At 33.9% G+C, this 144,179-nt stretch overlaps 3 protein-coding genes, 1 long non-coding RNA gene and 2 pseudogenes across 6 annotated transcripts; 5 read left to right on the forward strand and 1 right to left on the reverse strand.

The window, feature by feature from the left end:
* Positions 1-14,061: 14,061 nt before the first annotated feature.
* On the forward strand, positions 14,062-120,518 carry LOC144837954 (uncharacterized). Its single transcript, XR_013611586.1, has 2 exons — positions 14,062-14,519; positions 120,090-120,518. It is a non-coding gene; the product is annotated as an uncharacterized LOC144837954 (long non-coding RNA).
* LOC144837195 (lymphocyte-specific helicase-like) lies at positions 20,319-22,767 on the forward strand (annotated as a pseudogene). The gene is made up of 5 exons (XR_013611446.1): positions 20,319-20,332; positions 20,537-20,591; positions 20,788-20,904; positions 21,183-21,342; positions 21,511-22,767. The product of XR_013611446.1 is annotated as a lymphocyte-specific helicase-like (transcript).
* LOC144837196 (uncharacterized) lies at positions 23,368-29,694 on the reverse strand. The gene is made up of 6 exons (XM_078692212.1): positions 29,639-29,694; positions 28,929-29,429; positions 28,604-28,666; positions 28,443-28,499; positions 26,861-26,992; positions 23,368-25,367 (listed from the first exon to the last, which is right to left on the reverse strand). Exons 1-6 carry the CDS (start codon positions 29,646-29,648, stop codon positions 23,368-23,370), a joined length of 2,763 nt encoding a protein of 920 aa, XP_078548338.1. The 5' UTR covers positions 29,649-29,694.
* Positions 65,400-68,509, forward strand: LOC144837197 (uncharacterized). The gene is made up of 5 exons (XM_078692213.1): positions 65,400-65,651; positions 66,321-66,458; positions 67,301-67,501; positions 67,893-67,951; positions 68,365-68,509. Exons 1-5 carry the CDS (start codon positions 65,400-65,402, stop codon positions 68,507-68,509), a joined length of 795 nt encoding a protein of 264 aa, XP_078548339.1.
* LOC144837924 (ATP-dependent DNA helicase PIF1-like) lies at positions 93,490-95,401 on the forward strand. The gene is made up of 2 exons (XM_078693254.1): positions 93,490-94,130; positions 95,368-95,401. Exons 1-2 carry the CDS (start codon positions 93,505-93,507, stop codon positions 95,375-95,377), a joined length of 636 nt encoding a protein of 211 aa, XP_078549380.1. The 5' UTR covers positions 93,490-93,504; the 3' UTR covers positions 95,378-95,401.
* LOC144837199 (lymphocyte-specific helicase-like) lies at positions 107,857-115,275 on the forward strand (annotated as a pseudogene). Its single transcript, XR_013611447.1, has 5 exons — positions 107,857-107,877; positions 113,335-113,370; positions 113,580-113,694; positions 113,979-114,138; positions 114,297-115,275. The product of XR_013611447.1 is annotated as a lymphocyte-specific helicase-like (transcript).
* Positions 120,519-144,179: the final 23,661 nt, after the last annotated feature.

Here is a 144,179-nt window from a genome sequence, read left to right on the forward strand (position 1 = left end):
TAGCACTCCTAGGCTACCAACGCATTTCGTCGCTGCTTCACATTTACTTAGGAAAATCGAGTAGTCGTCTAAAGCTTTTGGATCATCGGCTCGGATGGATGGCCAAGAAAGAACCTTCCTAATATAGGTGTTAGCAATGACCTCAGGGTCACCATATCTTTCAGTCAATTCCTTCATGGCAGCTGGATATCCAATATTAGCATCTAAGTATGAGTATCCAACTACTACACTATTCGCCTCACCACCAGTAAATTGTTCTAAGTAAGATAACCTTTCATCATTGTCGCATACCTTCTCAATTCGTGCTTTGAATTGGCGTGTAAACCTTCTAAATTCTAGAACTTCGCCAGAAAATTTCTTTAATTCCAACCTTGGCTTCTGCGTGGTCATCAACATATGCGGATCCGGTTTCCTTACCTTGATTTCCATTATTTTCATGTTCTCGGTTCACGTCACATATCCTCTTTCCTTCTTCTTGATCCCTTTTTGTTGGGTTATTAATGTCAAGAGCCTCAAAAGCTTCATCCAGAAATTTCTCCACAACAGACCTCCTGCTCAAGGGTGGTACTCCAAAGTTGGTTCCGCCTTCACATAACATATGCTGGCTATCATCATCCTTAGAATAAACACTTTTATTACTTTTTCTTTCAAACTCAAACTCTTCTAAAACCTTTGATCTGGCTTCTGAAATTAAAATCTCTTCTTTAAGATTACCTTTTAGTGTAGGCTGGTATGTCGTTTATATGAATGTCGTGTATTTTTTTTGTTAAAAGCAAACTTTGACTTTATTTCATATCTTGATAATATAAGGAATGAAAAAAAATATGTTGCCATTTTTTCAAAAGACATTTAAAGGACCAAATTCAAGATGGCCGCCAACATTCAAATAACCCTATTAAAAATCAGAATATCACCAATAATACAAATTATGAATGTCGAACAAGTCCGTTTTGATTGTATTACTGTACCCATTATACAATCTTAACTATGTAAAGCGATAATCTGTCGGCCATCTTGGATTTCAAAATGGCCGCCACTAAAAATTAAATTCTTTAAATAATTTTTTTAAAATATGTGTGCATAAATTGTTGTTTGTACACAATGTTCTAAAATTGTCACTTCTCACAGGATTGTCTAAATATAAGGCTGTCCAAAGTTGTTAATGTTCTCTATATAACAGATATATAATACACCACTATGACTCTTAAATTAACTAATCGTTCAAAGTTGGAGTTGCAAAAGTATGGAACAACTTACCAATTTATATCAAATATTCAACAACAATTACGTCTAACTAGAGGGTGAGCTCGCTTCGCTCGCTCCTCTCTAAGAATTGTAAACGATGGTTCTCGGAATGATAATGACTCGGGTAAAAAGGTTTTAGAAGGACGTTCTCCTTGTACATTTTCTGTCGGTTACCATTATTGAAAATGCTTGACATTCAAAAAACTAAACCTACTCTGTTTCACAGTGTCTTAGATGATTAATAACATTTTAAAGTATAGTGTTTATTGTTTGGTAGGGCCCTTATAGGGCGGAGGTGGAGAGGCAGAGTTCATTTGAGGGAGATGCTTATTCGAGGGATTGTTTAGTTTTAATAATATCGTAACATTTATAATCAAATAAAATCCTCTAGTAGATATGAAAAGTGGTAAAAAATAATAAATGATTGGTAAATTGTAGTTAACAGTGTGATGAATTCTATTACAAATAGTATAATTGTGTTATTATAAATATAATACAATATTGTGTGTATAAATGTGGATGGGCGTTTATTAGATAGTTGGGTAGGTGGGTGTAGGCGATTATTATTTAAAGTGATGTTTTATTGGGGAGGCGTTTATTCAAATAAATACCATAATTAATAAATTATTTAATTTAAACATCTTTTGAAACTAACTTCCGCGACAGTGTAGGCCGTTTCGGCCCAAGAAGGAAGATGTTTTAGATGGCTTACAATATGGGCCCTAATGGGACACAGATAGCCTACAGTTATTCCTGCCAGCTTACTCAATAAAACTCGGCTATCGGCATTTTATTTTTTAACTACTGTACCTTACGAATACGAATAGAACTTTATTGCAATCAAACGAAAGATTGAAGTTTAACAAAAGCGTTTCACTCAGAACAATAAAATGCAATATAAAAATATAAAAGACATTTAGAAAGGTAGAACATACAATCAAAATATTAAAACAAAATTACAATAAAATATCACTTAATATAAAAACAATAAATATATATTCAAAATGTTAAAAACAATTTTAACTGAAAACATCAGAATATTGATATAGGCCTGCATTATAAAATTATACCTTCACATGCGTGGTCCGATCCGAAAATAAACAAAAAACTAAAATAGCTATAGCCACTAACGACCAACTTAACTGAAACCAGGTAGTTGCAAGGTGAACCTGTGAACTCATCGTGAACCCGGAAATTACTTTGACCGCGTACAATTGAAATTGAGTTGAAAATCTACCGATGAAATCAGAAATTTTGTTTTAAAACTCTTTGTAATATATTCCTAAGATAGAAATATGGAACAATATCGTAATAGTGAAAACTGTTATCAAATTTACATTTCGCGGTACATCTGAGATAGTTCAGGTAGGTATCCAAGGCAGAATTAACCATAATTTATATATAGATTCTAAATTACAGATCTCATTTCTTTTCATGAAACTGAAACTTGACAGGAGACAGGACCACAATATAAAACAAGTGCATTTATACCTTATTGTGAAATCCTGTATAAATATGATGTTAAATAATAAATGCGTTATTGCTATGTAAATTCAATGTCTGAACCTTCAGGGCCATAGTCACCAGTATGGTTGGTAAGTTTTCAACCTGTCAACTTTGGCAGAAGTTTGAAGGAAATAAAGATACAGCTCATTCACAAGATTATTCATAGACAGCATTAACTCCTACTTATCATCTTCTACAATCTCTACCGATTTCATTAGATATGTACCCCCTACAGATAGACCACCATTATACACTGGTTTGATGAGTGCACATGGTTGTGGTATAAAAACTCATGTACTAGGGAAAGACAAGAATGCCTGGTGATGACTCTTGCCCGAGATGAGTGGAGGTGGACAGAGATGACATCAAGAAGCAATTATTATGTCGACCTGGTGAACTATATGGCTTTTGGACATGTAGCATTGTGAAAATAGTGTTGAGGCCAGTGCTTTTTTTGAAACTGAACTTGTATTACCTATCCAACAAGTGACACAAATATCTTAAATGGAAAACATCTCTAAAGGACAGAAGCACACTAATTCTGCTTTATCTCTACAACTTGCTTCTACAAATGCAGGCAGAGAAAGAGATTCTAAGTGAAGTATCATTTTGTTTGAAAGGGGCTGATCATAAAGATATTAACTTGAATACAGAGAGTCGACAAAATCTAAATGATGTTAAAATGTGGTTAAACTATATCCCTATATATCGAGACACAAGAAAACGATATCTGCACACATGGAAAGTACACATGCTTTTATCAAATATGTCTTCGCTCATGACCACCTGAACTACGACCGGTTACTTCCGCTGTATCAATTTCAACAGATTACTGAAACAAATTACAGATATTGGAGTTTATGAGAGGACATGTATGTGTGGGACTTGCTGGATTTACATCAATTGATCAGGGTCATTGAGCGTGGTATCATTGGAATAACACAAATTAATGATTTCATCAGAGCTGGCAATTCTAGTTGATGAGTTTGAAAGCCAACATTTAAAGAGAGATGATATCCCGATTAATGAAGAATGCTGCAATTCGCACAAAGGTGTTTGTTGGCCATGGCATGATGAAATTGGACAGAAAATGTTTGAGGCATTGGTAAAAGTCTTGTAGAAGGCAAACTGTCTATATGGGATCCTAAGAAAAAGATGAATATTGGCAAAAAATATATATGACGGTGAATACAGGTGACAAACTTATCAAAGTAAAAGAGGACTCCTATAGAGATTATTTGGCGGTGAAATGAGGTATTGCAGTACTTTTGCCAATTTGTTTCTGAACAAGCTTGTTGGGATCGCAGATCAGTCTGTGGAAGTTTGATGGATACAGTAGTAGAAAACGAAGGAAGGTCAACTTACTGTATCGCATTCAAGATTAGAAATATTTCATTGAAGGACAGAGTTAGTTTGTCATTTAACTGAAGAAGTTTATGAGATGTTTTAATATGAAGAAGTGTACTGTCAGTACTATAGACCTCCTGATGGTCAACATTTTGTGTTAATCACCATGTTGTTGTCATAAGCATATCATTTTGTGTATTTCAATCTAATTTTATTTAACTTACACACGTTTTAATAAGAAATTTAAACCATTTTTAAAAAATGGCTGTCATTTTGTGTTAATCACCAATGTTGTTGTCATAGGCCTATCATTTTATGTGATTTCCATCAACGTCATAACTTGCACATGTTTTAATAAGAAATTTAATCAATTTTTAAAAAATGGCGGCCATTTTGAAATTCAAAATGTCAGAATACTAATGAATATAGGTTTATAATAATTCTTATATAGCAGAGAACCCATATGAACTTAAAATATTATTCATAATGGGTGTTACTTTGTCCAATATGGTACATTTATTGGATATTTTACGTATTGGCGGCCATGTTGGATTTGACACCCTTAAGCTTTTTTAAAAAAATGGCAACATATTTTTTTCATTACTTTACATCCTAAAGACACTAAATCAGCTGGAATTTTGCTTTTAACAAAAAAATGACACGAAATTACATAGTGGCCTACATTATTTTTCCTTTTCTTGTTTCAACTTCATTTCTTCTAATTCTATTTTTTGTCTGTCTTCAAGTATTTTTTGTTTAACTATAAGCTCCGCCTTTCTTTGCTTCTCTCTCATTTCCAACATGGAGGATGATTTAGATTTAACTGATGACTTGGCTTTAGAAGATGTGTGGGATTTATGAGATGAATTTGGTTTAGATAACTTGGATTTAGATGACTTCGATTTCGACGATGCCTTGGACAATCTGGAATCCAAAGCTGCCACTGCCGCTGACTTTGTGCTGAACCAATTCTCAACCTTTGCTTTAACATTGGTAACCCACACATCCTTTTCCTCGTACCATTCTTCTAAGTAAGCATTCATCTCATCTTTAGTTAAAATTGCGCAATATTGATCATGGACATTTAAAAATATTAATCAGCTAACAAATTTGATCCAGCAACACAGTAAACTTAGTAAAGTTATACAAACTAAATAATGATAATGCCTCATAATTCAGGCTAGATAATAACTAAATACACTTTAAACATAAACAGGTGAGTATGCATATAGCCAATAGCAAATTAAGGTGTGGCTCAACCACCATAACAAACATAAATACAGTATAAATCCATCAATAAAGGTAATAAACTTAAAACTCACCAAAGATTGTGCCAACTACTTTGTACCAGAACATATAGGCCTATATTGCCATCTACTATAGTTGAACATAGCTATACTAATACTACTAGTACTATTCTTGTTGTGAGGACACATCCACCTAGCTTTCCACTGGCTTTCCAACTACAACTGACCTCAAGGCCAAGGTCAAGCTCCAAAGTGAGCCACCTGGAATATTTATACCTTATAACCTAAAGGAGTAGCCAAATTGGTCCCTAGACTTAATAGGGACATATGAAGCTACCAAATTGGACCTTACAATCGGCACTACTGCTATGATGAATACTACTAGCACTTCTATTTGCACTATGTTTCCTGTATTTAGACTTATTTTTATAATTGACAATGTCCACTGGTTTCTCAGAACCAATTTCTTTCATGTGAACTTTAGCGGCTTCAGCGCTCCGCCCCATTGAGATCGCTTTCGTCAATGTCAGATCTTTTTCATGTAACAGCCTTGCTTTCAGACTATTATCTATCGTTCCGATTACAATTCTGTCACAAGTTAGTGCGTCCTTTATTTCTCCAAAATCGCATGAATCAGACAATCTTTTTAATTCAGTCATGAATCAATCAAATGTTTCTCCCTCCTTTTGTACTTTGGAATTAAAAACATATCTCTTATAAATAACATTTGTTTTGGGTACAAAATATTCCTCCTCCTCTTCTCTAACACAGTATCTGTTGTTAATGTGGTCTCGTCTAATTTGAACGTCATGTAGATCTCTGCCCATGATGCTCAGTAATGATGCAATGCGGATTTTTGTATCTTTGGCCCTCAGACCTGTAGCTATTTCGTAGTTGAGCCACTGGCTTTTGAAAAATTTCCAGTTTTCCTGTACGTCTTTAATTACAGTACCAACGTCCAACGGTATCGGAAAGTTGGATTCCATGGGTGTTAATGATTCCGGTTCTTTAGGAACAACTAAAGAAAGCCTAACAACCGCCCAGCCTTTACAATAGGTGGCGCTAGACATGTTTCTAGATATTAAGTTCTGAATCCCAACAGCGGGGAGGTTGTCAAAGAAAGCATGATTACTTGGCACTGCCAATTGTTGCGGAACTTAATGACCTGTGGATTGGTGCTTTCAAATTTAAGCTCCCTTATTGGCCTTGTTGGGACAGGGCATGCTCCCCTTAAAGTTTCCTCGCGGAAAGAAACTCATCTCTCCATTCCTGTGGTAGTTCCACATCAGCCTTAGAGTTAGCGTTTCCCATATCCCTATCGCATTCCATGTATGAATGTCCGTTTCAAATCATGTACAAGATAATTAAAAAACCTAAACACGGTGAAATTCTTGTTTTGGCCTCGACAACTATCGCAGAAAAAAGAAATTCCAGTCACATTGTCTGGAAGATAATTTTGTACAAGTTGTTCAGCATCGAAAAAAAATCTTCAAGCACTCCACACTAGAAGATGGCACTCTTGCAAGGTTTTTGCCTCTAAAGCACACGCCTCTGGTCAATTCTCCACCTGGTTCCCTGCCCCTCAGTATAGATCCTGCATGACCCTTAGACATAATCGTAAAGTGGAAAACTATAGTTACAAAACAAAACGTTTCCAAACTAGTCCTGTCCCTTTTATGGTTCAACTTTTGAACAAACTGTAACTTTTTTATTTTTTTTGCCTTAGCCCTCGTTTTTGCATCTGCTTTGCGACTATAAAACGTATTGGCCTTCCTCACATGGATTTCTTTTTGTGTCATCAGCTCTTCCCTCTGCTGTGTTAGGTGAAGCAAATTGTCACCATGGGCGTGGAGTATTTGTTATTATGTTCAATGTTTACTCTGAATTCATCACATGTTGGACATGTATCCTTCCTCGGATAGCCAAAACCAATATTGAAATCAGAGTTGAATATTTTCCGATAGGTTTCATACTTCACAGTGGCATCAGGGTGCAGTTCATTGAACATATCACACATCTTTGAGATCCTCGGGCAAATATAGCCTCCTTGTCTGCACCATAGCGTAATGGAAAGATCTTCCCCTGAATGAAGAGATGTGGTCTTGTATGGCCTATTTTTGTGCTGACCTCTGCCATCTTTTGGTGGCTATAGAGGGTAGGCCATCTAGGGTCTACCATGCATACGCTCGAATAACAGCCCTCTGCGAGCCATAAACCTGATTTGCTGCACTATTACAACACTGTTGTTTGTTTGTTTTTGTCTTCGTGCATTAAAAAATAAAGCTGATGTACTTGAATTTGAGAAGATATCGTTGTTGGTCAATGTAGTACCAACACTCTCAAAACTTTCATCCGATAATGACGACGAACTGTCCAAATCGACTGATATATCAGAAGTTCATGGAGCAAACATTTTGGGCATATCCAGTGTTCAAAATTCCAACATGGCTACGATACTGGTAAGGTGTTATTCGGCCACAGTTATGCTCGTGAACATTCATTGCATTTCACTAATCTATGTGTATGTGTTAGTAGATAGTAGATTTATATTAAAAGTAGCTACATGATTCTGATAATACTTGCAAATGCCTCCGAGTTTTCTTTTCCGTGTTGTGTTCCTAGGCAGACTATATCGTACATTCATTGTTCCGCTTATCTACACGAATCAGCACAAGCTCACTCGGGCTAGAGTAACTGGCGTTTACATTCTCATATGGGTCATTTTTGCATGTTAGTGCAAAACGTCAAGGAGATGCAGGGAAATTACGCGTGTAACATGAACACCAATATTTCAACTATTACCCCCAGTTTCCACTAGTTTTATTTGAAGAATATCACAAAATGTTTTTTTGGGGAAAATTGCAAATTCGCAATTTTTTTGTAACAAATGGGCACAAAACATTTCCAAGTGTCAGGAAGACATCCTTGTTTAGTTAAATTGGTTTTTAAACAATCAATCATTCTTAAAATATAATAAAGGCCATTTTTTTTCTGAATTGGTGTTTACAATACAAATAATGCAGCAGCACACACACATGACAAAGAACAAATTATCACAACAGCAAGTGTGTAACTAATGACTGACCATAGGTACAGTATCTTTAATAAACATTAGCTTAATATGCTCACTTAATTTCAGTCATCTGAACATCAATCTACTCAATTATTATAAAATACAGTATAATACAACTTAAATTAAATATGGAAAAATAACAATCTTTATTATGTGTAACGGTAATGTGTACTTATTTTCATCTATTTTTGAATGTCTTTAAAGCAGCTGATATTTCCTCTGGATGAGACTGGTTCTGGTTCTGTCAATTGTTGAATTACATTTTCTATGTGGTACCATGCAACATCTGGCTGAGCTGGCCATTTCCAATACGAACCACTTGCAGTCATGCATTCGACCTCTGTCTCTGAATTTATTATCGAAAGAACGCGACCAGGGTAGTGACTTCCATCATACTCGACTAAGACCCAACTTCCAATACTCCAAGGAACTATTATGTACATAGTATCTTATATGATTTATCTTATATGATTTATATTTAAATATCTTACTGGAACTTTTTATTTACTGTACATAAGTTACAGTAATTGATTTATCTTAATTCTTCATTGTATTACTATTAATTACCTGCATCAACGTCTACATGATCTGTGACAGCATCAGTGTCTACAGCTGCGGCAACTGCATCCACAGCGTCTACACGAACTACATCAGCGTCAACATCTACAGCAACTGCATCAACAGCTACGGCGACTGCATCAGATATTGGATATTTAAAATAAAGCAAATAATTAAAATACTAACCTGTCTTACAGTTTCTTGTGAAAAAACGAACAATTTTTCATCCTTGGATGTACATCGAATTAGAACAAGTCCCAAAAACAGCTTAAGTTCCGTATAGCCACAACTCCATCTTTCACCATCACGCAATGTATTTTCATTGTACCGGGAACAGTCCTGATGTGTCGATTGGCCCTATCAAGGTCAATGTCTTCAGACGGAATGTAAAAACTTGTCTGCCGAAAAGGAATTCTAACTGGAGTTAGATCGTCAATAACAGAAATCGTACGAGGATGTGAAGTGGCCTACCGCCTTTCCTCCCATCTCTGTGAACACGTTCGATTACCGGCTTGGATGAAAGTTTAAGGTTATAAGAAAGAATGGTCTCTACAATTAACTTACAGTTTTCCGTTGGGCTCTCGGATGTTGTTTGGCGCAAAAAACGTTCCGAATTGTTAAGCTTGGCCTGTAGATCAGTGGTGGCTTCACAAAGCAATAGCTTCACAAAGTCAAAGTCCTTATTTGTCTCCTGTCCCTTTAATATTGATTCCAGTTTATCCTTTACAAAGTGTTCGAATGACTGTATACCCTTTTCATTAGGCCTAGCATCGTCGTTAGGATTGGTTGCTGTCGGATTACTGCGTGTAGTTCGCCCGGTTGTCGACAAGCTGTATAGTTCTACGCTATGTGTTTGTGGAGCTCGCTTCTGATATGACTTACTCCAACCGACTCTCTACCTCTTGCGTCCCCTGACGATTCATTGATCGTCAAGGAACTAAACCGCGTTCCTCCAGCTCGTTCATTGAAACGCATATCATTATCACTTGGATACTGAGAGTCACGGGTTCGGCTATCCCTATTAAGAATCCCGTAATTCGAATGGGAATTAAACCGCCTATCCGTGGTAACATTTGACACAGAGTTAACGTTAGGAGTAACTGCTCCTCCTCCCCGTTAAAACTAATCGACGCATTCTATGAAGTCACCCGATTATTAGGATTACCCTTCAAAGAACTCGTCATTACTATAATTGATTTTCGCCAATGTCGGCGCATTATCCTTTTTAACTGCGGTGCTTTCTTCATTTTATGAGTGAACAGCGTGCGTATAACTAACTCACATCCACATCCTAAAAATAGTATTCTAAAAATAGGATGTTTCCGTAAAGTAAGTAGCCAATCAAAAAACATTCTTACATTGAATTCTTTCATTGCTCAACCAATCAGAGTACGCACGTAACCGTGTCAATCATCGCTTGCATTTTCATTCCCTGGTTAATGTACAGCTCGCGCTGCACGACCCTCTCAGGTAGCGAGTATGCAAATGCAATAATCTGATTATTTGGTGAAATTTCTTTCAAAAAATATTAAAACCCTGGATATGCCCCTGGATTTACTGAAGCGCAAAATACAAAAAAAACATTTCGCCACGATAGGCCTAGGATACCTCTTTTTTTTTATGTTACACCGTGAGGTAATTGAAATGCCGTACATTAGTAGCCCTTGTTGAAAAATACGAGGGTACATTAGAAAGCAAAGAAAACAATTTCCGAATGATAGAAAAAAAAGAACGAAGGATGGAGAGCTGTTGAACAAGAATTCAACGACACAGTTGCAGGATTATCGGAGCATCGGTTGGCAACCCAGCTGTGAAAATGATGGGCTAATATAAAGGCGAAAGCTAAAAAAGAGGTTGCAGTGCCTTCGGAGGAGGCTGTCAAAATTGCTGAGATTATTCCTCAGCAATTTCATTCATTGAGGAACATTTTTGACAGCGATGGTCTAGCTTTATTATTCATCGTCACCAACTATTGTTTAAATAATGTAACTAAAACAAAGAAAAAAGCAATCTCACAAACATTGTTAATAGATTATTAACATTACTTTTCTTTGTTTATATAGGTACAACAGTGATAATTCCAGTTGATCTAGGTCCACAGAAAATTGTAATAGAAGATGGGTCTATTGATGAAGATATTACTAGCCTAGCCAGTTGCAGTATTATACCACAAACCTCATTGAATAAGTTGACGGAACGTGCAAAAAGAAATTTTTTTTAAACGATGAAATAATGAGAGATGAGCGTATATTCAATATGCATTTAGTCGAACAACAGTTGCAGAATGCCAATAATGAGCATGAAAAAAAAAATGGCTAGGTTCGCATACATTTACTAGGCCTACAGTTAGGTACTAGCTAGCCTGGCCTCTAATAATATATGGGCGGCCATTGGGGCCATAATAGTAAAAAATTAAAACAAAGAACTATGTCAAAAAACAACGGACAATTTGGGACGGTACAGCTTATAAGCAAACATTTCAGCCTGGTAAAGAGGAAGAGAACCGTAAAAATTATTTGTACATCTGCAATACGGATGGTGTAGCCACATACAAGTCATCTCCATTTTCACTCTGGTTTGGTTTGTGACATCTGAACCAAAGATGTCACTGTTCCTGAAACCGTTTGTAGATGAAGCAAAGAAATTGGCGGTTGAATGTGTTTCTTGGAAAAGGGGTTATGATAACATCAACAGCAAACACAGTATAATTCAATGGCTATTATGGTTGCGAGTTCTGTTACCATCTAAGAGAGTCAAATATCCAGTTGATGTTTGCGATTACACTGACCGGCATTTGGAGAGAACGGAAATATTCATGGTGTAAAGGGACCTAATCAACTTGCCGAAGTTTGAAATTGTTACATGCATGGAGTAGCATTGGGGGTAAGCAAACTACTAGTGGAAAATTGGCTGGAGAATGTAGGTGAGGACTATTACATTGGCACACCAAATGATACGAATCATCGATAAAAGGATGCTGAGCATTAAACCTCCGAGCGTATACTAGAGTTTCTTGTGCAATTTCTGCAAGGAAAAGCTGGAAAGCATCAGAATGGCATAATTGGTTGCTGTTTTTTTCTCTGCCTTGCCTCCGTTACCTGCTACCAGATGCTTACCTGTTGCATCTTAGTGCCCTGGTAGAAGGTATGTTTATTTTATTGCAGAAATCGGCTTACAGAGATGTCTATAATCCTTGTTAATCTCCGGTTTTAGGACTTCTTTTCGTAGTCCCAATAACTCGTAGTTTGCATTCGCCAATAAGGCAAGTGCATCTTGAGATCGTTCATTATCGTGCAGCAAAACCTGGAGGTGGGGCCATAGGCTTAGCCAAGGCCGAACCATCGTCGAGAACAGCTATCATTATCGGCGTAAAAACTTTCCTGGCTATTCAGGTTCTAAACAAGCTGCTGTAGCAAGTTGTTTGTTTGCTCAGCGCGTTCCTTGAGCACGCACAGTCTCCCCTCGGTTTCGTATGCTTCTTCCCCTCAAATATTATCTCCTCCCGATCCTTCAGGTATGATTTTGATGTTGCGTCTTCCAATTCTGCCATGACTGGGTACTATGACCTAGATGATCTATTATGTATCTAGGCATATATTGACTGCAAACTTTGTGAAAACGTTGGTTTTACACACATAAATTAGCAACGCTATGACTGGTTACTGCGCATGCAGGATCTCAGTTTGCACCGAACGTAATATGAAATAAAATAATATAGAGACTGGGCCAGGTTTGTTTTCAAATATATTCACGCTTGCGACTTAGGCCTACTTTTTGACACGAAAGATTTGAGGCAAAGATGCGATGGCTCATCCGCAAGAGAACCACGGACAAAGCCTATTAATTACTATATTCTTATGCGTGCATAGCACATCATGCCCACACTACAAAAACAAATCAACGATCCCTTCCCACGTGTGCTCCAAACATGTGTGTTTGGCCTTTCACGCATCAGTGCACCTCATTAGCATACATCACGATGTTAAATTCTATGTGAACGCTCTTCCAGTTAACGTGATTACCAAAAGATTTCCATTTCCAGATTGCCCTATGGGGAGTAAACGTGGTGTCTATTCACATTTTAAGTGAAAAACAAATCAACAACAACAAATCAATAATAATAATAATAATAGTGTATCGTACTAAATTCCCCTATCTTTGATATCTTTCATTATAGTCTCGTATGCCCCTTGGGAGTAAGGAGAGACGATGGCGTTCAGTAGATCCCCATGGCGGCCTCAGTCTACCACTACGTTCCATAAGGCAGTCGGCAATGTCCGAGTTAAGAGGATGACTAACATCATTCCATATCACTCTAAACATATTGCGCAACCGTTCATGATAGACCGAGTCCACCACAGGTAATTCACATCCAACCATCCTCCCTGCCCTCCTCACCAGCCTGTCTATTCTATCCCTATCTCCCCTACCAACATTCCCACCCCAACCCAACAGACAATATCCCCCAAACAGAACTAATCACTGACAAATAAAACATACGAAGGATGTGGCTATCGACATTAAATGAGCGTAGTTTACGTAGGCAGTACATGGACAGATATTCATCAAAAACCACCACCAGATACCTAAAACTAGATACCCTCTCTACTTTAGCGTTCTTTTTAGTCCGGAAATTTATCACCATCTCTTTGGTTTTTAAGACGGTCAATTAATTTAAATCACAATATTCTTGACATCGTTTAATTTCTGCAATATACTGAGAATCATCATCTCCCCTGATTAACACAAACTAAAAATAAATTTGTGGTCAAATTTCAACGATTAACCCATAATGAAATTAAGCAATTACTATCTGAGCTCAACATTATAACTCGCTTAGCTTCATCAAGCCTGTTATGTTTTCCACTAGGTGAATTTATTCGCGCGAATTGAACATTTTCTCGTATACGCGCGCATGCGCAGTATAAATTTATCAACAAAGTTTTCCATTGGCCGTGCGTATACATGAAAATCTTTGATTCGCGCGAATAAATTCGCCTAGTGGAAAACAGGCTTTACCACATAATGTTCATGTCTTTTCATAATAGGGAGTTTTAAAGCCCCCTTCCCTACGTTTTTTAGATCTAATTTAAGATCACAAACTATATTTAATGTAAAAATAATACTATATGGTCCTATTGCGATAACTTTTTTCGTCTTTAAACGGTTAAAAATGTGAAAAATAAGTCGATTCTAATAATTATAGCGGCCCGCTATAAATCCCAAAATGCATTGCGCGCGGATTGATATTTTTGTTTTTCACCTGTAATTCGCCCACTTTTCGATCGATCGTGAGGCCAAAACAAATGGAAGACTCCTAACTTTTCAGCGAAAATACCGGGTTTTCCCCAATTTGTATCAACGGAGTCTGGCAGAAATAGAAAGACAATTCATGCAGCAACTATACAACGTCAGGCTAGGTATATAGCTAGCGTACGATGTTCGTATGTTACCGATGTTTACCAGCTAGGCCTACAAAACTAAGCCTAGCTAGGCTAGGCCTAAGACCGTCCACGAGAGGTCGATCGCCGCGAGCTACTTAGGTAGTGCATTGTTTCTCACTTTTTATCATAATTTACCATAAAACGTACATTTAAGACAAGGAATGACATGGCTTAATGTTTTTAAAGTGATATATATGTATTATTTTCCAAAAAACGTCCAAAATTGCAGGGAAGGGGTCTTTAACCATAACTCTATTTCCCATTAACCGAAACATGATTAAAGTGGAGCTCCACCCAGAAAATTGCTATTTTTCATACATTTCAACTATTCTTTAAAAATATAATCCCTCATACTTCATATTTTTTTGAAAATGTTTTCAATGAGTATGATTTTCTTGAAAATTTTTCGAACCCATGACTACAGTCCTACCTAGACATAAATTCAAGCCTAGCTAGCTAGGCTGAGCAGACGATTTTACTAGGCCTAGCTTAAAATTAATAAGCAATTTGATTAAGATTATTATGCTGTTGTTGTACAGTGCAAATCATGATGTTACATGTAAATTATGCTGACATTTTTATCGGAAATATTACTTGGGCCTAAACAAATCGTATTAATTGTGTGTATAAACAGGGAGTTGTAAAATAATTTTTATCAGTCGGAGAGCCGCGTTCAACTTTTCGACCGTTATTGGCAAATTATCGCACACGCTCTGACGTCATGAATTTTACAGGCCCTCTATCGGTAGAAGTCTGTAAAAGTTTCGCGCGGATTCTAAATCATTTTGTAAGTGTCACTTTAGGTCTGTTTAATATACAAAATAGAGGCGGAGCTGTAACCAAATATGGTAAAAATAGTTCCTTATAAGTTGAATGTTAGTTACGTCACAAAATTCTACGAACAAGATCAGACGATAACAGTTACGAAGTTTTGAAGTCACAACATCCTTAGTGCTATTGGGGTAAGTAAGTTTTCGCATGATAATTAGTTATGCTTTTTTTGATTAGTGGGAATCACTTGCAGGCCTAAGGATTAGGTCGGAATTACAATAAAACGATATTGTTTAGACTAGTGTTTAATTTTATCCCAAAAAATTAAATGTACCCTGTTTTCTAATTGTCATAAACACGATTCAAAATTAGGCCTCTCCATGGCCTAGGCCTAGCTAGCGGCCCTGGCTAGGCTAGCCCTATGCTAGCTTCTGCCTCCCACCAGGCCTAGAGGCCTCGTGTAGGAGGATGACTCGTCACTACACACAGAAGTGGCGTAATCCAGCCGGCGTAGGCCTACCTTTTTTAGTAGCTAATTAATAATATTAGGCCTAGCCTAGGCTAGGCTATAAATTAATAGATTATAGATAGGCCTACCTACTACTAGGCCTAGCCTATCTATAGTAGGCCTACTGCTCTAGGCCCAGACTAGTAGCCCTACTATTAGGTAGGTAGGCCTACTAGGTAGTAGGCCTACTCTAGTACTAGTTAGAGGCCTAGACTAGTCCTAGATTGAGGCTAGGCCTCTAGATAATAGGCCTAGCCTAGTATATAAGTTTTCATAAATAGTATTATAGCCTAGTAAGTAGGCATAGGCTAGTAGGCCTAGGCCTAGGCTCATTCATTTTTGCAGGAAATTAGCCTAATGTTTTTTTTGTTTGTTTTTTTAATAAACTTATGCATATAGGATGGTTCATAGTAATGATAGTGATGAGAAGATTTGTGTCTAATAATAGAATCAGTGTTACGGTAAGCCTGGTAAGTATTTTTTTATGTTATTTTTGTTATATTATGGCTCCACCCAAACAATGCAAAGTGGTTCACCCTAATAAAGGAAGTGGACCATGTAGAATTTGTGGTGGAAATGATATTAAAGGGAAATACTGGCACCTGAAAAGTAAAGCAAGACCAACACCATCTTGCAGTCACAAATATTGAGACTTTCTACACAAATATTAGTTTATGTGACTGTATTTGTTGGAATTGTCTCAGAAAATGGAATGTAGATCAGCCGCCTCCACTTAAGAAACCAAAAGTGATAAAACAAGAGTGTATTATACCAGGTTGTGCAAATTCCAGTGAAATTCATAGTACCAAAAAGGGAGATGAATCAAGCATTGGGATTTGTTTTGGGATTGATTTTCCTTCAGGAGCCCAGTTTAATGGGAATTTTGATTTTTGTGTCATTCATTACAGACAGTATTTATCTTTTTTAAATCCGCCTGTCAAATGCAATGTTTGTCACAAAGTTTGTGATAACAATCGGCACTATGTTTCTAATGAATCTGCATACAAGGATTTCCTGCAGTTTAAATCGATAAGTGATAGTGATTGTAACCTTAAGGATATAAGTTTGTGTGGCAAATGTAATATTTGTTTTCATAAATTTTCCCTAACACAGGAAATGAAGCTGTGCGGATGTAAAGTTTACCTTAGAAAGTTACTTGATGAGGTGATTGATGATGATGACAATGGTCAATGCACTAATCATTGTCTACAAAGAGCTGTTTTGTTTTTAGGTGAACAGCTTATAGCAGATAAATCAGTTCTTTTTGATAGTGTTTATTATTATTACTTAGAAATACACAGTGCTTGCATTAATCATCATTTAATTTCAGACAGAAACATCCGATCACTTATCAAAAGACAGATACATGCATGTATAGGTCAGTGTATAATTTCTTTTACAGGCAGTGATGCAGGCATGGAGCGTTATGGAACCGTCTTTAGAAGAAAGAATTCTAATATTGAATTTTGTCTTTTAAAATCTCTATTTGAAAGTAGGAAAGAAAAAAAAGCTTTGTTAGAAGAACTAAACAAGAAGAAAAAGAGATGTGAAGAATTGGAAGAAGAACGTAGAAACACAACATGCAATGCTATCACTAATTTAAATGATACTGTAGTAGACCATGTCTGTGAGAAGCTGAAAAAAACCGCCAACATGATTTCAAGTTGTTCTTTAAAGATAGACGAGTTTAAACCTTTAGCCTTAGTTGAGTTATTTGATCCCTTTTTATGGAACTTCATAACCAAGATGACATTAACTGATGTGGAAAAGGCAGTTCTCAAAAAGTCTAAATTCAATTGGACAGAATACTGTCTAACCACTCATGACAATGAACAAATAAACAGTAACAGAATTTTGAAACGAATTAATGTAATGTGTTGCATGTTATTCATTGTCAATAATGAGGCTTACAGACCATATCACCTTTTGATTTCAGACATTATAGACAGATTTTCCCATTCGTCCACAGAATGTTTGACTGAATTATCAAAGTTTGGTATCTGTACATCAAAATCGTCAACATTACGGTACCAAGTTAGCATTGCTGAGGAGGAAATTGGATCTAAACAGAAAATCTTACCTAAATCTTTTCCTATAGTTTCTATAGATAATGTCAATAAACAATCAAAGTATGCAGCAGTTAGGGCAGGTCAAACATCAAGAGGTTTCAATGGCACATCTGTGCAGGCTGTCGAACCCCTTCCCGTAACATGCATAATACATAACAGTTTGATTGCAGATGATGAAGAACATGTATGTGCAAAGCCATACAGCCGAAGACGAACAATTGACCATTCATTAATTGCAAACTATCACCAGCCAGTATATAAGCCTGATCATTATATTCATCCTCAACCAACCACTGCTAGTGCTACATTAGATGATTTCAGACCATCCTGTCATGAATTGAATGCTCTTGATAATACTGACAATTTTTTGTTCCAGTATGTATTATCAAAAGTAATTGCCAAGAAGAGTCATCCTGAAGTTTCTTTTCCAGGTTTGAAAGCCACATTACATTCCTCACAGACACAAATTACAGAAATGTCAAAATTTCATTTTGTTTCAGTTACCGACTTACCAGCTGATAACAAAGACACAATATTTCAAATTTTGTGGCAGTTGCATAATAGGTTTGATGTTGGTCAGTCATGTAATTACTTGGTTGTGGCAGGTGACTTTAAAACTTGGGAGGTTGTATGGAATTTGAAGCACAGAATCCTCGATTTAAATGTAAAAGATCAATCCATGTAATAGAATTTTTAAATAAAACGTATTTGGTTATAGTGTTTTTTATGCTAAAACTGTCATCTTTGTACTGTACCGTCATCATGATAATGACTCAGCTAGCATTATCGCATCGTCACTGCGCCAACAATATTACAAAACAATTGTTGTTGTATTGTATTTAAATCCTGGGTAGGAAAAAATAAACGAATTGGGTTATATTTTGACATCGACATAGTGATGAAAAATTAAATTGATAAAATAAATTATTTTTCAAAAACTGGTACGGTGTCATGTTGTCCGTTGAACGCGCTCTTTGGTTTCTATTTAAAGCGATAGAGCAGGTGGTTAATGGTTTGGTATCAATTCACACAGCGCGGCCTTTATGAATAATATAAAAGGTGTAGGCCTAGCCTGTTCTTCTAAGAGCCACAAAACTTAGGTAAGCTGGGTGTTTATAGTTTGTTTCTGTTTTGGTATTACGCTAGACTCTACATGGCACCTACTAACGTGACAATTATGAACACATCAATTGTTATCTTTCCACCACACAGCCAGCCAAGGCCTACTATACTTTTCTCCTTTTTATAGCCCTCAAACACTGGAGGAGAGTCGGAGGAGGGAAGTGTGAATTCTAACTAGTTTAGTCTATACTTATTCACTCAAAATGACACAGAAAATATTTTAGAAAAACACACAGAATCCTCGATTAAATGTAAAAGATCAATACATGTAATAGAATTTTTAAATAAAACGTATTTGGTTCTGAAAATAACTGACGTTAGAGTTCAACGTTTCGATCAATATTATGCTTTGATCGTCCCATCCATAGATATTATGATCGTCCTTAGGAGTGAGGAGTTTATTTATGATTCTCCTGAGGACGATCAAAGTAAATTATTGATTGAAACGTCGAGAAACTCAACAATTAATTCATTTCAAGAACTGTATATACGCGTGGTGTACTGCAAACTTTATATAAACATTTAATTTGTTCATGCAAATCTTCATACAATTCTCATATTCTTTCATTGTCTTTCTTTGTCCAGTCGGCATTCATCATTTTATACATTTTACATAATTATTTGCTATAGTGTTTTTTATGCTAAAACTGGCACCTTATACCGTCCTCATGATGACTCAGTATTATCGCATCGTCACTGAGCCGACAATATTACAAAACAATTGTTGTTGTATTCTATTTAATACTGGTAGAAAAAATAACGAATTTCGTTATATTTTGACATCGACATAGTGATAAAAAATTAAATTGATAAAATAAATTAAACTAAAAATTCTAATTCGATTAAAACTAGTAGGCCCTACGGTCTCATGTTGTTCGTTGAAGGCGCTCTTTGGTTTCTATTTAAAAAACGAGTAGAGGAGGAGAGCAGGTGGTTAATACTTTAGTTTGGTATCAATTCACACAGCGCGGCTTTATGAATAATATAACAGGTGTAGGCCTAGCCTGTTCTTCTAAGAGCCACAACACTTAGGTAAGCTGGGTGTTTATAGTTTGGTTCTGTTTTGGTATTACGCTAGATTCTACTGGTGCCTGCATGGCACCAAACTAACGGGCGTGACAAATAATTATGAACACATCAATTGTTATCCCTCCACCACACAGACAGCCAGCCAAGGCCTACCACTTTTTTCTCCCTTTTCTAGCCCACACAAACTGGAGAGTCACAGACAGGAGGGAAGTGTGACTTCTAACTAGCCTAGTTTAGTAGCCTACTACTATCTAGGTCGGAGCCTAGATGACCTCAATGTCTGATCCTAATTGTCCTCATCTTCTCACAGCAGGATGAAAGTGTGTGACATACGTGAAGATTACAGAGACCTACATATCACAGAGACATATGTACAGAGACAGAACTACTGTCGCCTAGATGGCTGTTGACAGGTAAGCACTCATGGATACAGAGTAAAGAAACAACTATGTTTTTGCCAATTTGTAAATGTAAATTATAGTGAATGCACAATTAATGGCCAGTTGATATAGACATTTCACATTCTGATTTTTGCAGCAACTAGGCCTACTGCATGCTGTATTACTACGTTTCTGTGTTTTTTTTAAGAATGAGTGCAAGAATGTTTTTACTGATAGACAACATGTAATAAGCATTCAAGAATACGTCAGAGTAAAGAGAAAACTTAAACCAGTTGGCAATTAAATGTGTTTGTCTTCATTTTTCAAGTAATGATAATTATCTTTAATACAATAATATCAGTTGGACTTGTAGCAGGCCACATACAATGTTTTGTATTGTTTGTTTTTTTTTCATAATAATAGCATCCATGAATCATGTTAATTTGTTTTTTAAAAAATAGTGGAAGATTGTTTTCTTATCTTCTCAGATTAGTAATTTCAGCAATGATCCTGATTATTTCATCTTTCTGCTTTCAACAAGAGCTGGTGGGTTAGGCATCAACTTGACAACAGCTGACACAGTCACTATATATGACAGTGATTGGGTAAGTTAAATAAATAATTACTACATTTTATTACAGCGTGATCAATAATCTGCCATACCATTTACACACAGAGTGCAATATGCTTTTTTGCTGTGCACTTTTTTTGTGCATGATAGTGAAAAAATAAAGAGCGCACAAGTGACTCATTTCAGCGCGTCTGATTGGCTACATCCTTGAACCAATGTTATAATAATTAGTCACAAGCTAGTGGTGTAATGTTTGTTTTAGTGTAGTGACTTTCAATACATTGTAAAGTAGCATATATAGTTGTATTATAGAATCCACAGTCAGATCTATAAGCCCAAGATAGATGCCACAGAATTGGTCAAGAAAAGCCAGTGATTGTCTACAGGTTAGTAACCATTAACACCATTGACCAGAAGATAGTGGAGAGAGCAGCTGCAAAGAGGAAGCTGGAGAAGATGGTCATTCATCAAGGTCAGTTTTATCTTTCACATCTCCCTAAAAACACTCCTGGGATGTTTATTCATATAAATACGTTAAATTAATCATATTGTTTTATAGACTTCTACAGTAGTATGCAAACTTCTAGGCATTGATTGTTCTCATTCATTTCAAAAATTCATTATCTTATTTTGTTTTTAGGTAAATTCAAAAGCAGTAAAACTATGGTGAGAGACTCAAAAGCTGTGATGGATCCCATGGAACTACTAAAAGTGTTACGCTCCACTGATCACTCTGGCATTATCAAAAACTGTGAAGAACAAGTCATCAGCGACGCCGATCTTGAGCTCTGACATTTATTTCTATGCAAGTAGTTACTGTTGTTTTCTGCACAGCACAGTGTTCAGGTTTAAACTATTGTTAACACCAAGTGTTATTACAAGTCAGCACAGTGTTCAGGTTTAAACTATTGTTAACACCAAGTGTTATTACAAGTCAGCACAGTGTTCAGGTTTAAACTATTGTTAACACCAAGTGTTATTACAAGTCAGCACAGTGTTCAGGTTTAAACTATTTTTAACACCAAGTGTTATTACAAGTCAGCACAGTGTTCAGGTTTAAACTATTGTTAACACCAAGTGTTATTACAAGTCAGCACAGTGTTCAGGTTTAAACTATTGTTAACACCAAGTGTTATTACAAGTCAGCACAGTGTTCAGGTTTAAACTATTGTTAACACCAAGTGTTATTACAAGTCAGCACAGTGTTCAGGTTTAAACTATTGTTAACACCAAGTGTTATTACAAGTCAGCACAGTGTTCAGGTTTAAACTATTGTTAACACCAAGTGTTATTACAAGTCAGCACAGTGTTCAGGTTTAAACTATTTTTAACACCAAGTGTTATTACAAGTCAGCACAGTGTTCAGGTTTAAACTATTGTTAACACCAAGTGTTATTACAAGTCAGCACAGTGTTCAGGTTTAAACTATTGTTAACACCAAGTGTTATTACAAGTCAGCACAGTGTTCAGGTTTAAACTATTGTTAACACCAAGTGTTATTACTCTTACAACATAAAGAAAATCAAAGACTGTACACAAATATATCGTATGTAGAACTTTTAATATAATACAAATAGTGATAACAAAAATGGTAATCCATAACTTATCAACTTTAAATTTATTTTATACAGAATTATATTTCACTATTTCTACATCATATAGAAAAAATATTTCTACATCAAAAAATATATTTAAAAACACAGCAATGAAACTAAATGCAAAATTCATTGATATCAACTACAGTATATTATGTCTTCATTCTTTGATTTTTGTCATTTTTAGTTTTACAAATTCTACTACAACTTTGTTCTGCTGTTGTTACTGTGCTAAAGACATCTTATAATGTGTTTATTTGTTAATATAATTTATAATTACGTTTTCATTTAATAAACTGCTTTTGATAACAAATTACGTTTCATCATTAATATGTTAATGTTATGTTTTATAGTTTCAAGTTGTACCACTTTACTTTTAGTATTTAACCAGCCAACCTAATTATAAAGAGTTGTATTAATTACATTGAATATAATATTATCACATGATTACTTTAAAACACGCACACGCACTTCTATACAATATATCAAGTAAAAAACATTGCATTATTATAAAAGAATCATTTTCATTAAATATGTCAGCACAGCTTATAAATATTATAATGAATAAGAAACAAACATTCTTGTTTATCTGCATGCTACAGCTGTTAATAATTATTACTTCCGTTGCTAGTGTGCCGCGTGCGGAAGTACGCGCGCGCGTTCCGTTGATGAAGGTAAGTATGTCAAAATAAAATGTTTAAAAACATTTTATGTTTTAGATTATCATATTGCTTTAATCTACTATACGATTTATATATAAAAGGTCGTTTTTATATTGTATACAAATTTAATGTTAGAAATGCAATTATTTGCGATATCAAAAATTGACACCTGCTTGCTGCGAGATTTTAAAATGTGTCTGTTATATAGTAGAAGTAACATACGTTATCAGTGAAAACTAACTAATGATGAAATTTAATATTTCTTATTGAACACTTTTCAGACACGTGACGAATGTCGTCAGCTGATAGATTGCAATCCTTCATGTAAAGGTGCGTCAGCTCAGGACACATAATGAGAAATGAAGACAATGTATTAACATCAATGTTGTGAAGTTTACTACGATAGATACAGAGATCACGTAATGCTAATTGAACTTGTTTGAGAGAACATTCTGATACAAAGTCATTAAATACATCACGTGATAGATTCTCAATCCAAACAAAGTCACATTTATCGTCAATGCCTAAAATGTGTGCAATAACTCTTCCCTTTCGCTCCAATGCCATCTTACTACAAAAGTCACTGACACTAACACGATCATATCGCATACAATACAATTGCATAATTAGACGTATGAAATGCCCATCACATTGTACACCTGGACTAATGTAATCAATAAACATTCTTATGGAGGTAGATATATCAACCAAATGATTATTTATTTCTAAATCTTTGCTTGTCATGTAATTAATTAATTCATTAACCACAGAATCTTTATGTTCTTTTTTAACAAAGTTTAAATTTCTCAACAGATTGCGATATGTTGACAAACTATTTGTAACCCAGTGCTTGAGGAAACCGCCAGCTTTATCACCAAGGAAACCAGTTGCAAACTCTGTCGCTCTGTATAAATGCTCACTCTCTCGTATCACCTCCCACTCATCATCATCCAATGGTGTAAGTAATGTTCGTACATCTGAGCACTCATTCTCCATACCTTCACTTTCACATAATTTGCACAAGTAAAATCCCACCAATGACTCTACTATCAATTTGTGAGGAGGCATATAAATGTTATCAAATTTAGATTTTGAAATTGGTGCTTCTTCATAAACGAACCCGAGTTTTAAGGCCATATCGGCCATATCTCTGTTCGAATGTTCAGTCAAATACGTTTTGTTTATTGAAAGTTGATTTACTTTTAAGCTTTTATACATACATTTTCCTAATAAAACCATAGCATTTACGTACTTCACTGGTGTTTTTTCAAAATCAGAAATCTTTTGTTCATTATCGTGTTTGATAAACTGATTTAAAATACTACGAAATAGTTCTTTAAAGAGGTCAGTTTTATTTTCGGGGAGACTTTGATTATCTTCCCACAATATACAGAGTGAAAGAAGTAGCATCGGGTTTTTGCACATTGCATACGCTTCAGGATGTTTTTGATCCTCTGACGAGAACGATAACGACGACACCGAATGTGACGACGACGACTCATATATGTCTAACTCTTGTCTAAGGTATTTTCCCAATTCTGGTTTTTCTAAATACTCAAAATGTTTGTCAATGTACTCTCCTATGCTCTCGTCATTAAATCCCTTAACTCTTACATGTACGTTACTCTCTTTTACAAATTCATGAATGTTTTCTGATCGTGAAGTAAGCATCACAGTACTTTTCTCTAAATATTTATTTCTGAAAAGACTAATTACGCTTGGATTATTAAATCTTAATTCATCTAACCCATCTAGTAGCAGTACAACTTTATCGTCATGTTTCATTATGAATTTCTTAATTAACCGTGGATCATTTGGGAGATCGGTATCTAAATTAAAATTTGTCATATTAATTTGCTTTACAATTAAATCAGAGATGTCGTCATCATTTTCTAAATCTCTTAAACTTAAAAAAAATACAATTTTACCTTGAAATACTTTAATTGATTGACCAGTAGCCCAATTGTACGATAAATGTCTTAATATGGTAGTTTTACCTATCCCACCCTCGCCATCTATAAGAGCTCTACATCCAGGTGTGGAGCTGATAACATCTACCACTTCTGTTAATGTTGTTGGTTTGCTTCCTTTATTGTTTTCAGTTTCCTTCAGTAGTTCCATATCGGTAAACATCTGTGAAATGTCAACTGTGTATCTAGCATGCATTGTTGCTGGTGTAAATATACTGGCCTGGCTACACAATTTCTTTTGTCTTTGAAGCAGATATTCTTTAATCTTTTCTAATGAGAAGAAAAATGTCAAGAAAGATATTTAGTTTAAATTAATTTTCATATTATGATAAAGCTTTTAAAACTGAAAATCATAAATAATACTAAACCATAAAATACAATTAGCTGGAGAATTTAGAGAACCGTTGCGTTAAGAACGCCGACAAATATCGTGCATAGCCGTAATACTGTGATTTTGGCCCTGTATCGGCAGAACCTCTCGTAAGCGGTCACTTTTCCCGGTCCCGAGGGTGGCCGCTTACGGGAGCTTTAACTGTAAAACAATTGTGTAGTGGTTAATAGGGAGCTGACGTACACCAGAGTAAATTATATAGAGGGCGACAAACACAATATATTATCAATCAGAAAGAAAACTTGTTTGGAACGACTGGGTCGCCAGAGCTGCTAATGTAACCGTAATATGTAGCAAATGCCGCTTATGTAGTAAACCGCAAGCTATAATGTGGTCGCTTACAAGATGTCCGCTTTTAGAAAGGCGCTCAAGAGGTGGATAGACGGACAAGTGTAGCACACATTTTATAGACAAAAGTTTTGTAAAATAAAGTAAACGTATATCTGTTTCTCGTTACTACATTCTTTACTCCATGCACGTTACCTGTCGGGCGCGTGCTACATTAGCTGGTGTTGAATTGTAGTATAACAAATTTTAATATTTTTCAGGTGTATCAGCATTCAGTACATACAGTATACGACAGCAATAACAATATTTAAGTTATTATAGGTTAAAAGGCGATTTGTTGTGTTGAACATTTATGATTTATTACTGAAACTAAACTCACAATCTACGTAATAACCACATTCATTTATGATCATCCACAATTTTATGCCGAATGACATACGCTTGTGCATTATAGGTCCTAATTAATACAACAGTGCCTATAACGTGTATACATGAAAATAAAATGGATTATAGAGGGCGGCAAACAAAATATATTATTAATCAGAACGAAACTGTGTTTGAGTTAATGTCAATTGAAATTTTGAATTTGATTACAAAATATCATTCATTCATTCATTTATTCGGTCATAATCAACATACAATACATGATTACATAACAAAGTTACAATACAGAAAGTTAAAACTTGAGATTCACAATTAAAAAGAAGGGAAAAATGTTATAAACAATCTAAAACAAGCAAATGTCTAAAATGAAAAATCAAAAATTAAAAATGGTTTAAAAAAGGTTTAAAATAGCATAAAAACAGCCCTCTGTTGAGCATATTTCGACACCTCCTGATAGATTAAAAATTATGTTTGTCGCCCTCATGAATTGTTTTTGACATTCTATTTTCAAATTAATTATGATTAAATCAACCAAAACGATTTGATTTTATTTGATAAACATTTTTTCAAACATTCTATCTAACCAATCAAAGTTTTACTTAATATACTTTCTAAATAGGAAATCTTTTTTTTTTGTGCAATTATTAATTTTAAATACCATATTATTATGTAATGCGTACATATAACTGAAGTAACTCACTTGAATCTGATTTTTTCAAACCCAATCTTTCGAGAGTGATAACAAACCAAGATTTTCTGTTTCCTCGTGAGGCAGAGTCATTATATTCTCTTCGCTTTCCTTGTTCTTCTTGAGTCGTCGGCACTTCCTCATCTGTTTAAGGAAAAATAAATAATTCTATCATTTCTGAATTTATTTTATTTTGGAAAATATATATTACATTGCTGATTAACAATTTATCTTTTGATCCATTAGGCAGTATTTTTACCAAATTAATATGAATGTAATCATGTTAACTATTTATTTGAAGTTTTTGCAGGGCTAGATAATATCATCCGTGAATAAGTGCATTTTGTAGGATTGGATTTCCAGTAAGTAGCAGTAGACCGGATCAAGCCATCAGCCAAGATGGCGAAAGCTAAAGAATGTGATTAATTTCATTACTGGATTTGTCAAACAAAATGATTTATTTAGATAATATCATGTTTTTAATGCATTAAGAATCTTTGATTGTTTTCACTTTCAAATTTTCCCATTTATATATAATTGTTGTTAATTTTTTTCGCCAGTATCAGAAACTATAATCACATACTTATTAATGAAGTTAGTGCAATTGCAACTTTCGTTGGTTTTTTCATTAAATTGTTGTATAGGCGGAATTATAGAGGGCAACAAACATAATTTTTAATCCATCAGGAGGTGTCGAAATATGCTCAACAGAGGGCAGCAAACAGAAAAATAAAGTTTTCATTCACCAAAATGATTCTGGATGTCAAACAATAATGTTATCGCAGTTCAACAAGTGATTCTCCATGGAGAAGGAACCAACAAGATGGCGGCTGCAATCGACCAATCAGATATGCCCTACGCAGTACGCACTACTACGCCTGTGTTGAGCCTATAATCTGCGTGAGAACGATACGCAACGCAGTGTGTTAAGCGTATAAACGCGAACGCATTCTATATGATCCTCGTATTAAAATAGATTACCAAGAAATTATTCATCCTAGTGTGATTAACAATTATTATATTTAATTGTATAAAAACTTCACTGTGCTTTGACAAGAATATGTGTTGTAATTAATGTATTATATTAGATTATTATTTTTTATATTAAATAATGTTTTTGAACACATTTATGGCCGATATCTTGTTGGTTCCCCCTCCTGTTTTTGGAATCACTTTTCAGTCTAAAGTACACCCTCTAGCCTTCGGCTTACATCTCACTGGGCCGAACACAATGCGGAGTTTTAGTGAAACGTAATAAAAAAAATTTTAAAAGTAATAAAATCTTCCTAAAACCGTATAAAGTATAAAAATGTCATTATTATTCCTTGCCATTAATTTTGTAAAATTCTTAATTCCGTTCCAATAACAGACAATTCATGTCCCGCCGACTGCATTGAGAGTGTGCAATAATATGGAATCGAATCTGGGCAGATTTCTGTTCCGATTATCTTGTAACTGTAACGCCATAATTTGTAACTTGTTGTGAAGGTCACATTGAATAAGTTAGTTTCGTATTTTTAGTGTGGGAATGTATTCTTTTGATGTTTTGTGTTTATTCTTTGTTTTAAATATTATTATTTTGAAAGCAACTAACCTGTTTCTGATTTACCCTCTTTTCTCATTGCTTGTTTTTCATTGCTACTGGTTGCCACTGTTTTAATAATAGAATAATAATAACAAAATGAAATACTTATTCTACCTAAAAAAACACCGATTGAGAGCACAATTATACTGTATACATTATTAGTAACTAACCTGTTTCTGATTTAACTTCTTTTCGCATTCCTTGTTCTTCATTACTACTGGTTGCCACTTGACCTGGTTTAATAAATGACAGGAAAGAACCTAAATTTAGGCTACAATGATATTCTTTACCGGTTGCCTACTTCTTTAAAAATATCAGTTACTGCATTAATATTTGTCATTGTATATACAAAATAATAATTAACATAACAAAACAACAGCAATGTATTAACATGTACCTTCAGTCGGCGGACATGGATTTATTGTAGTCAGACTGTTTTTTTTTTTATTTATTTTTACCAAATTAATGTTTTTTACGCTTTTCGCACTAACATACCTTCAGTCAGAGATGTTACTCTTGCTTCCAGTCCAACTTGTCTTAAATTGTTAATAAATTTTTCAATTTTTTCTTCACAGATTATTTTTCTCTGTTCCAAATCCAGAATCATACTCCAGGCATCTTTATAATTCTTTAACGCACTACCATTGTACAGTGCATCAATTTTTCCCACATCAGCCTGTCTAAGTCCATTTCCGAAAGCTACAATTTGTAGTCGATATCGAGTGAACTTATTAATTTCTTGAACTTCGAGAAAAGATTGTTTGAGACGATCGATGACACCAAACTGTTCAGTTACTTTTATTGTCTCGTATAGCAATATACGATTGTCTGAACTTAAACGTCCATTTGCCCTTAATTCCTGTAGTAAGTGTATTGTGTTGGAGGCGCTGTCTATGTTCGTTAATGCAATCAAATCTTGGTACAAAACTTTCAGCTTTGTGACGAGATTACGTTCATCATACCAAGTTGAAACATTTACTAAATCAAGATCAAAATCTATAAAATGGTGAAAACAGAACAATTTTAAAAAGTGTATTATTATTTAATGCAACACTAGGATTACTGTATATACAGCATTGTCATTTTTTCAGTAATTTTGCCTATATAATCCGGACCCATCTTTTTTTTATATGTCGGTACTTATTATACTAATATGTTTATAATATTGTATTAAGTCTTTATGAGTGAATACATTATCAGTGTACCTGTTGCCATTTTTTCAAATTTCTCTCTTCAATTCTGGAAAATAAGTGTTAAATCGGATTATAATTCACAAATATATCTACTTCCGATAGGCTAATGTGTATATACTTAGTAAATGATGATCGTTTCATACTAAGTTCAATGTAACGATAAGATAAACGATTGAACTGTCTGCAGTTTGTTTATATTCGATAGTGAGGAGCAACCGGGCAATTTATATAATGTTCTTTGTGTCTTGCTACCCGTCGGGCGTACTTTAGGAATTATGTTGGACAGGTTGGCAAACTAAACGTCATGATTAACACGCGTACTATAGGATTATGTTGGACAGGTTGGCAAACTAAACATGTCATGATTAACACGCGTACTATAGGATTATGTTGGACAGGTTGGCAAACTAAACATGTCATGATTAACCTCACACATTAATTGAATATTAGTCAAAACTAAACGAATTTACTGTATTACACTAGCATGTTAAAATATAAAAACAGAAAGATAGGCCTAAGTATGTATCTGTTTTGTGTATTTTGATGGTCACATTCTGAAATGAGAGACGACAAAATGTGTGCTTGTTCTTGAGGTGTACAGATACGTTCAATTAACAGGAAACCATTTTCGATCCACAACCACATACTCGCTCCCTCCCAATAAACGTAAAAATAACTATAGTAAGTCTATAAATGGGGTCCGAGTAAATTTAATATTATTGTAGTTGGCGGTGCTAGTATTGCTCAGAACGCAAGAGGAGTGAACACCCGCTATATTTAGGATTATGATCAGGTTCGGCAACAATCACCCGAGGATTAAGATCAGGTTCGGCAATCACCCGAGGATTATGATCAGGTTCGGCAATCACCCGAGGATTATGATCAGGTTCGGCAATCACCCGAGGATTAAGATCAGGTTCGGTAATCACTGGCAAAATGAGATTGAATGTTAGCCTTGTATAGAACCGTACTTAAATATAAAAAACATACATAAGTATTACAATTATCTTATAATAGGATATATTGTTTATGGTGATGGAATTCTTTAGAGAACTCGATGTTTGTTGACGATTATGTGTGGTACACAGAATAGTACGTTCAGTGATATTAACAAGACATACCACAATCCACACTCTACTCCAAATAACAATGGAAGCACATTATCAGAATTATGCCTATATTCTCATATTATTGTTTTGCAAATAAATTAGACTATATTAATGAAATATTGTAAACTTACAATTGGCTTAAGACTGGGCTGTAACTGAATCTTTATATGGACTATCAATATACCGATACAGTAAATGTGACGATTTGTAGCAGCAACTGCACCACTCCCTTTGACGTCAACTACTGTGTAATTATGATTCATAATCCACGTATGTATGCTATATTGACTTTGGTCGTGACGTCAAAAAAGCTATTCCACGGTCCAACGGTCTTTCTGTTGAAACACAATGTACACGATTATATCTTCGTCGTACGACGTCTATAAATATTCCATTCAAAAATCCCTAAAAACTATTTTTAGAAAATTACCTAGACTCTTTGTGAATAATTTTTAAAAACTGCAGATTATTTTAGTATGTATTATATTCATGGTATCTTTTATTTGCAAAAACATTAGTTTCAGTCCTTCTGAAATAATATGATTTTATCGAATATCGATTTAAATATATAATTAATATCAATACCTATAATAATAGACTTTTTGACAAAAAGTTGGTGCCTATCGTTGAATTTATTAAAACAGTACACACACTTAAAATTATTGTTATATTCTCTTTTTGTTATCACATACTAAAACTGAGTTGGTTTCTGATTTTGGGGTTGGTTCTTCCATGTTCGGCTTTCTGTTTTCGCCGCCCGAGTCAAATATGCTTATAAGGATTTTGTGTGAGTTCAATATGAGCGACATTAAATGAACAAACAACAAAGTTTTCAAGTCCTATTTCATGAGTAGGCCGTAGAAGCTGATACCACAATAATAATATAAGAATTCTAGGTTCTTGATTTTAATATTTCATCAAAAAGGAAGTACCGGCTTCCTTTGTGCATTCATGCATGGCGTGATGTTTAAATAATCACTAAAAAACACATGACTTCGTGTTATTATAACAGTTTACCATGAGCTAAATTTAATCATTTATGTTAACTTTTGTTTGTCTTTTTTTTTTGTACACATGTGCGGAACAAATTGTATTTATTTCGCCTATTATAAAGTGCTATAACTTAAACCATGGATTAAATGCTTAAACAGACACATTGTGTAGGCGCGGATGCTGAAACCTCTGAACATTTCGTCATGTCAAAGGTCAAATGAACACCAATAATGTACGGTTTTGATTAAAGCATACAACAACTTATTGTACACTATCAACATAAATATGTATATCTTTAGAATGAGTGACTAACAGACAGACTACTGTAGGTAGTCGTCGAGTGTAGCTTGTTGAAGTACGTCAATATCCTTGCATTTCGACTGTTACAACATTCTACGCAGATTTTAAAGCAGAAAGCATTGATCAAAGATGTACTAATTCTTGCTGAAAACATCTATATTTTAGGTAACAAGGCCAACAGCCATTAAGTCGCGTGCTACAATGCATAGTGATACCGGACCGACAGACAGACAGACCGACAGACAGACCGACAGACAGACCGACCGACCAACCGACAGACAGAGTGAACTAAGTCCACGCGACTAAAAATGATGACTTTAGATTCTCTAACATTTCGATTTAAAAACTACATCGTAAAATGATGATGATGATGATACACATGGATATCAACAATGCATAAGTTGTGTTTCCACGAAAGAGTGACGAGATTGCGAAGTAAAGAGTGGACACTGACGTCACATTATGTTTTTTAGAAACTTCAGTAAATGAAGGACCTTTAAACACATGATTTGTGGCAGTTGTACAGTGTATTATTTTGATATTAACGTTTTTATTAAATGATCTATGATTGCAATCTGTATCATAGTCTACATTGTATTCGTTGTGCAATCATAATTGAGTTGTTTTTCTTCTCGTTATACGTCACAATGGGTTCTTGTTACTAGCACGCTATAAGGAAGTTATCAAAACGATCTCTTTTCCGATCTCTTTCCTTATAAATCCAAACTGGCAGAATGTTGTCTTTGTGGTGAAGGAAATAAAACTAATATTTAAAAGAAAAATGAAACAAATTCCAAGATCAGATCTTCACATTATTATTACATCACGCATAGAGGCCTATCATAACATAATGAATTTAAGCACAGTATTATCTTATAGCCATCTTGTTTATAATATATACGGTAACATTTCTCAACTTACTCAACTTAATTGTTTTCCCGATGTATTTGTTTACAACAGTATGTTTATCTATAAGAATCAATGTGCAATAATCATAACGGTATTCTCTATTTAACAGTGTTTTCTAAGAAGCAAAACATTAGGTCTGTAACTATGTTGAGGATCATGCGATGGTCATTGCATTTTGGTTGTATTTGCGCACAGTGATAATAAACGATAATAAACGATAATAATAACTAGACATGAAACTCGTCACTTTGACGAGTTAGTTATCCGCACAACGACAAACGCCACGTGCACGTCATACGTTGGAATATTGCACACAGATAAAGATTATGGCATTATGACAAGAACTGAAGAATATGATATGCTGTTAGTGCTGAATTCTGTCAATTTGTGTCATATAGTATATACATGCAAAGAGTATAATCTGTATACATATTACATACAGTGTAGAATAGGTGAAATTACGGGACCCGCCATTTATTCCAATTTTTAACATGGCGACGGTATCAAAATGAAACACTTAAATAGCAATTTCTGGAGGAAATTATCTCAGGAACAACATATTAACGTGTAGAAGAAATTTGAATACGTAAAATATAGATGCGCACCCTTTTAAATGTGATGAACTATTACGCAAAATATGAAAATACGACTTTTTTTATTCAACTGGCCATATGATGACGTCACAACATCCGATTGGCAAAATGTTTACATGAATTCGTATCTATAATCCAATAGCTTCCAGAAAACGTTTTAATCGTGATTATCACATTTTATTCTTACGAGCTATTACAGATTAAAATTTACTGTAAAGATGAAATTAATGACCCACGTAATTAAAATTTTTAGGCATGATGACGTCATAAAAATTAAAATATTTTTATCTCATGCTAAAGAAAGTTGATTGACCTACACAATATATAAATTTAGGAGAAAAAGGAATACAGATAAGCGTGATGCGCTCCATTGAATGTGATGAGCAATAACGAAAGAGACAAAAATCCTAATTTTTACATTCGTGTGGCCATACGATGACGTCACAATGTTTTTTTAGCCTTATCGATGCATGATCCGATATCTACAACTCATCAACTTCTAGATTTTGTAATAAAAATAAACGGTTCACGGTTTACTTTAGAAACTATGACTGTTTAAAAAAAGACATAATTTTGACGATTTTTTAAGCTTTTTCATAAAAAACGCGCACGAATTGTCTAATTCAACGTGTTCGTATGGCGTTATTTAAACTGGAAAAGGTCTAAATTGTTTTCAAAATTACTAGGAAAGACTTGAAAAATATAATTCAAGAGAAAAAAATATGTTTTTAACGCTACGTGCGCACCGCGTGCGTAAAAAATTGCGCGCCCGTGGGAATTTTTGACATGCTCAAAATGACAAGAAACGCATAAAAAGTTGATTAGAAATTAATTTTGCGCATTTTGAAATTTTAAATGCGCGTGCGCGCGTAACTTCTTGTGAAACATGCCATTTTTAATCCGTAGAAAGTTTGCCCCTGATATGACTTAAATTTTGTCAAAGTGTCAATACTAAATGACTTTTGGTTTTTAATCTATAATCAATCATTGAAATTCATAAAATTGCGCGTAAGTCACGTTGCGCAACTATGACGTCATTCAAAAATAGGAGGTGCACAACTTCACGTAAATGCCCATATGTTGTCAAAGTTATGAAATGTTATGTTTACACATTTTAGAGAAACGCGACTCACAAAAAGGAAGGAAGGATCCAAGAATAATACAGAAACTAGATTTGAACTCGTCACTACGGACGAGTTAGGTTATCCGCACCGCAAACGCCACGTGCACATCATACGTTAGAATATTGCGAAGAGAAAACGCTTAAGCCATTGAAAAAATGTTAGTGTGCTCTCTATTTTGTGTCACGTCTAAGTATAAACAGTTTACACTATATATTGTATACGTACTACATACAGTGAAGAATAGGTGAAAATAAGTGACCAAAGTTATTGACGCCTTTGGACAGGATGACGTCACAACAAATTTAAAAATGGTAAATCATGCGAAAGGTAATTGATTGACCTAGACAATATAAAAAAATGGAGGGAAATGGAATACGGATAAGTGGAGATGCGCTCTATTAAATGTGATGAGCTATGAAGAAAGAGACAAAAATCCAATATTTTATATTCGAGTGGCCCTACGATGACGTCACAATGTCCGGTTAGCCATATTAATTCATGATCCGATATCTACAACTCATCAACTTCCAGAATAAGTAAAAAAAAGAAAAGTTTATCATGTAGTTTAGAATCTATGACTGTTTAAAAAAAGGCATAATTTTTACGACTTTTTGAACTTTTTCATCAAAAACGCGCGCAAATTATCCAATTCGACGTGCTCGTATGACGTGATTGTAAGTTGAAATTGTTTAAAAAGTTGGTAAAATTACTGGAAAAGGCTGGAAAAACATAAATCATGCATAAAAATATAATTTTAGTGCTCCGTGCGCACCGCGCGCGCAAAAATGCGCGCGAGCGTGGGAATTTTTGAAATGCTCAAAATGACATGAAACGTGTAGAAAATTGATTAGAAATTGATTTTACGCATTTTGAAATTTTAAACGCGCGTGCGCACGTTACTTTATGTGAAACATGCCATTTTGAATCCATAGAAAGTTTGCGCTTGATATAACTTAAATTTTCACCAAGTTTCAATAAAAAATGATATTTGGTTTTTTATCTATGATCAATCATTGAAATTCATAAAATCGCGCGTAAGTCACGTTGCGCAACTCTAAAATCATAAAACGAAGTTTCTTGCACATCTACAGTTAGAGGTCAATCTTCTGACAAAGTTATATAATCTTATGTTGACAAGTATTAGAGATACGCTGCGAACAAAATTCCGGGAAAGAAAGAAGAATAAAGAAAAAAAAAAAAAAAAAAAAAAAAAGATCCTGACAATAACAAGGGGTTATCCGCCAAGTGCGGATAACCAACTAGACATGAAACTCGTCACTTTGACGAGTTAGTTATCCGCACCACGACAAACGCCACGTGCACGTCATACGTTGGAATATTGCACACAGATAAAGTTTATGGCATTATGACAAGAACTGAAGAATATGATATGCTGTTAGTGCTGAATTCTGTCAATTTTGTGTCATATAGTATATACATGCAAACAGTATAAGCTGTATACATATTACATACAGTGTAGAATAGGTGAAATTACGGGACCCGCCATTTATTCCAATTTTTAACATGGCGACGGTATCAAAATGAAACACTTAGATAGCAATTTCAGAAGGAAATTATCTCAGGAACAACATATTAACGTGTAGAAGAAATTTGAATACGTAAAATATAGATGCGCACCCTTTTAAATGTGATGAACTATTACGCAAAATATGAAAATACAACTTTTTTTATTCAACTGGCCATATGATGACGTCACAACATCCGATTGGCAAAATGTTTACATGAATTCGTATCTACAATCCAATAGCTTCCAGAAAACGTTTTAATCGTGATTATCACATTTTATTCTTACGAGCTATTACAGATTAAAATTTACTGTAAAGATGAAATTAATGACCCACGTAATTAAAATTTTTAGGCATGATGACGTCATAAAAATTAAAATATTTTTATCTCATGCTAAAGAAAGTTGATTGACCTACACAATATATAAATGTAGGAGAAAAAGGAATACAGATAAGCGTGATGCGCTCCATTGAATGTGATGAGCAATAACGAAAGAGACAAAAATCCTATATTTTACATTCGTGTGGCCATACGATGACGTCACAATGTTTTTTTAGCCTTATTGATGCATGATCCGATATCTACAATTCATCAACTTCTAGATTTTGTAATAAAAATAAACGGTTAACGGTTTACTTTAGAAACTATGACTGTTTAAAAAAAGACATAATTTTGACGATTTTTTAAGCTTTTTCATAAAAAACGCGCACAAATTGTCTAATTCAACGTGTTCGTATGGCGTTATTTAAACTGAAAAAGGTCTAAATTGTTTTCAAAATTACTAGGAAAGGCTTGAAAAATATAATTCAAGAGAAAAAAATATGTTTTTAACGCTACGTGCGCACCGCGAGCGTAAAAAATTGCGCGCCCGTCCGTGGGAATTTTTGACATGCTCAAAATGACAAGAAACGCGTAAAAAGTTGATTAGAAATTAATTTTGCGCATTTTGAAATTTTAAATGCGCGTGCACGCGTAACTTCTTGTGAAACATGCCATTTTAAATCCGTAGAAAGTTTGCCCCTGATATGACTTAAATTTTGTCAAAGTGTCAATACTAAATGACTTTTGGTTTTTAATCTATGATCAATCATTGAAATTCATAAAATTGCGCGTAAGTCACGTTGCGCAACTATGACGACATTCAAAAATAGGAGGTGCACAACTTCACATAAATGCCCATATGTTGTCAAAGTTATGAAATGTTATCTTTACACATTTTAGAGAAACACGACTCACAAAAAGGAAGGAAGGAAAGAAGAATAATACAGAACTAGATTTGAACTCGTCACTACGGACGAGTTAGGTTATCCGCAGAGCAAACGCCACGCGCACGTCATACGTTAAAATATTGAGCAGAGAAAAACGATTATGCCATTGAAAAAATGTTAGTGCGCTCTCTATTTTGTGTCACGTCTAAGTATAAACAGTTTACACTATATATTGTATACGTACTACATACAGTGAAGAATAGGTGAAAATAAGTGGCCCAAGTTATTGACGCTTTTGGACATGATGACGTCATCACAATTTTAAAAACGGTATATCATGCGAAAGGTAATTGATCGGCCTATACAATATAAAAAAATGGGGGGAAATGGAATACGGATAAGTGGAGATGCGCTCTATTAAATGTGATGAGCTATGACGAAAGAGACAAAAATCCTCTATTTTATATTCGAGTGGCCATACGATGATGTCACAATATTAGGTTAGCCATATCAATGCATGATTCAATATCTACAACTCATTTACTTTCAGAATATGTAATAAAAAATAAAATTCACCTTGTAGTTTAGAATCTATAACTGTTTAAAAAAAGGCACAATTTTGACGAATTTTTGAACTTTTTCATCAAAAACGCACGCAAATTATCCAATTCCACGTGCTCGTATGACGTAATTTTAAGTAGAAATTGTTTAAAAGTTGGTAAAATTACTAGAAAAGGCTGAAAAAACATAAATCATGCGAAAAAATTATATTTTTGCGCTACATGCGCACGCGCGCGTAAAATTATTGCGCGTGGGTGGGAATTTTTGAAATGCTCAAAATGACATGAAACGCGTAGAAAGTTGATTAGAAATTGATTTTACGCATTTTAAAATTTTAAACGCGCGTGCACGCGTAACTTTCTGTGAAACATGCCATTTTTAATCCATAGAAAGTTTGCGCTTGATATAACTTAAATTTTCACAAAGTTTCAATAAAAAATGATATTTGGTTTTTAATCTATGATCAATCATTGAAATTCATAAAATCGCGCGTAAGTCACGTTGCGCAACTCTAAAATCATAAAACGAAGTTTCTTGCACATCTACAGTTAGAGGTCAATCTTCTGACAAAGTTACACAATATTATGTTGACCAGAATTAGAGATACGCTGCGAACAAAATTCCGGGAAAGAAAGAAGAATAAGATAGAACTAGATTTGAACTCGTCACTACGGACGAGTTAGGTTATCCGCAGCGCAAAAGCCACGCGCACGACATAAGTTAGAATATTGCGCGCAGAAAAACGATTATGCTATTGAAAAAAATGTTAGTGCGCCCTCTATTTTGCTTCACGTCAAAGTATAATTATACGGTATACACTATTATACTGTATACGTACTACATACAGTTCAGAATAGGTGAAAATAAGTGACCAAAGTTATTGACGCTTTTGAACATGATGACGTCATCACAATTTTAAAAATGGTTAATCATGCAAAAGATAATTGATTGACCTAGACAGTATTACAAAATTGAGGAAAATGGAATATGGATAAGTAGAGATGCGCTCTATTAAATGTGATGAGCTATGACGAAAGAGACAAAAATCCTATATTTGATATTGGAGTGGCCATACGATGACGTCACAATGTCCGGTTAGCCAAATGGATGCATGATTCTATATCTACAACTCATCTACTTTCAGAATATGTAAAAAAAAATAAAATTGACCATGTAGTTTAGAATCTATGACTGTTTAAAAAAAGGTATAATTTTGACAAATTTTTGAAATTGTTTATCAAAAACGCGCGCAAATTGTTCAATTCTACGTGCTCGTATGACGTGATTTTAAGTCGAAATTGTTTGAAAGTTGGTAAAATTACTAGAAAAGGCTGAAAAAACAAAAATCAAGCAAAAAAAACATGTTTTTGCCCTATGTGCGCACGCGCGCGTAAACATATTGCGCACGCGTGGGAATTTTTGAAATGCTCAAAATGACATGAAACGCGTAGAAAGTTGATTAGAAATGGATTTTTCGCAATTTGAAATTTTAAACGCGCGTGCGCGCGTAACTTTCTGCGCAACCTGCCATTTTTAATCCATAGAAAGTTTGCGCTTGATATGACTTAAATTTTCACCAAGTTTCAATACAAAATGACTTTTGGTTTTTAATCTATGATCAATCATTGAAATTCATAAAATTGCGCGTAACTTACGCTGCGCAATTCAAAAATCAAAAAACAAAGTTTCTTGCACATCTACAGATATAGGTCAATCTTATGACAAAGTTATACAATCTTATGTTGACCAGAATTAGAGATACGCTGCGAACAAAATTCGTGGAAAGAAAGAAGAACATAGAAAAAAAAAAAAAAAAAAAAGAAAAAAAAAAAGATCCTGACAATAACAAGGGGTTATCCGCCAAGTGCGGATAACCAACTAGATTTGAACTCGTCACTACGGACGAGTTAGGTTATCCGCAGAGCAAACGCCACGCGCACGTCATACGTTAGAAAAATGCGCCGAGAAAAACGCTTATGCCATTGAAAAAATGTTAGTGCGCTCTCTATTTTGTGTCACGTCAAAGTATATACAGTATACACTATATACTGTATACGTACTACATACAGTTCAGAATAGGTGAAAATTTAGTGACCAAAGGTAATGACGCTTTTGACCATGATGACGTCATCACAATTTTAAAAATGGTAAATCATGTGAAAGATAATTGATTGACCTAGACAATATAAAAAAATGGAGGGCAATAGAATACGGATAAGTGGAGATGCGCTCTATTAAATGTGATGAGCTATGACGAAAGAGACAAAAATCCGCTATTTTATATTCGAGTGGCCATACGATGACGTCACTATGTCCAGTTAGCCATATCGATGCATGATTCTATATCTACAACTCATCAACTTCCATAATATGTAATACAAAATAAACTTCATCATGTAGTTTAGAATCTATGACTGTTTAAAAAAAGGCATAATTTTGACGAATTTTTGAACTTTTTCATCAAAAACGCACGCAAATTATCCAATTCCACGTGCTCGTATGACGTAATTCTAAGTCGAAATTGTTTAAAAGTTGGTAAAATTACTAGAAAAGGCTGAAAAAACATAAATCACGCGAAAAAATTATATTTTTGCGCTACATGCGCACGCGCGCGTGAAATTATTGCGCGTTCGTGGGAATTTTTGAAATGCTCAAAATGACATGAAACGCGTAGAAAGTTGATTAGAAGTTGATTTTTCGCATTTTGAAATTTTAAACGCGCGTGCGCGCGTAACTTTCTGTGAAACATGCCATTTTTAATCCATAGAAAGTTTGCCCTTGATATGACTTAAATGTTCACCAAATTTCATTACAAAATGACTTTTGGTTTTTAATCTATGATCAATCATTGAAATTCATAAAATCGCGCGTACCTTACGCTGCGCGACTCGAAAATCATAAAACAAAGTTTCTTGCACATCTACTGCTACAGGTCAATCTTATGACAAAGTTATAAAATCTTATGTTGGCCATAATTAGAGATACGCTGCGAACAAAATTCCGGGAAAGAAAGAAGAATAAGATAGAAAAAAAAAAAAAAGAAAAAAAAAAAAGATCCTGACAATAACAAGGGGTTATCCGCCAAGTGCGGATAACCAACTAGATTTGAACTCGTCACTACGGACGAGTTAGGTTATCCGCAGCCAAAAAGCCAAGATTATTATGACTACTATACTATACTATAGGTCCCTGGATAAATTGTTTATCACAAATAGCCAATCAGTACTTAGTCTTATTTGGCCTGCTACATTATAGCAGTAGGTAGGAAATAAAGGATTTGGGCTATACCAAATGCCGTTACTGTATATACAGTATAATCTTTATACGTACTATATACAGTTCAGAATAGGTGAAAATAAGTGACCAAAGTTATTGACGCTTTTGAACATGATGACGTCATCACAAATTTAAAAATGATAAACCATGCGAAAGATAATTGATTGACCTAGACATTATATAAAAATAAGAGGAAATAGAATACGGATAAGTAGAGATGAGCTCTACTAAATGTGATGCGCTATGACAAAAGAGACAAAAATCCTATATTTTATATTCGAGTGGCCATACGATGACGTCACAATGTCCGGTTAGCCATATTGATGCATGATTCAATATCTACAACTCATCTACTACAAGAATATGTAATTATAAAAAAGTTCACCACGTAGTTTAAATTCTAAGACTGTTTAAAAAAAGGCATATTTTGGACAAATTTTTGAACTTTTTCATCAAAAACGCGCGCAAATTGTTCAATTCTACGTGCTCGTATGACGTGATATTAAGTTGAAATTGATAGAAAATTGGTAAATTTACTAGAAAAGGCTGAAAAAACAAAAATCAAGCAAAAAAATGATGTTTTTGAGCTACGTGCGCACGCGCGCGTAAAAAAATTGCGGAAGCGTGGGAATTTTTGAAATGCTTAAAATGACCTGAAACGCGTAGAAAGTTGATTAGAAATTGAATTTTCGCATTTTGAAATTTTAAACGCGCGTGCGCGCGTAACTTTCTGTGAAACATGCCATTTTTAATTTATAGAAAGTTTACCCTTAGTATAACTTAAATTTTCACGAAGTTTAAATAAAAAATAACTTTTGGTTTTCAATATATGATCAATCATTGAAATTCATAAAATCGAGCGTAGCTTACGCTGCGCAACTCCAAAATCGTCCAAAAGCTTGGCTGCACATCTACAGCTATAGATCAATCTTATGACAAAGTTATACAATCTTATATTGGCCAGAATTAGAGATACGCTGCGTACAAAAAAATGGGGGAGAAGGGTGGAAAGAAAGAAATAAATACTAGATTTGAACTCGTCACTACGGACGAGTTAGGTTATCCGCAGCGCAAAAGCCACGTGCACGTCATACGTTAGAATATTGCGCGCAGAAAAACGATTATGCCATTGTAAAAATGTTAGTGCGCTCTCTATTTTGCGTCACGTCAAAGTATATACGGTATACACTATATTCTGTATACGTACTACATACAGTGCAGAATAGGTGAAAATAAGGGACCCAAGTTATTGACGCTTTTGGACATGATGACGTCATCACAATTTAAAAAATGGTAGATTATGCGAAAGATAATTGATTGGCCTAGACAATATAACAAAATGGGGGGAAATGGAATACGGATAAGTGGAGATGCGCTCTATTAAATGTGATGAGCTATGCGAAAGAGACAAAAATCCTATATTTTATATTCGAGTGGCCATACGATGACGTCACAATGTCTGGTTAGCCATATCGATGCATGATTCGATATCTACAACTCATCAACTTCCAGAATATGCAATTTTAAAAAAGTTCACCACGTAGTTTACAATCTATGACTGTTTTAAAAAAGGCAAAATTTTGACAAATTTTTTAACTTTTTCATTAAAAACGCGCGCAAATTGTTTAATTCTACGTGCTCGTATGACGTGATTTTAAGTCGAAATTGATTGAAAATTGGTAAATTTACTAGAAAAGGCTGAAAAAACAAAAATCAAGCAAAAAAAAGATGTTTTTGCGCTACGTGCGCACGTGCGCGTAAAAATATTGCGCACGCGTGGGAATTTTTGAAATGCTCAAAATGACCTGAAACGCGTAGAAAGTTGATTAGAAATTGATTTTACGCATTCTGAAATTTTAAACGCGCGTGCGCGCGTAACTTTCTGTGAAACATGCCATTTTTAATCCATAGAAAGTTTGCACTTGATATGACTTAAATGTTCACCAAGTGTCATTACAAAATGACTTTTGGTTTTTAGTCTATGTTAAATACGCAAAATTCATAAAATCGCGCGTAGCTTACGCTGCGCGACTCTAAAGTAAAAAAACGAACTGTCCTGCACTTCTACAGATAGAGGTAAATCTTCTGACAAAGTTATACGATGTAATGTTGATCAGAATTTGAGATACACGTGACACAAAATTCTGGGAAAGAAAGAAGAATAACATAGAAAAACTAGATTTGAACTCGTCACTTTGACGAGTTCGGGTTATCCGCGCAAACGCAACATGCACATACTTAACCATATGAACCTCGACAATTATTATGCCATCCTATGACATGAAATAAATATGTTTACAGTGCTAAATTGTACCTATTATGTAGCATACATCATATTACAGTATTTTACAGAATAAACTGTATATGTTATATACAGTGTAGCATAGACAAAATTATGAGACCCATCTTTTAAATCCAATTATTAACACGATGACGTCATCAAATTGACATATAAAGATAACAATTTTAGAAGATAATTATCTAAATAATTACATTAAATCAAATTTGAAGAATTTTGGGCACGTAAAAGTGAGATGCGCTCTATTTAATGTGATGAGCAATAACGAAAAAGTAAAAAATCCTATATTTTACATTCGTGTGGCCATACGATGACGTCATAACATCCGAGGGGTAAAGATTCTGCATGAATTCATATCTACAACATATCTGCTTACATATTAAATTAAAAAAATTGGGGGTCGTGGATGATCCTGAGGAGCTATAATAGATTAAAAATAGGCATAATTTTGACAATATTTTGTCATTTTTGCAACTAAAACGCGCGTAAATGGTCTAAATCAACGTGTTCGTATGACGTCATTTTAATTTGAAATGATGTCAATCTTTTTAAAAATGACTAAGAAAGGCTGTAAAATCATAATTCAAGAGAAAAACACATGATTTTTATGCTCCGTGCGCACCTTACGCATAATTTTTTTCGCGCGCGTGGGAATTTTTGACATGCTCAAAATGTCATGATCAGCGTAGAAAGTTGATTAGAAATTAATTTTGCGCATTTTGAAATTTTAAATGCGCGTGCGCGCGTAACTTCTTGTGAAACATGCCATTTTTAATCCATAGAAAGTTTGCCCTTAATGTGACTTAAATTTTCACCAAGTGTCAATACAAAATGACTTTTGGTTTATAATCTATGATCAATAATTAAAATTCATAAAATCGCACGTAACTTACGCTGCGCGACTCTAACGTCATATAACGAAATTTCTTGCACATCTACAGCTACAGGTCAATCTTATGACAAAGTTATGCAATCTTATGTTGACCATAATTAGAGATACGCTGCGAACAAAATTCCGGGAAAGAAAGAAGAATAACAAAGAAGATGATGATGAAGATGAAAAAAAAGATATTTACAATCACAAGGGTTATCCGCAACTAAGTTGCGGATAACCAAAAAAAAAAAAAAAAAAAAGATCCTGACAATAACAAGGGGTTATCCGCCAAGTGCGGATAACCAACTAGATTTGAACTCGTCACTACGGACGAGTTAGGTTATCCGCAGCCCAAAAGCCACGTGCACGTCATACGTTAGAATATTGCACACAGAAAAAGATTATTATGACTATTATACTATACTATAGGTCCCTGGACCTATTTGTCTATCACAAATAGCCAATCAGTACTTAGTCTTATTTGGCCTGCTACATTATAGCAGTAGGTAGGAAATAAATGATTTGGGCTATACCAAATGCCGTTACAGTATATACAGTATAATCTTTATACGTACTATAGTACAGAATAGGTGAAAATAAGTGACCAAAGTTATTGACGCCTTTGAACATGATGACGTCATCACAAATTTAAAAATGGTAAATCATGCAAAAGATAATTGATTGACCTAGACATTATATAAAAATAGGAGGAAATAGAATACGGATAAGTAGAGATGAGCTCTACTAAATGTGATGCGCTATGACAAAAGAGACAAAAATCCTATATTTTATATTCGAGTGGCCATACGATGACGTCACAATGTCCGGTTAGCCATATTGATGCATGATTCAATATCTACAACTCATCTACTACAAGAATATGTAATTATAGAAAAGTTCACCACGTAGTTTAGAATCTATGACTGTTTAAAAAAAGGCATAATTTTGACAATTTTTTGAATTTTTTCATCAAAATTGCGCGCAAATTGTTTAATTCTACGTGCTCGTATGACGTGATTTTAAGGCAAAATTGATTGAAAATTGGTAAATTTACTATAAAAGACAGAAAAAACAAAAATCCAGCAAAAAAAACATGTTTTTGCGCTACGTGCGCACGCGCGCGTAAAAACAATGCGCACGCCTGGGAATTTTTTAAACGCTCAAAATGACATGAAACGCGTAAAAAATTGATTAGAAGTTGATTTTTCGCATTTTGAAATTTTAAACGCGCGTGCGCGCGTCACTTTTTGTGCAACCTGCCATTTTAAATCCATAGAAAGTTTGCGCTTGATATGACTTAAAATTTCACCAAGTTTCAATACAGAATGACTTTTGGTTTTCAATCTATGATCAATCATTGAAATTCATAAAATCTCGCGTAACTTACGCTGCGCAACTCCGAAATCGTCAAAAAGCTTGGCTGCACATCTATAGCTATAGGTCAATCTTTTGACAAAGTTATACAATCTTATATTGGCCAGAATTAGAGATACGCTGCGAACAAAAAATGGGGGAGAAGGGTGGAAGGAAAGAAATAAATACTAGATTTGAACTCGTCACTACGGACGAGTTAGGTTATCCGCAGCGCAAACGCCACGTGCACGTCATACGTTAGAATATTACGCGCAGAAAAACGATCATGCCATTGGAAAAATGTTAGTGCGCTCTCTATTTTGTGTCACGTCTAAGTATATACAGTACACTATATACTGTATACGTACTACATACAGTGCAGTATAGGTGAAAATAAGTGACCAAAGTTTTTGACGCTTTTGCACATGATGACGTCATAACAATTTTAAAAATTGTAAATCATGCGAAAAATAATTGATTGACCTAGACAATATAAAAAAATGGAGGGAAATGGAATATGGATAAGTGGAGATGCGCTCTATTTAATGTGATGAGCTATGACGAAAGATACAAAAATCCTATATTTTATATTCGAGTGGCCATACGATGACGTCATAATGTCCGTTTAGCCATATTGATTCATGATTCGATATTTACAACTCATCTACTTCCAGAATATGTAATTTTAAAAAAAGTTCACCAAGTAGTTTAAAATCTATGACTGTTTAAAAAAAGGCATAATTTTGACGAATTTTTGAATATTTTCATCAAAAACGCGCGCAAATTGTCCAATTCGACGTGCTCGTATGACGTTAAATTATGTCGGAATTGTTTAAAAGTTGGTAAAATTACTAGAAAAGGCTGAAAAAACTAAAATCACGCAAAAAAATCTGTTTTTAGCGCTACGTGCGCACCGCGCGCGTAATTTTTTGCGCGCACGTGGGAATTTTTGACATGCTTAAAATGACATGAAACGCGTAGAAAGTTGATTAGAAATTGATTTTTCGCATTTTGAAATTTTAAACGCGCGTGCGCACGTAACTTTCTATAAAACATGCCATTTTTAATCCATAGAAAGTTTGCCCTTGACATGACTTAAATTTTCACCTAGTGTCAATACAAAATGACTTTTGGTTTTTAATCTATGATCAATCATTGAAATTCATAAAATCGCGCGTAAGTCACGTTGCGCAACTCTAAAATCATAAAACAAAGTGTCTTGCACATCTACAGTTAGAGGTCAATCTTCTGACAAAGTTATATAATCTTATGTTAGCAAGAATTAGAGATATGCTGCCAACAAAATTCTGGGAAAGAAAGAAGAATATAGAAAAAAAAAAAAAAAAAGAAACTAGATTTGAACTCGTCACTACGGACGAGTTAGGTTATCCGCAGCGCAAAAGCCACGCGCACGACATAAGTTAGAATATTGCGCACAGAAAAACGATTATGCCATTGAAAAAGTGTTAGTGTGCCCTCTATTTTGCTTCACGTCTAAGTATATACGGTATACACTATATACTGTATACGTACTACATACAGTGCAGAATAGGTGAAAATAAGTGACCAAAGTTATTGACGCTTTTGAACATGATGACGTCATCACAATTTTAAAAATGGTAAATCATGTAAAAGATAATTGATTGACCTAGACAATATTACAAAATTGAGGAAAATGGAATATGGATAAGTAGAGATGCGCTCTATTAAATGTGATGAGCTATGACGAAAGAGACAAAAATCCTATATTTGATATTGGAGTGGCCATACGATGACGTCACAATGTCCGGTTAGCCAAATGGATGCATGATTCTATATCTACAACTCATCTACTTTCAGAATATGTAAAAAAAAAATAAAATTGACCATGTAGTTTAGACTCTATGACTGTTTAAAAAAAGGTATAATTTTGACAAATTTTTGAAATTGTTTATCAAAAACGCGCGCAAATTGTTCAATTATACGTGCTCGTATGACGTGATTTTAAGTCGAAATTGTTTGAAAGTTGGTAAAATTACTAGAAAAGGCTGAAAAAACAAAAATAAAGCAAAAAAAACATGTTTTTGCCCTACATGCGCACGCGCGCGTAAAAATATTGCGCACGCGTGGGAATTTTTGAAATGCTCAAAATGACATGAAACGCGTAGAAAGTTGATTAGAAATGAATTTTTCGCAATTTGAAATTTTAAACGCGCGTGCGCACGTAACTTTCTGCGCAACCTGCCATTTTTAATCCATAGAAAGTTTGCGCTTGATATGACTTAAATTTTCACCAAGTTTCAATACAAAATGACTTTTGGTTATTATTCTATAATCAATAATTGAAATTCATAAAATCGCGCGTAACTTACGCTGCGCGACTCGAAATTTGAAAAAAAAAGTTTCTTGCACATCTACAGCTACAGGGCAATCTTTTGACAAAGTTATACAATCTTATGTTAGCTAGAATTAGAGATACGCTGCCAACAAAATTCGTGGAAAGAAAGAAGAATATAGAAAAAAAAAAAAAAGAAAAAAAAAAAAAAAGATCCTGACAATAACAAGGGGTTATCCGCCAAGTGCGGATAACCAACTAGATTTGAACTCGTCACTACGGACGAGTTAGGTTATCCGCAGCGCAAAAGCCACGCGCACGACATAAGTTAGAATATTGCGCGCAGAAAAACGATTATGCTATTGAAAAAAATGTTAGTGCGCCCTCTATTTTGCTTCACGTCAAAGTATAATTATACGGTATACACTATTATACTGTATACGTACTACATACAGTTCAGAATAGGTGAAAATAAGTGACCAAAGTTATTGACGCTTTTGAACATGATGACGTCATCACAATTTTAAAAATGGTTAATCATGCAAAAGATAATTGATTGACCTAGACAGTATTACAAAATTGAGGAAAATGGAATATGGATAAGTAGAGATGCGCTCTATTAAATGTGATGAGCTATGACGAAAGAGACAAAAATCCTATATTTGATATTGGAGTGGCCATACGATGACGTCACAATGTCCGGTTAGCCAAATGGATGCATGATTCTATATCTACAACTCATCTACTTTCAGAATATGTAAAAAAAAATAAAATTGACCATGTAGTTTAGAATCTATGACTGTTTAAAAAAAGGTATAATTTTGACAAATTTTTGAAATTGTTTATCAAAAACGCGCGCAAATTGTTCAATTCTACGTGCTCGTATGACGTGATTTTAAGTCGAAATTGTTTGAAAGTTGGTAAAATTACTAGAAAAGGCTGAAAAAACAAAAATCAAGCAAAAAAAACATGTTTTTGCCCTATGTGCGCACGCGCGCGTAAACATATTGCGCACGCGTGGGAATTTTTGAAATGCTCAAAATGACATGAAACGCGTAGAAAGTTGATTAGAAATGGATTTTTCGCAATTTGAAATTTTAAACGCGCGTGCGCGCGTAACTTTCTGCGCAACCTGCCATTTTTAATCCATAGAAAGTTTGCGCTTGATATGACTTAAATTTTCACCAAGTTTCAATACAAAATGACTTTTGGTTTTTAATCTATGATCAATCATTGAAATTCATAAAATTGCGCGTAACTTACGCTGCGCAATTCAAAAATCAAAAAACAAAGTTTCTTGCACATCTACAGATATAGGTCAATCTTATGACAAAGTTATACAATCTTATGTTGACCAGAATTAGAGATACGCTGCGAACAAAATTCGTGGAAAGAAAGAAGAACATAGAAAAAAAAAAAAAAAAAAAAGAAAAAAAAAAAGATCCTGACAATAACAAGGGGTTATCCGCCAAGTGCGGATAACCAACTAGATTTGAACTCGTCACTACGGACGAGTTAGGTTATCCGCAGCGCAAAAGCCACGTGCACGTCATACGTTAGAATATTGCGCGCAGAAAAACGATTATGCCATTGAAAAAGTGTTAGTGCGCCCTCTATTTTGCTTCACGTCTGAGTATATACGGTATACACTATATACTGTATACGTACTACATACAGTGCAGAATAGGTGAAAAGAAGTGACCAAAGTTATTGAGGCTTTTGAACATGATGACGTCATAACAATTTTAAAAATTGTAAATCATGCGAAAGATAATTGATTGACCTAGACAAAATAAAAAAATTGAGGGAAATGGAATATGGATAAGTAGAGATGCGCTCTATTAAATTTGAAGAGCTCTGACGAAAGAGAAAAAAATCCTATATTTTATATTCGGGTGGCCATACGATGACGTCACAATGTCCGGTTAGCCATATCAATGCATGATTCGAGAAATACAACTCATCTACTTCCAGAATATGTAATTTAAAAAAAGTTCACCACGTAGTTTAGAATTTATGACAGTTTAAAAAAAGGTCTAATTTTGACGAATTTTTGAAGTTTTTCATCAAAAACGCGCGCAAATTGTTCAGTTCTACGTGCTCGTATGACGTGATTTTAAGTCGAAATTGATTGAAAATTGGTAAATTTACTAGAAAAGGCTGAAAAAACAAAAATCAAGTCAAAAAAACATGTTTTTGCGCTACGTGCGCACGCGCGCGTAAAAAATATTGCGCACGCGTGGGAATTTTTGAAATGCTCAAAATGACATGAAACGCGTAGAAAGTTGATTAGAAATAAATTTTGCGCATTTTGAAATTTTGAACGCGCGTGCGCGCGTAACTTTATGTAAAACATGCCATTTTTAATCCATAGAAAGTTTGCGCATGATATAACTTAAATTTTCACCAAGTTTCAATAGAAAATGACTTTTGGTTTTCAATCTATGATCAATCATTGAAATTCATGAAATCGCGCGTAACTTACGCTGCGCGACTCGAAATTCATTAAAAAAAGTTTCTTGCACATCTACAGCTACAGGGCAATCTTATGACAAAGTTATAGAATCTTATGTTGGCTAGAATTAGAGATACGCTGCGAACAAAAATCGTGGAAAGAAAGAAGAAAATAGAAAAAAAAAGAGAAAAATAAAAAAAATAAAAAAGATCCTGACAATAACAAGGGGTTATCCGCCAAGTGCGGATAACCAACTAGATTTGAACTCGTCACTTTGACGAGTTCGGGTTATCTGCGCAAATGCAACATGCACATACTTTAAACTATGAACCTCGACAATTACTATGCCATCCTATGACATGAAATAAATATGTTTACAGTGCTGAATTGTACCTATTTTGTAGCATACAGCATATTACAGTATTTACAGAATACACTGTATATGTTATATACAGTGTAGCATAGACGAAATTACGAGACCCATCTTTTAAATCCAATTATTAACACGATGATGTCATCAAATTGACATATAAACATAACTATTTTAGAAGCTGATTATCTAAATAATTACATTAATACAAATTTGAAGAATTTTGGGCACGTAAAAGTGAGATGCGCTCTCGTTTAAATGCAATGAACTTTTACGCAAGAGATGAAAATATGACTTTTTGAATTAAACTGGCCATATGATGACGTCACAACATCTAATTGGCAAAATATTCACATGAATTCGTAACTACAATCCAATAGCTTCCAGAAAACGTTTTAATCATGATTATCACTTTTTATTCTGACGAGCTATAACAGATTAAAATTTACTGTAATGATAAAAATAAGTGCCCTACGTTATTTACATTTTTAGAAATGATGACGTCATAAAAATTAAAATATTTTTAACTCATGCGAAAGATAGTTGATTGACGTAGACAATAATAAAATCTCGGGGGAAATGGAATACGTATAATCGAGATGCGCTCTGTTGAATGTGATGAGCAATAACGAAAGAGACAAAAATCCTATATTTTACATGCGTGTGGCCATACGATGACGTCATAACATCCGAGAGGTAAAAATTCTGCATGAAATCATTTCTACAATTTATCTTCTTGCATAATAAGTTAAAAAAATTGGGGGTCACCTTCGATCCTGAAGAGCTATAATAGATTCAAAATAGGCATTATTTTGACAATATTTTGTAACTTTTTAAACAAAAACGCGCGCAAATGGTCTAAATCAACATGTTCGTATGACGTCATTTTAATTTGAAATTCTGTCAATCTTTTTGAAAACGACTAGGAAAGGCTGGAAATCACAATTCAAGAGAAAAAAACATGATTTTCGTACTCCGTGCGCACCTTACGCGTAATTTTTTTCGCGCGCGCGGGAATTTTTGACATGCTCAAAATGTTATGATCAGCATAGAAAGTTGATTAGAAATTAATTTTGCGCATTTTGAAACTTTAAATGCGCGTGCGCGCGTAACTTCTTGTAAAACATGCCATTTTTAATCCATAGAAAGTTGACCTATGATATGAATTATAATTTTAATAAGTTTCATGAAACAATATTTGTTGGTTCTAAAGTTATGATCAGTTATAGAATTTCATAAAATCGCGCGCAACTTACGCAACGCGGATCTGACATCGTCCAAAAGCTTAGCTGCACATCTACACTTCAATGTCAATCTTTTTACCAAGTTATACAAAGTTATGTTCACAAGCAATAGAGATATGCTGGTCACAAAAATCCGGGAAAGAAAGAAGAATAACAAAGAAGATGAAAAAAAAAGATATTTACAATCACATGGGTTATCCTGCAACTAAGTTGCGGATAACCAACTAGACGAGTTTGGTTTTCCGCCGCGCAAGTGGTGCAACATTAACATTAAGGGGATAGGTTGAGGACAAAAGGAAGTGTTCACGTTGGCATTATGACCTGAACTGAAGAATATGATGTGTTGTTATTGCTGAATTTTATTATTTAAATTCATATATAGTATACACAGTATAATCTGTATCCATATCACATACAGTGTAGAATAGGTGAAATTACGGGACCCGATATTTATTGCAATTTTTAACATGTTGACGGTTTTAAAATGAAACGCGAAGGTAGCATTTCCGAAAGGAAATTATCTCAGCAACAACGTATTAGCGTGTAGAAGAAATTTGAATACGTGAAATATTGATGCGCGCTCTTTTAAATGTAATGAAATATGACGCAAAAGATGAAAATACGACCTTTTTTATTTAACTGGCCATATGATGACGTCACAACATCCGATTGGCAACATTTTTACATAGTTTCGTATCTACAATCCAATAGCTTCCAGAAAAAGTTTTAATCGTGATTATCACATTTTATTCTTACAAGCTATAACAGATTAAAATTTACTGTAAAGATGAAATTAATGCCACACGTGATTTAAATTTTTAGGCATGATGACGTCAAAAAAATTAAAATATTTTTAACTCCTGCGAAAGATAGTTGATTGACCTAGACAATATCAAAATCGGGGTGAAAATGGAAAACGGATAAGTGGAGATGCGCTCTATTCAATGTGGTAAGCTATGACGAAAGATACAAAAATCCTAAATTTTATATTCGCGTGGCCATACGATGACGTCACAATGTCCGGTTAGCCATATTAATACCTGATACGATATCTACAACTCATCTACTTCCAGAATATGCCATCCACAAAAAGTTGACCGTCTAGTTTAGAAATTACGACTGTTTAAAAAAAGGCATATTTTAAACAAATTTTTTAACCTTTTCATAAAAAACGCGCGCAAATTGTCCAATTCGACATGCTCGTATGACGTATCTTTAAGTCGAAATTGTTTAAAATTTGGTAAAATTACTAGAAAAGGCTGGAAAAACATAAATTACGCGAAAAAAATACGTTTTCAATGCTACGTGCGCACTGCACACGTAAAAATGTGCGCACGCGTGGGAATTTTTGACATGCTTAAAACGACATGAAACGCGTAGAAAATTGATTATAAATTAATTTTGCGCATTTTGAAATTTTAAATGCGCGTGCGCGCGTAACTTTGTGTAAAACACGCAATTTTTTTTCCACAGAAAGTTAGCGCATAATATAAATTAAACTTTTGCAAAGTTTCAAGTTGAAATGTTATTTGGTTGTCGAGCTATGTTAAATACGAGAAGATCGTTAAATCGCGCGTACGTCACGTTGCGCAATTGTAAGCATCATGAAAAGCTTCGCTTGACGACGTTACATAAATGTCAAAATGTCAACATAGTTAAAAAAATGTTATGTTTGCAAGTTTTAGAGAAAAGCGTTACACAAAAATCATACAGAAAGAAAGAAGATGAAAAAAAAGATGATGATGATGATGATTTCGTACAATCACAAGAGGTTTTCCTGCAACTTCGTTGCGGAAAACCAACTAGATTTGAACTCGTCACTACGGACGAGTTAGGTTATCCGCAGCGCAAAAGCCACGCGCACGACATAAGTTAGAATATTGCGCACAGAAAAACGATTATGCCATTGAAAAAGTGTTAGTGTGCCCTCTATTTTGCTTCACGTCTAAGTATATACGGTATACACTATATACTGTATACGTACTACATACAGTGCAGAATAGGTGAAAATAAATGACCAAAGTTATTGACGCTTTTGAACATGATGACGTCATCACAATTTTAAAAATGGTAAATCATGTAAAAGATAATTGATTTACCTAGACAATATTACAAAATTGAGGAAAATGGAATATGGATAAGTAGAGATGCGCTCTATTAAATGTGATGAGCTATGACGAAAGAGACAAAAATCCTATATTTGATATTGGAGTGGCCATACGATGACGTCACAATGTCCGGTTAGCCAAATGGATGCATGATTCTATATCTACAACTCATCTACTTTCAGAATATGTAAAAAAAAATAAAATTGACCATGTAGTTTAAAATCTATGACTGTTTAAAAAAAGGTATAATTTTGACAAATTTTTGAAATAGTTAGTCAAAAACGCGCGCAAATTGTTCAATTCTACGAGTTCGTATGACGTGATTTTAAGTCGAAATTATTTGAAAGTTGGTAAAATTACTAGAAAAGGCTGAAAAAACAAAAATCAAGCAAAAAAAACATGTTTTTGCCCTACGTGCGCACGCGCGCGTAAAAATATTGCGCACGCGTGGGAATTTTTGAAATGCTCAAAATGACATGAAACGCGTAGAAAGTTGATTAGAAATAGATTTTTCACAATTTGAAATTTTAAACGCGCGTGCGCGCGTAACTTTCTTCGCAACCTGCCATTTTTAATCCATAGAAAGTTTGCGCTTGATATGACTTAAATTTTCACCAAGTTTCAATACAAAATGACTTTTAGTTTTTAAAATATGATCAATCATTGAAATTCATAAAATCACGCGTAACTTACGCTGCGCAACTCCGAAATCGTCGAAAAGCTTGGCTGCACATCTACAGCTATAGGTCAATCTTATGACAAAGTTATACAATCTTTTGTTGGCCAGAATTAGAGATATGCGACCAACAAAATTCGTGGAAAGAAAGAAGAACATAGAAAAAAAAAAAAAAAAAAAAAAAAAAAAAGATCCTGACAATAACAAGGGGTTATCCGCCAAGTGCGGATAACCAACTAGATTTGAACTCGTCACTACGGACGAGTTAGGTTATCCGCAGCGCAAAAGCCACGCGCACGACATAAGTTAGAATATTGCGCGCTGAAAAACGATTATGCCATTGAAAAAGTGTTAGTGCGCCCTCTATTTTGCTTCACGTCTAAGTATATACGGTATACACTATATACTGTATACGTACTACATACAGTGCAGAATAGGTGAAAATAAGTGACCAAAGTTATTGACGCTTTTGAACATGATGACGTCATCACAATTTTAAAAATGGTAAATCATGTAAAAGATAATTGATTGACCTAGACAATATTACAAAATTGAGGAAAATGGAATATGGATAAGTAGAGATGCGCTCTATTAAATGTGATGAGCTATGACGAAAGAGACAAAAATCCTATATTTGATATTGGAGTGGCCATACGATGACGTCAGAATGACCGGTTAGCCAAATGGATGCATGATTCTATATCTACAACTCATTTACATTCAGAATATGTAAAAAAAAATAAAATTGACCATGTAGTTTAGAATCTATGACTGTTTAAAAAAAGGTATAATTTTGACACATTTTTGAAATTGTTTATCAAAAACGCGCGCAAATTGTTCAATTCTACGTGCTCGTATGACGTGATTTTAAGTCGAAATTGTTTGAAAGTTGGTAAAATTACTAGAAAAGGCTGATAAAACAAAAATCAAGCAAAAAAAACATGTTTTTGCCCTACGTGCGCACGCGCGCGTAAAAATATTGCGCACGCGTGGGAATTTTTGAAATGCTCAAAATGACCTGAAACGCGTAGAAAGTTGATTAGAAATTGATTTTACGCATTTTAAAATTTTAAACGCGCGTGCGCGCGTAACTTTCTGTAAAAAGTGCCATTTTTAATCCATAGAAAGTTAGCGCATGATATAAATTACACTTTTGCCAAGTTTCAATTTAATTTGTTTTTTGGTTTTTAATCTATGGTAAATACGCGAAATTCACAAAATCACGCGTAACTTACGCGGCGCAACTCTATAGTCAAAAAACGAAACGTCCTGCACATCTACAGCTACAGGTCAATCTTATGACAAAGTTACACAATCTTATGTTGGCCAGAATTAGAGATACGCTGCCAACAAAATTCAGGGAAAGAAAGAAGAATAACATAGAAAAACTAGATTTGAACTCGTCACTACGGACGAGTTAGGTTATCCGCAGCGCAAAAGCCACGCGCACGTCATACGTTAGAATATTGCGCGCAGAAAAACGATTATGCTATTGAAAAAAATGTTAGTGTGCCCTCTATTTTGCTTCACGTCAAAGTATATACGGTATACACTATATACTGTATACGTACTACATACAGTTCAGAATAGGTGAAAATAAGTGACCAAAGTTATTGACGCTTTTGAACATGATGACGTCATCACAATTTTAAAAATGGTAAATCATGTAAAAGATAATTGATTGACCTAGACAATATTACAAAATTGAGGAAAATGAAATATGGATAAGTGGAGATGCGCTCAATTAAATGTGATGAGCTATGACGAAAGAGACAAAAATCCTATATTTGATATTGGAGTGGCCATACGATGACGTCACAATGTCCGGTTAGCCAAATGGATGCATGATTCCATATCTACAACTCATCTACTTTCAGAATATGTAAAAAAAAATAAAATTGACCATGTAGTTTAGAATCTATGACTGTTTAAAAAAAGGTATAATTTTGACAAATTTTTGAAATTGTTTATCAAAAACGCGCGCAAATTGTTCAATTCTACGTGCTCGTATGACGTGATTTTAAGTCGAAATTGTTTGAAAGTTGGTAAAATTACTAGAAAAGGCTGAAAAAACAAAAATCAAGCAAAAAATATATGTTTTTGCCCTACGTGCGCACGCGCGCGTAAAAATATTGCGCACGCGTGGGAATTTTTGAAATGCTCAAAATGACATGAAACGCGTAGAATGTTGATTAGAAATGGATTTTTCGCAATTTGAAATTTTAAACGCGCGTGCGCGCGTAACTTTCTGTGATACATGCCATTTTTAATCCATAGAAAGTTTGCCCTTAATATGACTTAAATGTTCACCAAGTGTCATTACAAAATGACTTTTGGTTTTTAGTCTATGTTAAATACGCGAAATTCATAAAATCGCGCGTAGCTTACGCTGCGCGACTCAAAATTCATAAAAAAAAGTTTCTTGCACATCTACAGCTGCAGGTCAATCTTATGACAAAGTTATACAATCTTATGTTAGCCAGAATTTGAGATACGCTGCGAACAAAATTCGTGGAAAGAAAGAAGAACATAGAAAAACTAGATTTGAACTCGTCACTTTGACGAGTTCGGGTTATCCGCGCAAACGCAACATGCACATACTTAACTATATGAACCTCGACAATTATTATGCCATCCTATGACATGAAATAAATATGTTTACAGTGCTGAATTGTACCTATTATGTAGCATACACCATATTACAGTATTTTACAGAATAAACTGTATATGTTATATACAGTGTAGCATAGACAAAATTACGAGACCCATCTTTTAAATCCAATTTTTAACACGATGACGTCATCAAATTGACATATAAAGATAACAATTTTAGAAGATAATTATCTAAAAATTTACATTAAAACAAATTTGAAGAATTTTGGGCACGTAAAAGTGAGATGCGCTCTCGTTTAAACGCAATGAACTTTTACGCAAGAGATGAAAATATGACTTTTTTTATTCAACTGGCCATATGATGACGTCACAACATCTGATTGGCAAAATATTCACATCAATTTGTATCTACAATCCAATAGCTTCCAGAAAACGTTTTAATCATGATTATCACTTTTTATTCTGACGAGCTATAACAGATTGAAATTTACTGTAAAGATGAAAATAAGTGACCCACGTTATTTACGTTTTTAGACATGATGACGTCATAAAAATTAAAATATTTTTAATTCATGCGAAAGATAGTTGATTAACGTAGACAATATTACAATTTCGGGGGAAATGGAATACCTATAACCGAGAAGCGCTTTGTTGAATTTGATGAGCAATAACGAAAGAGTAAAAAATCCTATATTTTACATTCGTGTGGCCATACGATGACGTCATAACATCCGAGTGGTAAAGGTTCTGCATGAATTCATATCTACAACATATCTGCTTTCATATTAAATTAAAAAAATTGGGGGTCGTGGATGATCCTGAGGAGCTATAATAGATTAAAAATAGGCTTAATTTTGACAATATGTTGTCACTTTTGCAACTAAAACGCGCGCAAATGGTCTAAATCAACGTGTTCGTATGACATCATTTTAATTTGAAATGATGTAAATCTTTTTTAAAATGACTAAGAAAGGCTGTAAAATCATAATTCAAGAAAAAAACACATGATTTTCATGCTCCGTGCGCACCTTACGCGTAATTTTTTTCGCGCGCGTGGGAATTTTTGACATGTTCAAAATGTCATGATCAGCGTAGAAAGTTGATTAGAAATTAATTTTGCGCATTTTGAAATTTTAAATGCGCGTGCGCGCGTAACTTCTTGTGAAACATGCCATTTTTAATCCATAGAAAGTTTGCCCTTAATGTGACTTAAATTTTCACCAAGTGTCAATACAAAATGACTTTTGGTTTATAATCTATGATCAATAATTAAAATTCATAAAATCGCACGTAACTTACGCTGCGCGACTCTAACGTCATATAACGAAATTTCTTGCACATCTACAGCTACAGGTCAATCTTATGACAAAGTTATGCAATCTTATGTTGACCATAATTAGAGATACGCTGCGAACAAAATTCCGGGAAAGAAAGAAGAATAACAAAGAAGATGATGATGAAGATGAAAAAAAAGATATTTACAATCACAAGGGTTATCCGCAACTAAGTTGCGGATAACCAAAAAACTAGACATGAAACTCGTCACTTTGACGAGTTAGTTATCCGCACGACAAACGCCACGTGCACGTCATACGTTAGAATTTTGCACACAGAAAAAAATTATGGCATATGACCTGATCTGAAGAATATGATATGTTGTTAGTGCTGAATTCTGTCAATTTTGTGTCATAGTACAGTACAGTATAAACAGTATAATCTGTATACATATTACATACAGTGTGGAATAGGTGAAATTACGGGACCCGCCATTTATTCCATTTTTTAACATGGCGACGGTATCAAAATGAAACACTAAAATAATAATTTCGGAAGGATATTATCTCAGCAACAACATATTAGCGTGTAGAAGAAATTTGGATACATAAAATATAGATGCGCGCTCTTTTAAATGTGATGAACTATGACGTAAAATAAGAAAATACGACTTTTTTTATTTAACTGGCCATATGATGACGTCACCACATCCGATTGGCAAAATTTTCACATGATTTTGTATCTACAATCCAATAGCTTCAAGAAAACGTTTTAATCATGATTATCACATTTTATTCTTACGAGCTATAACAGATTGAAATTTACTGTAAAGATGAAATTAATGCCACACGTAACTTAAATTTTTAGGCATGATGACGTCATAAAAATTAAAATATTTTTAACTCATGCTAAAGATAGTTCATTGACCTAGACAATATCAAAATCGGGGTGAAAATGGAAAACGGATAAGTGGAGATGCGCTCTATTAAATGTGAGGAGTTATGACGAAAGATACAAAAATCCTAAATTTCATATTCGCGTGGCCATACGATGACGTCACAATGTCCAGTTAGCCAAATTAATGCATGATTCCATATCTACAACACATCAACTTCCAGAATATATAATTTAAAAAAAAGTTCACCTCGTAGTTTAGAATCTATGAATGTTTAAACAAAGGCATAATTTTGACGAATTTTGACAAATTTTTGAACTTTTTCATCAAAAACGCACGTAAATTATCCAATTGGATGTGCCTGTATGACGTAATTTTAGGTCAAAATTGTTCAAAAGTTGGTAAAATTACTAGAAAAGGCTGGAAAACATGAATCACGCGAAAAAAAATTATTTTCAATGCTACGTGCGCACCGTGCGAGTAAAAATATGCGCGCGCGTGGGAATTTTTGACATGCTCAAAATGACATGAAACGCGTAGAAAGTTGATTAGAATTTGATTTTTCGCATTCTGAAATTTTAAACGCCCGTGCGCGCGTAACTTCGTGTGAAACATGCCATTTTTTTTCCACAGTCAGTTAGCGCAAGATATAAATTAAACTTTTGTTAAGTTTCAATTTAAATTGCTATATTGTTTTCGATCTATGTTAAATACGCGAAATTCGTTAAAACGCGCGTAAATCACGTTGCGCAATTCTGACGTCATTCACAATAGGAGGTGCACAATTTCACGTGAATGCCCACATGTTGACAAAGTTATAAAATGTTTTGTTTACAAGTTTTTGAGATACGCGAGACACAAAATTGACAGAAAGAAAGAATAATACAGAAAAAAAAGATGATTTCATACAGTTACAAGGAGTTATCCGCTACTAAGCGGATAACTAAAAAAAAAAAAAGAAAAAAAAAAAGATCCTGACAATAACAAGGGGTTATCCGCCAAGTGCGGATAACCAACTAGATTTGAACTCGTCACTTTGACGAGTTCGGGTTATCCGCGCAAACGCAACATGCACATTCTTAACCATATGAACCTCGACAATTATTATGCCATCCTATGACATGAAATAAATATGTTTACAGTGCTGAATTGTACCTATTATGTAGCATACATCATATTACAGTATTTTACAGAATAAACTGTATATGTTATATACAGTGTAGCATAGACAAAATTACGAGACCCATCTTTTAAATCTAATTAATAACACGATGACGTCATCAAATTGACATATAAAGATAACAATTTTAGAAGATAATTATCTAAATAATTACATTAAAACAAATTTGAAGAATTTTGGGCACGTAAAAGTGAGATGCGTTCTCGTTTAAACGCAATGAACTTTTACGCAAGAGATGAAAATATGACTTTTTGAATTCAACTGGCCATATGATGACGTCACAACATCTGATTGGCAAAATATTCACATGAATTTGTATCTACAATCCAATAGCTTCCAGAAAACGTTTTAATCATGATTATCACTTTTTATTCTGACGAGCTATAACAGATTGAAATTTACTGTAAAGATGAAAATAGGTGACCCACGTTATTTACATTTTTAGACATGATAATGTCATAAAAAATAAAATATTTTTAAGTCATGCGAAAGATAGTTGATTGACCTAGACAGTATTAAAATATCTGAGGAAATGGAATACGTATAAGCCAGATGCGCTCTATTTAATGAGATGAGCAATAACGAAAAAGTAAAAAATCCTATATTTTACATTCGTGTGGCCATACGATGACGTCATAACATCCGAGGGGTAAAGATTCTGCATGAATTCATATCTACAACATATCTGCTTACATATTAAATTAAAAAAATTGGGGGTCGTGGATGATCCTGAGGAGCTATAATAGATTAAAAATAGGCATAATTTTGACAATATTTTGTCACTTTTGCAACTAAAACGCGCGCAAATGGTCTAAATCAACGTGTTCGTATGACGTCATTTTAATTTGAAATGATGTCAATCTTTTTAAAAATGACTAAGAAAGGCTGTAAAATCATAATTCAAGAGAAAAACACATGATTTTTATGCTCCGTGCGCACCTTACGCATAATTTTTTTCGCGCGCGTGGGAATTTTTGACATGCTCAAAATGTCATGATCAGCGTAGAAAGTTGATTAGAAATTAATTTTGTGCATTTTGAAATTTTAAATGCGCGTGCGCGCGTAACTTCTTGTGAAACATGCCATTTTTAATCCATAGAAAGTTTGCCCTTAATGTGACTTAAATTTTCACTAAGTGTCAATACAAAATGACTTTTGGTTTATAATCTATGACCAATCATTAAAATTCATAAAATCGCACGTAACTTACGCTGCGCGACTCTAACGTCATATAACGAAATTTCTTGCACATCTACAGCTACAGGTCAATCTTATGACAAAGTTATGCAATCTTATGTTGACCATAATTAGAGATACACTGCGAACAAAATTCCGGGAAAGAAAGAAGAATAACAAAGAAGATGAAAAAAAAGATATTTACAATCACATGGGTTATCCTGCAACTAAGTTGCGGATAACCAAAAAAAAAAAAAAGATCCTGACAATAACAAGGGGTTATCCGCCAAGTGCGGATAACCAACTAGATTTGAACTCGTCACTACGGACGAGTTAGGTTATCCGCAGCGCAAAAGCCACGCGCACGACATAAGTTAGAATATTGCGCGCAGAAAAACGATTATGCTATTGAAAAAAATGTTAGTGCGCCCTCTATTTTGCTTCACGTCAAAGTATAATTATACGGTATACACTATTATACTGTATACGTACTACATACAGTTCAGAATAGGTGAAAATAAGTGACCAAAGTTATTGACGCTTTTGAACATGATGACGTCATCACAATTTTAAAAATGGTTAATCATGCAAAAGATAATTGATTGACCTAGACAGTATTACAAAATTGAGGAAAATGGAATATGGATAAGTAGAGATGCGCTCTATTAAATGTGATGAGCTATGACGAAAGAGACAAAAATCCTATATTTGATATTGGAGTGGCCATACGATGACGTCACAATGTCCGGTTAGCCAAACGGATGCATGATTCTATATCTACAACTCATCTACTTTCAGAATATGTAAAAAAAAATAAAATTGACCATGTAGTTTAGAATCTATGACTGTTTAAAAAAAGGTATAATTTTGACAAATTTTTGAAATTGTTTATCAAAAACGCGCGCAAATTGTTCAATTCTACGTGCTCGTATGACGTGATTTTAAGTCGAAATTGTTTGAAAGTTGGTAAAATTACTAGAAAAGGCTGAAAAAACAAAAATCAAGCAAAAAAAACATGTTTTTGCCCTATGTGCGCACGCGCGCGTAAACATATTGCGCACGCGTGGGAATTTTTGAAATGCTCAAAATGACATGAAACGCGTAGAAAGTTGATTAGAAATGGATTTTTCGCAATTTGAAATTTTAAACGCGCGTGCGCGCGTAACTTTCTGCGCAACCTGCCATTTTTAATCCATAGAAAGTTTGCGCTTGATATGACTTAAATTTTCACCAAGTTTCAATACAAAATGACTTTTGGTTTTTAATCTATGATCAATCATTGAAATTCATAAAATTGCGCGTAACTTACGCTGCGCAATTCAAAAATCAAAAAACAAAGTTTCTTGCACATCTACAGATATAGGTCAATCTTATGACAAAGTTATACAATCTTATGTTGACCAGAATTAGAGATACGCTGCGAACAAAATTCGTGGAAAGAAAGAAGAACATAGAAAAAAAAAAAGATCCTGACAATAACAAGGGGTTATCCGCCAAGTGCGGATAACCAACTAGATTTGAACTCGTCACTACGGACGAGTTAGGTTATCCGCAGCGCAAAAGCCACGCGCACGTCATACGTTAGAATATTGCGCGCAGAAAAACGATTATGCCATTGAAAAAATGTTAGTGCGCCCTCTATTTTGCGTCACGTCTGAGTATATACGGTATACACTATATACTGTATACGTACTACATACAGTGCAGAAAAGGTGAAAAGAAGTGACCAAAGTTATTGACGCTTTTGAACATGATGACGTCATCACAATTTTAAAAACGGTAAATCGTGCGAAAGATAATTGATTGGCCTAGACAAAATAAAAAAATTGGGGGAAATGGAATACGGATAAGTGGAGATGCGCTCTATTAAACTTGAAGAGCTCTGACGAAAGAGAAAAAAAAACCTATATTTTATATTCGGGTGGCCATACGATGACGTCACAATGTCCGGTTAGCCATATTAATGCATGATTCGATAAATACAACTCATCTACTTCCAGAATATGTAATTTAAAAAAAGTTCACCACGTAGTTTAGAATTTATGACAGTTTAAAATAAGGTCTAATTTTGACGAATTTTTGAAGTTTTTCATCAAAAACGCGCGCAAATTATCCAATTCTACGTGCTCGTGTGACGTGATTTTAAGTCGAAATTGTTTGAGAAGTTGATAAATTTACTAAAAAAGACTGGAAAAACAAAAATCAAGCAAAAAAAAGATGTTTTTGCGCTACGTGCGCACGCGCGCGTAAAAAATTGCGCCCGCGTGGGAATTTTTGAAATGCTCAAAATGATATGAAACGCGTAGAAAGTTGATTAGAAGTTGATTTTTTGCATTTTGAAATTTTAAACGCGCGTGCGCGCGTAACTTTTTGCGCAACCTGCCATTTTTAATCCATAGAAAGTTTTCGCATGGTATGACTTAAATTTTCACCAAGTTTCAATACAAAATGACTTTTGGTTTATAATCTATGATCAATCATTCAAATTCATAAAATCGCGCGTAACTTACGCTGCGCGACTCAAAATTCATAAAAAAAAGTTTCTTGCACATCTACAGCTACAGGTCAATCTTTCGACAAAGTTATACAATCTTATGTTGGCCAGAATTTGAGATACGCTGCGAACAAAATTCGTGGAAAGAAAGAAGAATATAGAAAAAAAAAAAAAAAAAAAAGAAAAAAAAGATCCTGACAATAACAAGGGGTTATCCGCCAAGTGCGGATAACCAACTAGATTTGAACCCGTCACTTTGACGAGTTCGGGTTATCCGCGCAAACGCAACATGCACCACATACATTATAATATGAACGCCGACAATTATTATGCCATCCTATGACATGAATTAAATATGTTTGCAGTGTTGAATTGTACCTATTTTCTGTCATAAAGCACATAATAACAGTATTTACGGAATAATCTGTATATGTTATAACAGTGTAGCAAAGATGAAATTACGAGACCCATTTTTTAATCCAATTTTTAACTTGAAGGCATCATCAAAATGTAATATAAAGATAGCAATTTAAATCTAGTATTATGTGCTGCCACCTAGCATAGTTTTTATAGCTTTTTTTTCACTGCTGGTCACCACCACGTATCGGGTAAAAATGTGATATACGTTACGTTGTGATTGGGCATTTGGTTAATTGGTAATGACTGATCATGCGCAGTTTATTTTTATATTGGTGATATTTGATTGGTTAAAAAATTTCCATCAATGACGCTCTTGTGCAAAAGTTAAGTTAAGGGTACAGAGTTAGTTAGTTCATGGAGAAAGTAATTTATTTTTCTATGGTAGTGTTGAAAGTCAATGTAAAGTCAAGGAGGTATAGCGAGAGTGATGTCGAAAGTACGTAAATTGTACGTAGTCGAAAAATTTGAACGGAGGGAAATTTCTAAGGGGCGGAGATCTTTCGGTGTTGGTTCAGTGTTCGAATGTGGTGATACCGAAGTAAGGAGTTGCTATATAAATGATACCGAAGATGTAGTAGCAGAACGATTATTTATGTTAGAAGTGGGGAGAAAAATTATGGTAACAGAAGTTAAACCAAGCCTTGATAATAATTCATTGAGGTTGACAGACAAATCTAAGGTATGCAATAAAATGTATATTTTTTGTTATTATAATTGTTTATTTAATTTACAAAAATGCCTTTTATTTGTTATTAGGCCCTATGTCTATGTTGATATAAAATAGAAACCTTGCTTCACTATTGTTAAAAAGCTAAGACGGTACCTAAATATACTTATCAATATTATCCATGATAACAATTATACTACAATGTCATTTAATTAGATTTAGAAATTGATAATAATTGAATAATACATAAATAAACGGACGTTATTAATGGAACAGGGAGGAGTAATTGGGTTTTTTTAAAATTAATTTACTTAGTGAGGAGAAAGACATTTCAGACTTGAAATGTTTAAAATCCGGTGTTTATTTAAACTTTGCATCATGAAATTCGGAATTTGTAGGCTAGTTGTATGGTTTATAACATTAAGAAGTATAATTCTTCTGATTGTTATTCTGAATTATGTTATCCTGCCTAAATATGTTTTAATAAATAAATAAATTGTTATGCCATATTACCAGTATAATTGTAAATTCTGAGTTGTAGGCCTATGATTTTTTTTTCATAAATAAAATTTTCTGATGTTTGTTCAAGTACGAATTGAAGTGAAAAAAGAAATGACTAAACTGTGGTAGGTGTATGTACATATTTTGTTTTAATGATTATTTTTCTTTTGTGATTTTAAGGTTTTAACAAATATTGCTGATTTTGATGTGAATATGGAAGTTATTCGTAATTTTATCAGACCACCGACGGTGTCCATGTCAACAGCTAGGGGAAGCCCAAAGAAAACAAGGCTATCGTTGAACGGGACATTAATGAAGGTAACATTTTCCCTTAAATTAATCTTTTATTTCGACTCCAAATTTGTTAAGGAACTTAATCCTGAATACCACACCTTAGAATTAGACGTCATAATTACTTTTACGATGGAGAATTACAGAGTAAGTAACAAATAGGCTAAATCCTTTAAATTGATGAATTTACAGACGTGTTTTTCGCACAGGGTTTGTGAATTTCACATATTGACGTTTTTTTATATAAACGAAAATATTGAACTTCGTGTATGCGAACTTTGTGCGAGAAACACGTCTGTAAAATCATAAATTTAAAGAATTTATTTGTTACTTTTTATGTGATTCTTCTCCATACAAGTGCTTATGAGGCCTAATTCTAAGGTGTGGTATTCACAATAAGTTACTTAACAAGTGTTTAAGTCGAAATAAAAACGGTCGAAATGGGACTAGCGCCGTTATGAACAGTGTTATACATTTGGTATTTTGTTTAGACTTAAGGATGAATGAAGTTATATTACTATCATAATTAGGTTGCTTTTTTTAGATACTCATTAATCAGTTTTACTATGCAATATGATAGATTATGACAAATAAATATTAAATTAACAATTGTCAAATCATAATACATTAATAGTCTAATATATTTAATAGAATATTTAAATACTGTATTCACCAGATGTATATATTCAACTATAAACTATTAGAAAATTAGTGTAGGCCTATTATGATTTGACAATTGTTAATTTAGTAATATAATTTTAATAATCGCTTACTAGATTAAGGGAAATCCAATAATATATAATATAGCACCATCACATGTTATGAAAGAAAATAAAAGTGTATTTATTGATGTTTTCTTTTTGCTTTAGGTTGGTGAACTTTATGAAACACCAAAATACAAGAGAAGAGTGTTGACATTAGGGAGCAGCCTAGATAATTCTATCGATGTAGTTATGTGGGGGGAGGCCGCCTCGAATGTTTCCAGTGATATGAGAAATCAAGAACTAACCATATCAGCCTTGGTAATGGAAGACAAGGAGTTGAGAAGTACTCCATCAACAGTGTTGGAGGTATGTATTTTTTTATTACTTTTTGGTAATTGAATATGTAATAGTGGTTTTGTTTTTAGAATGAAAACAACATTGATATATTGAATAATTGTATAGAAAGTATTATAGTGCCAATATCTATCAATAGCTTGGGAAGTCATATTGAAATATGAGAATATTTTATTCAAAATTATTTATAGCTTGTTTGAATGTAATGTGTCATAGTGTTGTCCCAACTAAAAAAAGTAATCAAAAAAACATAATATTTTGTATATTGCTTTATATTTAGGTTATTTTGGTGAGAGATAAATATCAGTTAGCTGTGTATGTTGTAGATAAGGTTATTATATATGTCTATTAAATCATAATCAATATATATATATATATATTATTTGATTTTTTTGTGTTGTAGGCTGGTGGAGTTAATTCAGTTAATGGTGTAATTGTGGCTGTAGGGGAAGAAAGTGATGGGTATGTACTTTATTGTAATTTTTAATTTTGTTTATATTATATTTGGTGATTGTGATATAATTCACTTAAGAAAATAAATTGTTCTAAAAAAAATGTTTTGAATATGCCATTTAAAAATGAAATAGTAGTTTAATAAAATTGGAGAAAACAAGTTATTTACCTAAAAATAACCTGTAATTTAAGGCAAAAATAGTCCAAATGGTTGTTTTTTTGTTAAATTGTGAAGATCTTGTTTCTTTTCTTTTTATGGAAGTGATTATCTCATTAAAACTACAAAATGGGCTATTTAAAGTCTGATGTTAATAATCTTTTTATTTTTTCTAATAATTTGTTATGTTTTTGGTGGACAATGTGTCTTTAAAATATTATATTTTATATCTGTTTTTATTATTATATGGATTGTTTGATTGCAGGTATCCTGTAGACATGTATATGGAAAATGATGTTGTATTGCACATTCCAGAAGATCTAGACTTCGATTTAAATGTAAATTTACCATGCCGTGCGATTTATTCTGCCAATAGTTTTGGTTGTATTACCGATATTCGATTGTTGTAAGTTAACAGTTCTTTTTAAGTTTATTTTAATGTGTTTTTATCTTTTCATATATTTATTTGTTGCAAATGAACATAAATAATTAAAGTAAATTTAATGATTTTGTAATTAAAATCATTAAATTTACTATAATTATTTATTATTATATTTATTCAATATGATATCAATGTTGTTTTTGTTCTAAAAACAAAACCACTGTTACATATTTGATTACCAAAAAGTAATAAAAATTTGTCATAGCATCTGACAGACTAGAAGCTTCACCCCCCCCCCCCCCCCCTACATAACTACGTTAATACAATTATTTGGGTTACTGCCTAATGTCAATACTTTTCTTTTATATTTTGGTGTTTCATAAAGTGGTGCTATATCATACTGATATGGATTTTTGATTTGTCATATGACTTGACACATTTGAGGTGACCTCCCCTCACATAACTACATCGATCAAATTATCTATATTATATATTTTTGGATTTCCCTTAATTTAGTAAGCGATTATTAAAATTATATTACTAAATTAACAATTTTCAAATCATAATAGGCCTACATTAATTTTCTAATAGTTTATAGTTGAATATATACATCTGGTGAACATCTATACAGTATTTAAATATTGTATTAAATATATTAGACTATTAGTGTATTATGATTTGAAAATTTTTAATTTAATATTTATTTGTCATAATCCATCATCAAACTGATTAATGAGTTACTAAAAAAAGCAACCTAATATGATAGTAATATAACTTCATTCATCCTCAAGTCTAAACAAAGTACCAAATGTTTAACTGTGCTATAGATTAATTTAAGGGAAAATGTTACCTCCATTAATGTCCTGTTCAACGATAACCTTGTTTTCTTTGGACTTTTCCCTAGCTGTTGACATTGATAACAAATAAATGGTACTTTTGTAAATTAAATAAATAATTATAGTAACAAAGAATATACATTAATTGCATATCTTAGATTTGTCTGTCAACCTCAACGAGTTATTATCAAGGCTTGGTTTAACTTCTGTTATAGCTTTTCTTCCCACTTCTAACATGAATAATCGTTTTGGTACTACATCTTTGGTGTTATTTATATAGCAATATTTTACTTCGGTACCACATTCGAATACTGAACCAACACCGCCCCTTAAAAGATTCCCTCCGTTTAAATTTTTCGATTATAATTTTATCAATTTAAATATTGAAAAAAAAAACCAATTTGTTATAAACCATACAACTAGCCTACAAATTGCCATTTATATGATGACAAAGTTTAAATTTTGTTTTAAAGTTGTTTTTATTTTTTCATATATTTATTTGTTGCAACTGAACATAAATAATTAAAGTAAATTTAATGATTTTGTAATTAAAATCATTAAATTTACTATAATTATTTATTAATATATTTATTCAATATGATATCAATGTTGTTTTTGTTCTAAAAACAAAACTACTGTTACATATTTGATTACCAAAAAGTAATAAAAATTTGTCATAGCATCGGACAGACTAGAAGCTTCACCATCCCCCCCCCCCCCTTCTACATAACTACGTTAATACAATTATTTGGGTTACTGCCTAATGTCAATACTCTTCTCTTATATATTGAAAAAAAAAAAACAATTTGTTATAAACCATACAACTAGCCTACAAATTGCCATTTGTATGATGACAAAGTTTGAATTTTGTTTTAAAGTTGTTTTTTTTACTGAATTTGATAAAAACTTCTCAAATTCTGAATTTTTTTTTTGTATTATTGGGGACAAAAAATACATCTTACAACTACAAGCATAATTGTTGTAATTTGTTGGTAAATAAGATCAATAATTAATGTAAATTTAATAATGTTCTATTTATAATTGGTATAATGTGCTGCTAATTAAGAATAGATCAATATTTAATGTAGAAGAGTTATACTTTAACAATAAAACAATATGTTTTAAATCATACAACTAGCCTACAAATTGCAAATTTCATGATGACAAAGTTTAAATAAACACCGGATTTTAAAAATGTCTGAAATGTCTTTTCCCTCAAATGTTTAATATTAACAATCACTGAGAGTAAATTGATCCCCCAAAAAATTGGTGAAATTTGTTGTTAAATGATTAATGTAAATTTAACATTTTTATAATTATAGTAATGAAGAATATACATTAATTGCATATCTTAGATTTGTTTGTCAACCTCAATGAGTTATTATCAAGACTTGGTTAACTTCTGTTATCTAACATGAATAATCGTTTTGGTACTACATCTTTGGTGTCATTTATATAGCAATATTTTACTTCGGTGCCACATTCGAATACTGAATCAACACCGCCCCTTAAAAGATTTCCTCCGTTTAAATTTTTCGATTATAATTTTATCAATTTAAATATTGAAAAAAACAATTTGTTATAAACCATACAACTAGCCTACAAATTGCCATTTATATGATGACAAAGTTTAAATTTTGTTTTAAAGTTTGTTTTTTACTGAATTTGATAAAAACTTCTCAAATTCTGAATTTTGAAATTTTTTTTTATATTATTGTTGGGGACAAAAAAATATATCTTACAACTACAAGCATAATTGTTGTAATTTGTTGGTAAATAAGATCAATAATTAATGTAAATTTAATAATGTTCTATTTATAATTGGTATAATGTGCTGCTAATTAAGAATAGATCAATATTTAATGTAGAAGAGTTATACTTTAACAATAAAACAATATGTTTTAAATCATACAACTAGCCTACAAATGACAAAGTTTAAATAAACACCGGATTTTAAAAATGTCTGAAATGTCTTTTCCCTCAAATGTTTAATATTAAAAATCACTGAGAGTAAATTGATCCCTCAAAAAATTGGTGAAATTTGTTGTTAAATGATTAAAGTAAATTTAACATTTTTATAATTATAATCAGTGTAATTTGTTAATATTTATTGTAAATTTTGTATTTATAATTAGTGTAATTAATTGCCAGTGAATATAAATAATTAATGTAAATTTCAATAATTTTTTTTATTTATAATCAGTGTAATTTGCTACAAATTAAGATAATAAATAATGTAAATTTTGTATTATAATCAGTGTAATTTGCTGCTAATTAAGATAATAAATAATGTAAATTTTGTATTATAATCAGTGTAATTTGCTGCTAATTAAGATAATAAATAATGTAAATGTTGTATTATAATCAGTGTAATTTGCTGCTAATTGAGATAAATAAATAATGTAAATTTTGTATTATAATCAGTGTAATTTGCTACTAATTAAGATAATAAATAATGTAAATTTTGTATTATAATCAGTGTAATTTGCTGCTAATTGAGATAAATAAATAATGTAAAATTTTGTATTATAATCAGTGTAATTTGTTGCTAATTAAGATAAATAAATAATGTAAATTTTGTATTATAATCAGTGTAATTTGCTGCTAATTAAGATAATAAATAATGTAAATTTTGTATTATAATCAGTATAATGTGCTGCTAATTGAGATCAATATTTAATGTAATGTTTGTTGCAAGATAAATATTAAATGTCATTATCATATGATTTATTTGTTTTAGCCATTTTTTTTTTGGTTTTATTCCATTTATTTAAGATGCCGTTAGTTCTAACAGTTATGGGGAAAATGCCAAATAAGCATTGTGGTCATATGACGTTACAAGAGTTTTGCGAAATCAGAACATCGAGGGGCGCGCGTCAAACTGTTTGTTAATAGGCTTGTGCAACTTTAGTTGTAGTTTTATCGTAAAACCTTTTAACGGCGGTACCCTTTTAACGACCGGATAAGTTAATTGCAAGTTTTGCTTGGATTGTGTAAAACCGGGCGGTTATAATAAACAAGGAGCTAAAGGTTCAATATCGAGTTTAAATAGCGTTTGATAAAAGGGGTAGATGTTTTGTTTTTTGTTCGGTTAGAAAGCCCATATTCGTGTTTTAATTCATTAGGCTATATATACAAAAATAAGATGGATGAACTTTCCTTCAAAACGTTATCGATAAAAAATAATGTCCGAAGTGTCGTGGAGAGGCTACTGATTTTAATATGACTGAGTTAAGAAGGTCATAATATAAAAATGCTTGTTTGTAGTTGTAAGATGTATTTATTGTCCCTAAATAATATAAGAAAAAAGATTTTAAAATTCATAATTTGCGTGGCGTTTTTATTGAATTCAGTAAAAAAACAAACGAAGAAAATTAATTATTTCAGCTTACAGTTATATTATGGAGTAATGGATATACAACGATTTGTTTATATACCCAAAAATCCGGTTGATTTCGGCGGAACGGTGGCGCGATGTCAAACAAAAACAGCTGATTTCAGGGTTTTTTTAATGCATAATTTCTGTTTTTGACCAAATTGTGTGGTTGTTTTGGTATTGTTTAAAAATAAAGTTAAATAAAATGTAAACTAAATTAAACAGATAACAGATAAGACCAAGTACCCTTCAACAAATTGATATTATTGTGTATTTATAATCAGTGTAATTTGCTGCTAATTAAGATAAATAAATAATGTAAATGTTGTATTATACTCAGTGTAATTTGCTGCTAATTAAGATAAATAAATAATGTAAATGTTGTATTATACTCAGTGTAATTTGCTACTAATTAAGATAATAAATAATGTATATTTTGTATTATAATCAGTGTAATTTGATGCTAATTAAGATAAATAAATAATGTATATTTTGTATTATAATCAGTGTAATTTGCTACTAATTAAGATAAATAAATAATGTAAATTTTGTATTATAATCAGTGTAATTTGCTGCTAATTAAGATAAATAAATAATGTAAATGTTGTATTATACTCAGTGTAATTTGCTGCTAATTAAGATAAATAAATAATGTAAATGTTGTATTATACTCAGTGTAATTTGCTACTAATTAAGATAATAAATAATGTATATTTTGTATTATAATCAGTGTAATTTGCTGCTAATTAAGATAAATAAATAATGTATATTTTGTATTATAATCAGTGTAATTTGCTACTAATTAAGATAAATAAATAATGTAAATTTTGTATTATAATCAGTGTAATTTGCTGCTAATTAAGATAAATAAATAATGTAAATGTTGTATTATACTCAGTGTAATTTGCTACCGTTAAGATAATAAATAATGTAAATTTTGTATTATAATCGGTTTAATTTGCTGCTAATTAAGATAATAAATAATGTAAATGTTGTATTATACTCAGTGTAATTTGCTACTAATTAAGATAATAAATAATGTATATTTTGTATTATAATCAGTGTAATTTGCTGCTAATTAAGATAAATAAATAATGTATATTTTGTATTATAATCAGTGTAATTTACTGCTAATTAAGATAAATAAATAATGTAAATGTTGTATTATACTCAGTGTAATTTGCTACTAATTAAGATAATAAATAATGTAAATTTTGTATTATAATCAGTGTAATTTGCTGTTAATTAAGATAAATAAACAATGTATTAATTTTGTATTATAATCAGTGTAAATTGCTGTTAATTAAGATAATAAATAATGTAAATTTTGTATTATAATCAGTGTAATTTGCTGTTAATTAAGATAAATAAATAATGTAAATGTTGTATTATACTCAGTGTAATTTGCTACTAATTAAGATAATAAATAATGTAAATTTTGTATTATAATCAGTGTAATTTGTTGCTAATTAAGATAAATAAATAATGTCAATTTTGTATTATAATCAGTGTAATTTGCTGTTAATTAAGATAAATAAACAATGTATTAATTTTGTATTATAATCAGTGTAAATTGCTGTTAATTAAGATAATAAATAATGTAAATTTTGTATTATAATCAGTGTAATTTGCTGTTAATTAAGATAAATAAATAATGTAAATTTTGTATTATAATCAGTGTAATTTGCTACTAATTAAGATATAATAATAAATAATATAAATTTTGTATTATAATCAGTGTAATTTGGTGTTAATTAAGATAAATAAACAATGTATTAATTTTGTATTATAATCAGTGTAAATTGCTGCTAATTAAGATAATAAATAATGTAAATTTTTTATTATAATCAGTGTAATTTGCTGTTAATTAAGATAAATAAATAATGTATATTTTGTATTATAATCGGTGTAATTTGCTACTAATTAAGATAATAAATAATGTAAATTTTGTATTATAATCAGTGTAATTTGCTACTAATTAAGATAAATAAATAATGTAAATTTTGTATTATAATCAGTGTAAATTGCTGCTAATTAAGATAATAAATAATGTAAATTTTGTATAATCAATGTAATTTGCTACTAATTAAGATAAATAATGTAAATTTTGTATAATCAGTGTACTTTGTTGATAAATAAATGATATAAATATAGGCCTAATAATGTTGTATTTATAATTGTTGTAATTTGCTGCTAATAACTGATAAAGATCAATATTTAATGTAATGTTTGTTGCAAGATAAATATTAAATGTCATTATCATATGATTTATTTGTTTTAGCCATTTTTTTTTGGTTTTATTCCATTTATTTAAGATGCCGTTAGTCCTAACAGTTATGGGGAAAATGCCAAATAAGCATTGTGGTCAAATGATGTTACAAGAGTTTTGCGAAATCAGCACATCGAGGGGCGCGCGTCAAACTGTTTGTTAATAGGCTTGTGCAACTTTAGTTGCAGTTTTATCGTAAAACCTTTTAACGGCGGTACCCTTTTAGACTAGGCTATGAATGAGGTAGGTGCCACCCGGAGAGGTAGAAATTCTCATATGACTTTTCTAGACCAGTTTTTTCTGGGGAATCCAAATATATTGGGTAAACGGGCTGTAACCTGAGAACTTTCGCGTGAGGGCGCTTTTTTCAAAATGGCTGCCAGTTACAGTAGACTATAATATCTTGGCAACCACTGGTCATAGAGAGTTGATTTTGGTGTCAAATTGTTCGGAATGTACATGTTCCTATTTGATGTAATAGAACATTTTGTCCGAAAATGGCCGGAAATACCTATATTGACCTTTGACCCAATATCTAACAGATATCATATCTCCGTAACTACTCGACACAGAAAGTTGTAATTGGTGTCAAACTCTCCAGAATTTAGATGTTTATATTCAAACTAATAGAACATTATCTGTAAAAATGACCGGAAATAACGTTACTGACCTTTGACCCAAAATGCAAGACATTTCTCCTATCTGATCACGTTAATCTTGTCAATTAATTCATTTTGTGCCAATTGGAGGTTGACATTCTCATATTATTTTCTGGACCAATTTTTCATGTGCAATCCGAATATATGAGATAAATAAGCCATAACAAGGCCAAGAATTTAATTATTTTACTACATACATACTTCCCTTTAGTGTTTCAGTCTGTATGTCGTGTATTAATCTTCAAGATTGCTCACATTACTGCAATCTGAAAAGTCTTCATATTCATTATGTGTAAACAGTTCCTGGACATCCATGGGCATCACTGTCTCAATCCATTTAGGCTCCATTTGTTCGTTCCATCCATTGTGTGTACTGTTGTTGACAAAATCATTGACGTCTGCTGATTGCCATTCTTTAGTAATGAAGTTTGCTCTAAGTATATGAAACTCAAGGGTCTGCTGACATGGTGGCATGCGCAGTAATGATATATCTGTAATCTTGTTGTGTCTGGAAAACTTTCTGTTGAAGATATCATATCTTGCTTGATTTACACTTTTCCCCTTCACTCCATACAATAGTGAAACATACTCTTCAAGTTCCTCATACAACTCTTTTGATGGAACATCTGACACTCCAAGGTTGCAGAATGTGTCAACAAATTTTGATTCCAGAAGCTTCCAGCAGTTACGTTTTCCTTTCCGAAAGAAAGCGGAGTTATAATCGTTACCTGTGAAAGCATGGAATCCAATAAGGGATGATTTCTGCGCTTTTGTTAAATCAATGTCACTCAATTTCAGTACCTTTCGGTATTTCCCAGTGTTTGTATCAATAATTACCCTCTGCCCATCATCTATGAAATGAGATAGTGCAATGACTGGAATATCAATGTCTCCAGAATGGGAACGAATTATTGCTACGCCTTGATTGTTATTTGTTAAAGCATGTAAAGGGATGCTGTTGAAAACCTTTGCTACAAGTCAACATAGGCAATGACAGTAGCCTTTGCTGGCATTGCTCGACCAGGATCCATAACATCTGTTGAACTTTCGATGAGAATTTCCATTAGGACACTTTTCTGAGTTGTTCGTCTTGTCCCATCTGCATTAGCCAGGCTTAGCGGGACAGGGGTAAGTGGATACTCAAAGGCTTTCTTAAAGTCAATTATTCTACCATGCTTTGTTGAGGTGGCAAGAAGCTTTCCTAAAACATCCCGATTAGCTTATATTACTTTTACTTTCCCATTTGCCTTGATTTCGAGTTTCTTCCCACTATTCGAAAATAAAGTGAGATGATGTTATGGATCCTGGTCGAGCACTGCCAGCAAAGGCTACTGTCATTGCCTATGTTGTTGACTTGATGGCATTAATCAGAACATTTACATCTTACCCTGATACGTACGAGGATCTTGCAGCAAAAGTTTTCAACAGCATCCCTAAAGGATACAAGCGTGTTGATATTGTTACCGATGCATACTTGCCAAAAAGCATTAAGTATATTGAGAGAAACAGACACGGTATTGCACCAAAAGTAATTGTAAGCTCAACAATATCAAAGTTGCCCATTGATTTCAACAATTTCCTTGCCAACGGCGAGAACAAGACCAGATTGATTGAGCTTATTCGCTGTGTACTAGTGTCAAAGAAAGAAAGCATTCTAACAGATATGAGGAGTGATGTTATCTACTTTTCATCGTACAAAGAATGCATCTACGTTACTAACTGAGATGTTGTATTGGTTCCGGAGCTTAATAGTAGCCAGGAAGAAGCCGACACGAAAGTCATCCTGCATGCAAAGCATGCTTTAACAAATAATATTCAAGGCGTAGCAATAATTCGTTCCCATTCTGGAGACATTGATATTCAAGTCATTGAACTATCTCATTTCATAGATGATGGGCAGAGGGTAATTATTGATACAAACACTGGGAAATACCGAAAGGTACTGAAATTGAGTGACATTGATTTAACAAAAGCGCAGAAATCATCCCTTATTGGATTCCATGCTTTCACAGGTAACGATTATAACTCCGCTTTCTTTCGGAAAGGAAAACGTACCTGCTGGAAGCTTCTGGAATCAAAAGAAAAATTTGTTGACACATTCTGCAACCTTGGAGTGTCAGATGTTCCATCAAAAGAGTAAGTAAGTAATATTTATTGCTTTCCAAATACAGTACAAATTTATAAAACAGTATAATGTAAATGAAATAAAAAGAGAAACATTAAATATAAAAATACAAGACTATAAAACAAGAAAAAAGCATGGAAAGCAGGGGATGGCCCTTTAAGCCCAGAGGCTTGTTTCCAAAGGGGTCCCCAGAGTTGTATGAGGAACTTGAAGAGTATGTTTCACTATTGTATGGAGTGAAGGGGAAAAGTGTAAATCAAGCAAGATATGCTATCTTCAACAGAAAGTTTTCCAGACACAACAAGATTACAGATATATCATTACTGCCACCATGTCAGCAGACCCTTGAGTTTCATATACTTAGAGCAAACTTCATTACTAAAGAATGGCAATCAGCAGACGTCAATGATTTTGTCAACAACAGTACACACAATGGATGGAACAAACAAATGGAGCCTAAATGGATTGAGACAGTGATGCCCACGGATGTCCAGGAAAACTTTTCAGAGTGCAGTGATGTGAGCGATCTTGAAGATTAATACACGACATACAGACTGAAACACTAAAGGGAAGCATGTATGTAGTAAAAGAATTAAATTCTTGGCCTTGTTATGGCTTATTTATCTCATATATTCAGATTGCACATGAAAAACTGGTCCAGAAAATAATATGAGAATGTCAACCTCCAATTGGCACAAAATGAATTAATTGACAGGATTAACGTGATCAGATAGGAGAAATGTCTTTTCATTTTGGGTCAAAGGTCAGTAACGTTATTTCCGGTTATTTTTACAGATAATGTTCTATTAGTTTGAATATAAACATCTATATTCTGGAGAGTTTGACACCAATTACAACTTTCTGTGTCGAGTAGTTACGGAGATATGATATCTGTTAGATATTGGGTCAAAGGTCAATATAGGTATTTCCGGCCATTTTCGGACAAAATGTTCTATTAAATCAAATAGGAACATGTACATTCCGAACAATTTGACACAAAAATCAACTCTCTATGACCAGTGGTTGCCAAGATATCATAGCCTACTGTAACTGGCAGCCATTTTGAAAAAAGCGCCCTCACGCGAAAGTTCTCAGGTTACAGCCCGTTTACCCAATATATTTGGATTCCCCAGAAAAAACTGGTCTAGAAAAGTCATATGAGAATTTCTACCTCTCCGGGTGGCACCTACCTCATTCATAGCCTAGTCTATTTTAACGACCGGATAAGTTAATTGCTTGGATTGTGTAAAACCGGGTGGGTATAATAAACAGGTTTTTGTTAACCCTTTCACTGCTAAGCATTATTCCCACCTCTGTGCGTAATATATTTAAGAAAAACATGAGATTTTAATAAATTGCAAAAAAATACTAATTGAGATAATTGTGTGAGATAATTGTGTAATTATTTTTGTGGTGTGTGACAGTTAGGTAAAAAAAAAATGATGACGTCAATGTGACGTCATTACAGGTATTTTGGATTTCGTGTCTTTTATCGATTGAATGATAAAAACTATATTTTCTATAAAAATTTCTTATGGAATACGTTTTTCCAACTGGATATCGATGAAGATATGTGTAACAAATAAAAATATATAAAAATTTGAATAATATTTTTATTGTTTTATAATAATTATGCACAAATCAAAGTTTTGGGGCAAAATCGTGGAAATAATGACATTTTCCTAAAATTCACTAAAGTACAAAAACTAAACTATTGTTTCGAAAAATAATTTTTGCGTGTTGTGATAAACGCGATGTTGCCCTATTATATCTGATTCAAAACTTCACTCTAACATCGTATAGCCTTTGTGTTGCGCCGTTTCGCTACTCAAAACAACTTTTCAAGATAAAGATAGTGACGATACTATCTTTGATAGAAATAACTAGTCGAGCGATAGAAAACTGTATAGAGGGCGCATGATTTTCAAGACAACTATAGAGGGTCGTTTTTTTTGCTGGTGGAAAAATTGACTTGCAAAAATATTCAAGCTCATCGAAAAAATATAGAGGGTGCTATAATATAGGCAAATACAGAGCCATATATATATATATATGACTCTGGGCAAATACGATTAAATCATTGTTTTGCCCATATCTGGTAATACCGTATACGTATTTCCAACGACATTTGTTTATTAGTACCGGGTATACGCAGTGAAAGGGTTGCATAATTTCTGTTTTTGACCAAATTGTGTGGTTGTTTTGATATTTTGGAAGCTAAATAAAATGTAAACTAAACAGATAAGACCACCCCTTAACATATTGATATTATTTTCTATTTATAATCAGTTTAGTTTGGTGCTAGTTAAAATATATAATTAATGTAAAAGTTTAATAATTTTGTGTTTGTAATCAGTGTAATTTTGGTGTGCAGATATATGATTTAATAGATTTAGTGATTTTATTTTTTTTTTCAATTTTGTGGAAGATGTAGTTTAGTCCTTATACAGTTGTGGAATGGCAAAGTCAGCATTTTGGTTGTCAAGAGTTGTCAGAACAATAATGATATATATATTTTTATTAAATAATTTGCATGCATTATATATTTTGGTACGTACCACCTCCATATATCGCTTGTTTAAACGCGATGAATATTTACGAAAGAGATGAATATCCAACTTTTTAAATTCAACACATGATGACGTCATGACACCAGATAGTCAACATTTGTATATGAATTCATATCTACAATTCAACAACTTCCATAATATGTTTTAATCATGTGGGTCACTTTTCATTCCGATGAGATCTAACAGATTAAAATATACTCTATAGATAAAATTAAGTAACTCACGTTATTCTAATTTTTTTATGATGACGTAATAAAAATTAAAACATATTTAACTCATGTGAAGGAAAATTGATTTAGCAAAAACATATTAAAATCTAGGAGAACATGGGGAACGCATTAGCGTGATGCGCTCTATTAAATGGGATTAATTAGTACAAACGAGAAAAAAAATCATTTTTTTTAAATATAAACGAAGCTCACGTTACGTGCAGTACTAAAACGGGCGTAAGAATATACCATGACCTGAATGAAATGAAATGTTGTTAAAAATAAAGGAATTAATGTACCATTTTTCTGACGAGGCAAATTTTATGTTGAGAATGTGGTGAATTGTGTCTAGGCCTACATCGTTTATGGTACTTTTGGCGACAATTGCATGCCATATTAATTAGCGAAGAATACAACGTGGTTACATATCTCCATGTTGGTTTTATATAGTATTGCTTGGCAATCTTATATTGATTATTAAACGAACATTTTTAATATATTTCAAAAAGTTTAAACACAATTTTGTTAAAGATAATAGTAAGAAATAGGTAAGATATTTTTTGTTTAATTTGGATTGTTGATTTGTAATATTGAATTGTTTTTGTGTTTGTCATCAAAATAAAATGGCCTAGCCGTCGTCCCGAATTCCTTCTAGGCTAGGCCTAGGTTTACAGTACTGTAGGAGTACTAGTAGGCATAGGCCCTAGCTTGGCACCTGGCTTATATATTAACTCCAACATTGTTAACCAACTTTATCCTGAATACCATGCCTTAGAATTAATACTTTTATGATGAAGAATCACATAAAAAGTAACAAATAGGCCCTAAAGGTTAAATTCTTTAAAATAAATTGATGATTTTACAGACGTTTTTCTTGCGCAATATTTTCGTTTCTATGGAACGCCAAACGAGCAACATTGATAGAGGGCTAAAAACTTGGTGGAATCCATGTAGGACTATATGTAACACATTTTTTGGTGAAAATCACGTTTAATTTCAATATATTTTGTCACTATTAATACAAATAAAATATTACTGTTAATACTTTACACAATTTGTTTAACTTTAATTAAGAATAAAATCGACAAATTCATCATATCCCCAGCAGGATGCCCTTTTAGGACTAGGATCAATTAATATTCTTTGGAAATAGAACAGTATCAATACTAACATATTTACAGCCTTTGACAAAATATAAACGTGTATACTATTTCACCATTAAAAGTTTTTAGCCCTCTATTAATGTTATTGTTGGTCTTTTGGCGCTTCATATAAACAGAAATATTGAACATGGAGCATGAAAATTTTGCGAACAGTGTGCGAGAAACACGTTTGTAAAATCACCAATTAAAAGGATGTATTTGTTACTTTTTATGTGATTCTCATTCATAAAAGAACTTATGAGGCCTAACTCTAAGGTGTGGTATTCAGGATAAAGTTAGTTAACAAATTTGGAGTCAAAAGTGCAAGTCGGGAATTATCGCCGGCATATTATACTTATAGCCTACTACTAGAGGTCCTAACTAGCTGAGCCTAATTTGCAAGGTTCTCTTCTATGCCTACTACCCTTGCCTAAGCCTCCTAGGTAAGGCTAGGACTACTTTTTAGTTGTATAAGTTCTTAAAGAGAAGAAACAACGACTAGTTAAACGAGCTTACAATAGCATGTAGCTTAGGTTTAGGCTAGCCTAGTAGTAGTGTAGGTCAACGCAGTTCCCTTTTGCACCTGTCTTATGTCATTGTTACTAATATTCTGGCTGTTTTGATCACAATTTGTATTGATTTTTATAATAATATTATTTTGTCTTGTAGCTGTTGGAAGATATACACAGTAGTACAGTAATAACATTATTGTTTCTACTGTAATTCATAATTTCTAGAATATCGTAAGTAGTGTACATACAATAATTAATTTGTAGAGATGATTAATGGTCTCATGATTGGGAGTGAACTGTTGCATGTTATTTTGTAGGCATTTTCTATTATGAAACATTTACATAATTTAGATTTTATGGTTTGTGAATAAAATAATAAATGAAATTATCATTGAGACAACATGTACAGTAGTGTAGGCCCTAAGCAGCTGTCTCATACCCAAAGTCATTTTGAGGAAATTTCTTAATTTTTCAGAAATTGATTAAGAAGCAATGTTGATTTGGAAAAATTGTTAATGTTGTTTATTGCCATTATTAATGTTTTTCCTTGTATTTTTTTAGATTGTAGTAGAAAATATACATTGTTGGCTACAGCTGTGAGTATTAGTAGATTATCTGTTAAACGGAGAAAACATATTTTCCTTACTTTGTGAACTGTTGCCTGTTATTTTGTAGGCATTTTCCATTATGAAACATTTAAACATCATTCAGATTTTATTGTTTGTGATTAAAATATTAAATGAAATTAGCATTAAGACAACATGTAGGCCCCAATCAGCTGGCCCATACCCAAAGTCATTTTGAGGAAATTTCATAATTTTTCAGACATTAATTAAGAAGCATGTTGATTTGGAAAAAGTGTTAATGTTGTTTATTGCCATTATCAATGTTTTTCCTTATAATTTTTAGATTGTAGTAGAAAATACAAAGTGTCAGCTACAGCTGTGAGTATTAGTAGATTATTTGTTAAACAGAGAAAACATATTTTCCTTACTTTGTGAACTGTTGTCTGTTATTTTGTAGGCATTTTCTATTATGAAACATTTACATAATTTAGATTGTATTGTTTGTGATTAAAATATTAAATGAAATTAGCATTGAGACCACATGTAGGCCCCAATCAGCTGGCTCATACCCAAAGTCATTTTGAGGAAATTTCTTAATTGTTCAGACATTGATTAAGAAGCATGTTGATTTGGAAAAAGTGTTAATGTTTATTGCCATTATTAATGTTTTTCCTTGTATTTTTTATATTTTAGTTGTACAGAAAATATACAGTGTCAGTTACAGCTGTGAGTATTAGTAGATTATCTGTTAAACAGAGAAAACATATTTTCCTTACTTTATGCCCTCCCTTAATTGATAAACATGTGTTGTCTGTAAATTTACAATACTGAGTGACCAAATATTTTTGTGTATAAAATATATAACATTCTATTACATTGAATAATTAAACCTATTTTCAGATTATATGTTTATACTAGGACTTTAAATATTACAATATAACAATTTATGTGAATTATCATTTTATACAAGTTTTGATTAAAAGCAACAAAAATACAAGTTGATTTCGCAGAAGTTGAAAAATTGTGAAGGTGAAAGTGTTATAAAAGAATTTGTTTCCGACACATTCCATGTAATGAATTTTTGACATATTTTTAGGTCAAAATATTTTCTATAGTGATTTATTTATATTGTATAAACCAAAGTCACAAATATATTATCACAATTTACTTAAAAATTTGGGACAATCATCCTTTTTAACATAAATGTGGCGGTCAGTTTCTGCAGGCATCTACTTGCAATTTACAAAATGGGTTTATCCTGAATTTAGTAGTGAGTTGGTCCTAATTTGTTTTGCTAGGCCCAATAGATCATGTTACATTCCACAAGGGGGATGTGTTTATTATTTAGCTATTTGTAAATACACTGATTTATCTACTGATTCAATTTATAATTGTTTGACTGGAATTCTTAGTACTGTACAGTGTATCTTAAAATTAATAACTAACTCTTTTTTTTTTCTTTTATTGTAGGTGACTGTCTTATATAAACCCACTGGATCTCAGAAGAGATCCGGATCTTTAGAAAAAGATCCTTCTCTCCGAAGAGAGTATCTACGAGGGGTTACCGAACAAAGAATATTTCTGTACAATTTATCTGTAAACAATCTTTAAAACATTCAGTGAAACCTTAATAAACAAAAGTTTATTAAAAAACCATTTTTGCAATAAACAAAAGTTTATTACAAAACCATTTTTGCAATAAACAAAAGTTTATTACAAAACCATTTTTGCAAAAGCAAAAGTGTAAAACATTCAGTAAAACCTTGAAGATAACATAAGTTTATCACAAGGAAACAACTAGTAAACAGAAGTTTATTAGAAAACCATTTTTGCAAAATCAAATTTTGATTATACAAACAAAAGTTTGAAGAATAAAACAGAAACTTATTATAAAGAAATAAATATTAAACAGAGTTTATTACAAAAGAATAAATTAAAGAAGATTTAAAGATCACTTTTATTTGAATCTGTTATTAAGTAGAATTGTAAAAAGAATAAAAATTACAATCTGAAACTATTTAGCATAACCAAGTATTACAGAGAAGTTTAAATTAATATAAAGTATTTCATCAAGCCAATATTAAGCAGAAGCTAATTGTTGTATTCAGTGAAATTGTATAATCGAATTATTGAAAAAAAGCAGACAACAAAAAATATTGACAAAGAGAAAAGAAATTAGGACAAAAGTTAAAAATCATAGAAACAAAAGACAATATAAAGTTGAATTGTTTTTGGAATTTTTAATAATTTATTTTGTTGTAGCAAGGATTTCTTTTTTGAAGTTTGAATTGATAAAAAGAACCTAATTGTAATATTCATTGGAATTGCAGAATACATTTTAATTTAATTTGTAAACAAAGTTTATTAATTTGAAGAAATTTGTTTCTTATACAAATTTTGAATAATGGATATGGAATTCATAACAGTAGTTAGTATCTTTTTGTTGATTATCTTTACAATGATAATTTATTTGTGTAAGAATGTGAATAAAGAAGTTACAAGTAAAAAGCAGATTTTTGTCAATACAACTGGTAATGTTAATAATGGAGTTATGGATAAGACAGCAGAATTTAAAATAGTTGTTAATGACATCTTGGACCTACTTGATGAATGCTGTTCAACTGAGAATGTCAAAGACGAGAGAAATGATGATACAGGTAATGTCAATTGTGAATTTATGAAAGATACAACTGAATTTAAAGGAATAATTGATGATATCATAAACATATTATCTTATGGTACAGAGGTCACTTCAGAGTTTGATGATACATGCGATTTCTGTAATATTGAAGTGAAAGCAGACGACAATTGCATAACATGTGACTGTTGTAGTCAATATTTTCATGTGAAATGTGTAAGAGATGTTTTTGAAGACAAACTATGTAATTCCAGGGTAATTTGGATTTGTTCAATGTGTGGGAATAGTAATTTTGTTGATAACATGTTGGGTGAAATAGGTATTCCCTGTCATTTCAATAGATATACGATTCTAGAACCTGATGAATCTGTCACTGCAGACTTTCCAGAATTAACGAAAAATAAAGAAAAACGTAATAATGCCAAATTAAAATGTCAACAAACAGGAAGTGAAGATTTACTTGGTAGTGATTGGATGAGGGTAAGATCAAAGAAAAGAACCGACAACAGAAAAAAAAGATGTAAAAACAGAGGAAATAAGAAAAGGAGAAAGCGGGTTATAAATGGTATAAGTATAGAACCAGGTGTAAAATATATTGGCAAAGGTGTAAAAGAGTTCTATGACAGACGAAATAATAACAAAATGGAATGGAATATGAATACAAATACTTACAGAGAATACAACAAAGAAAATGCTAAAACGAATGTATTGGGAAATTCACAAACAATAACTGACGACAGTGGTAGGCCTACGTGTGATGTTTTGAAAAATACAAAAGTAACAAACGGAATACAACAACAATCAGGTGGTGGTTCGAAACGTTTACGAAATAACAAGGGTCGTTTTGTCAAAACTAAGAAGATTGATAACAAAAAATCACAAGGTAATGTGGACCTGAATTTAAAGAATGATTGCGATACTATGGAACGGATTGGCGAAGATATTATTTTAAAGAACATGGGTAATAATGACAATTCAGAAATGAAAACTGACGAGGATTTTAAAATGAAATGTACTGTAGAAAACGACAACACAGTGACTGACGATGTGAAAGCACAAAATAATAGCAAAATGAATGAAAGAATTAGAATATTTGATAGTAATGGTACAGATCATAAAAATCAAACATGTGCAAGTTGTGAATTTGAGGAAAGTGATGTATTGATAATTGATGACGGATGCAAAAAAGCAGTGACTGAAAAAATTAGGTCCCATACTAAACCTAAATGTGACCAACATACTATCGATGTGGATATTGAAGTTTTAACAAAAAATAATTTTTCGGAAGAATTGATAATCGATGAGGTACCAAAACAAAAAAATACGCGAAAAAGGCAGAAAACACAATCAATAAAACAATTACAACTATATAATAGTAATGAAAATATAACTGTAGCACAGGGTAGTTTTAATCAAGGGAATTATAGATTTGGCTTTGCACGTGGTAAACAGTGTGTTGCAAATAGTCTTGTAGCTATTCTTTATTCTACAAAGAGGAATGGAAATGAATTTTACACCAAAGACCTTGATACAATATTGACTCTTGGAAACGAGTTGTACTGTTACATTCAGAAAGATTCCACTATGCACGAGGACCTTTTGATGATTTCAGAACTGCCGAAAGAATTGGATATTTTGGATAACACATTCGTAATATCTCCCAAAGAATCAGTGTTTGGCATAATAGATGGGAATCTCGAATTTATGGCTGAATATGGAGCCTTATCATTAAAGCAAGCTGTTGAACAAGAATTACACCAACATGATGCATTTTTTATGAATTTCAACAGAAGCACATTTTCTATTATCAAACGTGTAAATGGATTTCTTATATTTGATCCACATGCAAGAGATCGATTTGGTTGTGTTAGTGAACATGGAAAGAGTATTTTACTTTACAGTGCATCTTGGCAAGGTGTGTACGAATATTGTATAAGATTAGCAAGGTCAATGAACTGTAATTTACATGACACCGAGTTTGAACTGACTGGTGTAAATATTGAAAATAAGTCTATGATTTTATGTTCCGCTTCTGTGCTCGATAATAATTGTGAACAAAGCAACTTGGGAAATGTCGATGTTGATGAACCTAGTACGTCTTATCAGCATAAATGTAGTACAAGATTACCAGACAAGAATATTGATTCTAAAGTTAAAGGCCAAAAACATAAAAAAGAAGATCATGTCTCATCAAGTAATGGATGGCAAAGTGATAGTGATATTGAAATTGTTAATGTTCAATATGGAAAAAGACCTGACGAGAATTTTAAATTTGTCCCGATCTTAGAAGAAGAAAAGAAAAACATTTGTAATAAAGTAGGCATTCTTTGTGAACATACCGATAGGAATTGTGGTATTAACAGAGCTAGTCAGATTGGACATCCTCTTAAAATTACAAATATTACAGGTGATGGTAATTGTTTTTATCGTGCAATTTCATACATTATTTCTGGGACTGAAGATAATCATTTACTTTTAAGAAGAGCAATTACTAATCATTTATTGGAAACTGATGACTTATTTATTAATACATTTAGTCACGAATATAGATCAGTTAATGAATATGTGTTTAAAAAAAAAATAATGGATAATGGAACGTGGGCATCCAATACTGAAATAAGTGCAATGGCAAACTTGCTTAATACAGATATTTATTCATTTAATGATCAACTTTTGACGTGGCAATTGTTTTCTGCTAAAAAGCCGGGAAGAATAGATGATGTTACAACTAATAATGGTATATATATTTTGTACACCATGAATGTGCATTTTGATGTAGTGGAATCTGTCAATGTCAGTCAAACTAATCTTGAGGAAACAAAAGGACAAGTTGATATGGATGTGAAATCGCACAATAAACTGTCAAATACAGAGGCGATTTTTCTGGTAAAGAATTCTACAACAAAGAAAAGAAAGCAAATAGGAAAAGAAACTTGTGACACATTTGAAGACATAGAACCAAAACACAAAAAGAGTAAAACTGTTGAAAAACCTTGTTCAGAAAGCAGAGTAAAAATATTGAGAGGAAAACGAAAACAATCTTATAGAATTAGAAAAGAAAATGCAAAAAATCGACAGAGAATAAAACGGGAAAGTGAAGAAAAACATAATTCAGAAAAAACAAATGAAATCGGAAACAAATATCAAAGTGATTCTGTATACAGAGAGGAAAAGAAACGTAAAGTAAAAGAGGCACAACAAATGAGATATTGTGATGATGATGATTATAAATACCAAAAAAGGAAGGAAAACAGAGAAAGACAACACAAAATGTATAGATGTGAACCTGAATATAATGTTAAGGTACGAAATAAAGCTAGACATAACTACTGCATTAATTTGGATTACCGAACAACCAAAAAAGAAACAAAGAAGAATAGATACAACAATGACACAATGTTTAGACATAAAACTAGACAAAACAATAAACAAAGAAATAAGGAAAAGTATCGCAATGATCCAACATTTCAACAAAACTTGAAGCAAAAATTAGCAGAGAAGTATTGTAATAATTCCAAATTCAGAGAAAATGTTACCCAAAGATTGGCAGAGAAGTATCGGAGTAATTTGAAATTTCGACAAAACTGTAAGCAGAAATTGGCAGAAAAGTATCGGAGTAATTTGAAATTTAGACAAAACTGTAAGCAGAAATTGGCAGAGAAGTATAGAAGTAATTTGATATTTCGACAAAACTGTAAGCAGAAATTGGCAGAAAAGTATCGGAGTAATTTGAAATTTAGACAAAACTGTAAGCAGAAATTGGCAGAGAAGTATAGAAGTAATTTGATATTTAGACAAACCTGTAAAGAAAAATTTACTGAAAAGTATCGGAGTAATTTAAAATTTAGACAAAACTGGAAAGAAAAATTGGCTGAAAAGTATCGGAGTAACTTGAAATTTAAACAAAAATGCAAAGACAATTTGGCAGAAAGGTATCGGAGTAATTTGAAATTTAGACACGACTGTAAACTAAAATTGGCAGAAAAATATCGAAATAATTTAAAATTCCGTCAAAGGTGTAAGCAAAAATTTACAGAAAAGTATCATGGTGATGAAGGGTTCCGAAAAAAAATCATGAAGAAAAACATGAAGAATCGGGAAAAAATTAAAACAGAAAACACTAGTTTTGAGTTTGTTTTAAACAATTTTAGGGAAACAGTTTCTCGTGGTCCTGAATATGTTTGTTGTGTTTGCTTTAAAATGTTATTCAAAGATCAAGTTATGAAGTGCATCAAAGCTAAATACAAAAATAAGGTTTGTATAAATGAAAAGTATTTGCATATTTGCGATAATGAATGTAATAAACCTTGTCAATTTGTTGAATCACCAAGATGTCGTTTATGGATTTGTTTCACATGCCACAGAAAAATGTTAAACGGGAAAGTTCCTGCAGAAGCCAATTCAAACAATTTACAACTACACGATATTCCTCCTGAGCTCAGGTGTTTAAATAATTTAGAGCAGCATTTGATTGGATTAAACATTCCTTTTATGAAATTAATGAATTTACCTAAAGGTGGACAGCATGGAATACATGGACCTGTTGTATGTGTACCTTCAAATACTATTGAAACTGTAAAAATGCTGCCTAGACCACAGGTTGATGATCAATTAATATCTGTAAAGTTGAAGCGAAAGTTGTCTTACAAAGGTTATTACAAATATAAATTTGTTAATACTGCCAATGTTATTCAAGCTCTTAGATTTCTACAAGATCATAACAAGTGCTATTTTGATATAGCTATTAATGAAGAATGGCACAATTATTTATCTGAAAAAAACATCGAAAATACAAATACTAATGTAGATGAAAATCAAACATGTATAGAAAATAATGAAGAAGAAGAAGAAGAAGAAATAGAAGACCGATTATGTGGTGCTACCTTTGATACAAGTCTTCAACCTGTTGACAGGCGACAAAATTTGGTTGATGAATATTTTAATGACATAATTTGTTGTGCACCATGTGAAAATAATAGTCCTATTGCATTGTTAAGTAATAAAAGCAATGAAGCAAAATCATTTCCAGTGTTATTTCCAACAGGCCAACCAACATTCCATGATACGAGAGATATTAAAATAACACTTGGACGTTATTTTCACAATAGATTAATGCATATAGATAACAGGTTTGCACAAAATACAGAATTCATATTTTATGCTCAATCTTTATATGAACTTCAACAAATTTTATCAAGTATTTCTATTGCATTGCGAAAAGGGTCAAGTAAAAAGGATGATTTTAGCAAAGTTACTGTATCCGATTTAAAAAATGTTACCAAAATTCAGGAGATTTTAAAATCTGATAAGGGTTATAAATTTTTAAAACAAATTCGTGGAACTCCACCGTACTGGCAAGCTACACAAAAAGATATAATAGCAATGGTTAGACAGATTGGAAAGCCAACATTCTTTCTTTCATTCTCAAGTGCTGACTTCCGTTGGAAAGAAATAATGACGACATTGTTAAATCAGTCAGGAGACCAAAGAAACATTGAAGAATTGGAATGGGCAGATAAATGTAATTTGTTGAAATCAAATCCAGTGACTGTTGCCAGAATGTTTGACAAACGCTTTCATACTTTTTTGAAAAATGTAATTTTGTCTGAAGCACAGCCTATTGGTAAAGTCAAAGATTATTTTTACCGAATTGAATTTCAAATGAGAGGAAGTCCACATGTTCATATGTTAGTATGGGTTGAAAATGCTCCTATTTTTGGTACAGATAAAGATAACGAAGTTATTAATTTTGTTGATAAATATATTTCTTGTGCTGTGCCATGTGAAACTGTAGATCCTGAGCTGAATGAAATTGTTAAAAGTGTGCAAATTCACAGTAAAAGACATTCTAAATCATGTAAAAAAAAGGGAACAAACTGCAGATTTAACTTCCCCAGACAACCTTCTGGAAATACATTTGTTATGAGACCTACAATTGTGGATAAAGACAGTGATGATAATGATGACAATAAACAAGCAATGGAGCTATTAACCTCAGTAAAAGATGCTGTGACTAATGAAGAAACATATAAAAATGCAATAGAACTTTTCCAAAGTTTAGGTATTACACAGAGTGAATTTGAGAAAGCAAATAATTGTGTAGCTACTGAAGAAAAGATTGTTATAAAGAGAAACCCTCAAGATGTGTGGGTAAATCAATATAATCCTTCCTTATTGAGAGCATGGAATGCTAATATGGATATTCAGTATATTACAAATGTATATGCATGTATTATTTACGTTATAGGATATATGTCTAAATCTGAACGGGAAATGGGCTTACTGTTATCTCATGCAGCATCAGAAGTGAAAGAAGGCAATGAAGATGCTAGGCAAAGTTTGCGAAAACTTGGTAATGTTTATATGAATAATCGAGAAGTGTCTGCACAAGAAAGTATTTATCGTGTTTGTAGTTTAAGATTAAAAGAATGTTCAAGGAAAGTTGAATTTATCCCAGTAGGACCTAATCCTGTCAGAATGAGTTTACCACTAAGTGTAATTAAAAACAAAGCAGATGATGATGTAAGTGCATGGTTGCCAAATAAGATCGACAAATATAAAGCTCGACCTAATAGTTCTGAATTTAATAAAATGTGCCTTGCAAAATTTTGTTCAGAATATAGAATATTGAGTTCATCAGAAATGAAAGGAAACAAACAAAAAAAGAATGTATTTCAGTTAAAAAAACAGTTGGGATTCATCCAAAAAAGAACACGAACTAGTAATGCTATAGTAAGATACCCTCGATTTCCAAAGGATACAGCACCTGAGAAATATTTTTTGAGTATACTTCAGTTATTTCTATCATTTCGAAAAGATGAACAGTTAAAACCTCCAAATTTTGAAACGTATGAACAATTTTATGAGAAAGGATGTGTGAAATTATGTGGCTGTCAATTACAAACGGTAAAGTCAATAGTTTATGGAAACATGAAACAATATGAAAAAAGTGCTGATGATGTTGAAGAAGCACAGGAATGTTTATCAAAATTTGGACCACAAGAAGATGCATGGAGCCTATTATGTCCAGAAAGCGAAAAAGAAAGGTTAGACAACCCAAAGCCAAATGTAGAGGTTGATGATGAAGAAGATGAATTTTTCATTCCAGATTTTGGAATTCAAAAAAATCATACATCTAAAGTAGAGTCTAATTCATCTAATATTCCAAGACCAGAATTGAACAAAATGATTCGATCTTTAAATGAAAAACAACAACATATATTTTATAAGACAAGACAATGGTGTTTAGACAAAGTTAATGGTAAAAAACCTGAAGCATTTTACACTTTCATAACTGGAGGCGCTGGTACAGGAAAAAGTCATTTGGTAAATTGTATTTATAATGAAGCGAGACGTATTCTTGGAAAGATTATGGAAAATCCCGATGATTTGTCAATATTGAAATTAGCTCCTACAGGAATCGCAGCATATAATATTAAAGGCCAAACAATTCATAGCGCTTTGTCTATCCCGATTAATATTTCACTTCCGTATCAACCACTTGGAGAAGAAAAAATAAGTGCACTTCGTAATCAGTTGCGTCAGTTGCAAATTGTTATTATAGATGAAATATCAATGGTAAATCAAAGGTTACTTTGGTATATCCACGGACGATTAAGGCAAATAAAACAAGTACGCAACGATAGTCCATTTGGTAACATTTCAGTAATTGCTGTTGGTGATTTTTATCAGTTACCCCCAGTGATGGGCAGTTCGTTATATAAAGACACACTGGAAAGCTCACTGTGGGTGGATAACTTTAAGCAAGTACAGTTAGACCAAATCATGAGGCAAAAAGAAGATAAAGAATTTGCTTTATTGTTAAACAAATTGCGTACAAAAGAAAAACATGATTGTTTGTCTGATAACGATTTATTTGTTTTAAAATCACGTGAAACAGGTGAAGAATGTGAAGATGCTGTTCATATTTACCCATGCAATAAACAAGTTGATGAATGGAATAAAAAAATGTTGCACAAAATCTGTACAGACATTGTATGCATTGAAGCAGAAGATAGTGTAGTAAACGCCAAGAAACAGACCAAAATCTGTGACAAACCTCGGAAATCACGTCAAACTAGTTTACTAAATTATTTGTGGATTGCACTTAATGCCAGAGTGATGTTGATTAAAAATGTAGATGTTAAAAAAGGCTTAACGAATGGATGTATGGGACATGTTTATGAAATAGTCAAACCCAATAATAACGCCAAACCAGTATCTATTAAAGTAAAGTTTGATAATAATGACATCGGTGTTCAGGCAATTGAAATGTTTAAAGAATCTATGGGGAATAAATATAGTCGAAAACAATTTCCTCTCAAATTAGCATATGCATGCACAGTTCATAAAGTCCAAGGATTGACAATGAATGAAGCAGTAGTTTGCCTTAACAATACCTTTGCACCTGGACAAGCATACGTAGCCCTCAGTCGTGTTACTTCAATATCTGGACTTACTATTGAACATCTTAATCCTAATCTGATTTATTGTGATCCAAACATAAAGAAATGCTTAAATAATATGGATTCATATGTACAATGTGAAAAACAAGGTCATGATTTGGATTCTAAATTTTCAATAATGTTACATAACATTCAAGGACTTAAACAGCATTTTGCTGATCTTCAGTGCAATGATTTGTTTATGAATTCTAGTATCATATGTCTGACTGAAACGTGGTTGAATAAAGATGACGATGTTTTTGAAGTAAATATTCAGCCGTATAAATTGTATCACCAAGCAAGGTATGATTCGTATTCTAATAGAAATAGTTCCAAAATGAAAAATCAGGCTCATGGCGGCGTTGCAGTATATACCAAAAACACGTTTTCAAGCAGATTAAACATACCTAATTATGATATAGAAACAGTTTCATTTTTAATAACAAGTCCAATTTCAGTTTCCGTGTCAGTAATTTATCGACCCCCAAGCTATGATATTAATCAGTTCTGTCAAAATTTGAGAAAATATTTGGAAGAGTTACAAAAAGTGAGTACAAAATGTATTGTAATGGGTGATTTTAACGAAAATCTTTTCAAACAATCTTCCAGAGTAAATAATTTAATGTCAGAGAATGAATACCGACAACATGTTACATGTTCCACCACTGAAAACAATACATTGATTGATCATGTTTATAGCAAAGGTCTTGATTCAGTACAGGCTGAAGTAATTCCAATTTATTATAGCTATCATGAAGCCATTCAAATTAAATTTTAATTGCAGCAATGGCTTTTAAGTATTTGAATTATATTTCTGTAAAAACTTTTTAGGAATTGAAAATAGAACTGGATACAAATAAAAAAAATTAATTTGATAAAAACAAGCTGAAAACATTATGAGAGGTAGCGAGTAATCTGTAACTTCAACCTATGTCATTCTCCTGTATAGGAAAAACAATATCTGGTGTCTAAACACATTTCAATCTTGTTTTTATGTGAGTTATATTATTATAGATATTGTTCTGAATTTGAATATGCAATGTTGCAATCTCTGCACATAATAATCGTTCAATATCTACCAGTATTCAAGTAATGTTGAAAATAAAAAGTTACATTTCACAGAAGAAGAAACTACGTTTTGTTTTATACGATTACCAATACTTCAATTCAATTTATTTTCATAAGATACATCATTGTGAAATAATATTACAGTGTGTTTTTTTGTTTTTTTTTTATAATTAGAATGCACTTATGCTGGAGAAACATAAATAAGCCCGGAGGGCTTTAAGGCTAGTTCCACCAGAAAAAAAAACAATTCAAAAAGTATATATAATAAATGTTTCAAAAGTAGTCAATAAATAAATAAATGAAAATAAAATATGAATAAATAAATAACAAGAATAAAGAAAAAATAATAAACAATTTAAGCTACATACACAAGCACAACAAGACACAGGACAAAAACACTTAATACTTCATTAGGTCTATACACAATTTCAGTTGTATAATTGTTTTTTTATATTTTTTTAAATCTATCCAGGTCCACATGAAATTACTAATACAGTAATTTACTCATGTGGAAGAATAATAAATTTATTATCTATGCAAGAGGTGCAGCGAATAATCTGTAACTTCAACCCATGTCATTCTCCTGTATAGGAGAAACAATATCTGGTGAGTAAACACATTTTAATCTTGTTTTTATGTGAGTTATATGATTATAAATATTGTTCTGAATTTGAATATGCAATGTTGCAATCTTTGCACATAATAATCTTTCAATATCTACCGGTATTCAAGTAATGTTAAAAATAAAAAGTTGCATTTTACAGAAGAAAAAAATACGTTTTGTTTTATACGATTACCAATACTTCATTAGGTCTATACATAATTTCAGTTGTATAATTGTTTTTATATTATTTTTTCTATCTATCCAGGTCCACATATAATTACTAATACAGTAATTTACTCATTTGGAAGAATAGTCAATTTATTATCTATGCAAGAGGGGCAGCGAATAATCTGTAACTTCAACACATGTCATTCTCCTGTATAGGAGAAACAATATCTGGTGAGTAAACACATTTTAATCTTGTTTTTATGTGAGTTATATTATTATAGATATTGTTCTGAATTTGAATATGCAATGTTGCAATCTGTGCACATAATAATCTTTCAATATTTCCGGTATTCAAGTAATGTTAAAAATAAAAAGTTACATTTTACAGAAGAAGAAAATACGTTTTGTTTTATACGATTACCAATACTTCATTAGATATATACATAATTTCAGTTGTATAATTGTTTTTTATTTTATTTTTTCTATCTATCCAGGTTTACAGTAATTTACTCAATTGCAAGAATAATCAATTTATTTTCTTTTGGTTTTTAGGTGTTCAGTAGAATGGTTTCATCTCTTCAATTATAATAGGATCCGGATATTTAGGCAGTCATTAATGCAGCCATTCGCTCTTTCATAGCAATTGTCTAAACGCGGCAAATGATTAAATTATTAATTGTATCAATGATTGTTAAAAAATAAGAATCTTCTATAAATAGATTAATAATATGCGTTTAATGAATCCACAACTAACAAATTAACATGTATATAATGTAGGAAGTAAAATTACTGATCACCAAATAAACTACTGTATAGTATAAACAGCCTACTATAATTTTTTAATTGTGTACAATTTGCAATAAACAATGAATGCTTTTATAAATATATACATTTCATACTTATTATTTGTTTGAAATAAAAGATCATTTTTTAACAGTTATGGTGTGATGATTATTAGTTTTATCAGAACTATTTTATCTATTGGAGCCATTTAAACTCCATTAGATCAAAACACAGAGCAGAGGAGAAAACAAATTGTTATTGTTATTCACACATAATTCTGTAACTGCTTGTACTGTAGTATATTATGGTGTATAGCAGAACTGAAATTACGGGAAGAACTGTGTCTGATGTTATCAAAAAGAAACATAAAGGCATGTCCAATTTCGAAAAGTAATTCATCTCAACGAGAACATAATAAATTTAATTTAAAAAAAAAATTGCCACGTACATACGCAATATGTTGAAGTGATGAATTATGACAAAAAATACATGAAAATCCTACTTTTCCAATTACCTTTCCAATTACTGGCCATAGCATCATCTCATAGCATGACCCAATAGCATGACCTCACAGCATCCAATAGGAAAATTTGTCTGAGCAACAACATGTTCACACTTTGAGGAAATTCAAGCACGTGAAAGTGAGAGGCGCGGACTTTTAAACTCGACAAATCTTTACGAGAAATGAAAATCCGACTTTTTGAATTCAACTGGCCATATGAAGACGTCAAGATAAACAAATTTGAATATGAATCTATATCTAAAATTCATCAGCTCGTCAATCTTATGACACATTTATACAATCTTACGTTGAACTGAATTAGAGATACGCTGCGAACAAAATTGGTAGAAAGAAAGAAGAATATGGAAAAAAAAAGATTTTAACTCGTCACTATGGACGAGTTAGGTTATCCGCCGCGTAAACGCTATGTGCACGTCATACGTTAGAATAGTGCGCGCAGAAAAACGATTATGCCATTGAAAAAATGTTAGTGCGCTCTCTATTTTGCGTCACGTCTAAGTATATACGGTATACACTATATACTGTATACGTACTACATACAGTGCAGAATAGGTAAAAATAAGTGACCAAAGTTATTGACGCTTTTGCACATGATGACGTTATAAAAATATTTAAAATGGTGAATCATGCAAAAGATAATTGATTGACCTAGACAATATAAAAAATTGGAGGGCAATGGAATACGGATAAGTGGAGATGCGCTCTATTAAATGTCATGAGCTATGACGAAAGAGACAAAAATCCTATATTTTATAGTCGAGTGGCCATACGATAACGTCACAATGTCCGGTTAGCCATATCCATGCATTATTCGATATCTAAAACTCATCTACTTCCAGAATCTGTAATTTTAAAAAGGTTCACCACGTAGTTTAGAATCTATGACTTTTTAAAAAAAGGCATAATTTTCACGAATTTTTGAACTTTTTCATCAAAAACTCGCGCAAATTGTTCAATTCTACGTGCTCGTATGACGTGATTTTAAGTCGAAATTGATTGAAAATTGGTAAATTTACTATAAAAAGCTGAAAAAACCAAAATCAAGCAAAAAAAGGATGTTTTTGCGCTACGTGCGCATGCGCGCGTAAAAAAAATGCGCACATGTGGGAATTTTTTAAATGCTCAAAATAACCTGAAACGCGTAGAAAGTTGATTAGAAATTGAATTTTCGCATTTTAACATTTTAAACGCGCGTGCGCGCGTAACTTTCCTTGAAACATGTAATTTTTAATCCATAGAAAGTTTGCGCATAATATGACTTAAATTTTCACCAAGTTTCAATACAAAATGACTTTTGGTTTTTAATCTATGATCAATCATTAAAATTCATAAAATCGCGCGTAACTTACGCTGCGCAACTAAAAAATCATAAAAAAAAGTTTCTTGCACATCTACAGCTACAGGGCAATCTTATGACAAAGTTATACAATCATATGTTGGCCAGAATCAGAGATACGCTGCGAACAAAAATTCGTGGAAAGAAAGAAGAACATAGAAAAAACTAGATTTGAACTCGTCACTTTGACGAGTTCGGGTTATCCGCGCAAACGCAACATGCACATACTTAACCATATGAACCTCGACAATTATTATGCCATCCTATGACATGAAATAAATATGTTTACAGTGCTAAATTGTACCTATTATGTAGCATACATCATATTACAGTATTTTACAGAATAAACTGTATATGTTATATACAGTGTAGCATAGACGAAATTATGAGACCCATCTTTTAAATCCAATTATTAACACGATGACGTCATCAAATTGACATATAAAGATAACAATTTTAGAAGATAATTATCTAAATAATTACATTAAATCAAATTTGAAGAATTTTGGGCACGTAAAAGTGAGATGCGCTCTATTTAATGTGATGAGCAATAACGAAAAAGTAAAAAATCCTATATTTTACATTCGTGTGGCCATACGATGACGTCATAACATCCGAGGGGTAAAGATTCTGCATGAATTCATATCTACAACATATCTGCTTACATATTAAATTAAAAAAATTGGGGGTCGTGGATGATCCTGAGGAGCTATAATAGATTAAAAATAGGCATAATTTTGACAATATTTTGTCACTTTTGCAACTAAAACGCGCGTAAATGGTCTAAATCAACGTGTTCGTATGACGTCATTTTAATTTGAAATGTTGTCAATCTTTTTAAAAATGACTAAGAAAGGCTGTAAAATCATAATTCAAGAGAAAAACACATGATTTTTATGCTCCGTGCGCACCTTACGCATAATTTTTTTCGCGCGCGTGGGAATTTTTGACATGCTCAAAATGTCATGATCAGCGTAGAAAGTTGATTAGAAATTAATTTTGCGCATTTTGAAATTTTAAATGCGCGTGCGCGCGTAACTTCTTGTGAAACATGCCATTTTTAATCCATAGAAAGTTTGCCCTTAATGTGACTTAAATTTTCACCAAGTGTCAATACAAAATGACTTTTGGTTTATAATCTATGATCAATAATTAAAATTCATAAAATCGCACGTAACTTACGCTGCGCGACTCTAACGTCATATAACGAAATTTCTTGCACATCTACAGCTACAGGTCAATCTTATGACAAAGTTATGCAATCTTATGTTGACCATAATTAGAGATACGCTGCGAACAAAATTCCGGGAAAGAAAGAAGAATAACAAAGAAGATGAAAAAAAAGATATTTACAATCACATGGGTTATCCTGCAACTAAGTTGCGGATAACCAAAAAAAAAAAAAAAAGAAAAAAAAAAAGATCCTGACAATAACAAGGGGTTATCCGCCAAGTGCGGATAACCAAAAAAAAAAAAAAAAAGAAAAAAAAAAAAGATCCTGACAATAACAAGGGGTTATCCGCCAAGTGCGGATAACCAACTAGATTTGAACTCGTCACTTTGACGAGTTCGGGTTATCCGCGCAAATGCAACATGCACATACTTTAAACTATGAACCTCGACAATTACTATGCCATCCTATGACATGAAATAAATATGTTTACAGTGCTGAATTCTATTTTGTAGCATACAGCATATTACAGTATTTACAGAATACACTGTATATGTTATATACAGTGTAGCATAGACGAAATTACGAGACCCATCTTTTAAATCCAATTATTAACACGATGATGTCATCAAATTGAAATATAAACATAACTATTTTAGAAGCTGATTATCTAAATAATTACATTAATACAAATTTGAAGAATTTTGGGCACGTAAAAGTGAGATGCGCTCTCGTTTAAACGCAATGAACTTTTACGCAAGAGATGAAAATATGACTTTTTGAATTCAACTGGCCATATGATGACGTCACAACATCTAATTGGCAAAATATTCACATGAATTCGTAACTACAATCCAATAGCTTCCAGAAAACGTTTTATTCATGATTATCACTTTTTATTCTGACGAGCTATAACAGATTGAAATTTACTGTAAAGATGAAATAAGGTGACCCACGTTATTTACATTTTTAGACACGATGACGTCATAAAAATTAAAATATTTTTAACTCATGGGAAAGATAGTTGATTGACCTAGACAGTATTAAAATATCTGAGGAAATGGAATACGTATAAGCGAGATGCGCTCTATTTAATGTGATGAGCAAAAACGAAAGAGACAAAAATCCTATATTTTACCTTCGTGTGGCCATACGATGACGTCATAACATCCGAGAGGTAAAAATTCTGCATGAATTCATATCTACAGTATATCTTCTAACATAATAAGTTAAAGAAATTGGGGGTCACCTTCGATCCTGAAGAGCTATAATAGATTCAAAATTGGCATCATTTTGACAATATTTTATAACTTTTTCAACTAAAACGCACGCAAATTGTCTAAATCAACGTGTTCGTATGACGTCATTTTAACTTTAAATGATGTCAATCTTTTTTAAAATGACTAGAAAAGGCTGTAAAATCATGATTCAAGAGAAAAAAACATGATTTACATGCTCCGCGCGCACCTTGCGCGTAAATTTTTTCGCGCGCGTGGGAATTTTTGACATGCTTAAAATGTCATGATCAGCGTAAAAAGTTGATTAGAAATTAATTTTGCGCATTTTGAAATTTTAAATGCGCGTGCGCGCGTAACTTCTTGTGAAACATGCCATTTTTAATCCATAGAAAGTTTGCCCTTGATATGACTTAAATTTTCACTAAGGTTCATAAAAGAATATTTGTTGGTTCTACAGTTATGATCAGTTATATAAATTCACAAAATCGCGCGTAACTTACGCAACGCGGCTCTGACATTGTCGAAAAGCTTGGCTGCACATCTACACTTCAATGTCAATCTTTTTACCAAGTTATACAAAGTTAAGTTCACAAGCAATAGGGGATATGCTGTAGACAAAAATCCGGGAAAGAAAGAAGAATAACAAAGAAGATGATGAAGAAAAAGATATTTACAATCACAAGGGTTATCCTGCAACTAAGTTGCGGATAACCAAAAAAAATATTGATCTCATACAATAACAAGGAGTTATCCGCTTGGTATACCAAGCGGATAACTAAAAAACTATTGATCCCATACAATAACAAGGAGTTATCCGCTTGGTATACCAAGCGGATAACTAATAAACGATGGCGCCGATATGAGGGTGCGCGTGCGCGTCGGGATCTCAGTTTACACCTCACTCACATATTCATAAAATAGTGATCAAACTTCAACTTACAGGTAAGTCTCGTCTAATCTTCCTAATAAATAGGATACGATTAAAATCAGTGAGAAGCTTACCAATATGCGCTACTATACTCATGTTGGTTGTACTCGCGCACAGTGATAATGAATATAGGATACAATTAAAATCAGTGAGAAGCTTCTTACGACTGTGCGCTACTATACCCATGTTGGTTGTACTCGCGCACAGTGATACGGTAATGAATAGGATACGATTAAAATCAGTGAGAAGATTACCGATGTGCGCTACTATCCCCATAGTGGTTGTACTCGCGCACAGTGATAATGAATAGGATACGCTTAAAATCAGTTTAGCACTGTGCGCTAATACCCATGTTGGTTTAATACTAGCGAACAATGATAAGGAATATGTCTGAATCCACCCCTTTCTTTACTCTACCTAGAACATTTGATTTTGTATCGATGGAGTAGATTCCACACGAAAAATAACGCGAAATAATAACACGTGAAAACAAATAAAGTTAACACGCAAAATTAATTAATTAATTAATAATTATTATTATAGCAATTTTGTTTCTTCTCATGCCTATTGCTTTTGAATATTATAATACGTTTTATTTGGCATCTGATTTGGCATCATCTTGATCCTCCCAAAACAAAATACTTACCTTTTAGTTCGTGTGTCAATCATTTTATATTTTATTATGTTGTTGTCGCATACAAAATGTTGTATTTTTGTTTAAATTAATTGAAGCTGAAGTTTGTCAAGATTTTTCAAGAGCATTTATTTTTACAATATTGACAATATAACAATACTGAACATTATGATTAAAACATTACAAAAAAAAAAAATTCTTAGGTTTAATTAAATTGTTTATTAATGATAACATCATTGCATCAACATGAGTATAACATATTACTGTGCGTCCAATGGATGGACGCTATCTATTGTATGAAGACGTTACCTCTCTCCGAGACCAGATTGTAAAGAAGATGTGTAAAATTACCGAACATAGCATTCGGCCGTCATAAAGAAATTTATTAAAATGGTTTATACGTCCAATGGATGGATGCCATCTACTGTATGAAGATGATGACCTCTCCGAGACCAGATTGTAAAGATTATGGTTGAAATTACCAAGGCATAGCATTGGTCTAAAAAACCAACAAAATGCCATTCAAACAGTTAAATTACGTAAATTTATTTAAAAGGTATAGATATATGTAATCTGCCCTGGGTATCAGAAAAGGCAAGAAATAAATACATTTTGAAACAACATTTTTATAATTGGTACTTAAGATTAGTAGAAGATAAGTGAAGGCTTCAATTTCAATTAGATTAAAAATTAGATAAATAATTTATGTTTCAAACTTTGTTTGTACAAGGCGTTCATTGTTAAAGTTACATTTTTTTACATTTCAAAATCCAACCATGCAATTATCAATTAATCAAATACCAACAGATTTGTTTTTAAATAAGAACATTGCCAACTATTATATCTTTTAAGAATTGTATTAAAGATATCAAAAAACAAAATGTCTTTTTCTGGCATACTGTATCAATGGTTGAATATCCTTTTGATTATGCACAAAAAAATAAAAAATTGGTAGTTTTTTTAATACAAAACTCGATAACACCCGCCTTAGCCAGCGGTGAATTGCTGAATTGGTTAATATAAATACTAATCAAATCTAAAAATAATTTTAATTAATAATTTTTTACCCTATGAAAAAATCCAACCTCCTGTAAGTGGTGAACCATGAGTTCACGGTTGATTGGGAAATGAATAAATACAATAAAACAAAACAACAGTTCATAAAGCTCTAAATGGCGCCAGGACATCAATAAAATAGCACATTTTATTGGCAATAGGCCTACGCTGAAACGCGGTGAACTGCTAAATTTTAAATGATGATGATAGTTTCTCGAAACATGTCACATTTTAAGGCAGTTTGCCTATTCACTAAATGTCTCACTATAGTTATTTTAACTCGAAAGTTCGGTGGAATCATTCCTAAATTTTAATACATTAGAGTATATACAGCATTTGATCGTAAATCCTTTTCAGTTCATTTCATAAATTGCACTTTTTATTAAATAATTAGCAATGTTTTAATCAAAATATACTTTGAGATTTGTAATGAGAAAAAAAATTCCACTACCTTTTCTAACATGCAACAGTGCATCAAAGTTCTTCAAAAATGTTTTTTTGTACTAAAGCTCCTTTTTGACAGTTTTCCAATCTGTTTGCTTTGTATTGTCCAAACTGAATCAAAATTTCCAATGTCGTGAGGTGGTTTCCCGATTAATCGTATGATCAAACGGTACTGGGTATGATCAACTAGCGTTCGTGTTCCCACCTAATCATCCATTCATAGAAGTACTGATGAAGATATCAATCTGTGGCGACAATAGAATGGACCCGAGACCTGGCTATCTTCGACTTTTAGATAATAGAAAGTTTAGAAGTTAGACTAGAAATGTACGTTGTAGGCCTATGTATATAGAAAATGGTTGTAGTTTTCAAAATTATGTTGTATAAGTTGCGATGTGAAAAACTGTTATTTGATCGTAAGTTGTCGTGTATATAAAGCAAAAATATAAATATAATAAAATAAAATAAAAATCGTTAGTAAAACTTTTAAAAGGGGAAAGATATAAGGAAGAAAAGCAAAGAGATCATGGAGCGGCTGTACCAGAATATACAATATTAAGTATTGTAAAGTTAGAAATTAAAAAATTTAGGCGATCTTGTCAAAGGTCAAGCGCCTTCAGCCTGCCACGTTTCGATATTCAATATTGAACTTGACCTCGTGAGGTGGTTTCCCGATTAATCGTATGTTCAAACATCAGAACCATGTTCTTGTTTACAGAAATAATTCACCAGGCAATTGCTCACAGGTCAAAATAGCAAATTTTTCCATTTATTTTGTGTTGCTTGTATAATAATGTTCCTATTCCTTTTCTCCCATTTTCCATTGTTTAATCTGAATCAAAATGTTCTTTTTACAACATGTTCATGTTATTTTTAACATTCTAAAACAAACAGTTCTTCTTGCACAACAGGAGAGCCTCTCAAATGTAATTAATTTATAGGTAATCCATCGTTTTACAGTTTGTTCTGTAAATGATATGATAAGACGTTCTGTTGATTGAATCAACTGTTATGTACTAAACTGGAATTTCAGCTCTGCAGCTAAAACACAGTCAAGTAAGACACAGCCTCTTCTCATCAAAACATCATAGAATATGCAGCAATATCTTCTTGTTAACGAAATTTAATTTTTTGTGGACATTAATTCTCGTATGTTGTAGTTAAGGTCACTGAAGTGTGTATCTTGAAAATATCCAAGTTCATACAGTCAAATGTCCGACTTATTGAACAGGAAAATAAGTTGCATTTCAAAGTCTACAATATTGATGAATTGTTTTCTGCTTGAGTTTGGTCCCCCAAAAAAAAATGATTTGGTAGTTTGATAAGCTTCTCTTTACAAATCTCTGTATTTATATTGGAAACCTGCTAATCGAGACACAATTCCAATAAAATGGTACATTTGCTGACCCTCTTATTGCTTAATTTTATGGAACGCGATGAACTGCTGAAATTGTTCACAAATACAGTAGCTGGATTTTGATTATTTTGTTAATAATAAATTTAATTTGAAATTACAATTATTTTATTTACACAGTATTAGTAGCTGACCTACAGTAGTTTGTACTGTAATATTAAGAAACAAAGTTTGAAACTTTATTGTCAATTGAAATAAATACAATGCAATGCAACGAGATGAAAGACTGAAGGTTTTCAATACAAAAAAATATCTGAGAAATACTATTAGACAGCACCAACATGGTGATAAGGGTACCAATAATATAATTGGGTGCAAATTAAAATATACAAATAATGCATCAACACAGTGAAAAGGATTTTTTTTTCGATAGTATCTATTTTCCGTTTTAATACAAATTGATGGCAGAAGCCAACAGTTTCATTACTGTTGGGGTGTATGACGAGGGACGATGACAAAGGTGGACGAAAGCTAAGGCGTTCTAGATGCACCAGATAAATATAAAAATGTAACTGTTAGAGGGCGTCATACAATGGTAATACTCACATTAGTTGTTTCTATTTTCTGTTTAATTAAAGATTAGTAAGAGAAGCCAACAACTTCATTACAACTGAAGTTTACAGCGGGGGACGATGTTGGACGACACAGGTAAAGACTGTAACACCGCCTACCAGACCACGTAGATCGCGTAGAAATTTAGCAGCTATGCGTTAAAATGGTAATACACTAGCTAGGATAAAGATAGGATAGTATATAATAATGATAATAATAATAAATAGTAATAAGTAATATTAATAATTAATAATAATAATAGCAGGCGTTTTACCATGCACTCTCAGTAGTCGTTTCATTGCATCTGTTTTCTGCTTTATTACAGATTGGTACGCAAAGATAACAGCTTCATCCGAACAGAAGGCATATAGCGGGAGAAGTAAAGACTATTCATAATTAAAATTAGAAAGTAAAAATTAGGACATTTTAAGTTAAATTCATACATAAATCATTTTTTTCTGAAGTTTGCAGAGGCACTGATTGAAGAAGGAACATTTTATTTTACAGGCCGACTCCAAACCTGTACAACAGTACAGAAAACACATTAGTTTGGAGATCTTTAATGGCATCTGGTAAAATATTTTTAGCTTTAGCTTGCTTTAATTTGAATTCCAACTAAAAACTTATGAAAGCAATATGAAGGTATACAAAAAATGCTACAATATTTTACACTTAAATTAATTCTAGATGGTTCATACAAATGGATGTCACACAAGTGAACAATGTGTCATACTCGAGAATATGGCATGGAATATACCTAGACCACCTAAGTTGTTGATACTAGTGCATTATGGTTGTTAATGTAATCATTTATAGAGTTTAATATCAGAGGGTTGATTATGGATTGATATCATTTTGTTGCAGTTTGTATTTATTTTTGTCTTTTGAATTCAGAATTGTACATGTACATCCAGGTTAAGGTATAAAAATATAACATTATGTATAGTATAAAAACTACCTTAGCATAACAATCTGTGAAAAAGTTGTATAATAAATTTTTTATCAAATATTACCTTTTGAATTTAGAATTGTACATATGTATGGCATTATGAATAAAAGAATATATTTTTGTATTTCTCTTAATAGATTGGTACGCGAAGCTAACAGTTTTATTAGGACGGAAGTCTATAGCTGCGGGGGACGACGACAGACGACAAATGCACAGACCATTGACTTGCCAACCAGACTCCCACGTAGATCAAGTAGAATAGCAGCTAGACGTTAAAATATATAGGTAACACCTAGTTAGGATAAAGATAGGATAGTATATAATGATAATGATAATAATAGGAATCTTAGTAATAGTTTAATTATAAAAAATGTGTTAATAGTAATGATAATAAAGATCAAATAAATTAATACTAATACTAATTTTTTGTCTGTCAATAATAATAATAATCATGAACTACTATAGAAAAAATGGTTTAGTGTCACTGCATTGTCTCACTAGCAAAAAACTCGCACAAATATACAATGTGACACACCAACAATGTAATGAATAATCACCTCATAATCTGAAACCACTACAAATATATCACAAATTCAATATAAACCATATCAATTTCTACTGTAGAAGCTATTGCATTAAGGGGTGTATTGAAGGCCAATTCTAGTCAAGATAGAATACCTTAATGCATTCAATATTGATCGATCCCAGGTTGTTGAAGTTATCGATGAAACAGATATCACTTTTCAATTATTACTTTCTTTTTCAAACCTGTAGTAGATCTAAGTAATCCCACAACCATTGACCACACAGATAACAAAACCTGGACTATTATAAAATGTGATGGAAAGACCTCAGAAAAGGACACCCATATCCTACCCCCAGATTTCCAGGGACAAAAACAACAATTTCTCTTAGAACATGGGAAAACCCTGAACGATCTTAGGCTAGATTCCATCCCCTCCAACACCACAGAAGTAATAGTATAACTTCGGTTACGACAGTTTTCGAGACGGGTGTCAATCCCTTCAAATGAGGTCGACTTTGAGACTTGGTCTCAACTAGTCCAACAACTTTTAAGGGATGATAGCTTATCACAGGCTGAACAAAAAGAGCATCTTAAGTCACAGTCTCTTTCCTCCAGCACATAATATCCTCAAAAGAATGGAAGAAGAATATGACAAGGTATATAATTACCTGATCAATTGTATTTATCTAGAGGGATGTTCCAAAGATGAGAAAAGGAGGATCATAAGGAAATGAAATTGCTTAAAAAATGAAACATACAATTGAAAAAAAGGAAATATTGTATTAAGAGCTCAAATCAAAAAATTAAAAAAACTAGTGTCTCTTTTAAATACTTTGTAATAATACTCCTTGTTGTGAATGATTACGGTAAGACACTAGCCTAAATTAAGCCTTATACATTCCAACTGTTAGACGTATTCGCCGGCAGGATTGCCTGCCCTTTTCGATACATTAAAAACAATCTCATTTGCCGACTGATACGTAGCCCTAGACCAGTTTTACTTTAAAATGTATAGCTTATATAGAATTTTATATAGAAAAAATGTCCTCATTTACATAAAAGGGGGAATCCCGGATTTGTTAGTTTTAGCGGCAGCGCTTGCATGGCACGCGTGTAGCTCAATAGAGTAGGGGACTACGCCGCCGTAGTAGCAAAATATCAGTTAATTTTTCAACCAATAACATTTGATTGACAAATTGATCAAATATTTAGAGCAAATTAAACGTGCATTTCACCAATAAATGCATTAAATGTAGACGCATTCCGTCCGTGGTCACGATCGTCTGTTCCCCTCTCAATAATTATCAGCATTTTCAATCTTCATATGCATGGTATATAAAAAAATGCTTTAACGAACTCAACATAACCTTTATCCTTTTCTGCATTTTCAGGAATTCCTCTAATTACGATATTGTTACGTCTACTTCTATTTTCTAAGTCATCTATTTTTTGTTGCATTTTGCAGTAATCTTGTTTCGATAATGTGTTATCTAGTTTTACCTTAATTTCTTCTACTGCTGTTTCCATATCAAGTCGAGTACTGTAGTGTATGTACACTTGATAGACTACCTTGCGTGGTTATAATGGTATGCAACTTGGTTTGGAATGTCCAGTACGTCGTCACGTACCTCATTTGAATCTACCGCCTGCATTTCAGCTGCTTCAGTCAAAGCTTTGACTTTCCTAGTGGTATAAACACCACTCTTACTCATGGTTGTTTGATTTAGATTAGTAAAAGCAGAGTCAAATAAAGTATACACTTAAGTTGAGCATGGAGTAATTACTCCATGAGTTAAACAGTCAAAGGCGATTGCAATAAAATTATTACAACAAAATAGGTGATTGAGCGGAGCTCGCTAAGACACGTCTTACTAACAGTAGGCCTAAATACAGTATACAATATAACAGTGAATAACTATTTATTATAGGGTGCAATATATTACGGACTGTCTAGAATATTAGGTACCCCGTGACAGATTGCACCCTCTATAATATAAAAGTAAATAACTATCTATTAATATTATAGGGGGTGCAATATATTACGGACTGTCTAGAATATTAGGTACCCCCGTGACAGATTGCACCCCCTATAATAGAACAGTAAATAACTATCTATTAATATTATAGGGGTGCAATATATTATTGACTGTCTAGAATATTAGGTACCCCCCCCCCCCCCGTGACAGATGGCACCCCCTATAATATAACAGTAAATCTGGCATCTAGCATTTATGCTAGGCACAATTTTAGAAAATCTAGCATAATCTGGGAGTGTTGACAAAGTGCGAGGCAAGCGGGGTATGCGAGGTACGCCAAATACTTGTGCGAGGCATCATTATATTATTTCGAAAAGTGCGAGGCATGCGAGGAATGCGAGGTACGCCAAATACTTGTGCGAGGCATCATTATATCATTTCGAAAAGTGCGAGGCATGTGAGGCATATAGTTTAAAATTTCAAAAAGGTGCGAGGCATATTTTAACGTGCTATTATGCTATATTATAGGCCTAATAATCAATTATTTATATTTTTATAATAGGCCTAGCGTATCTAAATAGATTCGTGTATGTTGTTTATTTTTATGTAACGATTGTTGTTTTTTTTTTCATTCAAGTCATATCGTGTCAAATTTTACAAAAGTGCCCAAACTGTTTTAACGTTGTGCATCCGAATGCGCCATATTTAAAAAATCTGAACGACTCTTCAACTTTCGATAAACCGTAATTGTTATAGCGACACTCATATAATGACTGCCATGCTTGTTGGCATTTCGAGCGTGTTCACTTTACAATTAATTTAACATGTCTCTCGAACATAGCGGAGTGAAAATAATATTTTGTCACACCCCCGCGCCTCGATCCGGTAGACCTAAAATGGAAAATCCATCTTTGCTATTTAACAGGTAGCGGAACGATTCTGCCCTGAGAGGATTCGGCCTTGTGGCGATTCGCCTCCTATATATAGCACGTGGTTTCAGCAGCAACGCACATACTTCTATCTGAGCGGCGTGCCAAAGACATTTTTGACATTTCATTCTCTAGGAAGTCATTTATTAATATTGTTGTCCATGTACGTACTAATAAACCTGGCGCTAGTTTCCTTCACTTGTATTTTTATTCAAAATTTGATAACTAACTATAATAATAATAATAATAAATAATATATTTATACAGGATAAAACAATCAGATAACAGTGTATCTGTTTTACATTGTGGTCCTGTCTTAATCAAAATATACAAAAGAGAAACTTAATTAAATATAATACATGTCAGTTTTTATGAAAAGAAATGAGATTTATATCTAGCCTTAAAGGACGTAATTGTTGGTGCCGATTTAATATTAATTGGTAAATTGTTCCATATTTTTGCGCCTGCAACTTTAAAGGACGAATTCATTTTACTAAGGGTGTATTTAGGTATTGTTACATTCAAATTTTCTACTCCACGTGTTAAGTGGGTGTGAATATCGCGAATCAATTCAATTTCATTTACTAATCTAATTGGTGCAAGGCCGTAAACACATTTATACATTAGACATGCTAGGGAGAAATCTCGTTTCTCTTCAAGGGTTTGCCACGATAGGTTCTGGATGATGTTGTCACCCCTTACATTAATATAATCGAAGTTGTTAGTTACAATTCGAGCAGCAACTTTATCGTGTGAATACCACACCTTAGAAGTATGCCTCATGAGTACTTTATTAATGAAAGAATCACGTAAAAAGTAACAAATAAATCCTTAAATTAATGATTTTACAGGCGTGTTTCTCGCACACTGTTCGCGAATTTCACTTATTCAATGTTCAATATTTTTGTTTCTATATGGAGCACCAAAAAGAGCAACGATAATAGAGGACTCAGTGGAATGCGTCAATTTCTCATGTATTTATTGGTGAAAAACACCTTTAATTTCAATATATTTTTTAATTTGTCAATAAAAATGCTGTAATATGTTACTGCTGATACGTTGTTCGGTTTTAAAAGAATAATAATCGATCCTAAATATTGTCCTAGATCCTAAATATTATGATGAATTGTTCTATTTTATTCTTTAAAAGGTTAACGAAATCGTGTACAGTATCAACAGAAACATTTTACTGACAGTGACAAAATCTATTGAAATTGTACGTGATTTTCACCAAATAATGCGTTAAGTATATGGATTCCACTGAGTGTTTAGCCCTCTAATTAATTTTGCTCTTTGGCGTTCCATAGAAACCAAAATATTTAACGGATTTGTTAATTTTATGTGATTATCTTCATTAAAGTAGGCCTACTAATTCTAAGGAGTGGTATTCACGATAAAGTTGGTTAACAAATTTCGAGTTAAAATACAAGGCAGGTGCAAAAGGGAACTAGCGGGCCTAGGCTACTTCAATTTCGGTGATTTCCTGCCTCACAATTTTGGGAAATGATAAAAATAATGATGCCTCGCATTATTTGATGATGGTAAAACGATGCCTCACATACATTTCTGACTTGCCTCGCTTGCCTTCCCTGCCTCGCGTGCCTCGCTGCCTCGCATTTTGTTACTACCCGTTGTTGATCAATGCATTTGGACCATCCCATAATGCATTGGTGCGTGTGGAATAAGGTAGTCAGGATGATGTGAGGAATTGTTTATTGATGATTTGTGAATTCTCATATTTATATAAAGTTTGCTGTACAAGTTCTGAAAAGAACTGACGTGAGTTTCTTACCGTTTCGATCAATATTATGCTTTGATTGTCCCATCAATAGATATCATGATCGTCCTTAGGAGTGAGGAGTAGTGTTTTCTGATTCTCCTGAGGACGATCAAAGTATAATTTATTTGATTGAAACGTCGAGAAACTTAACAATTCATTCATTTCAGAACTATATATATACGCGTGGTATATATACTGCAAACTTTATATAATATTTGATTTCGTCATGAAAACCTTCAAACAATTCCCATATTCTTCCATTTTCTTTTTTTGTCAAGTCGGCATTCATCATTTTATACCTTACATATTTGATATTGTTTTTATGCTAAAACTGGCATCTTTGCACCATCCTCATTATCGCATCGTCACTGCGCCGACAATATTACAAAACGAATTTGGTTATATTTTGATATCGACATAGTGATACAAAATTAAATTGATAAAATAAATTATTTTTCAAAAACTGGTACAGTCTCATTGTCCGTTGAAGGCGCTCTTTGGTTTTTTATTTAAAAAACGAGTAGAGAGCAGGTGGTTACAGCGCGGCCTTTATGAATAATATAAAAGGTGTAGGCCTAGCCTGTTCTTCTAAGAGCCACAAAACTTAGGTAAGCTGGTTGTTTATAGTTTTTTCTGTTTTGGTATTACGGTAGGCCTACTGGTGGTGCCTGTGTGGCACCTAACTAACGTGACAATTATCACACACAGCCAGCCAGCAGGGTGCACCACTCTTTTCTACCTACCTAGGCCGAATACAGATCACTCCGACCGCGCTTCACTCCGGCCGCGCTTCACTAGCCCACAAACAACTCCAGAGAGTCGGAGGAGAGGGAAGTGTGAATTCTACTTTTAGCTAGCCTAGTTTAGTAGTCTACTACTAGGACTAATTAACGTAGGTGACCTCAATGTCTGATCAGAATTGTCTTCATCTTCTCACAGCAGGATGACAGTGCGTGACATACGTAAAGATTACAGCTGCTATACAGACCATCCATGGAGTTATTATAATACCTCCAATACAACCATGTAGACCTACATTGATATACCTTTATGTACAGAGACAGAACTACTGTCGTCTAGATGGCTGTTGACAGGTAAGCACTCAAGCTTGGTTCCCACTAGAACGTAACGCAAGGACGTAAACGCAACGCAAGCGTTTTAACCAATGACAAGTTGGCAGCACAAGCGAATAAGCCATCGCTTGTGATTGGTCAATTCACTTGCGTTGCGTTACGTCCTTGTGTTGCTAGTGGGAACCACGCTTTATGGATACAGAGTAAAGAAAATCTATTTTTTTGCCAATTTGTAAATGTAAATTATAGTTAATGCACAATTAATGGCCAGTTGATATAGACATTTCACATTCTGATTTTAGCAGCAACTAGGCCTACTGCATGCTGTATTATTAAGTTTCTGTGTTTTTTTTAGAATGAGTGCAAGAATGTTTTTACTGATAGACAACATGTAAGCATTCAAGAATACGCCAGAGTAAAGAGAAAACTTAATTCAGTTGGCAAATATGTGTTTGTCTTCATTTTTACACGTCCAAGTAATGATAACTATCTTTAATACAATAATATCAGTTTTTTTCATAATAATAGCAGCCATGAATCATGTTAATTTGTTTTTCAATTATTAAAAAATAGTGGAAGATTGTTTTCTTATCTTCTCAGATTAGTAATTTCAGCAATGATCCTGATTATTTCATCTTTCTGCTTTTAACAAGAGCTGGTGGGTTAGGCATCGACTTGACAACAGCTGACACAGTCATTATATGACAGTGATTGGGTAAGTTAAATAAATAATTACTACATTTTATTACAGCGTGATCAATAATCTGCCATACGATTTACACACAGAGTGCAATATGCTTTTTTGCTACGCACTTTTTGCACTCAAGTGCATGATAGTGTAAAAATAAAGAGCGCACTAGTGACTCATTTCAGCGCGTCTGATTGGCTACATCCTTGAACCCATGTTATAATAATTAGTCACAAGCTTGTGGTGTAATGTTTGTTTTAGTGTAGTGACTTTCAATACATTGTGAAGTAGCATATATAGTTGTATTATAGAATCCATAGTCAGATCTATAAGCCCAAGATAGATGCCACAGAATTAGTCAAGAAAAGCCAGTGATTGTGTACAGGTTAGTGACCATTAACACCATTGACCAGAAGATAGTGGAGAGAGCAGCTGCAAAGAGGAAGCTGGAGAAGATGGTCATTCATCAAGGTCAGTTTTGTCTTTCACACCTCCCTAAAAACCCTCCTGGGGTGTTTATTCGTATGTTAAATTAATCATATTGTTTTACTTCTACAGTAGTATGCAAACTTCTAGGCATTGATTGTTCTCATTCATTTCAAAAATTCATTATCCTATTTTGTTTTTAGGTAAATTTAAAGGTAGTAAAACTATGGTGAGAGACTCAAAAGCTGTGATGGATCCCATGGAACTATTAAAAGTGTTACGCTCCACTGATCACTCTGGCATTATCAAAAACTGTAAAGAACAAGTCATCAGCGATGCAGATCTTGAGCTCCTATTGGATCGCAGCGACCGTGTTGGGAATAACGTGGGAAAGAAATTGAAACCAGTAAAAGAGAATGAAGCGTTTAAGGTTCTGGAATCCTGCAATGAGAATGTCGTGGAGTTAAAGATCTCAGCTAGAGAAGGACAACTAACCTGTCTTCAACAATCTATTGCAAATTTGATCTCTGCATATTCATTCAATTCTCCATCAAGATATCCACATCAAATCCATGGCTCCTGGCTTTAAATTTACTACAGTACTGGGTTCACATACTGTATACCCAATATTGCACAAATTGAAATCTGGGATTGTTAATGGTATTTATGACATTTATTTCTATGCAAGTAGTTACTGTTGTTTTCTGCACAGCACAGTGTTCAGGTTTAAAATATTGTTAACACCAAGTGTTATTACAAGTCAGCACAGTGTTCAGGTTTAAACTATTGTTAACACCAAGTGTTATTTACAAGTCAGCACAGTGTTCAGGTTTTATCTATTGTTAACACCAATTGTTATTACAAGTCAGCACAGTGTTCAGGTTTAAACTATTGTTAACACCAAGTGTTATTACAAGTCAGCACAGTGTTCAGGTTTAAACTATTGTTAACACCAAGTGTTATTACAAGTCAGCACAGTGTTCAGGTTTAAACTATTGTTAACACCAAGTGTTATTACAAGTCAGCACAGTGTTCAGGTTTAAACTATTGTTAACACCAAGTGTTATTACAAGTCAGCACAGTGTTCAGGTTTAAACTATTGTTAACACCAAGTGTTATTACAAGTCAGCACAGTGTTCAGGTTTAAACTATTTTTAACACCAAGTGTTATTATAAGTCTGCACAGTGTTTAGGTTTAAACTATTGTTAACACCAAGTGTTATTACTCTTACAACATAAAGAAAATCAAAGACTGTACACAAATATATCTTATGTAGAACTTTTAATATAATACAAATAGTGATAAAAAAAATGGTAATCCATAATTTATCAACTTTAAATTTATTTTATACAGAATTATATTTCACTATTTCTACATCATATAGAAAAAATATTTCTACATCAAAAAATATATTTAAAAACACAGCAATGAAACTAAATGCAAAATGCATTGATATCAAACTATATTATATAATGTCTTCATTCTTTGATTTTTGTCATTTTTAGTTTTACAAATTCTACTACAACTTTGTTCTGTTGTTGTTACTGTGCCAAAGACATCTCATTATGTGTTTATTTGTTAATATAATTTCTAATTGCGTTTTCATTTAATAAAACTGCTTTTGATAACAAATTACGTTTCATCATCATGTTATGTTTTATAGTTTCAAGTTGTACCACTTTACTTTTAGTATTTAACCATCCAACCTAATTATAAAGAGTTGTATTAATTACATTTAATATAATATTATCACATAATTACTTTAAAACACGCACACGCAATTCTATACAATATATCAAGTAAAAAACATTGCATTATTATAAAATAATCATTTTCATTAAATATGGCAGCACAGCTTATAAAGATTATAATGAATAAGAAACAAACATTCTTGTTTATCTGCATGCTACAGCTGTTAATAATTATTACTTCCGTTGCTAGTGTGCCGCGTGCGGAAGTACGCGGGCGCGCTCCGTTGATGAAGGTAAGTATGTCAAAATAAAATGTTTAAAAACATTTTATGTTTTAGATTATCATATCGATTTAATCTACTATACGATTTATATATAAAAGGTCGTTTTTATATTGTATACAAATTTAATGTTAGAAATGCAAATATTTGCGATATTAAAAATTGACACCTGCTTGCTGCGAGATTTAAAAATGTGTCTGTTATATAGTAGAAGTAACATACGTTATCAGTGAAAACTAAAGATGATAAAATGTAATATTTCTTATTGAACACTTTTCAGACACGTGACGAATGTCGTCAGCTGATAGATTGCAATCCGTCATGCCAAGCCACTCCAGCTTAGGACACATAATGAGAAATGAAGAAAATGTATTAACATCAATGTTGTGAAGTTTACTAAGATAGATACCGAAAGTACGTAATGCTAATTGAACTTGTTTGAGAGAACATTCTGATACAAAGTCATTAAATACATCACGTGATAGATTGGGAATCATAACAACGTCCCATTTATCTTGAATGCCTAAAATGTGTGCAATAACTCTTCCCTTTCGCTCCAATGCCATCTTACTACAAAAGTCTTCGAGAGTATCATCATCATATTGCATACAATACAATTGCATAATTAGACGTATGAAATGCCCGTCACATTGTACACCTGGACTAATGTAATCAATAAACATTCTTATGGAGGTAGATATATCATCCAAATGATTATTTATTTCTAAATCTTTGCTTGTCATGTGATTAATTAATTCATTTACCACAGCATCTTGTTCTTTTTTATCAAAGTTTAAATTTCTCAACAGATCGCGATATGTTGACAAACTATTTGTAACCCAGTGCTTGAGGAAACCGCCAGCTTTATCACCAAGGAAACCAATTGCAAACTCTGTCGCTCTGTATAAATGCTTACTCTCTCGTATCACCTCCCACTCATCATCATCCAATGGTGTAAGTAATGTTTGTACATCTGAGCACTCATTCTCCATACCTTCACTTTCACATAATTTGCACAAGTAAAATCCCACCAATGACTCTACTATCAATTTGTGAGGAGGCATAAAAACGTTATCAAAATTCGATTTTAAAATCGGTGCTTCTTCGTAAACAAATCCAAGTTTCACGGACGTATCAACCAAATCTTTAGTCGTGACGTGTTTATCATTCAAATCTTTCATGTTTATTGAAAGTTGGTTTTCTTTCAAACTATCATACATACATTTTCCTAGCAATATCATAGCATTTACGTACTTTAGTGGTGTGTCTTCAAATTTAGAAAGCTTGGCGAATTGTTTTTGTTTGTTGAACTGATTTAAAATATTACGAAATATTTCTTTAAAAAGTTCAGCTTTATCTGTAGGAAGGCTTTGGCTGTCTTGCCATAGCAAACAGATTGAAAAAAGCAGCATTGGATTTTTGCACATTGAATATACGTCTTCATGTTTACGTGTTCGCCTATACCTATCGCCTATGAACATATCTAATTCCTTTCTAAGGGACTTTCCCAATTGTGATTTTTCAAAATACTCAAAATGTTTGTCAATGTACTTTCCTATGCTCTCGTTATTAAATCCCTTAACTCTTACATGTACGTCACTCTCTTTTACGAATTCATCTATGTTTTCTGATCGTGAAGTAAGTATCACGGTACTGTTTTTTAAGTTGTTCTTTTTGAACAGACTAATTATGCTTGGATTATTAAATCTTAATTCGTCTAACCCATCTAGTAGCAGTACAACTTTATCGTCATGTTTCTTTATGAATTTCTTAATTAACCGTGGGTCCTCTGGGAGATCTGTATCTAAATTGAAATCTGTCATATCAATTTGCTTTACAAATAAATCAAAGATGTTGTCCTCTTTGTCTAAATCCCTTACACTTAAAAGAAATACAATGTTACCTTTAAATGCTTTAATCGATTGAGTAGCCGTAGCCCAGTTGTATGATAAATGCCTTAATATGGTAGTTTTACCTATCCCACCCTCTCCCTCTATAAGAGCTCTACATCCAGGTTTGGAACTGATAACATCTACCACTTCTGTTAATGTTGTTGGTTTGCAGCCTTTATTATTTTTAGCTTCTTTGCGTAGTTCCAAATCAGTGAACATCTGCGAAATGTCAACATTGTATCTATCACGCATTGTTGCTGGTGTAAATATACTGGCCTGACTACACAATTCCCTTTGTCTTTGAAGCAGATATTCTTCAATCTTGTCTAGATGCGAAGAAAAATGGCAAAAACTATATTTAGTAAAATAAATTTATTTTATTTAATAAGGGCCTTGCAATTTCTAGTACTGTAATACAATAAAGTAGTGCTGTGGCCGCGCCGGCGAAGTAGTACATCAAGTAAATAATATAGAGGGCGACAAACACAATTTATTATCAATCAGAAAGAAAACTCTGTTGAAACGACTGGTGGTCGCCAGCAAATTGTAACAACCGTTTAAATGTAGAGAAATCTACCGCTTATGGTAAAACCTAATGTGACGTGCTAGTGCTAATGTGGTCATTGATGATGAAAGCTGATTTTTCTACATTCACTTTTTACGACATTAGCTTTGTAACACGCATGTATTCATTTTTTTGTAGGTGAAATAAAAATACTTTCTACTAGTATAACAAATTAAAAAATTTTTCAGGCATATCGGTACAACTTTTTTTCTTAATACGAAAGCAATAACAAATAACAGAAATAATAGAAATTGCGTTCAAAGTGATAGTTTTGGTTAATTTTAAAGGAAAAGTTAAAATTGTAAATAAATTTGCTTTTATTCAAAATTGAAATATTGCACTCGTGTACGAATTAATTTAAAAACCTTGCCATTTATCCTAAATTAAAATTAACTGGTAATTATCGTGGAGCTGCTGTTGTAAACACACGTTTGCAATAATATCTATATTGATATTACATATTCTATTCTTTGGTCTCTCATGAAAAGAGTTAAAGGATACACGACTCAGGGTGTGACATATTGGTTTTTTTTTTTAATACCATGCATGTATGTTATTAGGTTAAAAGGCTATTGTTGCGTAAGATGTTTATGATTGAAACTAAATTCACAATTCTCTACGTCATAATCACATTTATTTATGATTATCCACAATTTTATGCCAAATGACATGATACAATTGTGCATTTATAGACCTTAATTAATGCTGTATCCATGAAAATAAAAGGTATTATAGAGGGCGACAAACAGAATATAGCATTAATCAGAACGAAATTTTAACAATGTTATTTGAACTAAGATGGTTGTAACTACAGTACATAAATTATTACGGTGAATTACTATATTTTAATTTGATTACAAAATCTCATCAATTGTTGTTTTTATTATAATTATGAAGACATTTTATTTTCAAATTAATTATGAATAAATGAGCAAAATTAAATTAAGAGGATGTGATTTTATTATTCATTCAATCTTTTATCTCGGAATCTCTGGTCCATAGAAAGTAAAATTACATATAAATGAATTAAAAGAATAAAAAGACCGTACTTATTACTCATCTCATGTTTTTAATGCATTAAGAATGTTTGATTGTTACAGAAATGTAGTACGAGGCCAAGTATTCACTTTCACCAAAATTACACGGTACATTAGTAACTAACCTGTTTCTGATTTAACTTCTTTTGGCATTCTTTGTTCTTCATTACTACTGGTTGCCACTTGCCCTGTTTAATAAAATGACAGTATAAAACCTGAAGTTAGGCTACAATGATATTCTATACCGGTAATAAAAATATCAATTATTGCATTAATTCAACACAAATATTTTTCATTTTATATACAAAATAATAATAATTAACATAAAAAACAGCAGCAATGTATTAACATGCACCTTCAGTCGGCCGACATGGATTTAATGTTGTCAGACTGTTTTTTTATTTCTTTTTACCAAATTAATGTTTTTTTAGCTTTTCGCACTAACATACCTTCAGTCAGAGCTGTCACTTTTGAATCCAGTCCAACTTGTCTTAAATTGTTAATGAATTCTTCAATTTTTTCTTCACAGATTATTCGTCTCTCTTCCAAATCCAGAATCATACTCCAGGCATCTTTATAATTCTTTAACGCACTACCATTGTACAATGCATCGATTCTGTCCACATCAGCCTGTCTAAGTCCATTTCCGAAAGCTACAATTTGGAGTCGATATCGAGTGAACTTAGTAATTTCTTGATTTTCAAGTAAAGAATGTTTGAGAAGAGCGATGACACCAAACTGTTCAGTTACTTTTATTGTCTCGTATAGCAATATACGATTGTCTGAACTTAAACGTCCATTTGCCCTTAATTCCTGCAGTAAGTGTATTGTGTTGGTGGCGCTGTCTATGTTCGTCAATGCAATCAAATCTTGGTACAAAACTTTCAGCTTTGTGACGAGATTACGTTCATCATACCAAGTTGAAACATTTACTAAATCAAGATCAAAATCTATAAAATGGTGAAAATAGAACAATATTAAAAAAGTGTATTATTATTTAATGCAACACTAGGATTACTGTATATAATCATATTATGTAAAGCGGACCGATCTTTTTTAATGTCGGTACTTATTATATACTAATATGTTTATAATATTGTATTAAGTCTTTATGAGTAAATACATTATCAGTGTACCTGTTGCCATTTTTCAAATTTCTGTCTTCATTCCTGAAAAATAAGTGTTAATTCGGATCATAATTCACAAATATATCTACTTGCGATAGGCTATGATGTATACTTATGAAGTGATGATCGTTTGATACCAAGTTCAATGTAACGATAAGATCAATGATTGAACTGTCTGCAGTTTGTTTATAGTCAATAAGTGTGGAGCATCCCAGCAATTTATATAATGTTCTTTATGTCTTGCTACCCGTGCGTACTTCAGGATTGGACAGGACAGGTTGGGCATCAGTGACAAACTGAACACAAAGTAACTTCACACATTAATGGAATATTAGTCAAAATTAAACGAATTTACTGTATTACACTAGTATAGTTAAAATATAAAAACAGAAAAATAAGTATGCATCTGATTTGTTTATTGTGAATTCTGGATTGAGAGATGAGAAAAATTGTTTGCTTGTTCTTTATAGGGTGTACAGATACGTTTAATTAACAGGAACATGTCATTTTCGATCCACAACCACATACTCGCTCCCTCACATTAAACGTAAAAATAACTAGTAAGCCTATAGGCTAAATGGGGTCCGAGTAAATTTAATATTATTGTAGTTGGCGGTGTTAGTATTGCGCAGAACGCAAGAGGAGTGAACACCCGCTATATTTATTAAGATCAGGTTCGGCAATCACTGGTAAAATTAAATTGAATGTTAGCCTTGTATAGAACCGTACTTAAATATAGGTATTATAATTATCTTATAAAATGATATATTGTTTGTTGTGATGGCATTCTTCTGTTACTCAGAGAAACTCGCTGTTTGTTGACGATTAGTGTGTGGCACACAGAATAGTACGTTCAGTGATATTAACAAGACATTACCACAATCCACACTCTACTCCAAATAGCAATGGAAGCACATTATCAGAATTATGCCTATATTCTCATATTATTGTTTTGCAAATAAATTAAACTATATTAATGAAATATTGTAAACTTACAATTGGCTTAAGACTGGGCTGTAACTGAATCTTTATATGGACTATCAATATACCGATACAGTAAAATGTGACGATTTGTAGCAGCAACTGCACCACTCCCTTTGACGTCAACTACTGTGTAATTATGATTCATAATCCACGTATGTATGCTATATTGATTTGGTCGTGACGTCACAAAAGCTATTCCACGGTCCAACTGTCTTTGTTGAATCACACAATGTACACGATTATATCGTCGTCGTACGACGTCTATAATTATTCCATTCAAAAACCCCTAGAAACTATTTTTAGAAAATTACCTAGACTATTTTTAAATAATAGTTAAAAACTGCAGATTATTTTAGTATGTATTATATTCATGGTATCTTTTATTTGCATACAGTGGTAGCCAAAGGCTGAAATAAAGTCCTTCTGAAATAATATGATTTTATCGAATATCGATTTAAATATTAATTAATATCAATACCTATAATAATAGACTTTTTGAAAAAAAGTTGGTGCCTATCGTTGAGTTTATTAAAACACACACTTAAAATTATTGTTATATTCTCTCTTTGTTATCACATACTAAAACTGGGTTGGTTTCTGATTTTGGGGTTGGTTCTTCCATGTTCGGCTTTCTGTTTTCGCCGCCCGAGTCAAATATGCTTATAAGGATTTTGTATGAGTTCAATATGAGCGACATTAAATGAACAAACAACAAAGTTTTCAAGTCCTATTTCATGAGTAGGCCGTAGAAGCTGATACCACAATAATAATATAAGAATTCTAGGTTCTTGATTTTAATATTTCATCAAAAAGGAAGTACCGGCTTCCTTTGTGCATTCATGCATGGCGTGATGTTTAAATAATCACTAAAAAACACATGACTTCGTGTTATTATAACAGTTTACCATGAGCTAAATTTAATGATTTCTTTTGTTCGCCTATTATAAAGTGCTATAACTTAAACCATGGATTAAATGCTTAAACAGACACATTGTGTAGGCGCGGATGCTGAAATCTCTGAACATTTCGTCAAGTCAAAGGTCAAATGAACAACAATAATGTACGGTTTTGATTAAAGCATACAACAACTTATTGTACACTATCAACATAAATATGTGTATCTTTAGAATGAGTGACTAACAGACAGACTACTGTAGGTAGTCGTCGAGTGCAGCTTGCTGCAGTAGGCATACCTTGCATTTCGACTGTTACAACATTCTACGCAGATTTTAAAGCAGGAAACATTGATCAAAGATGTACTAATTCTTGCTGAAAACATCTATATTTTAGGTAAAAATGATGACTTTAGATTCTCTAACATTTCGATTTAAAAACTACATCGTAAAATGATGATGATGATGATGATGATACACATGGATATCAACAATGCATAAGTTGTGTTTCCACGAAAGAATGACGAGATTGCGAAGTAAAGAGTGAAAACTGACGTCACATTATGTTTTTTAGAAACTTCAGTAAATGAAGGACCTTTAAACACATGATTTGTGGCAGTTGTACAGTGTATTATTTTGCTATTAACGTTTTTATTAAATGATCTATGATTGCAATCTGTATCATATTCTACATTGTATTCGTTGTGCAATCATAATTGAGTTGTTTTTCTTCTCGTTATACGTCACAATGGGTTACTAGCACGCTATAAGGAAGTTATCAAAACGATCTCTTTTCCGATCTCTTTCCTTATAAATCCAGAATGGCAGAATGTTGTCTTTGTGGTGAAGGAAATAAAACTAATATTTAAAAGAAAAATGAAACAAATTCCAAGATCAGATCTTCAGATTATTGTTACATCACGCATAGAGGCCTATCATAACATAATGAATTTAAGCACAGTATTATCTTATAGCCATCTTGTTTATAATATATACGGTAACATTTCTCAACTTACTCAACTTAATTGTTTTCCCGATGTATTTGTTTACAACAGTATGTTTATCTATAACAATCAATGTGCAATAATCATAACGGTATTCTCTATTTAACAGTGTTTTCTAAGAAGCAAAACATTAGGTCTGTAACTATGTTGAGGATCATGCGATGGTCATTGCATTTTGGTTGTATTTGCGCACAGTGATAATAAATAGGATACGATTAAAATCAGTGAGAAGCTTACCAATATGCGCTACTATACTCATGTTGGTTGTACTCGCGCACAGTGATAATGAATAGGATACAATTAAAATCAGTGAGAAGCTTCTTACGACTGTGCGCTACCAATACCCATGCTGGTTGTACTCGCGCACAGTGATAATGAATAGGATACGATTAAAATCAGTGAGAAGCTTACCACTGTACGCTACAATACCCATGTTGGTTGTACTCGCGCACAGTGATACGGTAATGAATAGGATACGATTAAAATCAGTGAGAAGCTTACCGATGTGCGCTACTATCCCCATAGTGGTTGTACTCGCGCACAGTGATAATGAATAGGATACGCTTAAAATCAGTTTAGCACTGTGCGCTAATACCCATGTTGGTTTAATACTAGCGAACAATGATAAGGAATATGTCTGAATCCACCCCTTTCTTTACTCTACCCAGAACATTTGATTTTGTATCGATGGAGTAGATTCCACACGAAAAATAACGCGAAATAATAACACGTGAACACGCAAAATTAATTAATGAATTAATAATTATTATTATAGCAATTTTGTTTCTTCTCATGCCTATTGCTTTTGAATATTATAATACGTTTTATTTGGAATCTGATTTGGCATCATCTTGATCCTCCCAAAACAAAATACTTACCTTTTAGTTCGTGTGTCAATCATTTTATATTTTATTATGTTGTTGTCGCATACAAAATGTTGTATTTTTGTTTAAATTAATTGAAGCTGAAGTTTGTCAAGATTTTTCAAGAGCATTTATTTTTACAATATTGACAATATAACAATACTGAACATTATGATTAAAACATTACAACAACAAAATTTATTAGGTTTAATTAAATTGTTTATTAATGATAACATCATTGCATCAACATGAGTATAACATATTACTGTGCGTCCAATGGATGGACGCTATCTATTGTATGAAGACGTTACCTCTCTCCGAGATCAGATTGTAAAGAAGATGTGTAAAATTACCGAACATAGCATTCGGCCGTCATAAAGAAATTTATTAAAATGGTTTATACGTCCAATGGATGGATGCCATCTACTGTATGAAGATGATGACCTCTCCGAGACCAGATTGTAAAGATTATGGTTGAAATTACCAAGGCATAGCATTGGTCTAAAAAACCAACAAAATGCCATTCAAACAGTTAAATTACGTAAATTTATTTAAAAGGTATAGATATATGTAATCTGCCCTGGGTATCAGAAAAGGCAAGAAATAAATACATTTTGAAACAACATTTTTATAATTGGTACTTAAGATTAGTAGAAGATAAGTGAAGGCTTCAATTTCAATTAGATTAAAAATTAGATAAATAATTTATGTTTCAAACTTTGTTTGTACAAGGCGTTCATTGTTAAAGTTACATTTTTTTACATTTCAAAATCCAACCAAGCAATTATCAATTAATCAAATACCAACAGATTTGTTTTTAAATAAGAACATTGCCAACTATTATATCTTTTAAGAATTGTATTAAAGATATCAAAAAACAAAATGTCTTTTTCTGGCATACTGTATCAATGGTTGAATATCCTTTTGATTATGCACAAAAAAATAAAAAATTGGTAGTTTTTTTAATACAAAACTCGATAACACCCGCCTTAGACAGCGGTGAATAGCTGAATTGGTTAATATAAATACTAATCAAATCTAAAAATAATTTTAATTAATAATTTTTTACCCTATGAAAAAATCCAACCTCCTGTAAGTGGTGAACCATGAGTTCACGGTTGATTGGGAAATGAATAAATACAATAAAACAAAACAACAGTTCATAAAGCTCTAAATGGCGCCAGGACATCAATAAAATAGCACATTTTATTGGCAATAGGCCTTTACGGTGAAACGCGGTGAACTGCTAAATTTTAAATGATGATGATAATAGTTTCTCGAAACATGTCACATTTTAAGGCAGTTTGCCTATTCATTAAATGTCTCACTATAGTTATTTTAACTCGAAAGTTCGGTGGAATCATTCCTAAATTTTAAATACATTAGAGTATACAGCATTTGATCTTAAATCCTTTTCAGTTCATTTCATAAATTGCACTTTTTAATAAATAATTAGCAATGTTTTAATCAAAATATACTTTGAGATTTGTAATGAGAAGAACAAAATCCACTACCTTTTCTAACATGCAACAGTGCATCAAAGTTCTTCAAAAATGTTTTTTGTACTAAAGCTCCTTTTTGACAGTTTTCCAATCTGTTTGCTTTGTATTGTCCAAACTGAATCAAAATTTCCAATGTTCTTGTTACATCATAATGCAGTGTCAAACAGCTCTTCTCAGGTTATAGTAAATTGGATTGCATAATGTTCAAACATCAAAATTATGTTCTTGTTTACAGAAATAATTCACCAGGCAATTGCTCACAGGTCAAAATAGCAAATCTTTCCATTTATTTTGTGTTGCTTTTCCCCATTTTCTATTGTTTAATCTGAATCAAAATGTTATTTTTACAACATGTTCTTGTTATTTTTAACATTCCAAAACAAAACAGTTCCTCTTGCACAACAGGAGAGCCTCTCAAATGTAATTAATTTATAGGTAATCCATCGTTTTACAGTTCTGATTGAATCAACTGTTATATACTAAACTGGAATTTCAGCTATACAGCTGAAACACAGTCAAGTAAGGCACAGCCTCTTCTCATCAAAACATCATAGAATATACAGCAATATCTTCTTGTTGACGAAATAAATTTATTTTTGCGGACGTTAATTCTCGTATGTTGTAGTTAAGGTCACTGAAGTGTGCAGTATCTTGAAAATATCCAAGTTTATACAGTTAAATGTCCGACTTATTGAACAGGAAAATAAATTGCATTTTAAAGTCTACAATATTGATGAATTGTTTTCTGCTTGAGTTTGGTCCCAAAAAAAAAATGATTTATAGTAGTTTGATAAGCTTCTCTTTACAAATCTCTGTATTTATATTGGAAACCTGCTAATCGAGACACAATTCCAATAAAATGGTACATGCTGACCCTCTTATTGCTTAATTTTATGGAACGCGATGAACTGCTGAAGTTGTTTACAAATACAGTAGCTGGATTTTGTTTATTTTGTAGAAATAATAAATTTAATTTTAAATTACAATTATTTTATTTACACAGTATAAGTAGTAGCTGACCTACAGTAGTTTGTACTGTAATATTAAGAAACAAAGTTTGAAACTTTATTGTCAATTGAAATAAATACAATGCAATGCAACGAGATGAAAGACTTAAGGCACTTGACTTGAGAAAGTTGTTGTAAGGTTGTCAATACAAAAAAATATCTGAGAAATACTATTAGACAGCACCAACATGGTGATAAGGGTACCAATAATATAATTGGGTGCAAATTAAAATAGATACAAATAATGCATCAACACAGTGAAAAGGATTTTTTTTTCAATAGTATCTATTTTCCGTTTTAATACAAATTGATGGCAGAAGCCAACAGTTTCATTACTGTTGGGGTGTATGACGAGGGACGATGACAAAGGTGGACGAAAGCTAAGACGTTCTAGATAAATATAAAAATGTAACTGTTAGAGGGCACTCATATTAGTTGTTTCTATTTTCTGTTTTATTACAGATTAGTAAGAGAAGCCAACAACTTCATTACAACTGAAGTTTACAGCGAGGGACGATGTTGGACGACACAGGTAAAGACTGTAACGCCGTCCACCAGACCGTGTAGATCGCGTAGAAATTTAGCAGCTAGGCGTTAAAAGGGTAATACACTAGCTAGGATAAAGATAGGATAGTATATAATAATGATAATAATAATAATAATAAATAGTAATAGTAATATCAATAATTAATAATAATATTAGCAGGCGTTATATCATGCACTCTCAGTAGTAGTTTCATTGCATCTATTCTCTGCTTTATTACAGATTGGTACGCAAAGATAACAGCTTCATCCGAACAGAAGTGTAGGCATATAGCGGGAGAAGTAAAGACTATCCATAGTTAAAATTAGAAAGTAAAAATTAGGACATTTCAAATTAAATTCATACATAAATTTTTATCTGAAGTTTGCAGAGGCAATGGTTGAAGAAGGAACATTTATTTTACAGGCCGACTCCAAATCTGTACAACAGTACAGAAAAGACATTGGTTTGGAGATCTTAATGGCATCTGGTAAATATTTTTAGCTTTAGCTTGCTTTAATTTGAATTCCAACTAAAAACTTATGAAAGCAGGTATACAAAAAATGCTACAATATTTTACACTTAAATTAATTCTAAATGGTTTATACAAATGGATGTCACACAAGTGAACAATGTGTCATACTCGAGAATATGGCATGAAATATACACAGACCACCTAAGTTGTTGATTAGTGCATTATGGTTGTTAATGTAATCATTTATAGAGTTTAATATCATAGGGTTGATTATGGATTGATATCATTTTGTTGCGGTTTGTATTTTTGTTTGTCTTTTGAATTCAGAATTGCATATGTACATCCACAGGTTAAAGTATAACAATATAACATTATGTATAGTATAAAAACTACCTTAGCACAAAAATCAAAAAGTTGTATAACAAATTGTTTATCAAAATTAATATTACCTTTTGAATTTAGAATTTTACATATGTATGCCATTATGAATAAAAGAATATATTTGTGTATAGCTTCTATTAATTGCTCATTGGTACGCGAAGCTAACAGTTTTATTAAGACGGAAGTCTATAGCTACGGGGTACGACGACGACGACAGACGACAAATGCACAGACCATTGACTTGTCAACCAGACTCCCACGTAGATCAAGTAGAATAGCAGCTAGGCGTTAAAATATATAGGTAACACCTAGTTAGGATAAAGATAGGATAGTACATAATGATGATAATAATAGAAATCTTAGTAATAATTTAATAATAAAAAAGTATTAATAGTAATGATAATAAAGATCAAATAATACTAATGTTTTGTCTGTCAATAATGTTCGTCAATTGTAACCTGAATCATGAACTACTATAGAAAAAATGACACAGAATGCGAAACAACTTGTGTGGTTTAGTGTCACTGCATTGTCTCATTAGCAAGAAACTCGCACAAATGTACAATGTGACACACCAACAATGTAATGAATAATCACCTTATAATCTATTATATATATATTATTATAATCTTATATCACAAATTCAATATAAACCATATCAATTTCTACTGTAGAAGCTATTGCATTAAGGGGTGTATTGAAGGCCAATTCTAGTCAGGATAGAACACCCTAATGCATTCAATATTGATCGATCCCAGGTTGTTGAAGTTATCGATGAAACAGATATCACTTTTCAATTATTACTTTCTTTTTCAAACCTGTAGTAGATCTAAGTAATCCCACAACCATTGACCACACAGATAACGAAACCTGGACTATTATAAAATGGGATGGAAAGACCTCAGAAAAGGACACCCATATCCTACCCCCAGATTTCCAGGGACAAAAACAACAATTTCTCTTAGAACATGGGAAAACCCTGAACGATCTTAGGCTAGATTCCATCCCCTCCAACACCAAAGAAGTAATGGTAAAACTTCGGTTACGACAGTTTTCGAGACGGGTGCCAATCCCTTCAAATGAGGTCGACTTTTAAGGGATGATAGCTTATCACAGGCTGAACAAAAAGAGCATCTTAAGTCACAGTCTCTTTCCTCCAGCACTTAATATCCTCAAAAGAATGGAAGAAGAATATGACAAGGTATATAATTACCTGATCAATTGTATTTATCTAGAGGGATGTTCCAAAGATAAGAAAAGAATGATTATAAGGAAATGAAATTGCTTAAAAAATGAAACATACAATTGAAATAAAGGAATTATTGTATTAAGAGCTCAAATCATAAAATTAAAAAAAACTAGTCTCTTTTAAATACTTTGTAATAATACTCCTTGTTGTGGATGATTACGGTAAGACACTAGCCTAAATTAAGCCTTATACATTCCAACTGGATTGCCTGCCATTTCGATACATTAAAAACAATCTCATTTGCCGACTGATACGTAGCCCTACACCAGTTTTACTTAAAAATGTATAGCTTTTATTTTATATAGAAAAAACGTCACCATTTACATAAAAGGGGGAATCCCGGATTTGTTAGTTTTAGCGGTAGCGCCTGCAGGGCACGCGTGCAGCTCAATAGAGGACTACGCCGCTGCTTCGGCAGCAAAAACAAAATATCAGTTAATTTTTCAACCAATAAAAGTGCGCATGATCAGTCATATCAATCACATTGCAACAATTTGTCCTTCAACGTCAGAGGTTAAAAATTAACGCATTTATCCGATAATTATCTGATTTGAATGAGAAAAAAGAATCTCCGCGTGATTGATCGAACCCTCTTCCTTTGATATTTCGTCAAACAAATAAACAATGCATCGCGCGTCATCGCATGTTTATTGAAATTTAATAGGAAGTGTGCTAAAAGACCACATAAAAAAAAGATACGTCTACTTGTTTAGCGCATAGTCAATCAATCAATCAATCATACACATTTATTCAGTTATTATAACTGTTTATAGCATCGGATTTTTAGCCCGCCTAATATTGACGAAATGCGCCCGAAAAGAAAAATCACCTCAGATATGTACGGTTATTATCGTTAGCGGTGGTTTCAAAGATAAGGTATTAAAACCAAGGCACTAATGTTTGATGAGCCTTGTAAAACTCATCCTAGGGCATTTTTATTGGAAATTATAAATTAAACTTCCCTTATATCGCAAAGCCATCATTTCTTTTAATAAGGAGGTGAGTTTTTTTATATGCCAGCCAAAAACACTTTTATTCGTATGGTTTATATTTATTACATTCATAAAGAAACACATTGTTACAAAGCACGGGACCTGTAAAATAAAAAATAATAAAAATGTAATCAATATTCATTTTGATCAAAATATTCAAACGGTAAAAAAAAAAACTGTATTTAGCCCATTGCACAGCTGATCTCTGGTTTAAATGGCCATATCTCTCTGTGGCGTTCCATAGACTTGCTAAAGTTATTTTTTTACTGTATTAAATAATGTACAGTTATTTTTGACTATTTCAATGATCATGCCATATTTTGTCCTTTTTGGAGTTTTATGAATTTGGTCGTTACATAACCGGCGGTCGAAATGATTGGCGGCCGATATGCACTGTGACCTTAGATTTTGGGTGTCACGAAACCTAAGATTACGAAAGTTAAGACCCCCTAAGACCTAATAGATCGCGAAACCTAAGACCCAAGACCTAAGATTACCAATAGTTCTCTTTCGCACCTGCCTTGTATTTATTAACTCTAAATTTGTTAACCAACTTTATCCTAAATACCACACCTTAGAATTAGATGAAGAAGAATCAATAAATAACAATAAATTCTTTAAATAAATTGATGATCTTACAGACGTTTTTCTCATGCGAATTTCTCATACTCAATATTTTGTTTCTATGGAACGCCAAAAGAGCAACATTAATAGAGGGCTAAAAACAAGTGGAATCCATCTATTTTCACTCATTTTTTGTGAAAATTATGTTTAGGCCTAATTCAATATATTTTGTCCATACAAATAAAATGTTACTGTTGATACTTTACACGGTTTCTTTAACTTTAAGAATAAAATCGACAAATTCATCATATTCCCTTAGGTCGCCCCTAATACATTACTAGGCCATGGGTAAGTAGTGACGCTGATTTTAAGATCGATTAATATTCTTTGAAAATAGAAAAGTATCAGCAGTAACATATTACAGCATTTTTATTGACAAATTGACAAAATATTTTGAACAAATTAAACGTGCATTTCACCAATAGGCCTAAATGCATTAAATGTAGACGCATTCCGTCCGTGGCCCCGATCGTCTGTTCCCCTCTCAATATTATCGATAAGATACGACACGATAACACTTTATTGTCACAACGGCAAAAATATACAGTTATGAGATATGGTTTCTTATCAGCATTTTCAATCATATGGTATATAAAAAAATGCTTTAACGAACTCAATATAACCTTTATCCTTTTCTGCATTTTCAGGAATTCCTCTAATTACGATATTGTTACGTCTACTTCTAATTTCTAAGTCATCATTTTTTGCATTTTGCAGTAATATTGTTTCGATAATGTGTTATCTAGTTTTACCTTGATTTCTTCTACTCTGTTTCCATATTATTAACTCCCATTTCAAGATCTTGAATAGCGCTATTATGATCACTGTTAATTTTCCTGAGCTCTGCCAGACCCTGATCAACTGTATCAAGTTGAGTATGTACACTGATAGACTACCTTTCTTTTAGCGTGGTTATAATAGAATGCAACTGGGTTGGAATGTCCAGTACGTCACGTGCCTCATTTGAATCTACCGCCTGCATTTCAGTTGCTTCACTCAAAACTTTGACTTTCCTAGTGGTATAACCACCACTTTTACTCATGGTTATTTGATTTAGATTAGTAAAAGTAGAGTCAAATATAGTAAACACTTATCTTGAGACAGTCAAAGGCGATTCCAATAATATCCTCTATAGTAAATTACAACAAAATAGGTGGTTGAGCGGAGCTTGCTAAGACACGTCTTACTCGCACATACTAACAGTAGGCCTAAATACTGTATACAATATAACAGTGAATAACTATTTATTATAGGGGGTGCAATATTATTATGGACTGTCTAGAATATTAGGTACCCCGTGACAGATTGCACCCCCTATAATATAACAGAATAATAACTATTTATTATAGGGGGTGCAATATATTATGGACTGTCTAGAATATTAGGTACCCCGTGACAGATTGCACCCCCTATAATATAACAGGACAGTAACTATCTATTATAGGGGGTGCAATATATTATGGACTGTCTAGAATATTAGGTACCCCGTGACAGATTGCACCCCCTATAATATAACAGGATAATAACTATTTATTATAGGGGGTGCAATATATTATGGACTGTCTAGAATATTAGGTACCCTCGTGACAGATTGCACCACTATAATATAACAGTTAATAACTATCTATTATAGGGGGTGCAATATATTATGGACTGTTTAGAGGTACCCCCGTGACAGATGGCACCCCCTATAATATAACAGGATAATAAATATCTATTATAGGGGGGGTGCAATATATTATGGACTGTTTAGAGGTACCTCCGTGACAGATTGCACCCCCTAATATAACAGGATAATAACTATCTATTTTGACCCATCTGGCATCTAGCATTTATGCTAGGCACAATTTTAGAAAATCTAGCATAATCTGGAAGTGTTGACAAAGTGCGAGGCAGCGAGGCAAGCGAGGTATGCGAGGTATGCCAAATACTTGTGCGAGGCATCAACATATATCATTTCGAAAAGTGCGAGGCATGCGTGGCATACAATTTCAAAAAGGTGCGAGGCATATCTTAACGTGCTATTATGCTATATTATAGGCCTAATAATTAATTATTTATATTTTTATAATAGGCCTACCGTATCTAAATAGATTCGTGTATGTTGTTTATTTTTATGTAACGATTGTTTGTTATTTTCATTCAAGTCATATCGTGTCAAATTTTACTTTTACAAAAGTGCCCAAACTGTTCAAAAGTATTTAAAAATCTGAACGACTCTTCAACTTTCGATAAACCGTAATTGTTATAGCGACACTCATATAATGACTGCCATGCTTGTTGGCATTTCGAGCGTGTTCACTTTACAATTAATTTAACTCTCGAACATAGCAGAGTGAAAATAATATTTTGTCACACCCCCGCGCCTCGATCCGGTAGACCTAAGATGGAAAATCCCTCTTTGTTATTTAACAGGTAGCGGAACGATTCTGCCCTGAGAGGATTCGGCCTTGTGGCGATTCCCCTCCTATAGCACGTGGTTTCAGCAGCAACGCACATACTTCTCTCTGAGCGGCGTGCCAAAGATATTTTTGACATTTTATTCTCTAGGAAGTCAACACGTGTACCTCTCTCGCAAATAAAGTGAACAGCGATGGCCAAGACAAGTTCAATAACTGGCGGTGAATAAAAGGTACCGTAACTAATATGCCGGTCAAATAACATGCCGCAAAGAAAAAAATTGCGAGAGAATTCTGAAGCGCGTGTGAAAAAGACTTACGTCCGACAATCGTAATACTAGGCCTAAAATTAAACTTTAGCTAATATGCTTAGCCCTAACCTAGAGGCCTATGTAGACAATAATTTATTCAATTTTGATATAATAATAATTGGTGTAATATTAATAATGATACACTATTCCTGTTTTAGTAGGCTAGGTATATTACGAACGATTTTTATTTATTGTTGTCCATGTACGTACTAATAAACCTGGCGCTAGTTTCCTTCGCTTGTATTTTGACTCCAAAGTTGATAACTTTATCGTGTGAATACCACACCTTACAGGCGTGTTTCTCGCACACTGTTCGCGAATTTCACTTATTCAATGTTCAATATTTTTGTTTCTATGGAGCACCAAAAAGACCAACAATAATAGAGGACTCAGTGGAATGCGTCAATTTCTCATGTATTTATTGGTGAAAAATTAATTTCAATATATTTTTTAATTTGGGTTGTCAATAAAAATGCTGTAATATGTTACTGCTGATACGTTGTTCGGTTTTCAAAGAATACTAATCGATCCTAAATATTATCCTAGATCCTAGATATTATGATGAATTGATCTATTTTATTCTTTAAAAGGTTAATGAAATCGTGTACAGTATCAACAGTAACATTTTTCCTTTCTGACAGTGACAAAATCTATTGAAATTATACGTGATTTTCAACAAATAATGCGTTAAATATATGGATTCCACTCATTGAGTTAGCCCTCTAATTAATTTTGCTCTTTGGCGTTCTATAGAAACCAAAATATTTAACGGATTTATTGTTACTTTTATGTGATTTTTCTTCATTAAAGTAGGCCTACTAATTCTAAGGTGTGGTATTCAGGATAAAGTTGGTTAACAAATTTTGAGTTAAAATACAAGGCAGGTGCAAAAAGGAACTAGCGGGCCTAGGCTACTTCAATTTCGATGATTTCCTGCCTCGCAATTTTGGGAAATGATAAAAATAATGATGCCTCGCATTATTTGATGATGGTGTAAAACGATGCCTCACATACATTTCTGACTTGCCTCGCTTGCCTTCCCTGCCTCGCGTGCCTCGCATTTTCTTACTACCCGTTGTTGATCAATGTATTTTGACCTTCCCATAATGCATTGGTGCGTGTGGAATAAGGTAGTCAGGATGATGTGAGGAATTGTTTATTGATGATTTGTGAATTCTCATATTTATATAAAGTACAAGTACAAGTACAAGTTCTGAAAAGAACTGACGTGAGTTTCTTACCGTTTCGATCAATATTATGCTTTGATTGTCCGGTCCATAGATATCATGATGATCATGAGGAGTAGTGTTTTCTGATTCTCCTGAGGACGACCAAAGTATAAATTTATTTGATTGAAACGTCGAGAAACTTAACAATTCATTCATTTTAGAACTATATATATACGCGTGGTGTATGTACTGCAAACTTTATATAATATTTGATTTCGTCATGAAAACCTTCAAACAATTCTCATATTCTTCCATTTTCTTTCTTTGTCAAGTCGGCATTCATCATTTTTATACCTTTTACATATTTGATATTGTTTTTATGCTAAAACTGGCATCTTTGCACCGTCCTCATATTATGACTCCGCATTATCGCATCGTCACTGCGCCGACAATATTACAAAACAATTGTTGTTGAATTGTATTTAAATTCTGGGTAGAAAAAAATAAACGAATTTGGTTATATTTTGATATCGACATAGTGATAAAATATTAAATTGATAAAATAAATTATTTTTCAAAAACTGGTACAGTCTCATTGTCCGTTGAAGGCGCTCTTTGGTTTTTTATTTAAAAAACGAGTAGAGAGCAGGTGGTTACAGCGCGGCCTTTATGAATAATATAAAAGGTGTAGGCCTAGCCTGTTCTTCTAAGAGCCACAAAACTTAGGTAAGCTGGTTGTTTATAGTTTTTTCTGTTTTGGTATTACGGTAGGCCTACTGGTGGTGCCTGCCTGGCACCTAACTAACGTGACAATTATCACACACAGCCAGCCAGCAGGGTGCACCACTCTTTTCTCCCCTACCTAGGCCGAATACAGATCACTCCGACCGCGCTTCACTCCGGCCGCGCTTCACTAGCCCACAAACAACTCCGGAGAGTCGGAGGAGAGGGAAGTGTGAATTCTACTTTTAGCTAGCCTAGTTTAGTAGTCTACTACTAGGACTAATTAACGTAGGTGACCTCAATGTCTGATCAGAATTGTCTTCATCTTCTCACAGCAGGATGACAGTGCGTGACATACGTGAAGATTACAGCTGCTATACAGACCATCTGTTGTGATTTTAGGTCGGTGCTATAATGGCCTGATAATTAAAGCTACTAGGCTTACCTTAGTCAGTCCCGCCTGACCTAAATCACACAATATCCGAAGGCAGTCAATCCAAATCTATGGGTTAATTCCGGTTACGTCCGTTACTCCTGGTTTCCTGCTTCGAATAGACCGGTTCGGGCGGCGTCGAAGTCCCACGTTAACATTTGCATACCCCCTGTATGCAAATCAAGCTATCGGGGCGACGCCCTCGTTCGGTCGGAGGGGTGGTCTGTTTACCCAGCGGGCGCCATTCACAACACTCCTCCCGTGTTTGAAAAGCGGGCACCCCGTCCTGGATCCACCTCGGAGGTGACCCGGGTGATTTTCGTACGTGAAAAATACCCGATACCCGTAGCTAGGTAGACCGCTTCCAACGATCCCTTCAGGTAGTCACTGGCCGTGGGACATGCCTGTAGCACCGTCCTCCGCTTTCCTGGATACCTGAAAGATATAAATGAAAATAAATGTGAAACGGAACCATGTTCTTTTGAAACGGAAACTGAAAACTTCTGGTTGTGGGTGAGCCAGGGGGCTCAAAGGAGATCTCGACCGTTCTTCCAGGTCAGATCAATGACCTGCATGGGGCTCCGGTCGAGCACCTGTCCCACGGCGACGGCGGTCGCCCACAGCAGATGAGGTGCTCCAACTGGGTATCCGGCAGGAGGATAGTCCGGTCCGTTGGACCCCATCAGCAATCGCCGATCTTCATTGGTAGCGATGAAACGCAGGCCCTTGCGTTGATCGGCCGTAAAGCCCGTCACTCGGCTGGTCACGCTAAAGTATGTCCTGGGGAAATGTCGAAGGTAGGCGGTGGCTACAGCTTCCGTGGAAGCGTAGTCTGCCAGAAGCAGACGCTGTTCCTTCAACACACGACTTAGACGTAGGATGTCCAAGACGCGAAAATAGCACTCCTCCCCAGTGACATCGCCTTGAACTCCAGAGACTTCAAGACACAGGATGCGGTGGTGGCGGCCGTCCAAGCAACGACCCAACACCCTCTTTAGCAGTAGATCTTGTCTCGGCCAATCTGTAGGCGGGGCCGAATGGTCCAACCCCACTCTCCCGATTACTCGAACATCTCGAGTTCGGGCTAAGGCCAAAAGCCTATCGAATTGGACCGTTGTCGGCGAGTAGCCAGGAGCCACTCCCACGCCCACCGCACAGCCGTTCCTCGCCAGTCCGCCAATCTCCCGCTCGGTGGGGTAAGTGGTTGGATCGCCAAACAGGGCAATCCCGCCTACCACTTCCACAGGCTGTGTTCCACTTCTCACCCGCACCGCTCGCTCCACGTCCCAGAGGTCCGCTCGTCGGGAAAGTTGCAGGTCCCTCTGCAACCGGTCCAAATGAAAACAGGCGTCGAACACTTTGGGCGCCGAACCAAGCGAAGCCGATGTACCCTGCACAATCGGTGGCGCCGCCACTGATCTACCATCCTTCGGTGCCGGGGCATCGCGCTTGGTCGGTCGTTCTCCATGATCTCCACCTGCCGCTTTCCTCTTTGTAGACTTTTTGGCGGTCTGGTCCACTGCCGGCTCCTCCTCCTCAGCCCGACGACCACACTCCTTCACAAGCTCTTCACCAAAAGAGGCGATGAGAGCGATCACACAGCGCCAGTGTATGAGAGCTGACGGGTGACTGATAACCGGAGCTATCGTGAGAGGCGGGGGCCTCTTTCCCCCAATCACCCGTGTCAGCATAAGGACAGCACTACGAGTTTTCCTATCCGGAGGTAGGACATCAGTGCCATCCCCCATAAGGTGCTGGACGTTAAGGAGACATCTCAGGTCCTCCGGTGTTCTGCCTTTACCAAGGCCCTCCTCTGCCAAACTGGTGAGTGCCCGCCACTGCACTCGTGCCCTCCGCCACGAACTCCGTTCCAGTGGTCGGAAACATGCTGGGGCATGTGTCTTCGTGACGTGGACCCGCATGTTGCTCACTGGTCCACATCCCAGATGGCATTTCGGTTTCTGCTTGGCTGGGGTGCTCGCCACCGGGCAAGCCCCTCTCGTATCCCCAGCCACTGCTTCTTCTTTCGGGGTCATCAGATGGCAGATTGGTTTCCCCTTGGCTGGGGTGCTCGCCGCCGGGCAAGCCCCTCCCGTATCCCCAGCCACCGTCAGTTCCTCCTGTACCCCCGGACTAGCCAGGAGCACATCCTCCTCCATCTCGGAAATCTCCGTTTCACTTTCGTCCGCAAACGGTAACTGATCCATATCTGAGGAAGAAGAGAAGGTAAACGTGAGTACTCAATTGTTAACTGAGGACTTGCAGTCCGCACATCGATATAAGTCGATGTCCAAGGCCTCAGATGGTGCAATATTCACACATGCACCGTGGTACCACACCTCGCAATAATCACATTGTATCATAAACGAGCCGGCCCAGGGCTGGCGACATAGACAATACAACGGGCCTGCATCCGGATCTGTAGGTGAGGAGAGAGAAGGTAAATTAAAATCAGCCAGCCATTTAGGAAGCTGTCGATCCCGACAGGGCTTCAGCTTGTCATGATTTAAAACCACCGTCTTATTTCTCAGCTGCACCTGAAATAAACAAGAACTAATAACCTTAGTAATAATACCAGGCCCCTTCCAAGGAGGACATAATTTCTTGCACTTTCCCCGAGGGGTAGCGTTGTCAAGAACGTAGACTTTGTCCCCACATTGGTATGGACGTTCCAGTACTCGAAGATCATAGTCCCGTTTCATTCTCTTCTGAGTCTGCTTTAGCGTTTCCCTAGCGATGCCATGGGCATCACGGATCGCTTTTACCAAGTCTGCAACGTAGGTGGCGGCTTCCTGCTCATCGGTGGACCGGCATTCTCCGAACATGAGATCAGCTGGTAAATTAACCTCTCGGCCCAGCATCAGCATGTTTGGAGTGAAACCAGTCGAGCGGTTCACCGTGGCGCGTAGTGCACCAGCAATCTGCGGCAGATATACATCCCAGTCTCGCTGTCTCTTCCCAACGAAGCATCGTACAGCATCCATTAGTGTGCGATTAAATCGCTCTACTTGACCATTAGCCGCCGGTCGGTAGCTTGTCGTCCGGGTCTTGTGGATCTGTAAAACTTTACATAAAGATGCAAACAATTCACTTTCAAAATTTCTCCCCTGGTCTGAGTGTAACTGAAAAGGTACACCGAATCTAGAGAAAAAGTCCCTTACTAGGGCTCTAGCGGTTACCTCCGCAACTTGAGACGGGAGCGGGCTGATCTCAACCCATTTTGTGAATTGGTCGACCATCATCAGAATGTAGATGTTTCCCTGTTCAGTTTTTGGTAACGGGCCAAGGAAATCGATATGTATGCGTTCCATAGGAACACCGGCCTGGAATTCGGTCAACTGGTGTCGACCTTGGCGAGTGGCCTTCTTGCTTTTATTACAAATGTTGCAAGTCTGTACATACCTCTGTATATCCCCGGCCATACCGTACCAGAAAAACTTCTCCTTCAGTCGAAACTTGGTCCGGGCGACCCCTTGATGACCCGCCGATGGCAAATCATGATGTAACCTAAGAGCTACGGCGTGTAGCTCCTTGGGCAACACAAGTAGTCGTCCGGTACCCTCTGCTTGGTTGATGAACAGTATACCTGCTTCCGTGAGATTCAGGCGTTGTCTGTTCAGCCAGTAGTGTTTGGTGGCAGCGCTGGAGATAAACAGCTGATTCTCGGAGGGTTCCCCATTCTGCAACCAGTCCAGAACAGGTGCCAAGTCAGGATCACTCGTTTGATGTTGCCGTAGCTCGTCCAGTGAGTAACCCCAACACTCGGCTCCCTTCGGGCGTAGCTGTACTGCAGACACTCGTCCACCGTCGTCGTCCTGTAGGAAAGAAAACTGAATCGTATCGTTAGTAGCAGTCCGTGATACTTCTATACTTACTTGTCCACCGGGGTCCCAAGGAACATCGTCCCCTGGCAGAGTACCCTCCGGGTGGTCCACGGCTACCTGGTGTACGTGGGCGATGGGCACAACGTCGTCTACTTCATCTTGGAACGCTGACCATCTTGCATCTGCTCGTTGACAGTACGAACAGCCCCCACAGGGAAGCCCTTCAAGCGCAGGCCGTTCGTGGCTACTGTCATGAGTTTCTGGTCGGCGAGAAAGAGCATCGGCGTTGCCATGGTGTTGTCCTCGGCGGTGTTCAATCAGCAGGTGGTACTGGCTCAGCTCCTCGATCCACCGAGCGAGTTGCCCCTGTGGTTGCTTGAAGTTGAGGAGCCAGGTCAGGCTGTTGTGATCCGTCCGCACTCTAAAAGGTCTGCCTAGAAGGTAGTGCCTAAAATGCCTAGTCATGAACACAATTGCTAGCAATTCCTTGCGTGTAGTGCAATAGTTCCGTTGTTCATGAGTTAGACGGGCACTTGCGTATGCAATTACCTTCTCTTTACCTTCCTGTACCTGGAGCAGCTCGCCTCCCAGCGCTTGATCCGAAGCGTCGACATCCAGAATAAATTCATCAGTCCCGTTCGGCAAGGCGAGTAGAGGAGGTTGAACAAGAGCAGCTTTCAGGCCGGTGAACGCTTGTTGTTGTTCCTCATCCCAGTGAAACTTCACCTCTTTTTTAGTGAGTTCATATAGAGGTGCAGCTAAACCAGCAAAGTTCCCAATGAACTCTCTATGGTAGTTAGCCAACCCCAAGAACTGCTGTACTTCTCTCAGATTGGTAGGTGTCGGCCAGTCCTGAACAGCCTTTATATCCGAATCGGACACCGCCACAGTATCCTCACCAACGATTCGCCCTAAAAATTCAACCTGTTTCTGAAAGAAAACACACTTTTTAGGTTTGAGTTTAAAGTTGTTAATACGAAATCGTTGCAGCACCTGAGAGAGGTTGCTGAGATGATCTTCGAACGTTTTACCTAGCACGACAATGTCATCGAGAAACGCCAACACAATATCCCACGTCAATCCCCGAAGCACCAAACCCATGGCACGGGAGAAAGTTGCAGGACAATTGGTAAGACCAAATGGCATTTTAACGAATTCATACAAGCCATGCTTGGTGATAAACGCTGTCTTCTTACGGTCTTCATCTTTCATCCTAATCTGCCAGTACCCCCAAATCGCGTCCAGTTTAGAAAACCAGATATTCCCCGACAGTGTGTCAAGGCAATCACGAATTAGAGGTAATGGATACGCATCTTTAGTAGTAATGTTGTTGAGAGCTCGATAGTCAATGCAAAAGCGCACAGAACCATCGCGCTTCCGGACCAACACAGGCGGTGATGCCCACTCGGACATGGATGGTTGAATAACACCAGCCTCCAACATCTTTTTTATCTCCTTCTCTTCCTCCCCCACAAAGCGCAGAGGAGTATGGCGGAGCCGTTGCCGGATTGGTGAGGCATCTCCAGTGTCGATGCTGTGTTCAATATCACCAAAGGTGCCAATGTCGAATTGATGAGCGGCGAAGACATCCTGGTAATCAACCAATAGCTTAGTGAGCGCGTCAGCCTCTTCACTCGCGAGATTAGATCTCGAAGAGTCCAACATGCCCACTAGGTGCGCCGGCACCCCCTCGGGTTGGTTACCGTCATCGTCCGCTTGTTTCAACAAAGCATCATCGGTCGGAGTCGCCTCCGTCTGGAACACACTCACCCCTTCAGCTTCGCTTGCCGTACCTATCTGTCTACCCTTTTTCATAGTGAGGTAGTGGTCAGATGTGTTGATGACACAGATGCATGGCGCATCAGTGCGTAGATGTAAAGTTGCCGGTATCGCCACATCGTCAGTAGTTGAAACTGGCTCTATAAAGAAATCAGGCATAGATAAATTGTTAGTCACAAGTTTACATTTAACATGAGCGGCTGAGTGAGGAGGAATTACTCTCCGTTTAGCCACTGTTACCTGGGCAACCCTAGGTTCCACCGGTGAATCCCCTCTTAGAGATATGGTACTGCCCCCAATTGCCAGAAGCAAATTTCCACAGTCGATAACGGCTCCCTGTGGATGAAGAAAATCACCACCCAAGAGCATATCGTCATTGATGGGAGCAACATAAAAGAATTCATGGTACTCTTTGGTTCCCAATGTAAACTGTAGAGGCCCCACCTTCGAACCTGGCATAGATGTCCCCCTCCCTGCCAAAGTAAAGGACAGGGTGGACACCACAGGTGGTGCCGGATCTAGACTTTTATAAACCTTATCGGATAGTATGGTAAAATCCGCTGCAGTGTCCACGACTGCGTCAATTTTTGTACCATTTACAAAAGCAGTTGCATGCAACGCATTCAACGATTTTACCCTGTTGATAACAATCCGAGGTTGAGTCTCTTCAGTTTTGGTTGTCGTCGGTGTCGATGATTCAATCAGCCCTGAGCTAATTGTAGATGGCTCGATGATCGTCACAGGATTCGGTGCTACCTCCTCTGTATTTACAGGCTTGGCCATCGGGCCCAGCTTGGAGATAGTTGACGAGCCATCATCTTCCCGGCCAGCTTCCGGAACCGGGTTAGGTCGTCGGCCCTCTGACCCAACCCTTACTCGTTTAACGGATCCTGCTCATTGCCACTAACCTGACGCAAACGGCTCGCTAACCTCGGACACTCCCTGAGGAAATGTCCCACCTCCTTACATTCAAAGCAAGCTAGTTCACCTGGTCTCATGAAACGCATGAGCTGATCCAATTGATTCCGCATGGCGGCAATCTCCGTGTTCACGGTGTTCTCCACCCGTCCCAGATTGGTGTTCAACGTCTGGAAATTACTCTCCACAGCGGCCAAACGGGCCTCCGTAGTAGGAGTATTGTTGGTGGGTGGCACCGACGTCACAGTTCGAGGCTGGTTCTGGCCGTCAGTAGGTACGGGTTCCGGAGGAACCCAAGCTGGTGCTGGCCTCTGAAACGTCACACGGTTTCCCCTCATAGGCCTCCCTCGCACCTGCTTAATGGATACCTCATCGCCAGTTTCACCCTCGGTATCGTCCTGGTCTTCTGAAGGTAGCTGAAAAGATAGTGGGGGTGCAAAAGAAGTACGGACCGTAGACCTAACATGAGGTTTCACGGTATCCTTAACCTTACTCTTACGTTTACTATATAGCCCTCTATAACTATCATATTTTTCAAACTCCCTAATCGCTCTGGGAATAGTTGAACAGTGCTTGTGCATGACGTGCCTACCTACTTCTGCGTCCCTGCACCCAATACAAAACCTAACTACGGCTTGCTCCTGGATCCACTCCTTGGGCAAATCCTTAAACGCCTTTCTAGTCAGGGTTAGCACTCTATCTCCCCATTCCTCTATAGTCTCTCCCTCATTTTGCGTAGCAGTCTCTAATTTAGCTTGGAGGACTGCGGGGAGCTCGTCCTCATTAAAGCGTCGGTTGAAAGCTTTAATGATCTGCCTAAAGCCCATATCAGCGTCCATTTCTATTAGATTCACATAGAACTCAGCCGCCGCCCCGTCTAAACACCAAGTAAGGACGTCCTTACTCTCACGGTTTGTGAGTTCCTGCTCATCTATAAATGAAGCCAATCGCCGCTTAAAAAAGGACCAGTTGTCTCCCCTCCCCCTAAACGTTAGAGACCTAGGTATATCTTTTTTACGCATCCTCCTATGTTCTAAAAGACACTGCCGGCCTTCATAGTGCCTGATTCTCGGGGTAGTCCTAAGACACTCCACTGCTGTCCTACTAGCCCCTGCACTATGTCTATCCGACTCTCTACTCCTGCTACTATCAGTATCAGTACCATCTCCACTAAGGTCACTATCGCTGGTCGATGGAGATCGACGGCGAGCCCTAGTTTTAGACCTAGCGTTTTTAGATAGTCTCCTGGGGAGTCTTTCCTCCTCGTCCTCTCTAGAGCTAAAACACGAGTCTAATGTTATTGGAGATGGCTTTTTGATGTAGCTCCTACGTTGTGTTGACCTACTCTTACTTCTATCCGGGTCAGAACGCCCAGCGGAGGTGGACGGCATATAAGCCCTAAGCCCACCTTCGAGATGACGAGGATCACTAGCAGGTCC

The sequence above is a fragment of the Antedon bifida genome, chromosome 3, assembly GCF_963402885.1.
Source record: "Antedon bifida chromosome 3, ecAntBifi1.1, whole genome shotgun sequence".
Classification (NCBI taxonomy): Eukaryota; Metazoa; Echinodermata; class Crinoidea; order Comatulida; family Antedonidae; genus Antedon; species Antedon bifida.

Coding starts and splice junctions, on each gene's coding strand:
- LOC144837197 (XM_078692213.1), top strand. CDS start 65,400: ATGTCGAAAGTACGTAAATTGTACGTAGTCGAAAAATTTGAACGGAGG. Junction 65,652..66,320: donor GGTTGACAGACAAATCTAAG/GTATGCAATAAA, acceptor TGTGATTTTAAG/GTTTTAACAAATATTGCTGA. Junction 67,502..67,892: donor CTCCATCAACAGTGTTGGAG/GTATGTATTTTT, acceptor TTTGTGTTGTAG/GCTGGTGGAGTTAATTCAGT.
- LOC144837196 (XM_078692212.1), bottom strand. Junction 28,667..28,928: donor AGTAACATCTCTGACTGAAG/GTATGTTAGTGC, acceptor TTATTAAACCAG/GTCAAGTGGCAACCAGTAGT. Junction 26,993..28,442: donor AGAGGGTAAATCAGAAACAG/GTTAGTTGCTTT, acceptor TTCCTTAAACAG/ATGAGGAAGTGCCGACGACT.
- LOC144837924 (XM_078693254.1), top strand. CDS start 93,505: ATGTTGATTAAAAATGTAGATGTTAAAAAAGGCTTAACGAATGGATGT.